General features: G+C 48.6%; 8 protein-coding genes across 10 annotated transcripts; 3 read left to right on the top strand and 5 right to left on the bottom strand.

Moving 5' to 3' along the window:
• Positions 1–47,920: 47,920 nt before the first annotated feature.
• On the bottom strand, positions 47,921–55,870 carry smek1 (SMEK homolog 1, suppressor of mek1 (Dictyostelium)). Of its 2 annotated transcripts, none has more exons than XM_068342329.1 (15): positions 54,716–55,870; positions 54,573–54,628; positions 54,386–54,484; positions 53,684–54,301; positions 52,594–52,671; positions 52,379–52,495; positions 51,745–51,861; positions 51,521–51,652; positions 51,334–51,436; positions 51,100–51,258; positions 50,854–51,023; positions 49,949–50,091; positions 49,693–49,883; positions 49,397–49,608; positions 47,921–49,311 (listed from the first exon to the last, which is right to left on the bottom strand). In XM_068342329.1, the coding sequence occupies exons 1-15, from the start codon at positions 54,855–54,857 to the stop codon at positions 49,189–49,191; spliced, it is 2,460 nt and encodes an 819-aa protein (XP_068198430.1). In that variant the 5' UTR covers positions 54,858–55,870; the 3' UTR covers positions 47,921–49,188. The 2 variants fall into 2 exon arrangements, with proteins under 2 accessions (XP_068198430.1, XP_068198431.1); XM_068342330.1 differs by having other exon boundaries at positions 49,949–50,088.
• Positions 55,871–55,993: 123 nt separating this feature from the next.
• On the bottom strand, positions 55,994–57,956 carry LOC137613267 (enhancer of rudimentary homolog). Its single transcript, XM_068342331.1, has 4 exons — positions 57,844–57,956; positions 57,354–57,441; positions 56,707–56,827; positions 55,994–56,634 (listed from the first exon to the last, which is right to left on the bottom strand). The coding sequence occupies exons 1-4, from the start codon at positions 57,844–57,846 to the stop codon at positions 56,529–56,531; spliced, it is 318 nt and encodes a 105-aa protein (XP_068198432.1). The 5' UTR covers positions 57,847–57,956; the 3' UTR covers positions 55,994–56,528.
• A 591-nt stretch (positions 57,957–58,547) lies between these two features.
• On the bottom strand, positions 58,548–62,822 carry paplnb (papilin b, proteoglycan-like sulfated glycoprotein). The gene is made up of 13 exons (XM_068343023.1): positions 62,414–62,822; positions 62,254–62,322; positions 61,915–62,024; positions 61,373–61,433; positions 61,170–61,272; positions 60,962–61,092; positions 60,567–60,884; positions 60,317–60,493; positions 59,712–59,862; positions 59,570–59,638; positions 59,352–59,490; positions 59,187–59,274; positions 58,548–59,058 (listed from the first exon to the last, which is right to left on the bottom strand). The coding sequence occupies exons 1-13, from the start codon at positions 62,513–62,515 to the stop codon at positions 58,792–58,794; spliced, it is 1,785 nt and encodes a 594-aa protein (XP_068199124.1). The 5' UTR covers positions 62,516–62,822; the 3' UTR covers positions 58,548–58,791.
• Positions 62,823–85,349: 22,527 nt separating this feature from the next.
• LOC137613332 (pleckstrin homology domain-containing family G member 1) lies at positions 85,350–118,180 on the top strand. Of its 2 annotated transcripts, none has more exons than XM_068342466.1 (17): positions 85,350–85,639; positions 98,260–98,819; positions 102,138–102,238; positions 102,909–102,978; positions 106,441–106,487; positions 108,025–108,175; positions 108,794–108,925; positions 110,050–110,232; positions 110,327–110,422; positions 110,741–110,827; positions 111,223–111,256; positions 111,339–111,431; positions 111,511–111,572; positions 111,688–111,873; positions 111,961–112,080; positions 112,480–114,250; positions 115,045–118,180. In XM_068342466.1, exons 2-17 carry the CDS (start codon positions 98,409–98,411, stop codon positions 115,986–115,988), a joined length of 4,488 nt encoding a protein of 1,495 aa, XP_068198567.1. In that variant the 5' UTR covers positions 85,350–85,639; positions 98,260–98,408; the 3' UTR covers positions 115,989–118,180. The 2 variants fall into 2 exon arrangements, with proteins under 2 accessions (XP_068198567.1, XP_068198566.1); XM_068342465.1 differs by lacking the exon at positions 85,350–85,639 and adding an exon at positions 90,457–90,747.
• A 423-nt stretch (positions 118,181–118,603) lies between these two features.
• On the top strand, positions 118,604–122,537 carry tcp1 (t-complex 1). The gene is made up of 12 exons (XM_068342940.1): positions 118,604–118,712; positions 119,470–119,555; positions 119,632–119,760; positions 119,998–120,095; positions 120,171–120,281; positions 120,369–120,550; positions 120,796–120,922; positions 121,147–121,322; positions 121,390–121,513; positions 121,620–121,812; positions 121,927–122,090; positions 122,186–122,537. Exons 1-12 carry the CDS (start codon positions 118,640–118,642, stop codon positions 122,397–122,399), a joined length of 1,677 nt encoding a protein of 558 aa, XP_068199041.1. The 5' UTR covers positions 118,604–118,639; the 3' UTR covers positions 122,400–122,537.
• A 32-nt stretch (positions 122,538–122,569) lies between these two features.
• acat2 (acetyl-CoA acetyltransferase 2) lies at positions 122,570–126,097 on the bottom strand. The gene is made up of 9 exons (XM_068342941.1): positions 125,893–126,097; positions 125,006–125,140; positions 124,738–124,919; positions 124,463–124,580; positions 124,244–124,387; positions 124,043–124,165; positions 123,404–123,558; positions 123,191–123,301; positions 122,570–123,118 (listed from the first exon to the last, which is right to left on the bottom strand). The coding sequence occupies exons 1-9, from the start codon at positions 125,939–125,941 to the stop codon at positions 122,948–122,950; spliced, it is 1,188 nt and encodes a 395-aa protein (XP_068199042.1). The 5' UTR covers positions 125,942–126,097; the 3' UTR covers positions 122,570–122,947.
• A 346-nt stretch (positions 126,098–126,443) lies between these two features.
• wtap (WT1 associated protein) lies at positions 126,444–132,116 on the bottom strand. The gene is made up of 8 exons (XM_068343033.1): positions 131,945–132,116; positions 131,437–131,474; positions 131,274–131,329; positions 131,131–131,189; positions 130,902–131,029; positions 129,731–129,909; positions 127,668–127,822; positions 126,444–127,596 (listed from the first exon to the last, which is right to left on the bottom strand). The coding sequence occupies exons 2-8, from the start codon at positions 131,464–131,466 to the stop codon at positions 126,950–126,952; spliced, it is 1,254 nt and encodes a 417-aa protein (XP_068199134.1). The 5' UTR covers positions 131,467–131,474; positions 131,945–132,116; the 3' UTR covers positions 126,444–126,949.
• Positions 132,117–133,005: 889 nt separating this feature from the next.
• Positions 133,006–135,117, top strand: sod2 (superoxide dismutase 2, mitochondrial). The gene is made up of 5 exons (XM_068342314.1): positions 133,006–133,133; positions 133,785–133,996; positions 134,085–134,201; positions 134,346–134,525; positions 134,636–135,117. Exons 1-5 carry the CDS (start codon positions 133,099–133,101, stop codon positions 134,779–134,781), a joined length of 690 nt encoding a protein of 229 aa, XP_068198415.1. The 5' UTR covers positions 133,006–133,098; the 3' UTR covers positions 134,782–135,117.
• The last annotated feature ends 5,505 nt before the right edge of the window (positions 135,118–140,622 follow it).

Here is a 140,622-nt window from a genome sequence, read left to right as displayed (position 1 = left end):
TCGTATCTCAAATAAATAACTTGTATCTCAAATAACTCGTATCTCAAATCGTTCGTATCTCAAATCGCTCGTATCTCAAATCGCTCGTATCTCAAATCGCTCGTATCTCAAATCGCTCATATCTCAAATCACTCGTATCTCAAATCGCTCGTATCTCAAATCGCTCGTATCTCAAATAACTTGCATCTCGGGGTTCTCTGTATTTATTTTTTTATCTCAGATAACAAGAAGTTCTGAGATTAAAAGCAGCTAATTTAATTCAGAGTCGGAGAAATAGACGTGTTGTAACCTCCACCAGGGCAGCTCAGTTTCCCATCATGCCCCTGCACCTAAGACCAGCTGTCTCCTGATAGGCCGATCCTGAACCACGTGACCCCTGGACCAGGAAATCCTGCCCATAGAATCTGGATCACATTGTTTGAACTAGATTTTATCCACGACCGAGTTGATCAGTTTCAGCTCCAATCTGATCCCAGGTCAGTCTGGGTATTTATTAATCACTTTTAAAAATAGAAATAAAATAAAAACTAAAAAACAACACCTGGACATTAAAACGCATCCTACGGATGATCCTTCTGAACATTTCCGAGTCGGATTGGGGGGGGGGGGGGGGGTAAAGCTCGATCGGCGCTGCAGACAGAATCAATGCAGTCGTCAAAAACACTCGACTGACTCGCATCCCGACTTATGATGTCATCAAGGATGAAGGATGTTCTGCGTTATGCAACAGAACACACACACACACACACACACACCACATTTATCACAGTCAAAACAGGCGCTCCGACCAAGGACCCTCGTAACAGGAATGTCGAGAACGGGGGGAAACATTCCGATAAGACTGTTTTCTTACGGAGGAGGCGGGACTATCTTTGATGTGTCTGAGGCGGTATCTCCGTTCCCATTACGACACGAGCGTCTCGCCGCCGTGAGAAAGCTATGCTGAGGGAAGAACACTTCCAGGGGTCGCGGCGCTTCCGCGGCGGTCATGAGCGTCGCGTCACGGGGGCCGAATTTACAACACCGGCGCTTAAAAAAAAAAAAGAACATCAACAACAAACCTCATTTCCCCCCGCCTCTTTTATTCCCCGTTCCCTTTCTCTGGTTTTGGGGTTATTTCTCCCCTTCCTACATTGAAATCCCTCCCCCTTCGGCTGCTCTCCTGCTTTTCTGCGCTGAGGGTCGCTGACAAAAGGAATTGTGCAAACGAGCCTTTAAAATCCCTAAATGGTTGTGGTCCCGCTCACAATGGGCCAAAGAATGTAGCGCCGGACAAAGGCCGGCCCTTGCCCCGCCACTCCGCCCTGCGGTGATGGATCCGAACGGACGCATGAACGTGGGCTGGATTTGGGGCGGCGGAGGCGCCACCTCGCCCCCCACTGGGCCGAGCAAAAAGGAGCGGCCTCGGGGACACACTGGAACCCCAGCCAAGGGCCTCCCAACAATCATGAGCTGCTAACTAGCCTCGCCATCCATAGGCCTTGATTGATATGGGAAACGCATGCTTGCTCCTCCATACAGCTCCCACCATCACTCTTTATCGCCCTCAAAGCCTCAAATTATTCCGCTCCTCAAAGCCAACGCTACTTATTACAAGTGGGCAGCCATTAAATGCAGATTTTATGTATGTAAACGGTTTATATTAGGCCTAAAATCATGTTTTATGAGCATCCGATATGCCTGGCGGGGGAATAGGCTGTAACGAACGACAGAGAAATATGAAGGAGCGATGGTGAAATCGAGGAGCAAAGGTATAGACGGATTATGAAAAGTGCTTTACAAATGATGACGCCCCCCACCCCCAAGCCTTTAAGATAATAGCGCTAAGTAAAATGTTAATTTGCGATGGTGTAGGTACGGAAAATGCGCTCTGACAACGCTAAAGGTTTGACGAGTCAAACCTTTCAGGAAAATTGAAAACAGGTTTGACAGGTTAGAGTCGGTGTTCCGCGGTAATATCGAAGACATCCAAGACGTACGATTGATTTTTCACGATTTTTCAGAGATTTATCAGGATGGTTTTTTTTTTAATTTATTCATTCATTTTCCGTACAACTTTTTCCGCTTTCGTGGGTCACGGGGGTTGCTGGAGACTATCCCAGCGGACTTACGAGCGAGAGGCAGGGAGGCATTCCGATACTGCTGCTCTACGTCTCTTCAATTGTCCCTTGGGGACAAATCAATATTTTTGAGTTGAATTCAATTGAATTCCAGATGCGTTGCCAGCGAATCGCTGAACCACACAAAAGACAAACAACAACTAACGCACAAACTGACACCTACGGACAATTTTCAGGTCGGACAGTTCTGGAACTTAGAAAGCGACTTTCTTTCTTTTTTTTACGTTCATACTTCCAATAGGAATAAACACTGGCTAGTCATTACCATAGCAACGGTGCTATAAGACCTTTTAAAGGTTGCCGTTACGAACGTTTCGAATGTAGATGCCTCCGTCTGTTCGGACGCGAACGAACCGGAACCACCGGACAATTTAGCGACTGTTTATGTCGTACATTAGAAAATCAGCAGATGAGCTTAAATGCGAAGCAAAAAAGGAAGGAACCAATTATGAGGTGCACACCTCCAGGGCCTCAATGAACCAATTAGGTTACAGTCGAGGTTTTCCCTCCCGTCGTGCTTGGAGAGAAAACAATCCGAACTCGGAGCTACGACAGTTAAAAATAAATGGAAATAAGGAGAAGCTAGCCATATTATTATATAATCCATGTCCAGGATGCAGCTGCAGCTGATTCCTCCATCCTTTGTTCCTCTGAGAAAGAACGGTTCAGTTCTCAGTCACAACCGTCGGTAGCTCGAACGAGAGGAGCTCAGATGATTCAGAAAATACGGCCTCCAGGTCACAGCTGACATCTTGCTTCCTAGCTTACAAACTCACACCCTTTCCACCGCCTCCAAAAGCCTGTGGCTAATTCCTCAGAGACAAAAGACTGTAAACACAAATTTAAGGGTTTGTAATTGCAGCGCAGCAGCGCTGGAGGATACGGGTTTGAGTTCAGGGCGATATTTTGAAACACTCGGCGCTATTATAGCTCCGCACAATAGCGAATTTACATTTATTTGGGTCCGCGGGGATCATGTGACTGTTTTATTAGCGGCGCTCGGAGCAGTTGGCTGGATGCGTCTGTTTGTGTGCGTCTGTTGTGGAGGTCTGTGGGTTCAACATGCTGTCAAAGCAAGTCGTAACATCGCTCAAATGGCTTTTGGAAAATAAATTAACTGACGTTTGCCTCGGTGTCAATCGGCCTCAACCGATGGAAAATTGGGGGGAAGGGAGGGAAAGTTTCTGAACGTTTGTGAGGACACGGCTGGAAACATAACATGAGTACATGCCGCTTGTAAAAAAGACCCCAAACTGGTTTGGAAACGTGTTGTTTACACCCGTTTTAGCCTCCGAGCTAACGGCCTCCTGTGCACCCCTGTTTGAAGATGTGAAAACTCGAAGAGGCGGCAGGACCAGATCGACCTAAACCGCCCACGCTTCAGGTTAATGAACACACACTCATTTGTGTTATAATGTCCGGATAAAGTGTCGTAAAAGCTTGATCTCCCTGCACCGGATCGCGATAAGACACTCCAGGAACAGAAGACGACATCCAAAGGGTTTTTCCCTTTCATCGCCTTCCCTAAATTCCTGGAAACTGAATTCCTTGCAATGCAACGGCAGCTGCTCGTCTCCTTATCAATAGGAGACATTCGTTAAAGAGTCTCGACATAATCGTACATGAATCTCCTCAAAAAGAGTGTTCACACACCTCCTGCGTGTATCCCGTGTTCGCCTGAGGCCCGTATTACTCACAATGGTGGTATTTTCAAGTCCTGACTTCATATCCTGCCCTCGTTTTTGTCTTATTTGACTGGGTGAGGGGAGGGTGGCCCCCCTAGTCCTTCTTGGAACATGCACCCCGATCTATGTAAATCCCCTTTACATACCTCAGCTGCACTTAGAAGCATGTCGCTTACATAACACGCACAATCGCCGGGAGGTTGAGCGGATTCAATCGGACGTTGAATTTGCGTTTGGGAACAAAGCCTTCATTCATTCATAAAACCTGTTAGAAGTACACCCTTCTGTCAATGTTCTACCTTTTTTATTTGCTTGATAGGTTTCTTTGCTTTCACTTCTTGTAAGGCACACTCACGCCGCCCCCTCCCTTGCATTTGTTTTATTGCTTTTGAGTGGGTGGCGTTAGCGATACCTCTCTGATTCACACCGGCGTTTGAAGTAGGATCATTTTTCCAGCTGTGCACATGCCATTCAAGCAGGTATCCACCCCCAAACGCCGGAATGGTGCGACTCTCCCACCGTCTCTGACTGGTAGAGGGGTCTCGGAATGTTGTGGACGAGTGGACTTGAAAAGAGTGAATATTCTCTGTGCTGAAAGAGAAAGAACGTTTTGTGAAAGACCTGGATGGACGGATGGAGATCGGTTCGGAAAAGATGATATATTGTGTAAGTTGGGGGGGTGGGGGGGTGGACGAGTGTTGATCTTTGGTCACGGCTCAAGCTCCAATTTCCAGCTGAGCTTTACGATAAATCCAGTGTGGTGAATTTATACGGTGATATCGGGTATCAGGTGACCGCCGTTCGGTCGGACACAACTGAGACGGAGTACAACTCCGACACTGACCCCGCTTGGTGTTGGGAAACGCTTCCCATGGCGACTGCATCAACCCCCCTAACGGTACTTATACCAGCCAGGTGTGATCGGGTGAGCCGGTACCTTACTCACCCGTCACCCAATTACGTCAAGATTTCCAAATATATAACCCAAAAAACGTGAACATAATCGTGTATATACAGCGAGGAGTCGCTAAAGTGGTGATTCTGAATTTTTTTTGTCCTCGATCCAAACACGTCCTGTTCTACGATTGGCTAATATCAAATAGATAGATCAATATCACATCTATGAGCATGTGCAGTAGCCTGAAAATCCATCAGCCTATCAGATTACAGAAATAACACCCATTTGATAAATGTGAGCATCTGTGACGGATCCCGTCTCCCTGCAGCCTCTCAGTAAACGTTACGGATAATTCCCAGATCCGTAAACGTGTATATTGTCGGATCTTTTTTCAGGGTCTTTCCGACCGCAAGTACGTACAGTAATGAAGTAGAACCTCGAGATAAAAAAAACTTGTGTTTAACAACCAATAGACACGCAGACTTTACCTGTGTATAATTAATTATATATAAGTTACATAAACAACGATAAAGACTGAAAAGAACCGCAAAAGTCAGGAGAACACATGGGTTACGTCTTTACTCCACCAACGAGAACGAGATCCGGTCTCACTGATGTCGTATCCATGTGCTAACTACCGTTGGTGTTCTGAAGCTCGTATTTTTTGATCGTATGTCGAACAGAAATACGGACAGAGCGAAGACTCGTATCTCAAATAACTCGTATCTCGAGTTACTAGTGTATCTAGAAGAAGGAGTGACCACGACCTCCAGGGGTGGGGTGGCGGGGGTTCAGATGCGGCTCAGTGCCACCGGAGGCCTCTGCAAAGCGGGGCTGAAGCTACACGCTATTAATGTTAGCCACACTCCCCAACAAAACCAGGAACAAAAAGTGACACAACGCCCAACGCGCTCCTTCAGCCGGAGTCACGCCAGCGCCGCTTCAGCGCCATAAATTAACGTCTGATTAAAAATGGCCGTCTCGCCCGCCAAATTGTCATCAAGTGGCACCATTGATGGGGGCAACAAAACCCGGGCACATCACCAATCACCCCCTCAATGAGGAGAGGAAGGGGCTAAAAACAACATTCTTCAGCAGGTCGGGCTTTCATGAGCCGTACCGAGGGAGGGGGGCGGGTGCTAAGGTTCTGGGGTATGTAAAGCGGGGTACAGAGGACCCCACAAAGGAGGGGTTGGGGGTGTGTGGGGCGTAGGGGGGGGGGCAGTAGGGCCACCCTGACAGCCTTAGCAGAGCATTTATTTTTTTGACGGGTGTGGGGGTACCAGAGGGATGGAAGGCAGAAGCTGGGAGGGGTCGCTCTTCAAAGCCTTTCCGCTGGTTCTGGGGCCCTATGGATGGAGAATGTAAGTGGGGGGGTATGGGGGGCGGTGAAGGGGTGAGGGTGGGTGAGGGCAAAGGAGAGAAAGGGAGAATTAGGGAGGCTTCTCTTTGTCCGATGGCATCGAGGGGGGTGGGGGGGGTCGGTTAGACACTGAACGCCTCGGGAAGATTAACCAGCCAGGCCCAGTCGGAAGCCGAAGGGTAGGTGGATTTGGGGGGGTTGGGGTGGGGGGGGTAGAGGGGTAATGGGAGGCGGCTTTGTTTCTGGTCGCCGATCGGATGCTGGAGAGGAGAGACGGAATGTAAGAAATGGAGATTGATCGGTACAGGGGGGGGGGGGGAATAAGTCGGGGAGGCAATTTGAATTTTTTAAAATATGGCGGAAGCGAGAAGTTGAATAGTGGGAATAAAAAAAAAAAAGAGAAATTGGGAGGCTGTTAAGGTGGAGAGGAAGGAACGGGGGGAGGAAACCTGAGGGGGTGGGGGCAGGAGGGCTTCCTCAATACGGATTAGTGCAACTCCACAGTGGTGGTGGTGGTGGTGGTGGGGGGGGCGAGGAGAGGATGAAAGTTGGGGTGGGAGGCGACGGTGAGAATGAAGAATTGCCATTCGCTTCACTCACTTCACTAGACAGGAACAAAGCATGATGGGAGGTACTTGACATAACACTCTTCCAGGCCATGTTGGTGTGTGTGTGTGTGTGTGTGTGTGTGTGTGTGTGTGTGTGTGTGTGTGTGTGTGTGTGGTGTCCAGTATCCCGAGCAGCGATGGACTTTACAGTCGGTAATTTTCTTCCTTTTAGCGACGTTGAAAAAAAAGTTTTTTTTCCTCAAACGCGTATTTTAGCATCGCGGCGTCGCGTCTCGACAGAAAACTGTGACATTAATCTGTTCTGAGATCAGATTAGATTAAATAGAGAGATTAAAAGATCAGGTTGAAACCAGGAACACAGATTTAAAACATTCCCTCAGTTAAAGTCAGCAAATAATAAAATCTTTTCCAGTACCGCCTGCGTTTTAGCTGGTCGTCATGGCGACACATGCATCCCAACACCATGTTAGCTAATGTGAGCTGGCGTGAGTGTCAGGTTTTTATTTCCATCGGTAGAAAGAAAAAAATTCAAGGATGTTGTAAGAGGAGGCAGACAGATGAGAACTAAACGCGCTAAAGCTAAAGCTAATTCTGCGTACTGTCCCTTTAAATAGGTACGCTACAGGTGGTTTGGGATGCCGATTCAGACCTGCTGTTGTGAGACTGTTACACACAGACGCACAACGGCGCCGGAGCGTTTCATGTCGCTGCCAAGACAGACGTGATGAAACGGAGACGAGGCGGCGGCGGCGGCGGCGGCGGCGGCGGCCGATCATCCGCCGAGAGCCAAGTGACTAATCACCGACGGCGTTTGGGGAAATCACCTTTTGATTCATCCCCGCCGCCGCCGAAGTGTTTCAGATCCAAAGCTGAAAGAAAGGCAACGGCTGAGAGGAATGTAGCGCCAACGGCTAATGGCTAACAGCTAACAGCTAACGGCTAACGGCTAACGACTCTCCTCCTTCGGGACCCGTCACACTCAAGCTGAAGGTGGAGTGGGAGGGGTAGGAGAAGAGAGGCATTGTGGGTGGATTATACCACGACCCCCCCCCCCCCCACACACACACACACACACACACACACCAGCTCCCTGCAGGTACAGTAACCCCCCCCCCTCCCTCTGATCAATGGAGCTGAAACAGGGAGGGTCAGGGGGGGGCCTCTGGTTCCCACCCAGCGACCTCTACTATACCCCCCCACCCGAGAGATAGTAACTGTGATGCACTGGTTTGACCCCCCCCTCCCATGTTTATCTCACTGTTAATCAATAATCAGCTGAAGGGTTTGATCGGGGATCAATAATCGATTCTTCACACAACATTTATAGAAACATTATTTTTCACTTCAGGATGCAGATCAGGAACTTTTACCGACGCCCCCCCCCTTTGTGATGTCATCAGTGTGATGTCATTCCCCAGCCCCCCCCCCACACACACACACACACACACACAGAAAGAATCCAAAATTTACATCATTTCTGTTTCTGAACCAGGAAATCATTTTCAGAATCGTGAAATAAAATCAAAAAATACAAAAAAATAAAAATCACAAAAGTGTGTATAAATACGAGTTTAAATTTGCATATAATTTGCATATTTATGACCAAATCCAGGTGTTTTTTTGCATGGATAATGTAGATGTGACTGTCTGATTGTCTACGTGAGGTTGTTTTTTGTGTGTGTGTGTGGGGGGGGGATCAAATTTTTGATGTAGAAGTAAAATCCCGATGTGGTTTTAAAGGGTCAAAGGTCAATCTGTCAGTCGGTGGGGCAAAAAAACGTTGGAAACCAACAGTTTGGATGATTGTTACTGTGTGTGATGGGAGATACAGTAACAACACTAACCAGGCATAATGGACAGCCTCTGGACGGGACAATACCCCCCCCAGTGACCCCCCCCACCAGCCATTAACGGACGGAGGGAGGAGCCCTTTGAACTTTGGTAACAAACCCTTTGGCCCAAACAAAAACACCAAATCTTGCCCTTATCTCCTTCCTCCCTCTCCTCCTCTTCCTCCCTTGTGTCTTTTCCTCAGTAAAGTCAGCGGTCCGCCCCCCCCCACCCCACCCCCACCCGCTCCCATTGGCCCCTCCCGGCTCTCCCACACTGAGGGCCCACGGCTCCTGAAGTGATGCTCTTTGTGTGGGGTTCAGGGGTCGTGCCTATTAGCGTGAAGAAAGCCCCGCTGGGGTCTTATCCCGACCCGGAGGAGGACGCGGGGCTCTTCACCCCGACGGCAGCCCAGCCTGCCCCCCCCCCACACAGGACGGACACTTTCATCCTTTGTCAGGGGGTCAATGAGTGGACCCCCATAGGGGCAGGAGGGCCCCCGCCAATAATGATATGCATGACAGTCATTGTGTGACCCTCACGGTGGGGGGGTCATGGATGGTTGAGGTGGGTGGGCGGGACCGAATGAGTAACGATGGACGGGTATCGTATCCAGAAGTAATGGAGTACTAGAGCGATACAGGAAGTTTCAACAGTACAATCATAAATACCCCCCCACTTTACCTGCCCCCCCCCCCGGGACACACCCTCGTCCTCACCCCTCACCCCGACACCCGGGCTTCGCTCCAGAGATGGATTTGATTTGGCTCGCTCCACTCCCCGCTGAACTATGTCAGCTTTTCGCCTTGATATGCAAATGAGACGTTACGTAACATCATCATCCTCATCATCAGGATGAAGGTGAGGAGGAGGAGCCGATCGGTTTCATAAAAGATGCACCAATCAGATTTCAGCGAAATGAACTTTCACAATTCTAACAATTTAATCACTTTGTAGTTATTTGGTTTTTTTGAAAAAAACTTTCTTTAATCACAAATTCTGACTGGAATTCCATGAAATTTGGAAGAATTTAATTTGGGATTAAAATCTGAATTTTGAGACGGACTTCTTTTATTACTTCATTTTTTTAAGTAATCTGGGGGAAAAAAGAGAAAAAAATCAGAAATTTAAAAAAAAAAATTTTTTTTGATAAAAATAAAAAGCGAATTTTTAAATTTTTAAGAATTTATGACTTTTTAAAATTTTTTTAGCGTGTGATTATCAAAATGCTATAATTCTAAGAAATTTTGGAGGGAGGGGCAAAGGGCAGGATCTTTTTTGTCAGCTTTAAAAAAAAAAAAAAAAGCAGATTCGATTGTTGCCATCAGTTTTCTTTCCATCGGGCGGGGTCGCCGCGGGTGTGTGGGAGTGAAACCCCTCCTGTGGCGAACATCACATCAACCATCGACGTGTCCGAGGACCGGATGCATCCTGCTGGGGAGGGTGAGCGATCGGGAAGCAGATATAATGAAGAGAATAAGATGCAGGAAATCGATCCTGCCCCCCCCCCCCCCCCGGGGGACACCGCCTTCCTGAGGCGGAGATACGCGCCGGGGGCCGGAGGAACGCGGCGTTCTGTATCGATCCAGGAACATGTCATCGTGTTCGGAATCTCGCGCCTACGGAGACCCAGACAGCGTTGATCTATTATTAATGTCCTGCGTGGGGGGGTGGGCCGGCCCCTCTGTCCGTGGTCGCGTCAGCGGCTGGAGGATCCGACACCGGAGCGTTGGTGTGGGGAAGCATCCGCCCCGCCCTCCAAGGACAAACCCCGCCCCACGCCGACCCATCCTCTGACGGAGCATCAGGTGGGAGTGGAAGCGCCGCACACCTGGAAGACGTTAAAAAACGCGACGCGGTCCAACACGAGGAGACAGAACCGAGTTCCGAGCGGTCCCTGCGGGGCCTGGGGAGAACCGAACCGTGACCTTTAACCCCAACGCTGAAACCCCGCCCCTCTGCATACATGAGGCGTGCGCACATGCAAAAACCATTGTGCCGTGAAACGGGACCCTTTGACAGCTCCATTACAGCCCCACACCGCCCAATTATCTATTTTAGTGTGATTGTCTGCCCCCCCCCCCACCAGACTGCCTTTCATCCGCCCCCCCCCCCAGATCCATGCTCAGGTATAACATTTCCACCTGGGAGCCCGAACGCCTCTGTTTAAGTTCCACTTCAATCATTTCTGCCTGGGGGGGGGGTGTGGTGTGTGGTGGTGCCGGGGGGGGGGGGGGGCACTTCCTCATTCCCTTCAGGAATCACGGATCATCTCTCCTCCCCGTCACGTCTTTATCTCCGTCGCTCGGTATCTGAATAACGCTGATTATGAGTGGCAGAGGGCAATTAAATGAAACGAGGAGGGGTGGGGGGGGGGTGGGGTGTGTGGGGGGGGTGCAGATAGAGAAAAAAAGGGGCAACGGATAAAGAAATAGACCGGGGAGACGTGAGAAAGGATAATAAAGCCAGCAGAGCGGGGAGGATGACTCCACCGGTGGTTCGTTTGATCAGACCGTCATTAAGGTGCCCCCCCCATCTGAACCCCCCCCCATCTGAACCCCCCCCCCGGTGCAGTCCAGTCATCAGCGCTGATTCGTCCAAATGGATACCAGAACACCTCGGTAGCTCCAGTACAGTAACCGCCTTATGTCCCGGGACGGCGGCCCTAATCCGAACCAGACCGGTGTAATCATCACACACACACACACACACACACACACACACACACACACACACACACACACACACACACACACACACACACACACACACACACACACACACACACACACACACACACACACACACACACACCGGCTGCAATTCCTCAAACCCGTCGTGATTAGGCCGTCATAAAAGCAAAAGCGAACGGGGCCCAGACGTTAGTCAGTGGTGTGTGTGTGTGTGTGTGTGTGTGTGTGTGTGTGTGTGTGTGTGTGTGTGTGTGTGTGTGTGTGTGTGTGTGTGTGTGTGTGTGTGTGTGTGTGTGTGTGTGTGTGTGTGTGTGTCATCAAAGCGCGGCGGTGAAGACACCAGAGCGACGGGGTTCGGCGCATCCCCACAGCGGTGCAGCGTCCTTCTGCCCATAACCGGGGCAACCCGGCAGTACCCCGGTGCCCCCCCCCCGCCCTCCGTCCTGCCACCCCCCCCCCCCCCGACCCGGTCCCTTTAGAGTCCATCCAGCGGCACGTCAACTCCATCAACCCCCCCCTCCACACACGCTGCTTCCCAGCGGGTTCTTGACTCGGACCGGGCGAATGGGGGGGGGGACGTCCTCGCCGCCGCCCCCCCCCGCCCCCCCACCTGGCGTGGGGTTGGCCTGTTGTGGGGTACATCTCAATCAGCGGGGGCACGGTTCAGAGAGGCCCACCTCGCCACCAGGCCCTCCCCAGCACGGAGGCCTCCACCCCCCCAACCCCCCCATTACCCCCCCCCCCCCACCAAGATGTCTCGTCCTTTTGGGGCCACGCCCACTGAATGCCTCCCGTCGCCCCCTGCCCTCGGAGCGAGGAGACAATACCCGGATGAACAAACGCTCCGAGGGCGAGGAGGACAGGCGGCGGCGGCTAACGGCGGCGGCTAACGGCGGCGGCTAACGGCGGCGGCTAACGGCGGCGGCTAACGGTGGCGGCGGCTAACGGTGGCAGCTAACGGTGGCGGCTAACGGCGGTGGCTAACGGGGGATGCTAACAGCTTTACTTTAGCGAATGGAGGAAGAACGCGTTCCACCTGGTGGACGACCTCCAGAACATCTCGTCTTCTCCTCTCTGTCCCGCTTTAACACGCCGAAAAGGGCGTCGCCATCATTCCATCCGTCCCAGCAGACCCATCCACCCCCACCCCCACCCCCACCGGGGCATCTTTCATCAAAAAACCCCCCAGACGGCGCCTTGAGGGATTTTAACGCATCTTTCTGGATTGGGGAGTTGCGTGAGGAGACAATCTGCTCTTCTTCTACTCAGCAACAACCCCCCCTTACCCCCCACCCCCCCTCCATGGCACGCTAACACACACACACACACGAATATACCCTCCATCCATCCTCTGCCCCCCCCGGGGTGTTTCAGGTTGACCCACTTTCTCCCCCCTCCTCAACCCAAACAGCTCAAACAGCAAAAAGGCTGATGTCTGATTTCCAGCCTCGATACTTGGGGGGGTGGGGGGGAGCAGTCCGGGGGGGGGCAGTCCGGGGGGGGCATCAGCGGTAAAGTGTCCTTTTTTTTACTCTTCGTTTCAAAATGTTAAAATATGCAAAATGCCGGGGGGGGGATGAAGAACATGAATTATCCATCAGGTGTGATGTTCCCTCTGTATCCGCCCCGCCCCGCCCCGCCCCCCATGACCCGGGTTCTGTCCTCCGTTCACCTCCTGGTCGACGGGCGGCGCCGCCGCCGTTCGCCGGAGCTGAACCTCAAAGCGGACGTGTCAGCAGATTTCCGGGGCCTCAGTGCTGCAGTGTGTGTGTGTGTGTGTGTGTGTGTGTGTGTGTGTGTGTGTGTGTGTGTGTGTGTGTGTGTGTGTGTGTGTGTGTGTGTGTGTGTCTGTGTGTGTGTGTGTGTGTTTTCTCTCTAGAAAATGAAAAACGCTGCGTCGGGACATTCTGCGGTCCGGCGGCGCTCCGTGTCGATGGCGAGCGACCGCTTTGACACGCATCGCTGGTGCCTTCCTCCAGGGGTCACAGCTGTTGGGGGTTTTTTTTTTATCGCTATGGCAACGTGTTCTCCACCTCTTATCCGTGACCTTTTTTTTTTTAACACGATGCCGTGACGATCCCCGTGTCGATTCGTTCAAACCGACCTCGGGTCGTTTGAGGCTAGGCTACAAGAGGCTACGTCAACCTGCAAGCGTAGCTGCATGTTTAGCAACGCCTGTAGCTAATAAAGCTAATGACGCTAGCAACACGATCGACAGACGAAGCTGCAGGGATGAGTGAACGAAGAACGCATCCTCTTGAATCACGGCCATTTGTCTGTGTGACAAATTAATGCTATCGCCGCTAAAATCTGGCTTTGAGGTGAAATTTAAGTAGTTGTTGCTACGGAAACGACGCGCCGTCTCGTCTCGCCGCGTCTCGTCGTGCGGCGGTTTATCGGGTAAGCTATCCGACACGCCTCAGGTAGCAAAAATTGACGTCAACCGGATGCAAGACGCGGGACTAATGTAGCATCACCCTGTTGCCACGGTAACCTGGGGAACGATCTCGCAAAATACCAAAAAAAAAAAAAAAAAAATTATCGAAACTTTTGTGCTAACATTTTTGTTTGTTTGTTTGTTTCATCGCCAGCCTCACGCCATTATATAATCCACCAATCAGATACTAAAGAAACCAATTTCACACAGTCTCCGTCTCGCTTTGCAGCCTGTTCACAACCCCCCCCTCGGGCGACGTGTGTGTGTGTGTGTGTGTGTGTGTGTGTGTGTGTGTGTGTGTGTGTGTGTGTGTTACGACGCATTCTGTTCAGTCTCGGGCCTCGTCGCAGGACCGAGGCTTTGGCTTTTGCAGCGACGCTTCTCAGCCAACAAGAGAGAATGTTCTGCCAGCTCCCAAGAATCTCCACAAACACGTCGCATTCCTTCTAAACTCGCAACAACAACTTCTGCTCTAACAGCTCTCCTTCTTCTCTTCCTCCCCGACCCACAATGCACTTCATTGTTCTCTCTGGCGTTCAACTTTTTAACCGTTCACCTCTCTGGACGTCGCTTGTTTGTGTTTTGTTTTGTAAAATATGGGACAAAAACGGGACGTCGCGTCAATCGGCCGTCGTCGCCACCGCCGCCGCCGCCGCCGCTGCTGCTGCTCCCCCTGAAACCAGTTTGACAAGGAGAAGAAGAACAAACATTGTTTGTTCAGAGTGATTACCATCTCTACGACCTGCTCGGAATTAAATGGAATATTTGTGAATTAAAGGAATAGTTCGCAAATTTGCGGACGAGAACTCCGCTTTTGATCCCGTTTTCCGGTACGCTAACGGAAAGTTGGCGCTATCAAGAATCAGGCATGATTCCTGGACTTAAAGGGTTACATGAGGGAGGTAAGGGGGGGTAGTCAAGGGCGGTTGAACTTTATTTTTAGGTGAACTGTTCCTTTAAGGAAGCAACACGTGAGAAAAGTACAGGAAGTTCAACTCGACTCCCCCCCTGAGGGCCTGAAACCGTTAATCAATCAACCCTTCCCATCTTTTAAAAAAACAGCTTTGGGCTCTGAACTGCCCCCATCATCATTCTGTCACCCGCCCCATCCGAGCGCAAACCGTCTACCCTCCCCAAACCCCCCCCCCCCCCAACCCACCACCCATCCAGGAATACGTACATACCAAACCACACATTTAGCCGTTGCTGCTTCCCACACTTTCTACCATCCCTCCCTCGGAGCGTCTCCAAGGTGGTGGTGGTGGGGGGGGTTGTGTTCCTGCCCCGATCCCGGAGCAGATCCCTATCGGAGGATCCGACTTCCGCTCAGCAGAGCGTGAAGACTGGAAGCTGGGAGCTCCAGGTGTGAAGTTGCGTCGTCCGCGTCCCTCATCGCCCGCAGGACGGAGTTTTTACGTGAAGCTAATCGGATTAGAGGGGATTAGGACGTTTCACAGCTTCTTGACTACCAGGGGGAACTCACACATTTTCGCTTTTTTAAAGTGGTTCTTGTCTGTCTGCAACCCCAGAAGCCGACGCGAGAAAACGTGCGTCTCATTTACGGTTTTAATCGGAAACATCTGGGCTGTCCGTCCAGGCCCGGCTGGAGCAGGAGGAATCCGACACGTGGAGAGCGTCGGTCCTCCGGCCTCGGCTGAGACATCGCGTGTTTGTTAGGAGGAAGTTGTTCTGTGGTCCAAGACTGTTCCGTTAGGAGGTAGAGGTCTCGTGGTCCTAGACTGTTCCGTTAGGAGGTAGAGGTCTCGTGGTCCTAGACTGTCCAGTTAGGAGGTAGAGGTCTCGTGGTCCTAGACTGTCCAGTTAGGAGGTAGAGGTCTCGTGGTCCTAGACTGTCCAGTTAGGAGGTAGAGGTCTCGTGGTCCTAGACGGTTCCGTTAGGAGGTAGAGGTCTCGTGGTCCTAGACTGTTCCGTTAGGAGGTAGAGGTCTCGCGGTCCTAGACTGTTCCGTTAGGAGGTAGAGGTCTCGTGGTCCTAGACTGTTCCGTTAGGAGGTAGAGGTCTCGCGGTCCTAGACTGTTCCGTTAGGAGGTAGAGGTCTCGTGGTCCTAGACGGTTCGGTTGGACTCTCTACACCCGGGTTGGACCAATGAATCAATCCGATTGCAGCGTTTCATGGCATCACGGGTTTGACCAGAACCACTCTTCGTTACGTTCGTACGCGGGTTTCGAACCCTCACCCTTAGGGTCATTAGTTTCTTCTCTGGCTCCGCCCCCTGGGGGGCATAAATCATTTAAAGTTCTGATTTTAATAACAGTCGCAGTCATCGGCAGGTCACCTGGCTCACACCTGGCTCCAGGTGAAACGGTAGGGGGGTTCCGCGACCCCGTCCTCCGATCCCGACTCCCCCGTCTGTCGTCTCTCTCGCCCCCATCCCCGGTATCAAACGAGTGTCTCTCTCTCTCTTTCTTCATCTCTCACACGCCCACATACCATCCCCGCCGTTGGCAAGCACCGGCCCATCCTGCCCCGTTGCGCTCTCCCTCCCCGCCGCGGCGCCGGGTGATCAATCACATGACTTGATGGCTCTTATTACAGGCCTGACTTTCCGGGTCAGGACGCAGGAATCTTTATAGCGTCAGATACGGGCCGTCCCAGAACTCAACAGCCACACACAGGTGTGATTTATCCTATTTTTCATCCGATAAATACAGTTGCCCCCGACGACCCGTTCCTGCCCTCCAGGAGGAAATTAGTTTGAAAAAAACCTCACATATTTTTCGTGAAAGTGGCGTTGATTGTTTTACATCCTCACCTTCGCTGATGACAACCTTTTGTTCTGATGGGGCGGCAGATAAAAAACCCGCACACAAAGGCGGGAATCCCAAATATGCATCGCCGGTACGCAAGAATTCCGACTTCCGAGTTGCACACACTTAAGGTGCGGTACTCCATTTGTCGCCTGCATATCCGCTAATGAGGTACATCACCTCTTGTCTGGCTCACAAAAAGAGGCCTTAAGGAGCGTTCTCACGTTAGCGAGCGCCATGTGGGCGTTAAGTGCTAACGGAGAAGGAAGAGGAAGAGTCGCAGGTGAGACTCTGTTTTGGGAACGCTCGCCGGCGATGCAGGTCCATTCAGCTCCGGTTGACTGTGTTAGCTGGGATGTGATTGATGAGCGCCGCGGCGCTAACGGGGCATCTCCGGAGCGCTTCGCCACCCGACATCAGGGAGGTTTAAAAAGGTGCTTTAACGGCCAGACAGCGATGGGCGAGTCTAGAGACGCCAACAATGCCCCTGGTATTTGGGTCAAGCAGCACCGACGCGTTTGTTTAGTTAACGTACACTCGTGCTTTCACCGACGCACGCGCGTGGGCGTTCGGGTGTCAGCGCCACACCCCGTGGAAAGCAGGTCAGTGACGTGGACGCATAGCTCATTGTCGGGTTAAAAATCACACGGTGCCTATTTTTGGCGCCCGCCTGAGTGACAGTGCGACCCCCAAAGCCTGACCTTTACACGGCGTGACCCCCGCGGCCCGATAATGGAGACAGGAAGGTATTAAGGGCAGGGGAGGGGTTGAAAGGGGGCACGAAGGGTCAAGCCCAAAATGATGCACTGGGGCCAGACAGCGGCGAGGAAGACCACCGTCTTCCTCTTTGGACAATAGACCCTCAGTTATCGGATGGGGTAATTTGGCCGATTGATTACCCCGATAATTGTTACCATAATGATCGGTGGTGGACAAGCGGTCGTGTCACGCGTTGCGAAGTCGTGTTCTCACGGTCGGTCCCGATCCGTTAATGGCGTGTGGACGGATCCGACCACGCGGTTTCATCGGGACAAGACGTTTAAGAACAGCCCCCGCCCAGGAGTCCACGCTCCCCAACGCTCGCTGAGGCGTCTCTTTGTCTGCGGGATAACATTTTGTTCGTACACGGAAGTTTCCCGAGAGGGAAGAAGCTCGTCCCGGGGTTGCCGAGCCTTCGGAGGGGGGTAGTGGGGGTATCGCGCTCCGATGAGTACATCCAGGACCAGAGGGCGAGTGGGCGGGGTCAAACCAGAACATATCAGACGACGCCGGTTAGCATGGAAAGACTAGCCCAATTACATGTGTGTGTGTACGTGTTGATATAGTAGGTCAGTGAACATGTCAACATCAGCGTTGTGGTGTGGGACGGAGCTGGATGGTTTGCCCCGAGGTGGTGGTGGTGGTGTGGGGGTGGGTGGGGTGGGTGGGGTTACCCTAACAAAACCCCTCTCTGTAGTTGAACCAAACATAAACCTCGTCTTAGCAGATTAGATCTCGTGACAAAGCGTGAGCTCGCCGCGTCCACGCCGTCCCATCATGCAACTGTGGCTGTCTTTGTCTGCCCCCACCCCCCCCAGGTCCCGAGTTCCCCACGGGGGCAGGAATGCCGTCTCATTTCCAGATTTCCTGCTGATAAATCCAGGTGAGTGACGGGGATGACACCGTCTTACCCCGCCGTTACCATGAAGCTCCTGGAATTCTGGCTCCATCAAAGCTCCGTCAACTTCCCAGGCCGGCATATGAAATTCCCAAATCTGGTTATCCGTAGTGTTTACGAGCGAATATCAGAGAGGTCAACGCGGGAGCGGAGGGATCGTCGCCGTATCGTCCCGGATCGACGAGGAAAACCGTCGGATTTAGACGGCAAATAACTGTAAAATTGCCAAAGGGGGTGAACGGCGCGGCGTCAGGTGCGCTGGAAACAGGAAGTTAAAGGGATAGTTTTACCTGAAAATCCAAAATTCGCTTTCCTCCTTTCAGTTGTGGTGGTTTTTATAGTCAAATATAACAGAACCGGAAAGAAAACAGATCTGTGGATCGTCTGGAGCAACCAGGTCAGACTTGAGGAACGACCCAAATCCAAATCGGTGCTCCTCTCTTTCCTTTAGCTGTTCCATAAATGAACAACTTATTAATTCTCAGCCCTGGAACGCTTTCTCTCCTTCCAAACGCTAGGAATTCACACTAATTATTACATAAGAGTGGCGACGACACATGTCAAGAACATACGTTCTGGGCAGCCCCGTGCTTTTTGGGGCTCCGTCCTGAAACCTGACTCCCCAGAACAGAGTGTCCCGGCACTTCCAGGATCCATGAAAGAATGCAGTGTTCCCTACACCCCTTCACAACCGATCGCTCCCCCATACGTGTTTCCATCACCAACGGTTTTCACGCCACAAACCGATTTTAACGTCAGACGAGATTTTCACAGGATAAAGGTCTGGCGGATAAATAAAACGGTCAAAATAAAACGTTATAATCAGAATATAAACTTTTATTTCTAAAAATAATAATAAATGTGAATCCAGTTCATTCATTCATTCATTCATTCATTCATTCATTCCATCTCATCAAAGGCTGCAGGAGGAATTGGCCTTAATCTCCATAATGTCCAGGAAATCTCTGCTTCCTGTTCTTTCTTATTCTCCTGGAACCGAACGTCCCCCTAGTGGATCCCTCCAATTATGTATTCTAATGAGGGCTCATTAGTAACCGTGGAAACAGATGTAATCAGGCGTTCGTTGCCGCGTGACGCTCCGCGGGCGACTTCCACATGAGGGATGAACGTGTCCGTCAGTTTATCCGCTTTGCGTTGGCCTGGCTTTTCAGCCACACACGCGAGACAGGAAGTGCTAAATGTCCCACTTCCTGTGTGTCTGGACTCAGAGGTGTGCTGAAATAAATCTTCGTTCTCTTCGTCTCCTCCTCTACCTCCCCAAAAGTCCCTCCTTTTTAAGGCGCTGCTGCCACCTATAGAAGAGGGTCCATTCCTGAGCACAGGTCGAGTGTCCAATGACCTCCAGGACTAATGAAACCCCCCCCAAACTCTCCCCCTTCATCCTTGCTGCACCCCATTACCTATAGAAAAGCCCTCCTCCTCCTCCTGGTCTTTACTGCCCTCCCTCCTTCAGTAGCTCGCCTGCTGCGATGCGGTTGGCTCCTTTGATCCGGTCCAGCGCTCTAATTAGGGGGAAGTGAAGTGTAGGCCAGCGAGGTCACCATTACCCACGACCCCTCTCATCGACCACTCCAAATGTCGTTAGGGAGCGAGGCGTTCTCACGCCGTTGACCCGCCGGCCCGCGATGGCAGCGGGGTCTGGATCGCGTTAGGGACCCCCATAAAAATCAGGCACAATTTACATCTAATTTGAGCCGCCGCAGAGGTCAGTGTGCGGCGTCTCGTTAGTGTCCAACTGGGGAGGGCAAGGGGGAACTATATTACCGCCGGACCGGACTGGTGGAACCCTCGTTAAGGCCTCCCGGATGGCTTAGGGTTAGGAGTTCATCGCCAGCAAGACTATCGTGGCCAAGGTAGACCGTTTCTCATAAAGGTTCGAGATCTGTCAAGAAAGCCAGGATTGGGACTTCAAGAAGTCGGGGGGTTGAACATGAATGAAAGCGCTGGGCCAGACATAGCCCAAGGATTTATCATAAAAGCAATAACTTGGATTTGACGTTGGATATTTGTCATAGAAGCAACGATCGGGCTTTAGTTAGTGGATAGGAGCGATGAAACAACATGTATAACCACCGCGTTTGATCACGGCTGTAAAGTAGCTGGGGCTTACTGTGTGTGTTGAGGGATAATGTGTCATTACTTGAGGGATGTGAGTCACCAGAATGAGGCCGGAGCACACATCCACCCGGCTGGAGGAAGAAATGAACGCTAATCACGCTTTGACTCTGCTTGTTAAGGGTATTTCCTCTCGTTCGCTCAAAACTCCCAGAGCGATTAAATCTCCCAAAAGCCCATCCAATCCCTGCTGCGCACAACATCAGCGCGCACGCACGCACACACGTCGGCGTGAACGCTTGAACCCCCCCCCCCACTCCTGCCCTGCAATTAGCGCCGTCAACTAGCTTGCGTACCCGATGGAGAAAGACGCAATGGTTAGTAGCTTCCCGTGAGGTAGGGAGGGTAAAAGTTAAAGTCGACATCAAAGCCAGATGGATATTTTGTTTGGATAGGTAAGGGTACATCAAACGACAGTAAAGGGAGGGATGGGCGAAAATACCCACAATTCTTCCCCTTGACGGTTCAAAGGCATCATCAGCGAGGAGGGCGTGTCTTCCCAGGTGCCCATTATAGACTCTATCTTCAATTGGGGCGATATTAACTGAAATCGCGGGGAGGGTTCCCACACCCTCTCCTCGCCCAGGGTGGTGAGTGATGTTCAGGTGTGCATAGGTGTGTTCATCCACTCAAACGGGAATGATTGATAGCGTTCTCTATAAATGCGGAGGCTCTCCGTGTAATTATCATGTCACAGATCTCCTTATATGATGTGGATGTGGATGTACCGTACGTCTAGGTGGGAGGACGGCATGTATGCACAGTGTTCAGTGTCTGGCCGTCACCCAGAGACTTGATTTAGGTGGATTATGTTAATCCATACCTGCTCAGCGTCTGCCTCCAGATGATCTCCGAGTCGACTGGTGGAGCGAGGCCAGGCCACCCTCAGCTGAGAGCGGAAGCCCCTCCACCAACACCCCGAGAAAACCGTGGATCCAGCAGGAGACTAATAGATTTACCACGGAAAACGAAGAGAAGTGGGGGGGGGGGGATTAGCCGTCAGAAACGCTGAAATGTTTGAAGTGGCAAACAAAGGTATTCTCCGGGTTCGTCTTCGTAATGAAAAGAACAGCTTGGTGTTTTTTGGGGGGGAAAACTTCCTATTTTTTGGCAAAGTCAGAGGAGAAAATTAATACCAGACTCACATCTGTAGAGTAGATATACAAGGTGACTGCCGTGAGGTGGTTAGCTTAGCTTAGCTGAGAGCAAATGCTAACTAGAACCAAGGCGACACTGGCCTTCTCCCTCCTCTTTCTATCTTATCCGGTTCCTGAGTGTACATAAGTGGAAATTTGACCTTGACCCAGTTTTCTCAAGGTCAAGGTCATCATCTCATTTCCGTCCCCTTTGCTGCCCGAGTCATGTGCTTTTTGTTTCATCTTTCTATCTGCAACGGTTGCAAAGATATTTGGCGGACTAATTAACGAACAGATGAACACTGATATTATATAACGTCACCGCTTTGAAGCGGGATGTAAACGGAGGTACCTAAGGAAGCCTGGCTCGGTTGAGTAGAAACAAAAACCACACGCAGCTCATTGGAAGGACTCGAGAGGGGTGTCGGAACGCGATTCCTGAAGCGGAGAACATCTGTCCGGCTTGGAAACCGATGTTCACGCTCCGGATGCCAAGATCAAGAATATCTGTGACGGACAACTGTTGCGTCATCGCGTCCTCGGCTTTGGGTACGCTCACGCCGCCTGACCCGCTCTGAGGCGAGGCTTCCGCTGGATGGGAACAAACATATTCATCAGGGATGATTTGTTGGCAGTCGTTGTGGAACAAATGTACCTCCGTCTACTCAGAACGGCGCAGACATGGAAAACCACCAAGACTGTTGGAACAATGACGGACAAAAACAAGTCCGGGACTGGACGGCGACTCGTAAGACCTCGCCGGGTGAATTCCCTTCCCCAAATCACCTGCTTGGATCATTTTTGTTTTCTTTTCTCGGACCTCTGTCGCCAACCGCCGCCACGTTGCGCCTGAAGAGACTTATCATCCCCGGCGGGGGCAGATAAAGGTGCAGAGTCCTCCGTGGCTAATGGCCCAGCTGCCGTTTGATCCTGATAAAACGGCCAGGGAGATAACGACAGCACTCGCACGCCCACTCTCTCCGCTGCCGGCAGGAAGTTATTCATTCATTCTCGTAATCAGACAAACGCCGCCGCTCCCTGCTTCTCCCATTCTGTGGTATGTGGGTGGGACTAACGCCACCGTTGAGGACACGGGACGCAGACCAACATGCCGTCCCCAACTGGACTTTGCTCCTTTTACCCTGGTATTTTGAAAGATGCAAGTGTTGTCACACAGATCTGTTCTCTTTGCCCCACATTCGACCCCGGGTTGCCAGACTGGAAACTTCGACCCTCACCTGTCGCCTCAGGGAAGGGGGAGAGGGCTGAGCCTATCAGATCACCTCGCCGCCCACCCGAGGTGTTTAACTCCTCAGGACGGCCGTCACCTGACGGAGGTGAACCCTCTCACGCTCACATCCTCTCACCTATGATCTCCACAGCAACACACCTGAACACCCGATACTGTTGAGTCGGGCCTTCGCCCGCTTTTCATCTCTCCACCCGCTCTGTTTTCTTTCTCTTCTTCTTTTTAATGAACGGCCTTGAGGGGTCGGGAGAGGAATCACTGACAGCTTCTTTTGTGTTCCCGTACTTTCATGAGATATAAACACAAGGGGAGGGAGACGGGTTCCAACTCTTGGAAACATTCACCTGAGCAGGTAAACGTCTGACCCCGACTCAGCCACGCCCCCTTTGCTTGAAAAAACACTCTACATCCATCTAAAATTTGCTAACTGGAGCAGCGTCACGCCGCCGTTGGTTGGTATCAAAGACAGGTCTCGTACAGAAGTTACTGAGTCTGCCCAGTGTTGGGATCGGGAATTTTTCCCGATCATTTTCCATTAAACTGATCGTACGACCTCAGAGCTGGTCGTCATGGTGTTTCTTCTTCGGTTCTACCCCGTGTAGAGTCTCTTACATCAACCGTTAGCGACTTTAGCTGTTAGCGAGGACGCCCTCGTACGACAAATGTGCAGAAAGCATCGCTACAACTTATCTCCAGCAGCTAAATTTAAACCCGGACCTCTAAGTGGGTCTCAGCTTTTCATGTGTATCACGGCTTCGTGTCAAGCGGCAAGTAGGTAACAAACGCACACGTCAACACTCTCACACACACACACACACACACTCCAGGAACCCGGTCCATTTGTGTGTTAATGATTAGGAGAAGGAGCCATTTGCTGGCGATGGGAATGTGAGCCGAGGTTTCCTAAGTGGCGCTATCTGGGTCACGGGAAGGAGGTTGGAAATGATGCTAGTACAGCTAAAACTGTGCATTTCCATTTTATTTAGCGCTAAATTGGTTCCGCCTTGAAGAACTCAGGCCCGTAATGAACCGGGACGACATGAACACGCCTGCGATCCGCCGAAAACCCACCAAAAAGTACCGATGTGTGATCATAAAGGTTCTGTAACCTGCTATTAACACCAGATTAGCCTACAAATGAATCAAAGCGCTCGTTGATTAAATGTCACGGATATCGCCACGGCGACGGATATCCACATGCATGTGATGGTGAGTGACGGCGAGTGACAGGAGCTTCTGGGAGTGGGGGAATCGCAGTGACAGCGCATCGGAGAGAAGGAGCTGGATGGCTCCTGAGGACCGGCGACCTCTGACCTCTGGTGTCAGAGCACAGCATCCCTAGACAATAGCGTGAAGAGACGGAGAGGTCGGGAAGGATTTTGATGCCGCTGTGGAACCGGATCACCGTGTCCATCTCTGACACTAATGCCGTCCTAATGAGGGCGCTGATGATGCCGGCTTAGCACCAGGAGGGGCCAGGAGGTCAGAGGTTAACAGGGAGGAGGGTTTGGGGGAACGTCTGAATGACAGAACAACTACAGGTGTGTTGGTGTGGATCACAGGTCGAGGGGATCGCCCCACATCCGTTCACTTCCTGTTGATTCCATCAACAGGAAGTCCGCGTTGGCTAAAGAGTCAATGAATGGGAGGGAATGGAGCTAAACAGCGAGAGCGTTAGCTTCCAGAGATACAGCGTTATGTAACGGAATTCAAATCAAAACATTCATTAACCTTTCATTTTCACAAACCGCTAGCTCGCTGCTAATGAATCCTGATTGTTCAGTTACGGTTCGTCCGGTCTGGTTACGACTGGAATATCTCAACAGCTGCTGCGTGTCTGATGACATAACTGTGGTGCATCATATATACCCCCCACCCCCAATACCACCACCACCACCACCACCACCACCCCGATTCCTTTCATGTGGGACAATAAATCAAGCATCATTTTTTGCACATTTTTCACAGCTTTCTGCTCTGAGGGTTTCCGCTTCGGAGCCGTTAAGATGAAAATGAAAATATCCACGGATGTAATTTTAAAGGCACTAAAAGGGAACGGCCTTGGGGCACTACATTTTTAACATTTTTTGGGTGAAGCCTTCCGGGCCCCCGTAGACCGGCTGCTACGAACCACAAAAGTCATGCTGCATGACTAATATTACAGAAGGACATCTAGCATAGCACCGACTGCTTTGCTAGCTGGCAAGTAAAGGCTCTAGTGCTAAAAATGTTAGCAAAGGGCTAATAATCTCATCCGCTTTTTTATACTTTTTACGCTTGTGAGTTGATTGTTGTTGTAATGTCTTTTTGTCTGTGTTAAATACTGTTATGTGTAGTTATGTACAGTACTTTCTGCACTACAAGACGCACTGGACCATAAGGCGCACTGGACTACAAGACGCACTGGACCATAAGGCGCACTGGACCATAAGGCGCACTGGACTACAAGACGCACTGGACTACAAGACGCACTGGACCATAAGGCGCACTGGACTACAAGACGCACTGGACTACAAGACGCACTGGACCATAAGGCGCACTGGACTACAAGACGCACTGGACTATAAGGCGCACCGGACTAATCAATAATGTATCTATCCATCCAATTTGAATTTCTGATGGTGATTTGTTTCATAACTCCTGAAGAGCTCCATTGATTACCATCCTGCCAGCTGCTAACTGTTGCTAACTGCTGCTAGCTGCTGTTTTGGTTTCATTTGGGTCGCCGCCACATCCAAACATCCCGGTTGCTACCTCCACTGCAAGAAAACACAACATTCAAACCTGTTTGATATTAAACAAATGGAGTCATCAAGGTACCGGATCCAAATGTGACGTGGAGCCGTATCCAAAACGCACACGCGTAACACGCGTGAGCTCCTCCCGACACGAGGACGACCATAAACCCGGCCGAAGCCACCCGCCCCCGTAAACTTTACTGCTGCGGAGTTAAAACCCAACAACATTGTGCAAAAGCGTCCCGTTGGGGGGGTCTATCTCTGGTCTGTGTGTCTAAAGCAAACTCATTGCTCAGGCCGGTATCTGCTGTGTCCACACGGTGCCTCTTAGGCAGGGAGGGGCTCGCCAGGTCCCGACCCAAGGCTGCGGTATTGACTCACCACCGCCACCTTATCACGGTGAGAACCTACACACATGATGAACTGGGGGGAGGCAGATAAGACGGCAGGTAAGCGGAAAGGGGCCACGGGTACAGAGGGTAGGCCGGTATATGAGCATTTCTGCTTTGTCTCACTTTGTTTCAGGGGGGGGTCAGACAGCAGGAGGAAGCTCCCGGCGGCTAATCTGCCTTTTAAGAGTCCGTTAACTACATACAAGCTGTCAGAAACGCGTCCACATAAACATGCAAGTATGTATGTCCGCATACATACGTGTCGGGTTCAAGGGCCGCCGAGTGCACAGGCGAGGTGTCCAAAGCGCCGCCCGCTCCTATCTTTATCTAACCGCTGATTAGGCCGACCCTTTGAAGGCCCCTTTAATTGCGGCGTTGATGCCGTTTGTTTTTTTATTGATTCATCCTCTCATGACACCCATAAAAAATAAAATTTAAAAAAAAAACGCCCACGCTCCTTCCCGTTTTCCTCGTTCGCTCGTCTTGTCGTCCCGCAAAGACGCTGAAACGGGCATCGAGGGGAAGAGGAAGGCGTTAATTTAACGAGAGCCATCAGCTGATCGAAACCGTCAAACAAAACGGCGACCGTCGTTAAAACGGTTTGGTCATAAAAGCAACACATCAGTGTGGGCGGAGTCATGGGTTTAATGGCGTAACACAATGAATGCCAGACTATTATCAAATCAGTCATAATGGAGTACTGTGGATTCTATCGAGCACTTCCTGTCACATGTTTGGACGTCTCTAATAAAGGTTAAGAATGTGAGAATTTTTTTTGAAAAAGTCCAAATTTAATATTAATTTCTAAGCAGTAACATCCTTCAGTGTAGAATTACTTCACATAAAACCAAATATTTCACCAAAACAGCCCAGACGACAGCTAGCATAGCAACAAAAAGCTGATCGAATCAAACATCCCATCGATAAACCAATCAATTCGCTTGATGGACACAGGCCGACGCCCCCCTCCGGTCAGTTCCTGATTTTGCTCGTGACGCCCATAATCGGTCATGACTGAGATTCTCCTGATGACGGACGGCGCCGTCAGGACAGCAGAAACCCAAACTGGACGAGGACTTGACCCTTGACCTCCGGTCGTAACCCCTGCTGACTCAGCTGCCTCCTGCTGTCTGAGCGGCGGATCGTTCGCCCCGTGACCTCCGACACGGCTCAATTCCCCGGCGCGGACCTCCCGTCGTCAGAGGACCGCTTTCTTCCTCATTGATTACCCAATCAGACGCTAACGGCACCCACGTAGCATTGGCGCTAATTGTTCTTTGATGCTAATTGGGGGTCAACAGGTTCCTCGGTTGCCTCCTCATCCGAGCTCGACAACCCTTTACCACCGACAACCGATGTCGGTTTAGCCGATCGACACACGGCGTGACGGTTGAAGCCTTGATGTCTCCGCGGCGACAGCTAGCGCTCATCCCTGGATTCATCGATTCCCGTCTGGCTCCGGTTCTGCGGCGTCATCAGCCCCGGCGTCCCATCGATTCCAGGGATGAAATTGACGAAAGAGGAGGCAGGTGCAGGAAAAATCGATTGGGGGTGGGGGTGGGGCAACTTCACGCTTGTGATTGTGAGCTAACACCGATCGCGCCATTAATCCCACATAAAGACGCCCATAACGTTACGGTTGATCCAACGGAACCCAATCATCTCCAAATCGTCTCATCCATTGATAAACTCTTTGGGGATTATCCATAATTCCCAGGATGCAATGGGACAATTACTGTGAGTACACCTCAACCTTTAGATTACCCCTGAACTCCTCACCCATCTTCTGCTCCTTCTCTCCCACGCTCAAGACAGCTGGTGGGGCAACTAATCTGGAGGCGGGCAGATTAGAGGCGTGTAATTAGGGATTTCTAATCAACTAATTTACAGCGCGTCGCCCCGCACCGAGCGTGACCTCTGACCCGACCCAGAAAGGCTCGACATGTTCCGCCTGACCTTGACTGGCCTAAGGTGCCTGAGTGTGTCGGTGTTGGGGGAGGTGGGCCAGGGGTAAAGATGGGGCAACGGGGGGATTAAAGGGCAAAAGAATGAAATCAGGCGCGTGAAGGGAGTCGGACGCTGAGGAACCAGGAACCAGGAATAAAGCCGGGCTCAGACAACATGAGCTTTAAAGTCCTGCATCACACACACACACACACACACACACACACACACACACACACACACACACACACACACACACACACACACACACACACACACACACACACACACACACACACACACACACACACACACACACACACACACACACACACACACACCAACACCCTCACACACCAGCTGTGACGAAACCGACGAGCAACGAATTATTGAAAGTCATTCACCCCAAAAATGATTGAAAAACATCAAAGGCCTTCGTTTAATTTAATTACAGTCCAAACACTCAGAACCAGTTGTTAGTCGGGTCCCTCCCATCAGAACCAGTTGTTAGTCGGGTCCCTCCCATCAGAACCAGTTGTTAGTCGGGTCCCTCCCATCAGAACCAGTTGTTAGTCGGGTCCCTCCCATCAGAACCAGTTGTTAGTCGGGTCCCTCCCATCAGAACCAGTTGTTAGTCGGGTCCCTCCCATCAGAACCAGTTGTTAGTCGGGTCCCTCCCATCAGAACCAGTTACCAGTCGGGTCCCTCCCATCAGAACCAGTTACCAGTCGGGTCCCTCCCATTAGAACCAGTTGTTAGTCAGGTCCCTCCTATCAGAAGCTGGACTCTGGAGGTAATTTTCAATCAATCAATCAATCAACTTTTATTGATATAGCGCCTAATCACATCGGAAGACATTTCAAAGTGCTTTACAGACAGAAAGCCAACAACGCCCTCCAGGAGAAGCAAGGTGTTGGCAGCACACTGAGGGGGCGGGGCTTGAGTAATCCTACTACTATCCTGGTTTTCCAAGGTCAAGGACTAATGATGTTATACCTCAACCAAAGCCCCGCCCCTCCCTAACCCCCACTAGCTGATTGGTGCACCACCCCCCCACCCCCCAAACAGACACACACCCACATCCACGCAAACACACTAAATCAGCTGATGGACGCCGTCCCCCCTCCCCCCAACTCAAGCCTCTGACAGCTGACTGTCTGGCTCCCTCCTCCCCCTATGCCACCCCCCCACCCAAACCACTCCCCCCCCACTCTAATGAGTCATGCAATCCACCGCCGTTGGCACGTTGCCGACTCACCGCACAATTACGTATTTCTAATTCGCGGCACGGTTTCCAGTAGCAGCAGCGAGGTCGTTAGCATAAAGCTAATGTCCTCTTAACGGGCTCATCAGCAACCATCGAATGCTCGACCCCCCCATAGATTTACGCCCCCCCCCCCCCCCCCCCGCAGCCGGCTCAGCCAGGTTCAAATCCGGATGGTCACTTGGCGTGTCAAGTCCAGCGAGCCACGCCGACATTCTCGCAGTGAAGGCAGGATTAGCGGGGGTGGGGGGGTAGAATCTGGGTTAAAGACACCACGCAGTCCATCTGTTGTTTTGGTTTTTCCCCGCCAATGACCACAACGTTACCCCCTCGCCCCCCCTCCCTCGGCGCCTTAAGTCATCCCGCGTTTACCGGAATAAACAGGCGTTGTAAATACCGAGCTGATTATAGCAACGGGAAAGACAAACAGATTTGAAAAAGGGGGGCGACAAAAATATCGTGGATTCTGAAAGTCGTTGAACACCCGCGTCGGGACCCCCCCCAGGTCCTTGGTGTATCTCAACGTGTTCCAGTTTCCCAGGCTCCTGAAGCTGATAACCCAGTTTAGTGATTTCCACATGGACACACTCAACCACATCCGACACACACTTCAACACACACTGACCCAATAACACCTCTGTCCGTACAGGAAGTCCTCAACCGGTGGAAAACGCTCCCCAGACACCCCCAGTAATTGAATTACAGTCGGACTAAGATAATACTCGACGTGAACCGGCTTTCCTAATCTTTCCAATCCCATTAACTAATAATGGATGTAAGCGTCGCTGATTAACGTAAAGACTTGCGTTCAGCTCAGATCGACGTAAACGTTCATGAGCGCAGCGGAGAGTCTTTGGTTTCGACGCCCGACGGTCCCGCAAGGAGACGGAAATCTTTCTAATATCTTTTTTTCAGAAGCAATTTGATGTTAATCCGCTGAAACATCCGCGTAAATGAAGTCTGTGGAGGCATTCTGGGTAAATTGGAATGGTAGGGCAGGGCTTGAGTTAGCAGCGGTTAGAGACTAACTCCCTAAATTGAGGAGACGGCACGTTTGGGAGCTCCTTATCGTCCGTTTTAAAGCGGCTCTGGGAGTCTCCCGACGATTTTCGCACCATTATTTTCGGAGGATGTAAAACAGACTGTCTATATTAAGATAAAAGGTATGAATTCCTTTCTTTTTTATGAGATAATGACGTCCCAATGATGTCATTAGCCAAGTGAATTGCAGGCACGACACCAGGACGTTAAAAAGACTTAACGTAAACTAAGATAAATTGCTTGCATCTGTTTCGGGGGAACGTTAAAATGAAGTCTTGAGCATCCGAGCCACGAAGAACTCCCATGTATCTGTTCCAGGACCCAACAGGGAGGCAATCTTATACCACCAAAAAAAAAAAGAGGGGGAATGAGGAGGGAGAGAAAGGAAGAAAGGATAAATCTACCCTGAAGAAAGACAAAGGCAACTGGCCAAAGGGGCCCGGAGTGTCATCTTGCCTCCAGTCGGGGTGAAAAGGAGGAGGCGAGAAAGAAAAAAGGAAGTTTCGAGAGCGCCAGAGGAAAGTTCTCTTTCTTTTCCCGGACAGCTGAGTGTCTTATTATGGGATTAGATTTAACCAGTGCCCCCCAAGGAATGTGGAAAAGAGGGCTGGTGGTAATGGGTGGAAGACTTTTTGGGGGGCTGATGTGGGTCGGGCGCCGCGGCGTAGGGGTGGGCCGTTAGGTGGTGTTGGATGGGTCAGGGAGGCAGCATGCGGGAGGGCTTGGCAGCATTCCCAGGGTTGGGGTTGGGGAGGGAAGGGGGGCAACCACGGCGCTGGGGCTCCTGAGGACCCTTGCCAACAGCGCAATTACTCCTTATTCTGAACAGCTGGCACATAATGGGTATTCAGGCACTTGTAGTCCTCTGATAGGACATGGAGATCCCAGGTCGCCCCCCTCACATACCCTGACGTGCCTCAGCACAACACGGCAACCGCAGATCGCCACCGAGGATGACATCAGTACCACACACACATCGCAGTGTCAAGACGGGTGACGCCAGGTTGAAATAAAACTTTAAAACTGACCCCAGGGTGCCACTTGGGAAGCGCAACGACACGCTTCAAGTAGGTGCAAACACAAAGCGAGGAGCGCCGACACGCAAACGCATCAAAGTGCAAAAGGATAGAACCCGTCTGTGTTTGATCCACACAAAAATGCTAGCAGGCTGGGACCCGCGAGTCGAGTGCGGGGGAATTCTGTGTTTATGAATTCAGTCTGTTTGAAACCCGGTCCAAGTTTATAATCCGCCCACTGTGTGGCGGCTTTGTGCTTTCCCTCAAAGCGCTTGCACAATGTAAACACGGCGTTTAAAAGGGAGATCTTATTTTAATCTCGGGTCTAAAACAAAGGGAGCGCAGGAAATGGACTTCATCTCGAGGAGGAAAACAAACAGACCGCCTGTCAGTCAGGATCTTGCGGCGCAGCGCCGCGGTGGACAATGTGGGATCGGGGAGCCGGACTGGCGTGTGTCCTTCGCTACTGATAGCCGGGGCAACACGTGGCGAAGCCAATCAGGGATCCATTGGCGACATGGCTGACTTCCTGCATCTACGGCGACGATGGTTGAATTGCGGCCTCCAGTCCTCCCTAGGGTGACCTCCCCTTGGGGGAAAGACAAGCGATTTCACTTGAGGGCCAACCAACAAGAGGAGCTCGACGTGACACTTGGCCTTCCGCCGCCGCCACTCTTCACATTGTGTTTGTCATTTATCCATAGAGCTGCTCCATAATCTCTAAACCCGCTGCTCTGAACTCCTGTGAATCCCGTTTATCCACGGAAGAGTTTATTTGGGAAACATACCGGCCAACCATTGAGGAGCGCTTTCGGCGGCGGCCCCCGGAAGTTGCCAGAAGCGGGAAAACGATTCCTCACACTCAGATTCACTCGGTTAGGTCTAATGCGTCCGACCGACCGGCTTGTGATGGAGTGTTTCATGGTCTAGAACGTACAACACCTCCTGGAAGTAAAACCAAAATTGTTTCCGGGCAGGATTCCGGACCAGCCACAGACGAGACAGCAACGGCTTTATTTGAGACACGCCTTCCAGTCCGTTACCTGTTGTAACCTCAGCAGAGGAGGTCTTGTAGACGTTTCTTTCTCCGACGGTTACCTGGGAGACACCAAAACAACCAGACGGGAACACAACTGGGGGGGGTTCTAGATGTCTACTTTCTTTTGAACAACAACTTTACTTTGACGACGCATAAATTAGCAGGAAACAACTAATTGAATCAGATCAAGATGAAGAGGTAGAACCATTAATTATTCTCACTTGGCTTAACGCTGCAACATATGGCTTTTTTAAACGTCTCTATTAATTCTACATAAACTCCCTGACATCCTCATTAATCTTGATGAGGGAGTGAAGGAACCAGGAAACGGATGGACGGCTCCGGGATTTTTTTTGTCATTCTGCTGGACTGATGTTTCAGCCTTGGACCGACTACCGGCTGTGGGTTGGGATGATAAATGGAGTTTTGATGAGAGTTTAATTTAAATTAAGGAGACTGGTGGGCTTTGGTGGGGCTAGACGCTTAAAGTTTAAAAAGCACTTGTAAAAATAGAGAAATGACCTCTAGAATAGGGTAAATATCTAATTTTCGCCAACTAATCACTAATAATCTTCGGACATTAGCAAATATGACAATTTATTAACCAGATAATGGGATAACAAGCTAAGTAAAGCTAGCTAGCATGAGTTTCACATGATATGACTAAAAATAACCACACATTCACTCTGGATCAGCAAGTTCCCGGAATTTAAATGGCAGTAAATCGAATCTGAATCACGCAGACGAGAAAATAGCTACGATCCAGGCCAAACCTCGCTTGGTGACATCACACAGGAAGTCCTCCGTCGGCTGTGGAAGGTGGAACACCCCCGTTTGATAGCGGGTGAATGAGCAACGCGGATGAAAACAGGCCAGTCATCTCTCATTTCCACTCACACAAAAAAACAAATCATCACTTCAACAGATGCTTTGAGGAGAGTCAGCGTCTCTCCCCGCCGCACGGCGGCAAAGCAGCGCCGCGGGTCGGGTCTAACACGCGTGTCAGCAGGGGCCACGCCAAGAACATCCGTTTACGGCTGACGGTAATATGATTAGAAGCATACAACATAAGTCACCGCCTGCCTGGGAGCAGAACCGTGACTACAATGCTCCTGGGTGGGATTAAACTAATATGAGCCAGTTCCTGTGTGTGTGTGTGTGTGTGTGTGTGTGTGTGTGTGTGTGTGTGTCAGCATTAAAAGACTCATTTCTGAATTGTTTTTTCTGTCTGAACAATGCGGGTTTCTTCCTATATTCACTCATGACAGTTCTGTTTGTTTGGTTGGTTGTTGGTTTGTTTGTTTACCCAGCATCCACCTGTCTACTTCGTTTAGGCAGTTTCAGGAAGTTCGCCGTCACTCCCTGAAGCCTCTATATAAACGTATCCGTGGGGATTGACGGAAGTCGGAGCCCAGACATCAAAGCCGAGCCGCCGCTCGGTGACGCGAGTTGAACGACTGAAAGAAAAAAAAAATCAAAATTCACGGATCCCGATGAAAAGAATCTGGCGCCGATCCAAATCGAATCCAGATCCAACAGCTCTAAATCGCTGACAGTCACAACTGTAGCCTGAAATTGTGGTTTCAGAGCCAAGAGTCTGGGTTTGGATAAAAACAGGGCGATGTTGGGATTTGTTTGGTTGCCGGTTTGTTTTTTAGCCAGAAAATAAGATGGGTGAAAAAAAATTACGCAAAAAAACTTCGGAAGCTGTATACGTAAAACATTTGAGAGGAGGATGTTCTACTGGGCGATGTTCCCGTCTTCTATCATCTCCATCTCCCTTTCCCTGGACTTCTCTTTCCATATCGGGTGGCCCGTCTTCGGCATCTGCCCCGTTGGCAGGAACCGTGGCGGCGGCTGCCAGCGACGGCTCAGCGGCCCGCCGATGTCGAAAAGACTCTCTTTCATCTGAACCTGCTTCATTCAGCGACTCTGCTCTTTGGCTCACACTTCACTCTGAGCTCTCCATTGTGTGCCTGAGTGTGTTTTCTATGAGTGGCTTCCCCATAGGGTGGTCCTCACTTAAAACATACACCTGTTGTCGGCGGCGGAGCACGGTCGTCCCCGTCTGGGTTCGACAAGGATGCGTTCAAGTGAGAGCAGCTGTCAGGATGAAATAAACCAGCCTTTGTAGTCGAAGCGTCGTAGAGATCAATGTAAGTGTTTGAAAAATACTTTTAAAAAGTAGCCCCCGATCTTTGCCAAGAAGCTTTCCTGTCTTGTTTGTCTGTCTGCCCTTAAGCCAATGTCTCAAAACTCTATGAAAAGACTTTGATGAATGAGGCCTCCTGCGAAACGAGGCCTGTTCAAACGATCTCAATCCGATGGAGTTTCACGTGTGCGATTACTTTCCCTGAGGAGGTTATGTCTTGGTTTGTCTGTTTTCTTTTCCTTTCTTCGCTTCTTTCGGAAAGGAAGGATACGGCTCGAGGAACATTGCTTTAGATTTTGGCGGAGATCCGCATCATTACAGACCCAGAATGCCCCAGCAATGATTCACACTCTGGGCTCATGTGGAGATGAGCTCCATTACAGGATTTTTTTTAGAAAAGGAAGGTGTTCCTCAGGGAGATTGAAGAAACTAAAGCCTCTATTTACTGTACGCATCATACTTCTTTGAGTCTTTTATGTCGACATTGACTTGTCCACAAGACAGCAGCAGAATTTTAACAGTTACAATAACGACACGGCAACAGCTAACGACATATTCAGTAAAACTACATGTACATCTTTAGCATCTACGAGAATTTAGCACTTGAAACTACACAGAATGAAAAACAACCAAAATAATCCCATTGGCAAAAGCTAAAGAAAGGATCTCCTGAAGTTGCTCCAACATGGAAGCTCTTTCGTAACTTCCAAGGAATTCTGTCCAGTAGCTTCTGTGTTTCTTTTTAACTTCTGGATTTACTAAACAGTTCACAATGTAGACACCGAAACAATAGGAATCCACAACCCAGTAATTACACAGGATTAGTTGGGATTATCCCAAACATAAGGACGCCTCCGTTGGGGAAATATTTGCATAAATCAATAATGAGTCAAGAAAAAGATGGCAAAGATTGAATGATTTATTTCCATTGTCATAGATTATTGGTACTCAAGGACATCTCTGGACTTTAAGGTCGAGCTACGCGAGCTACCCCCCACCCACAATGCAGCAAACAGCTGGTCCCATTCACACACAGCTCCACCAAGGTCTTGGGTTTCAGAAAAATCCGCATCTAAAACAAAACCCTGCTGAACTATTAGTCAACGCGACGCAAACAAAGACTAACCTCAGGAGCCGGAAGACTAAATATCCAACCGCACATGGGAAATCGACCCCTGGGGGGGTCAGCGAGGCCAAGCCTGACACCGGCTCTCAGTGTCTGGTGACATTTATGACGTCTGGGTCCTTGAGTGGGGCGGGGGGCTGCCATGACTTACAGCACTAATCTGAGTGGTTATTCAGCCCCTTGGAGCTTACAACCCTACAGGCTTTGATGTCGTATATTGTTATGGCATCTGACCGCATTCCGCGGCGCGGAGACGTGATTGGATTGTGCTGTCCGCAACACATCTGCGTGTTTTCCAGGCGGGATTAACGGCTTGTTGACTGGGTGTTGTCCACTACCGGCCCCCCAGCAGAGTGTCCGTCAATCAGACGGGTGGTAACCTATGCCGGGTTTGTCGTGATTCCATTGGATGTCTCTTCGCAAGCGAAACAGGAAGTGTAAGATTTCTTGCCACATCTGTCGCAGGTGATCAGATGCTTCCATCACATGTTCAAACCCCCCCGTCGCGCAACGCCACAGCTGACATGACGAGGCGTCTGCCTGGCGACACGGGGAATATGGAAACTCATTTCCATACCCATCCCCAAGGAGCTGTAATTAAATTCCATAATGACTTTGGGGAAGGGGGGGTCCATCTCTACCTCAATCAGAAAGTAGGCTACTGTGTGTTCACGTGTTCAAGCCTTCCTCATCCTCACCACCCCCAAGTCTGTAAAGTCACTGACCTTGGGGAGTTCCACTACTTTACCATATCCCCGGTGTTTCATTGCTCCCCATTGTGCGTACACTCTGTGGGGTCAAGGGTCATGGCAGTCGGGTCACGGCGCAGTGAAAGTGTCCAGACATCTCACTCTGACGTGCTTTATTGGGGATCCTGGGGTCTTTATGGGGGTCGGCGGTTGAAAACGATACGCATCGTTTTGGAATCAAAAGGTTTTTATTGCTATCGCAGCTGCGGGAAATTACCGAGCACTTCCAGGACGTAAAAATGATGTACGAGCGCCGAGTTGAGGAAGAAGCTAAGGTGAACGAAAATGGCACTTGATTTAGACCTCGCCATGGCCAAGGACGGCGTTCCCCCAGCCCCAAAGCAACGCATTGACACCAAGCTTACGCTCATGACGAGTAGAAGCATGTGCACTCGCATAATGCGTTCCCTTGCTAACCGGCTTGAATCCCCGGTTGATGTGCAGCTGGCGGCGAGGAGGTTGCCAGCGAGAGGAAGAGGAAGCGCTGGCACAGTCGGGGCTCAACTAGATTTCCCTGTATTGAAGTAGAAAGCAACGGGGAAGTGACATAATCCCCCCCCCTGGACACCGGCCAACATCTTCCATCCTGCAAACAATACCTCTGACACCTTTCAGCGGCGGGCGGCGCGCACGGGGTCCCTCTTGTCGCCCGCCTTTGCAACCGGCGCAGGGATCATTGGGTTATATAAGAGCGATGAGGTATTATTTCGGGGGGTGGGCGACATTGGAGGGGGGTAACCCCAAGGGATTGGGCTGCATTCCAACACTACACTTCCCCCACCGCCTCCCTTGAGCCCCCCCCCCACCATCCACATCCCCCCGACACAAAACACACAAAAACCTCCCCCGGGCCAGCACGCGACAGGTGCTGACTTAAGAGTCCCTCTCCTTCCACCTCACGTCCACTTGTGCCCCCCACTTCACCGCCACCAGAGCCTGCTATGAAGGTGTGTGTAATCCAACGTGCAAACACGGAAATGCACCCCCCCACCACCCCAACACCCCCCCCCCACGTCCACGACCAGCTGTTGCCAGACGGGCGGATGGACACGCTCTGCACTGCAGATGAAATATTCCCAGATATGAACACAAAACGCTCCATCCCAGGCTCCTCCTTCACTTCCCCTGCCTTCCCCCCTTCCCTTCCCTTCCTTTCCTTTCTTCTCCTGCCATCTCCTCACCTCATCCGTCTTTATCTCAGCCTCTCGTCTGCGATTCTTCTATATTTGCCTCCTCCTTTGTCTTCCTCCTTCCCACTTCCCTTTTCCCTAAACCCCTCCAGGTCCCGGAGCATCCTATTGTGTCTCTCTCCATCTCCCTCACTTACTCCATCATCCTATATATTACCTCCTGCACCTCCTTCTCTCTGCATTAAATCTTCCCTCCCCTCCTTCTCGCTTTCTTTTTCCTCCCGCAGTCTCTCCTTCGCACCCCCCCCCTTCCCTCCCTTGCGTCTCCTGGTGCTAGCCGGTGCCAGACTGTAGTGGAGAGAGAGAAAAGCATTGCAGACTCCAGGCAGTTGGTGTTCCTGCCAGCCGTTAGACCGACCCCCCCACTCCGCCATCCGCCCCCCACCAACACCCACACCCACAGACACACACAGAGTCAGCAAGGACAATGTGTCTGGGATGGGAGTGGAGGGAAATTGCATGGCTGCGCTGCCACCCTGAGGCGACTGGAGGTACTGCGGCGGTAGGGGTCACCGAGGGGAGACGGCGGAGGATGATGAAATACTGGCAGCTTTTCAGTAACGACTAAACCCAGCCGTGCCTGGGTGGGCGGGGTGAGCCGCTGTGAGCTCATCGCCGCCGCTACTAGCTCATGGCCACAACAGCTATTATGCAAGAGAAAGACGGGAAGGGAGGGGGTAAAAATGATGCGAACAACAGGAGGTTCAGCGAGGATACGGCGCTGATGTACGGAATGCCATCACGCGAAGCCGGTTGTTCCTTTGTCTCCTTTCTTTATGGACGCCGTTCCGTTGAAGACTGTCCCCAACGGTAATCATCAGAAAGACGAATGGGGGGAGTCACGATTCCCTGTGTGGACCTTTCGCAGATAAATGGCTTTAATTAATCTCGTTGAACGCGGATTAATCGATGAAGTATGACAAGACGGCGAGGCGAAGTGCGGTCTGATACGTATCGTTTCTCCGCATTGAGGACGATTTATCGCGAGCGACACAACGCAAGGTGACCCGGCGACGGAAGCTTGCCTCGTTCGAAAGATATGCTGAGCTGGCAGATTATTACTCCCTTTGCGGATTCCTGCAAGATCCGTGGCTGAGCGGGCGATGGACACGGACGAAGTGATGTGACGCTAGAGTGTTTTTGGATCGTAATATAAGGAAGAAACGAGGTGACCTTCGAGACGCTCAAAACCGCAAAGCTAGGCTACATTGACCAACAAGCTCCACTTAAGTTTGCTTTTTTCCAGCTTTCAAGTCTTGTTCGTCCTTGTGGAACCCTGTCCGTCCAATCGACACGCAACCCGTCAAGATCATGGGAAAACCGGCGACGGACAGTCTCAACAATTACAAATAAAGACAAAAAGAAGGACTATTTTTCTTTTCAAGGCCATCTAGAAAGACGGTTGGGATGCGTAACGTGGAATTGAGGCCGACAACCCAGTGGGGTTCTGGTCATTTGTTAGGGGACCAAAAGTACGAGGAGGGGGGTCGCAGAACAATGGCGTTGTCCGAAGATTGTCAGCGGTAATTTGCTTTCTGTTGACTGGATGAAGGAACAGGGATGAAGCGAAGCGTGTGTTAATTCCCACCGTGGGGATCATGTGACCTTATCGGTTTCCAATCACAGCCGGGGTTACGTAACCTTTGGTTCCTTGTAACGACCATCCAGTCGTATCTCCGCCCACATGGCGAGATTACAAGTACCTAATCTGCGTTCATGCTTGTCCAGTAAACAGGATCAATAAGTTTTGGGTTCGGAATTCTTCTCGAATAGTCTTCCCGCAACGCTCGAGTTACTCGCTCGAGACTGGAGTCGATTGATCACAGCCGGCAATCAATAGCAGACAAACAATAGTCTCCACCCGTCTAAGAGGAGCTCACATGATATCAAATTCGTTTACACACCAGATCAATACTTGTCCGGTTAACCGACATCCTTTGGCTTCATTGGGTATGACTTCGTCGCGGGAACAAAGAGACGTCTAGAGACGGAGAGCGTGAGTTAAAAAAACAAAACGAGGCACGGCTAATGCGTCAGGACAGTATCTTTGTCCCGGTTATTGTGTCGCCCGCCGTGTGATCGCCGCCCTCGAGCCGCCGTCGGCTGTAATTTGCTGTTGTCACCTTCCGTTTGGCTCAAAACCGCTGTAAGGGCCACATCGTACGAAAAGACTCCTTCGGTTCCCCCGACACTTTCCCATGGCTCCTGGTCAGAGGCCCAGCAGAGGGGCTCGGCGGTTGAAGCAGCCCTGGGGTGACAGCTCGGTTTTGGGGGAGGGCAAGGCCCGCGATGGGGTACCAGGGGTCCCAAAAGGTTCTAAAACCAAAAGGTCCGACAGCTGCGAAGGGGGGCCCGCGGACAAGAGAGGAAGCGCATTTTTGGTTGAAGGTTGTATTGTCAACCACCCATCATCTCCCTCGGCCCCGTTGAGAGATGGTTGGGAGTGCGGGGGGGGGGGGAAGCCCTCGACTTACCTCCCTTCTCCTATATCACAGGCAAACTTCCCAGACGTGAGAATCCGACGTCGGTGCGCACAGCTGTCCGCACCAACGCTCTCATCAACGCCATCTATTAACTTCATATTTGCGGAATCGTGGGGCCCCCCCCATGATTTTCTCCTGTCTCCGAACACTTCATGCTCATCATTGATATCAGGGGGCCGGACACATTTAGACACAGAGGTCCATTTCCTTGCATCCCGTCGGCTTTGATCTTCCATTTTCTCCTCCACCGCCATTGATATTTACATTACATGACCAGCGCTGGAGGGACCATATGTGCAAATACCCCCCACTATGACCCCCCCATCACGGAGTGGTACTGACACTTCCCAGAGGGGTCCTATCGGCGGAAGCCATCCACGGGGTCATCATCATGAGTGCACTATGGGATGAAGAGAAGGCCCTCATCAGTCAACTGGTTGCCGTGAGAGACAGGAAGAAAGGGAGAAAGAGGGATTAAAAGACCGAGGTGGGGGGGAGGTGGGGGAGGTGGGAGGTCAGTGGGGGGGGTAGCTGGAGAAGAGTAACGGCGGCAGGAAACGAAAGAAGTAACGCCGCGTTAAAGCAAGGTAGAGAGCACAAAGGGTGAGGCAGGGGAGACAAAGGGAAGGGGGGGGCATCAATACCGATGGAGACTGCCCCCCCCCCCCAGAGACGAGGAGCGCCGCGCTATTACAGTAATGAGTGCAACCGCCTGAGTGACGTCATGCATCTATAGGATTAGCGCTCGATGTGTGGGACAAAGAGAGCGAGGGAGGGGGGCGATGGAGGGGGGGGGACAGGAAGTGCAAAGAGAACGGCTCGAAGACAAAGAAACACCGCAACAAGAAATTAATTTGTGTTGGCCCCGCCCTCCTTTCCACTCGTCTTTGTTGCATCTGCAGAAGCTTCAACAGATATTAGATAACACCGCCCCCCCCACAAACACCACCACCACCCCCCTCCCACACACACACACACATTCAATCCCTCTCCACAGTCCAGTTCACAAAAACAATCCAACACTTATTGCACACATATGCGCGTCGCTGCTCCGCGCGGCGCGACAAAAGGAGACCACCAATTATCTGCATCTTTAATCCTAATTGGCTGGAGATCGCTATCGGCCTCTAATCTGATGCACAAAGCCCCCCAAACCCCAAATGAGAATCTTGTACTTGTGCCGAAATTACATGACAATCAGGCTTATCCCGCATTCATGTGTGGAAACACTCCAGAAGCATTCCCACAGTTCCATGCACCAGCGGGCCGACCGTTATGATTGGCTGCTGAGCAGCTGGTGGTTAAGGACTGGGTTCAAGGGCACCTTGGCTGCAACCCCCCCCCCAGGGAACAAGGAACAATACTACGTGGACGGAACGCACGGAAACAGATGTAAAATTGTCCAAACTGTCGGTTTGAGAAAGATAACACCGCTACCTACTGGCCTGGAGGGGTACTGCACCTGTTTGAGCAGAGGATGGGGTGATGTTTCACTGCAGATCTGTTTTAAAAAGTGTAACGAGTCGACTTCTTGAATCCTTATTCCAGTACAGACATACATAGTTAATGACGGAACCTCCTTAAGGGATCAATAAAGTTCTAATCCACTCTCTACCTCGAGATACCATTGTAATCTGTTTCGTGACTGAAAATCGTAAGTCAAATATCTCCATTTAATCCGTTTCAGTCTTGTGAATAAGTCCTGATGTTGTATCTGCCCGCCAACTAGCGGTGGTGTAATGAAAACAGGACTCGTATCTCAAATAACTCGTATGTCGAATTGCTTGTATCTCGAGTTACAACGGTGCTTTTGGTCTCAGAAAAAGAAAAAACTTCTTTTTCAAAACCAGGGAATGAAAGAACTCTTAAACTCATCAACGTTTCCGTCGACTTTCCCAAAGACAGAAAGCCTCTTTATTTTTGAGCAGGCGTGGCAGGGGGCGACCCGAGGAGCTGTGAAACAGAGGGGGCCTCTTGAACGCGACCACCCTAAAGACGACCCGCTGCCTGGGCCGACACTGTGAGAACTGTGCAGGAATTTACCGTGACAGTGGAAACAGCCTCTCCTCAGGTGGACCTTCATAAAGACCGGACCGGGGCGGGCAGACCTTGGCGGTGAACCCTGCCAGACCTCACCTCCCTCTCACCTCGGCGGTGGGATTCTAGGAAAAACGTCAGCCTTTCCTCACCTTTTGATCCTCAGAATGTTGTCGGCCTCCCTCGGACGGGGCGGACCTGTCAACGCCGTGTCGGTTTGACGCTCGTATTATCGCGTTCCTCAAAGTGCAACACGTACACTATTAAATGTGAAGCCTTTCGCATCCAAACAGGGCATTTCTGACCTGTGAAGAAAGTTTATGTATGAGCGCGACCGGTTGGTTCCTAGAAGCCCCGTCTCCCGAGGGCATAATTAGTGGGGGGAGAAACACTTCCTGTCGTATTTGGGGCCTGGGTACCGACCTGTTCCCCTTGCGCTGGCGGTACTTTGTTGAGACTCACGTGGCCATTACCGCATCCAGTCGCCACCATCAAACCGGAGTCGGGTACGGGGGACGTCTGGGCTTGATCAGCAGGGCCCCCTCCAACCAGAACCAACCTGGTGGTGCATTAGTACCCAATTCAATCTCAGGCAGACCTGGGGGGGGCAGAACCATGACTCGGTTCCAACCCGGATCAGTCAGACAGGTACGTCTGCGAAGAAAGGCTGAACTTCGTTGACCCGTCAGGTCAGGATGAAACGGTTCCCCCCCCCTTCCAGGTATTTCCGGACTGCACCTTGAGCCCATTTTACAGTGAACCGGCGTATCGGCTTTCCGACTAAGTGAATTTGAAGCGCGCCGGCGATCGAGCGTGCACGCCCACGTGCACATGCGGACGCCGACATGTGTTTCTGATGAGTCAATATAGATCTGCATTTCAAATAAAGATAATGGGAAGCAGAGCGAGGGCGAATGAAAGGGAAAGCTGGGGCAGGAGAGGGGCTCCATAGGTGGGGAAACGGGGTGGGGAGGGGGCATTCCTGAAGCCTGATGTCGGAGGGAAAATTAAAAATATCTCCGGCTGCTTGGAAGGGGGTCGACACACGCCGCTCGCCGCTGATCCAGTAAGCGCTCGCTCACGGCCAATTACGCCTCCTGTGATGTCGGTTAAAACCCCCCCTTGCCACCGTGACTTTACCCCTCCGGCAAAAAAACCAATCCGGAGAGAGAGAGAGCTGTCAAAAGGGGCCGGATCGACCCCTCCAATCAAACGCCGGCTGTCACGCGCCCAGGTGATGATTAATGGCTGGTATTCTCTGACCCGCGGTAGGAAGGCCAGTTGTGAGCCGACTGCAGATGGGGGGGGGTTGAGACTCATTACGATGCCCGGGAACATCTGCAAACTGGCACTGGGAGGGCAATTACGGCGCCGGGAGATGAAAGCGTCACCCCCCATGCCCCTCCACCCCATTACGACGTCGAGGTTTTCCTCAAATTAACAAATTAGATAGAAGGGGGCTGGATCTTCACCTGTGTCTCACAGAGGTTCTGGTCGCCTCACCCCCCCCCCACGTTCACAGCGAGGGTCTGGCCGCTGGCGCCCAACCATGTTCTGCGTTGGAAACCAAACACTGGGGCTGTTTTGACTGGACGTGATCCGTGTTTCCGGGCGGAACGCCGCCAGAGGCGGATTGATGGCGCTCGCCCAGAGGAGGACGTTTACAGGAAACCCCCCCCCCAGCTGGAATTCTCCCTCTGCTCATATTAAGACTCTAGAAAGACAGGGTCGCAGTCACGGCTGCGCCGCGCCAAACGCCTCCCCGACTGGTGATGAAGGGATTGTTGGCACACACACACACACACACACACACACACACACACACACACACACACACACACACACACACACACACACACACACATCATTGATCATTGTTTACGTAACTTGTATATAATTGAGTACACACAGGTGATTCTGCGTTTCTATTGGTCGATCCCACAGGTTGTGTTTCGCTTCGCTGAGATGATTTCTGTGTCGGTCGAAACAGGAAATGAAGCCTCGGATCTGCCCGTTATAAATAATAGAATAACTAGAAAACATCCATCCGACGACACAGACGCCCCCACCAGAGGGAAAACTCCATTTGTGCTGATGTTGACAGAACACCCCCCCCCCCCACCGCGATCGTTACACACCCTCCACTTAGAGACCAGAGTGGAGATGGAAACGCACAAAAATCCAACCTGTCCGTGTTTGTAGGGTATCGTGTTCTTATCAATAGTTAATATTAGTATTAAGTGTAACACACACACACACACACACACACACACACACACACACGCACACACACACACACACACACACACACACACCGGTCGCTTCCGCAGACGACCGATGGAAAGGAAGAAAAAAAAGACTAATTGTGGGGAAAGAGAAGAAGAAGGGGGCGGGGCAGGATGTGTGTGTGTGTGTGTGTGTGTGTGTGTGTGTGTGTGTGTGTGTGTGTGTGTGTGTGTGTGTTTGGGGGGTCGTTAGTGTTAATATCATCCACACATGTGGATCTTCGGTTAATGAGCGTCTTCTTGACTCTGGATTCAGAGAGGAGGGGCGGCGGATGTGATGGGGGGGAGCAGACGGGTGGGCGGAGCCAAAGACGGCAGCGGCGATAGAGACCAGGAGGCGGGGGGGCGGGGCCATCGATCCAGGACAGTGAGCCGGATCACATTTCACCCCTTCAGCAGGAATGCAGACGCTGCAGCGTCCATCCCGTCTGGACGGGGTCACCTCCACCGTGTGTGTGTGTGTGTGTGTGTGTGTGTGTGTGTGTGTGTGTGGTTGTGTGTGTGTGTGTGTGTGTGTGTGTGTGTGGTTGTGTGTGTGTGTGTGTGTGTGTGTGTGGTTGTGTGTGTGTGTGTCCCTCGATGAGGCACAGGTACACCGGCGCCTTCATCAGAGAATCCCGTCCATCCGACCGTCAGCGGTGGTGGCTCTGAATCATCCGACGCGGTCGGGTCATGTGACACTCGACCGACCATGTGGCATCCCTCTGACCTTTGACCCCAGAGACCTTTCCCCTATCTGCTCCCGCCACGGCTAACGGACGGCCAACAACCTCGGGTCACTGGGGCTCTTTTGTGCGAGCTGCCCCTCCCGTCAGGAGGGGTCGCGTAAGGGTTAAGATCGGGACCAGGTGACCTTTGACCCTGCCGCCGCGGGCCATCGGCCGCGGGCCGCAAGCTGTGGTATTTGGGTTTGGTGTGGAGGAGCATTGATAAGATTGGGAGCAGCAGACAGACAGATAAGATTGATCCAGCTGTTTGTAATGACCACACACACACACACACACACACACACACACACACACACACACACACACACACACACACACACACAAAAAGCCACTTCCTGTCCAGCTGATAACGCTCAGGTGTGTAAACTGTACGGGCGTGAATGTTATCGGGTCGGAATCCATGGCGTCCTGGGGGGGCGTTGCTGGTCGCCATGGTGATGCCGACGCTTGACCTTTGGTCACCTGATGTCAGAACGTCACTCGAATCACAACATCCACGCGCGACGTCCAACACACACACACACACACACACACACACACGCGCCTCAGGATGAAGAGCACATCCTCTTCCTCTCTATGCCCACCCCACAAACCCCCCCCCAGCTCCATCCCCCCCCAGCTCCACCCCCCAGCTCCACCCCCCCCCACGCGACCATCTGGCCGTCTCAGAGGTCAAGTCGGTCGCGGCCCGTCGTGACCCCGTCAACATCAGCGCCGCACTTAACTGTAACGGAAGACACTGAGAGGTGTGTGTGTGTGTGTGTGTGTGTGTGTGTGTGTGTGTGTGTGTGTGTGTGTGTGTGTGTGTGTGTGTGTGTGTCATTGAACCCCCCCCCCACCCCCCAGCCTGCAACGCTTCTGCCAACTGGGTTTCGGTATGTGTGTGTGACACCCGGCTCTGGGAACCGTTTCACCCCCCAGTCCTTGACACACAAAGTTGCCTATAAAAAGCCCCCCCCACACACACACACACTCACCTGCCCCCCCCCCACACACACACACACACAACTCCACCGGAAATGGATAACGTGATGCTGGCATCAGAAGCCAGCAGGGAGCTAATAATAGCAGACACACACACACACACACACACACACACACACACATACACACACACACACAGACACACACACACAGACACACACACACACACACACACACAGACACACACACATACACACACACACATACACACACACACACACACATACACACACACACACACACAGACACACACACACACACACACACACACACACACACACACACACACACACACACACACACACAGACAGACACACACACACACACACACACACACACACAGACACACACACACACACACAGACACACACACACACACACACACACACACACACACACACACACACACACACACACAGACACACACAGACACACACACACACACACACAGACACACACACACACACACACACACACACACAGACACACACACACACACACACACACAGACACACACACACACACACACACACACACACAGACACACACACACACACACACACACACACACACACACAGACACACACACACACACACACACACACACACACACACACACACACACACACACACACACACACACCGATCCGCCTCAGAAACCAAAACAATCAAGAATCAAAGCGCGTCACCGCGCCGGGACGGACGCGTGTGCGCGCGCGTGAGACGGAGCGGGAGCGCGCTGGAGATAAATGGAAGCAGAGTTTTGGGGGAAACCACTTTTCCCTTCATAACGCGGGGAGCACACGGCTCTGATGTGCCCCCACGGGGTGGGGGGGTGGGGTAACGGGGTGGGGGGGTCTGTCTCCTCCCCCCCCCCCCTTCATTCCTAGAGAGCATCTGAAGCCCATTCTCTCCCTCCATCACCCACAAACACAACAGCCCTCACCGGGAGGAAGCCCCCCCCACCTCTAATCGACCCCAGCCGTTACCGGGAGCAACGGGGGGTGGGGGGTGGGGGTGAAATGAAAGCCGTGTTTGTTTAGAGCCGCAGCCTGACGCGTCCCTCTCTTCTCCTGCCCAACCGAACCCCACGGGGGGAGGGGTGTGTGTGTGTGTGTGTGTGTGTGTGTGTGTGTGTGTGTGTGTGTGTGTGTAGGAATCACAACAGGAGGAGCGCGTCGTGCGTAAAGGTCATCCAAGGTCAGAGAGAACTGAACCCACAACCAACCTTGATCCAGGGGGAGGAGCTTCTGGGTCACGTGTCCAGACCCCACGCGCGACGCTCCCCGGTTGTACCTTGAACACACAATCGGTTCTGATTGGTGGGGCTGATCAGACTGATCAATACACATATCGGCTCTTTCTTCCTGACTATGATGGGATGTCAGAGTCCAGATCCTCACCTCTGAACGGGAACCAGATGTGACACCCCCCCTCCATGGTGGGGGGGTCCGGTCATTAATCACCCACGCGGTTTGGACGACCACCTTGACGTCCCGAGGTACCCGGATGACAGGTGTAATAGATTACTTCTCAACCAGGAGGAACGCGTCCCGCTGCCGCTTCACAGGGAATCGATCATCTGATTGACAATTGATCGCGGCTGCGGCTCATCACGCTAACCCCGCCCCCCCAGGCTGTCCCGGATGTACACCTGTTAACAGGGGGGTGATTGACCTATCGATCCGCTGCCCACTCCGTATTGACAATCTGTTAACAGGACCTGATTGTGATCCATTTTTTAGGGGTGGGGTTCCAAAACCTTCCAAACCTTCACCTGGAAACAACCTGGAACAATTTTTTGACTCATTTTGACTTTATTGAGACGTAAACAATCACCCACGTGACCCCTCAGCACAAACCTCTGACGTCACCTTTACGAGCTGACGCTGCCACCTAGTGGACAACAGAAGCACCAGCAGGAAGTTATTGACGACCGATCAGATGTTTCTGCGTTTATCTGGTGACCTCTGACCCCCGCACACAGACGTTACCTCTCAATAATCACCTGTTGAGTTCAAATCCCTCTTAGGTTCATTAATATTCACACCTAATTCGCTCCTCACAGCTGATTGGCTGTCGTGATGATCATCTAAACCAGTGGTCCCTGAGCCGTTTTAGCACCAGAACGTCGTTGAAGGCGTCGGATAAATACGACAAAATATAACAGAATAAAATCTTTTCTTTCAAAAATATAATAATAAATGAATCAAATTTGTATCAACTTTATTAGCATCGTCCTGGTAACCGCTGGATTAGGACGTATTCTGACTGGTCAGGACAAACTCGTCGGACAGCTTACAGCAAAGATGATTTTAATGGTCCCAGATGTTCTCAACAACTAAGTGTACACTCATGTAAAAAGGAAAACAAATAAAAATGAGAAGATATGACAAAAAAAAAAAAATCCATCACATCTAGAATTCCACTCAATCTTTAATCAAGACGGGATTACAAATTCTCCAAAAAATCTGCAGTTTCAAAGGGCAAAAAGGGTAAAATTAGCTTCACCTACTGAGGTGGTTAAAAACCTGTTCAGGTGTGACTGAAAACATCCTGAACGATCTGAAGGCAGGTTCTTCTTCTTGTCTTTTTGTTTTTACAAAAACGGAACACAGGAGACGGATCGAGAGACGAACCGGAAAGAAAGGAGGACAGGAGGACAGGAGGACAGGAGGACAGGAGGACAGGAGGACAGGAGGACAGGAGGACAGGAGAAACTGCTGGCTTTTCTTTTGTTTGTTTGTTTGTTTGTTTGTTTGTTGTTTTCCTCTCTGGAGGAAACGAACGACGACACCGATGACATCATCAAACGACGACGAGGAACGCGCCGCCTCCCCCGTCTGGTCCTAACGCTAGATCAAAGGAAAACAACAGGAGAAGAGAAAGAAACGAGGAAGAGGAGGAGGAAGAGGAGGGGGCTCTGAGGGGGGGGGCAATGGGGGTGCAAGTGGTGGTTGGTGGGTCTTCATTGGCCGACCCGTTCGGGCCGCTGTGATGTCCTTCCCTGAGTGGAGGTGGGGGGGCGGGCGGGGCAGTGGGTTCTGGTCCGAGCCCGTGGGCCCTCAGTGTGTGTGTGTGTGTGTGTGTGTGTGTGTGTGTGTGTGTGTGTGTGTGTGTGTGTGTGTGTGTGTGTGTCTTCCTCCAGCTGCTGAGTCGCCATAAACGTCGCCGGTCTCTCGTGTCCCCCCCCCCTTGAGTTTCACGCGTCCGCTCACCTGTTTGTTTTTGTTTGTTTGTTTGTTTTTCACTCCTGGTTTCCTGATTGGCACTTGTAAGGAACTGGGCGTGTCCAAGGAGGCGGAGCCGTATCAGTCCTCTCCGCCGTTGGCCACGCCCAACAGGCGAGGGGGTGTTGGGGGGTGGGGGGGTTGGCTTTCATTTCGATGTGTTCATTTGATCGTTCCCGCGTGAACTCCGACCCCCCCGGAAGCGCCGAGCCCCCAGGGGGGCGGGGCTAGGGCAGGGGGCGGGGCTTTAGGAGCTCAGTCTGGACTTCTTGGAAGGCGGCAGGGGCTCGTCTTTGCTCTCCCCGTCCTCCTCGTCTTCTTCGTCCTCGTCGTCGTCGTCGGGGTAATCCACCAGCCCCACCAGACCGCCCTGGGGGGGAGGGGGGCAGATTAGCCAACCAATCAGATTCCTCTCTATATCAAGCTGATGAGACACGGTGTTCGCCGCTGCTTACCTTCGTGGTCACCATGGTGGTTGGCGGTGAGCTTCGCGCCCCGGAACCCGGCGACCCCGGCGACCCGGGGGAACCTGGGTTGAGCGGGGCGGACGAGGGGGGGCTGGACAGGCTGGTCTTGGTGGCGCCGGAGAAGGCGAGCTTGAAGCTGGGGCTCTGCCTGCCGGTCAGGCTGGACTTCCCCAGAACGTCTTTGTCCTCCGGTTCTTTCACTGCCAGACGGAAAAAACATCGACATCATCAGCCAACAGGAAGTCCAGGCGCCGTCTGGGGGCCGCGGCGGCTCCTCTACGTACACTTCTTCCTCTCCATGAACTTGCTGATGGGCTCCATGAGGTCTTCCTCGGCCTTCATCTTGTCGGAGGGCGGGACCACGGCCTCGCCGTCCTCCAGGTCGTCCTCGTCCGTGTTGAACCACATCTCCTCCTCGTCCTCCAGCGTCCGCGCGTCGCGCCGGAAGCGGTGGTTCCTCAGGATGGAGCGCATGCTGCGTGGGGAGGCGGGGTTATAAAGGAAACGACCCGACGGGTGAAAAAAGGGGGTGGGGCTCACCTGTCCAGCTTGGGGTTGTCCTGCCGCTCCCGCTGCTGCTCGTAGCGGAGCTTCAGGCCCTTGAAGGTCTGGACGTAGTCGACGTCCTCCAGAGCTTTCCAGTAGTTCTCTACGATGTGAGCCGTGAGAGATTTCACATCCTCCTAGGGGCAATGGGAGGGGAGGGGGAGGGGAGGGGAGGGGGAGGGGAGAGGAGGGGGAGAGGAAGAAGACGAGCAGGAAGAGGAGGAAGGGAAGCAGAAGGAAGGGGAGAGGAACCAAACAAGTTAAAATAAAGTCCATCACGTAAAAACGGTTCCGATCCGATTGATAATCATTTTGGGGAGACGTCAGTAAGTCGTCTGATTTATAAGACGTCACCCCCACCCCCCGGGGGGGCCAGATCGCTGACGTTCCATCAGACAGGTCAGACGAGTCGGAGTGGATCCTGAGCGCCCCCCCCCCCCGGCGTGAAGCCGATCAAGCGTCGTGCTGACAGTCGACTAATTGGATAAACGTGAGCCTGGAGCTCAGCGTGAAGCGGCTCCTGGAGAACATCAGTTTGGGGCTGGAAGCGTTTCAGGTGGGGGCAACTAAAAATAAACCTGGAACCAGATCCACACCTGGAACTAAGAAGTTATTACTACAGTAATCCCTCCTTCTTTACGGTTAACGCGTTCCAGGAACCACACGCGATGAACACATTCCGCGTAAGAGCGACAAACTTTATCGTATTATTTACGGTAATTTAAACATTAACAACCCCCCCCATACGGATATTAAACCACCTTTCGCCGGGTCTCCATGACAACAGAACCCAACTAGTAGAACCTGGGTTGACGTCACGTTTGACCCCCGACCCGACCCGAGCAGCGCGACAAAAACCCGATCCATCGATCGACTGGTTCCAGAAGAGGAAGACTCACCACACGGACGTACTCAAACATCTCGATGATGGCTGAGTTCATGAGGTTGTAGCGCGAGCCGTTGTTGAGGAAAGCCTTGACGACGGGCTCGAACAGGAAGTTCCTCATGATGTAGCGGTTGTAGAACTCGTCCTTCAGGCCGATGATCCTCCGCATGAAGCGCAGCGCGCCTGGAACGCAAAACGGCCACACTCAGCGCCCGAGCGCGCAATCGGGATCCTCCTAAACGTTTCTGTGGGAACTCACATAGCGCCAGAAATGCATGCTGGGAGGCAGTGAGCACCAGGACCCTCCTGAGGATGTCTTTGTTGATGATGTAGTTCTTGATGTGGTAGGTGTGGTGTTCCACGCAGAACGTCAGCAGCTCCAGGATGAGCGCCAGCAGCTGAGACGTCTGGAAGTCGTCTGGCAGAGAGAGAGAGAGACGTTAGCGTCGGCCTCAGCGCTACAGCTAACGCTAATGCGCGGCGCGGTCGGCACCTTTGCTGGGCTTCTCCTCCGTCGTGTTGGCGAGCAGCGGCGCCGACAGGACGTGCATGCAGTGCTTGTAGAAGAAACTCAGGAACTCCGTCTTTTCCGTTTTCTGGGAAATAAAAAAAAAAAACAGATTAAAACTTCCGTTCCTCTGGAAACGGTTAGCGTTAGCGTTAGCCACGCGCCGACTCACGTTGGCCGTGGCCAGCATGTTCTCAGGGTCCACCAGCGTCCGCAGCAGCCCCATCAGCTGAACCGCCCCCCCAAGCTCCGGGTCCGTGTCGCAGATCATGTGTTCGATGATCAGGTTGATCAGCAGGATGTCCTGTGGGGGGGTGGGTGGGGGGAGACGAGAAGCGACGTCAGTAAACCGGGACGGCGTCTGACCGACTCGGCCCACCTCCTGCCTGTACTCACGTCATCGTTCTGCTGCGACTCCTGCATGACGAACTCTCGGACCATGGAGGGGTTGTACTCCACCAGGTAGGAGAAGATGTCGGTGGCCGCGCCCCGCACCTGAACGTCGTCCATCCCCTGTTAGCAGAGCGGAAACCAACGTTCAGACGAGCGGAACGCCTTCAAGAACCAATGCAGGCACAGACCACAACATCCTGCGACACCCCTGAATTCATAATCGTACCGACCTACTCTCATAGATCAAAGGTAGTGCTTTAATCCACGGTCTCACACTGGCCTTTTCCCTCGTCTTTCTACCTCATCTGGTTCCCAAGTGTACACAAGTTAGAATTTGACCTGGACCTAGTAATAATAATAATCATTATTAATGATAATAATAAAGTTAGGAATAATATTAGGAATAATATAGGAATAAAGTATTCCAAGACCAACTCTGACAAATGAAGGTTCTTTTTAAGGGGGTGTGCAAACCAGAGGGAGGGGGAACACGTTGAGGAAACACTGTCAGGAAGTCTGACTGCTTTCTCACGACATGCTCAAGCTACGCTAATCAGATAGCGATAAACGGAGTGCATGTGATTGATCGATTGATAGATGGACGGCCGAATCGACCCCCCCCCCACTCTGGACTCACCAGGATGACCTCCAGCGCCGGTAGAATGCCCATGTTTGACAACGTCTTGAAGAAGGCGTCTCTGTTTTGAGGTTGTAACGTTTGTGAGAACGCGCAGAATTCCTTGAGGAAGTTCACCTGCGAGGAGGAAGAAAAGATGGCGGCTGAGCTGGGGGAGCAGGAGGGGGGGTGATGGACGGACGGGGGGGGTTTCAACCGATCGGGTGTTGCCCTACCAGCTCGTGTCGCTTGTCGTCGTCGGTGGCCTCGTCTGTTAGCTGTGCAAAGAGGTCAGTCAGGAACTTCTCATCGTCCTGACATCACAAGGGGGGGTGTAGAAGGATTAGTGATGGGGGGGAAACATATCAAGGTATGGAAAACAATCCCCTTTAACGACATTAAATCCAATCGCCCGCTACGCGCTGTTGATCTAAAAATATGAGTCAAAAAAACAACAACCAGGAAACAAACGTCTGGGTGTTTATGAAGGGACTTTAAGTGAGATCATAACTTCATTTTGTGTTTATAAATCATTTATAAACCATTAATTAAACCCACAACCTGTTATCACACATTTTACAGCCGACGGGACAATAAAACTGAACAAACTCAGTTCCTATCGGTGGCGTCTGACCAGCGCTTTCAGTTTTCCTCTGGCGCAGCAGCACAACTGATTTACACAACACTACTCCGTCTCCATGGCGACAGCCATACATAAACACTGCTGAGTTGACAGAGGACAAAAACACAATGGTCACATGACTGCAAGAGACTGGCGGTGGTCGAGGGAAATCAGCCAAAATATAAAACCTTTGTGAAACGCGACCGTCATTTCCAATCTCCGGCGATTCCACGACAAGAAGACCCCCCTCCCTCGCCCAACCCCCCCCAAGATGGCTTTAATCTCTATAAATATTCCCACATATCACTGCAACATAGCTGGTGGAGTCTCAAACACGACGATGCGTTTGTGATCGTTGTTAAAACCCACTCCCACGACTCATTTCAGAAACAAATCCACGTTTACACCGAGAGCCACATCATCAGCATCACGGCTGTAATCAAAGGGCCAGATGTAACATACATGTAACTCAATGTAATGTAACATAAATGTAACTCAATGTAATGTAACATAAATGTAACTCAATGTAATGTAACATAAATGTAACTCAATGTAACTCAATGTAATGTAACATAAATGCAACTCAATGTAACTCACATAAAGTGGTCTAAACGAACAGACGAACCTCCACTGACCTCAGGAACGCGTCTGATAACCTGGTTAAAAGCCCCTCGGCGGGGGTGTAACCCGTCGGCCGCTCTCACCTGCAGCATGCCCACGATCTCCACCTTGTTGAAGAAGATGAAGGAGTGCAGGGTGGACAGCATGTTCTCCTCGAACACCGAGGGCGTGGGCAGCACCATGTCCTGAATGTACTGCACCCGATACGTCTGGTGGATTTTCTGACGCAGTTCTGGATCGGAGATGGGGATCACCTCCTTAAAGCGCGCCGTCTTGGTTAGAAACTCCCGATGCCGCCGCGGCTGCGGGAGCGCCGGGTCGAACTCCAGGCAACCAATGACGTCCATGATGCACTCGTCGGAGAACATGACCTCGAAGAGCGCCGTGCGGTTGAGCAGGAAGATGCCCTTGATGATTTCGTACATGTGGTGCAGTCCCTCTCGGTTCTCCAGATCCTCGCACACGCGGAAAAGCTCCAGGAGCTTGCGGATGTAGCCCTCGTTCTCCACGGCCAGCGCCAGCTTCTCGCGCCGAAGCGGCGACGGCAGCGAGGAGGCCACCAGCTCGGCCAGGTCCTCCAGGCGGCTCAGTTCGCACGGCGGCAGCTCCAGACCGGGAGACGACATGTCGTCGAAGCGCTCCTCCTCCGACTCGTCCACCACGTCCTGGGTGATGTCCACCGACGGGTCCTTTCCTTGTACCTTCACAATCAGATCAGTGACGTCATAACGGGACCAAAACACACAGATGGACCACACACACACACACAAGCACAGGTACCTTACCTGGCATATTTTCTCCCAGATCTCGTCGCAGCCAGCCTTCTCCTGGAAGCTGAGCGCTAGATCATAATTCTCAGCCTCCGACCACACGATCAACGTATCCTATCCGAAAAAATACGAAGCAAATCTTAGAAAGAAATCCCCCCCACAGAGAAGGGGAAATCCACTGCGTGGCTGAATCCACGCTTACCTGCTGTTTCTGGTAGGCTGTGTTTGGATTGATTTTGGACTCCAGCAGGAGTGAACCTGTCACAAAAACAAACGGATCAAACACACCGATCATCCTGATCGATCATGCTCACAGCAGGTGTATCCTGGGGGGGGGGTTCTTACCGTCACTCTCCGCCCGCACCAGGAGCGACGTGCCTTTCAAACGCTCCACGTATCCCGAGGAGACGTGACCGGTGCCGCGGTCGTCCCACTGCCGGTCCTCGTTGAGGGTGTACACTTTGACTCGTCGGCGGGTGTCCGTCATCCTGGCTCCCCCTTGCCCGCCTGCCTCCTTCCTTCTTTCCCTCTCCTCCTGCCGGACCTCTGGTGGCTTTCTGTTTTTAAACGGGGTGTCTTCTGCTTCACCTCCTACCGCCACAACTTCAGGTCACTTTTACGCACCTGCTCGCTTCTACAAGTCTCTGAAGCTTCCAGGTAATTAAAAAAAAATTGATTATCCAGAGAGGAATCCCTGATCGATTATATAACCCTTGAACTTATTCCCTCGGGGTTATAATGAACGCGCTCCACACAGAAACACCTCACAGGCCATCGGAACCACCTTATCAACACCTCGGAGGGCTTTGACGTGAGCTTCAACGCTTTAAGCTACAAAATACGAGCTGATCGATGTTTGTAGAGAACTTCCACGGAGTTGAGGAGCATTCATAAACCCGCCACCACGACCGCTGCGCCCCCAAACAGCCGCCCTGCGTCCTGGAACAGAGTGTGACGCTCCGGTCCGAGCGCTAGCTTACCACAGCTAGCTAGTTAGCTAACTGACTGCTGCGCGTGAACTGGCTAGCTAGTATGCTAACTCCACACGCGCCACATAGCCGATTTTTAAGAGCGGTTTGAATCCAAATGGAAATAATTAAATAACGATGACATTATTTAATACATGCGAACGACAGACACTCCCGTTACCCTCGTCGTGTCTGGTTAATACGACGGCTAGCTAGCGTTAGCTGCTAGCTCTCCCCAAGTGTTCCGCCATGTTCTGGCTCGGGGCCGCGGAGAGACCCAATCTCTCCTTACTGGTATTCATGCGTCCCAATAATTATGCAAACCAACAAACTGTAGTCGTGTAGTTATTTAAAGGTTACGCTTCACATCGTAGCGTCATTTGTCATTCATTCCAAACGTCCTGCTCGGATAATTGCTAACTAGGCCCCCCGTGAGTATTCAGCCATCTTGGGTCCCCTTCCGAGTCAGTACGGGGTTTCCCACGCAGCAACAACAGGGGCAGCCCGCCACATTTAAAGAGACAGTAACACGTTTCAGAGGTCGGGCTGGCGGAGACTCCGGCGTCATTTTTCACAGGTAAACAAACCAATAAATATAGAAATAAAATGTGATTTACATGCCTGGTTGTCGTTTTTTCATTCATTTGTGGACATATTCCAGAAAAACAATTTATTTTTAAATCAAAGGAAACATCAATAGGAAGAGTTGGAATCGGATTCTGCTCAAAATACAATGTTAACAAAAACATTTTCCATCACAACAGTGGGTTCCAAAAATAAAACTTTAGATCAGATTGCATGGAAATTGTTCGGCAAACAGTTGTGAGTTGAAAATAATCATTCGTTAAAAACTGCAGATGTTTAACATGGAAAAAGAAATCATCCGCAGGTGTAATCTACACTGTGGACAGTCCAAGGTATTAAAAAAAAAAAAAGAGTAAAGTTTAATCATTTTATTAAAAAAAGTGAGGAAATTAAGTCTTTCTATCTGGTCTTCCAATAATATCTCCAAGAAAGGATCCTTGTCTACGGAAATCCAGTCCTTGCAGCCATTAATTTCACTCTGAAAACATGTATAAATCCCAGACTGTTTTTTCTTTTTTTAAAAACTTCACCCCGTTTTCTAAACATCTTCCTTTCCCGAAGAACAGCAAACTACTTCAACACCAGTGTTTCCAGACATCTCCTCGCTAATCCTTTGCTGCTATCTGAGCTTGACGCCGCAGGACAACGTAAATCTTTTCCTTGATCCAGTCTTTGTTGTACGGCTGGTACGTCTGAGTGTCAGCTCTGTATCTGTGATTGAAAACATGAATGATTAGTGCATGATACACGCAATCCAATACCTTTATCTTAATTCCTACTTACACAAGACAGCTGAGATCTGCCAAGTCGTCGATGAAATCAAACAGCTGACTGATGTCATAAGTGATGGAGGGACTGTTTGGATTCATCCTCTTTAGGTGCTCTTCATACATTTTGCAAACTCCTGGAAGACAGATGAAGAACAAGGTAAATGTGAGCAGAAAACAAAGCTAAATATATTAGAAATACCAGAATACTATATTTTATGCGGACACTGGTGCATTACATAACTGTAACACGTCAATAATGTATTCAAATTGGGAAAAAATAGGAAAAAGTACTAAAAGATATATTTATAATTTACTTTTTCAATCATTTGAGCACCAAGACTTGAGTTTATATGAGATTAACTATCTATTCATTCATTTAAAATAACATGAGACATAATTCTGGTTTACTGGACCTGTTCCAACACGTATGAAAACGCTTTAAAGTCAATAAAAATGAACAGTAGATCAATAATACCTGCGTAATTTAAGTACTGATGCATTAAAAGCTTTCATATCATTATAATAAAACTTTAAAAAAGGGTAAATAATTTCTGTTTCCTCCTTTAGCTGAACTATTACATAAATCTGCCAGTTTGGGGCCTTTTGCACCAGTAACAATAAAACCAGAAGCAACTTTTCATTGTGGAGCTCCGGACTCACCCTCCATGCATTCATTCACCGACTCATAGTCTGCATACGTGCGGCCCTCGGGTCTCTTGGTCGGCTGGACGAGCAAAATCGAGTGCGACTGTAAAAATTAAGATAATTTATTAAAACAAAATAACTTCAGATTATTACATGACACATCAGCTCAAGTAAAACCGAGCTGAAACACCAGACACTGAAATGCCCATGGCTTCCAAAAGGGTCGATAATGAGCAAACAGATCACCGACTTTCACAAATTACTTTGAGTAAGTGTTTAATATTGAGTCTAACCGATAGATTTATTATTTAATTTAGCTTTTAATTCTAAATCTGTCGTTACATGTTTAAAGTAAGAGAATTAACTGGACATGCTGCCCAAACCACTCATGTGAGCTGTTACCATCTTAGCCTGTTAGCTTAGCTGTGATGGTCAAACAGGAACTAATAACGCGTATAACGCGAATTATTAACTTTCTAAATATGTAAAATAACTAAAGTCTTACCATAATGATGCAGGCCGTTCGTACCGTGTAGAAAAAAGTGAAGCGAAAGTGTGAAAAACGGATGTTTGTTGCTACTACAGTAAGACCCCAGTGCGATGAAAGCGCTTCAGGAGAAATATTAAGCGGAAATTAAATAAATCTTGTTCCGGTTGGAAAATGAGTAGGCTTCAAAATAAAAGTAGGATTTTCGAAATAAAAGTCTTGAAACACATCATCCAGTTTCTCGTGTCAAAGGGAACGTTTTGTTGAAATAAAATAGCATTTTCTTAGTTTAACGTAGCAAATGTTATATATAAACACGTAATCAATTAAAAAAATTATAAACACTTAATCAATAGCAGAATAAGTACCAAAAGTAAAATAATTCTTTTTCTTTTTCAAAATTTGTAGGTAAACGTTACCCTATATACAGTATATATATATATATATATATATATATATATATATATATGTAAAATTCTTAACATGATTTATCAGTGTGGTAGAGAAAATCTAATGTTTTACCCTAAAATATCACAGCGTAAAGAAAAAAAGAAAAAATCTTTATTTTCAATATAAACTGTTGTCACTGCTTTGAGTATATTTATAAATTTACATCACAGAATGGTATTGAGTTTTTATTGGACTAATTGTTGAAATGAAGGATTCAGAAAGTGGATTTTTGGAATAGATAAAGATAAAAACACCCATTTTTTAACAGCACCTGAAGCTGAAAATGTATTATTTATTTTTCTTATTTAGCTTCACATCCATCATATTCTTGTGTTGATCTGTAAAAGGAAATACTTTATTAAATGAACAAGACATCAAAATGTGATAAGTTATGGCATAACGATATCAATTCTTAACGTTAGATCAGTTTAAGTGAAATATGTCTAAAAGTTTACAGTACATATTTATATGTGCATATCTTCATTTTAGAGGATCTTCACAGAGATGGCTCTCTGGTTAACCACTCCTGGATGACCCCCTCCCTGGAGCCGGTCTGCGGGGGCCAGGCGGGGGCTCCCTCACCACGCTCCCACATCGTCTCTGGCATTCCTCCAGGGACACAAAGTTGTTCCCGTTCCCCTGGCAGCCTCCGTACCAGAAGTCGGAACACTGGGAAGCAGCTGCGTCAAAGTGGAACCGGACCTTCCAGGTGTCGCAGGGGCCTTCATCAGGGAGCAGGGAGCAAATATCAGAGGATGGGGGGGCAGGAGGTGGAGGGGTGGGCTTCTCGGGGGGAGGGCAGAGAGAAGAGAAGGTCAATCTGTGTGTATATTTAATGTGCTAATTATTTAAAAGATGCTACATCAATAAAGATCGTGTTCAATCAATCTAAAATGGGATGGGACCCCCACCTCAGTTATCACAGGCGTCTGGTACCCGGGACATCCCGCCCTCCCAAACCCTCGAGCCGGGGTCAGTCCATCCAAACAGCATCCAAATCTAAAGAGGAGGGACGAGGTCACCTGGACGTGTCACCTGACTCTTTGAGGGAGGTGGGGTGGCGTGAGGGGGGTCACCTGGTCTGGAGGCAGTCATCCTGGGGGCAGCCTCGGTTCTGGGGCCCCGTGGCGGAGGTGTGACCGTCGGGGCAGCAGCCGTGGAGTGACATCGCACACTGTGGACCAATCACAGGAGGGGCGGGCTCGTAGGTGGAGTCTAAAGAAAATGGACACACCCACATGTGTCTGACTTGGACACACACTTGATATACAGAGCATCGTGACATTCTCCACACCTGGGGGGTACGGCATGAATCCTCCGGCGCCGCTCTGATGTCCTCTGGGGTCCTGAACGCTCGGGACGGCTGGAGAGGAGGCACATCGATGAAGCGCAGACATAAAATGAACCAAAGAGAACCCAAAGGAAGCGGGGCTCACTTTGCATCCTTGGGCAAGGCTGTGAGTTGCAGGTTTCCACGGAAACGGGTCTGCCCTGCATCCCGCACCGGACGTCCGGGTGGGGATTCAAATCTGTGTCGAAACAGCCGACCCTCCTCTCCCTCACACCGCCGCCGCAGCTTCTGGTGCACTGCAGAGAGGAAGAAGAAGAAGAAGAGATAGAGGTAGAGGTAGAGGTAGAGGTAGAGGTAGAGGTAGAGGCAGAGGTAGAGGTAGAGGTAGAAGTAGAGGTAAAGGTAGAGGTAGAAGTAGAGGTAGAGGTAGGGGTAGAGGTAGAAGTAGAGGTAAAGGTAGAGGTAGAGGTAGAAGTTGAGGTAGAAGTAGAGGTAGAGGTAGAAGTAGAGGTAGAGGTAGAAGTAGAGGTAGAGGTAGAGGTAGAGGTAGAGGTAGAGGTAGAGGTAGGGGTAGAGGTAGAAGTAGAGGTAGAGGTAAAGGTAAAGGTAGAGGTAGGGGTAGAAGTAGAGGTAGACGTAAAGGTAGAGGTAGAAGTAGAGGTAGAAGTAGAGGTAGAAGTAGAGGTAGAGGTAGAGGTAAAGGTAGACGTAGAGATAGAGGAGGTATCTTGGGTTTTCTGGTTCACCTACCAGCCCATACTCCGTCACGTGCCAGGTGATGCGCCCCCTACAGGAAGGTCTGTGGCAGATCTGGGCAGCTGGAGGTCTCGCCAGTCCGCGACAGGCGTGGTCCACCAGAGGTTCACCCCCCGGGCCCACGCAGGTCACCTCTCTGGTCTGTTGCCCCTCCCCACAGGTCACCGAGCACTGCAGCGAGACAACACCCTCAGGAACGACATCCGTCACATCTAGACGCACCACGACGATGGATAGTACAAACCCCGCTGAAGCTGGAGACGCTGAACTGGGCTCCACAGTGGTGCATGTTGCAGGCCTGCTGGGTGGGGGGTCTCTGCAGGAGCTGGTTGATGCAGTAGGACCTGTCCACCACGTGGGGGTTGACTGGGTCCTGGACCCAACACTCCAGGCTGCGGTACTGCATGCCTCCGTCGCAGCTCGCCGAGCACTCGCCAAAGACGCCGGTTCTGTAGACGTACGTGAGCATCTGCCGGATGTCGGGAAGAACGACCGGTGGGGGCGTGTGGTCGACCGGTGTAGCTCCGTCATCCAGACCCATGAACTCACCGTGGACCAGAATCTGGAGGGAGACGGGTTTTAATTTGGTGGAGGATTAAATCAGATAAACTGGACGTTGTAAACGCAGAGGTTTCCCACCCTACAGACACCGTCCACGCAGATGTCGGAGCGCCCGGCGTAGCAAGGCGTCCCATCCACGACGGCAGGCCTGTGTCGGTAGAAGAAGGTCCCTCCTCTGGGGGAACAGTTCAGCTCACAAGCGTTGGAGGCTACCCAATAAAATCAGATTCTGTAAGGTCATCCAGAGACAATCAGACACCTGCACAAGAAATATCAGCTGTCAGACCTCCGTAATGAGGAACCCATGTGTGAAGCTTCCCCTGGAAGTCCATCCCGTCAAACTGGGAACACTGTTCTGCCCGGAAGTCCCTGGATCCGACTGAACACTCCTGCCAGGGTGAAAAAACCTCAAATTACAGGGGTGTTTTCAGACACATGGAGGATTGATGTGATTTATAAATCAGGGGAAACATATTTAAGGGTTATTACATGCGTGTTACAGGTTTGGAAGGACTTGGACGACCCTACGCAGTTGTGTCCGCCGTCTGTTCTGCAGGACAGAGGAGATAATTACATTCACATGAGGCGTTCGTGTCTTGTTTCTTCTTTAAAGTCATTTAAATGTGTGTGAACCATCTCCATGAAACCATCTCCACTCAGGTGGGGGGGTGCGGAAGTGTCCCAGCATGGTCACCCAACAAGGGTGGAACTATCTGGCATCGGTGGAGGTTTGCACCGGCAGGGAGTCACTCTAATTTTCCACAAAGTCTGTGAAATCTGTCTTTAGCTTCTCCGTAATTGAGGAAAAATGTCGAAAAAATGTTAAAGAATTTCCTGAACCCCCCTCCCCCCCTCCATTAGCATTTAATAGGTTCCCTCCTGGTTTCCTGTCGGCTTTTAAAGAAATCCAACCAGACGTTTTTGCATAATCTTGCTTTAACGGAGATTTTTTAATTCTACTTTATTCTGAAATCAAGCAGGAATTATAAAATCTCAAATAAACGACCCCCCCCCACACACACACACCCTACCTGGATGTGATGCATTTCCTGGTTCTCGTCGCCACCCCGGTGCCGCAGGAGCGGCTGCAGGGCCCGTAGGCTCCGAACTGCCCCCAGTGGTCGTGGAACGGCTGAGGGAGCTGGGAATAAAACCCAGAAAACATCCATCAGCCTCTGGAACACATTGTGCTTCAACCAATCAGATCACAACCCCCCCTCCTCCAAAAAAACAGTAGAAACTGGAACACTCAACCACAAACCTCAACGTTCCACAACAGACGTGAACACGTGTGGAGAAGGAGAACGTCAGGACAGACTGTACTTTTATAACAAAGGTAGAATTATTGTACGAAAACGGTTAAAACTCACGGGCAGCGCGGCCCCGCTCATCAGCAGGACCCCCAGGACATGCAGGAGGTTCATGTTCACCAGAAGATGCTGCAGGAGAAGCAGCAGAGTCCAAACCGATGAGCCCGTATCTCCTCAATCGTCTGCCGTTGATAGATTCGCTGATGACGTCTTGTTTTACCTGAAATGTTGGATCCACCCTCCTGACAGACGTCCGCCTCACTGGTGAAGGTAGGCACCACCGCCCGGTTTTGTACTCCCTCGCCCCCTTCTGCTCGCCCATAAAGGGTCAGGTTTCATCCAGACGGAGAACATTTTTGGGGTTTTTTTCCCCCTTCTTTTTTAGGATGTTGAATACGAGCCGCGACTTCGTCTATTTGCAGCTCAGAGTCTGAACTGAATGTTTTTACTGGAAGCCACAAAGGCAGGAAAAGAAGCAGCGCAGGAGGTGAAAAAGATAACATTTGATATTTAAAGTGAGAGCAATGACATCAGAGCCTTTAAATAAAGAGCCCATGAAATAGAGGGCAAAGCTGGACGCTCTTCATCCCATAATGACTAAATAAAGACTGATTGGGTAAAAGTGATTGGAAACATTTATGGATTTCATCGATGGGGTTAAAAACAGCTCAAGAGGATCAAATTTGGAAGCAGAGCAAGAAATAAAGTTCATAGTTTATGTATAAAAACAGAAAAAAAACTTGTGACGATTATTTTAAATTCAGTTCATTGACTTTATTGGTGGCGATGTTACGTCTCTCACCCCAACCTCACCCCACCTTCACCCTCCTCCAGTGACCCGAAACATATTGACCCCAAAAATACAGATTTGACCCTTCCAGAATCAGATTACAATCCAGGTTATGTTCTTTATTTGGACCCATTTGCATGCAGTGATGGAGCATCTCCATGATTTTTATTTATCTGGGTTGGGGGGTTTTTTGGGGGTTTTTTTTACGATACTGGGAGAACAAGGTAGGAGCAGGGTCATCAGACAAACAAACAAATAAACAAACACTTTTGATGAAAATTTTTCTCGTCAAGCATAAACCACTAAACTACTAATCTCACACAAACACAAGTCCCAATTCACACATCCAAGTGGTTCAGAGCTGCGGGTCCTGGTTCTGGTTTTCGCCCTCTTTGGTCTCCAGGTCCGGTTTGTCGGAGAACATAGTCTCCATGGAGTCCATGATCTCCTGCATCTCGCGGGACAGTTCCACGTAGCTTTCCCTCAGCTCCTCCTGCTGCTGCCTCAGATCCATCGCAGCTTGGATCAACTCGCTGGCCTGGCTGCTGCACTGACTCCTCAGCTGCGACACGTCCGACAGCAGGACCTCCATGGTCTTCATCATGTCCTCCAGCCGCCGCCCCGTCTCGCCGAGCCCAGTCGGGTCCGGGTCCGGATCCGGGTCCATGCTGGTGCCCGGGTCCTGGGCCTCGGTCTCCGGTTCCACGTTGGACGCCATCGTCCTGTTCCGGACTTCAGCAAATCTGCGGGGAGAGGAGGTGGTTCCATCTGGTTAATGCTGACTATTGATGGTTCCATTTGATTAATGGTGATTATTGATTAGGTAAAAGTATTTAAGAGTCAAATAAGAGAAGTAAGAACCCACGTGTCCAACAACACGCTAAGGGAACCTGCCCTTTAAATGGCTGCAGAGATAAGAGTCGAAGTGATGATGTCACCTCCTTATCAGAACCAACCAAACGCTGCAGGAGGCCCTGGTGAGGACAATAATATTTGGTTAATATGAATCTATTTTAAGATGACAATTACATTTTATTTTTTATATAGTACAGAAAAAATGTCTCCATCTTGTCTTGGGTCACTGGGGTTGCCACAGGCTACTAATGTAATGTTATATATTTTTATTCTGATTTATTGTACAGTAACATGATACTATGTGCTTTTAATGGTTTACTAGTGATTATATGATTCCAGTATTTGTGGAAAACAGACGTTAATTTTTATTTTTCTGTGTAATTTTTTGAAAACCGACGTATAATCAAGAACGACACAACTCGAAACGACGTAATCTGAGGTTTACCTGTAGGAGAAGAAAGAACACAACGAAACAGAGACTTAAAATCTTTTCCCAACTCTAAACATTTGATTATTTTAGATGATTTTAACCCTTTTAGAAATTTAACCCTTACTTGTCTGTGCTGATGTTCTCTGACGGCATCCAGGATGTGTCTTCATGCAAGCTTAAGATAAACTGGGCTGAGCGTGAAGTTTGGATCCAGTCGCTCTGCCCACCACAAACAATCCCTCCCCATGACGACGGTGGCGACGCTATCTGAGATCCAAAACCTGTGTGTGAAATTCACAGATGACAAAAGATGAGCTTTCGAAGAAAAAGAATGGTTGAGGTTTCTTAAAGCGAATGGGGTGAAAAAGAGACGAAGAGAAGTTGTTCAAAGTTCTATCATTAAAAAATATTAGAATGTCATGAATGAATATGTCAATGAAATCATGTGCAATGTAAACAAAATTAAATACAATTAAATACATTTGAAAAAAAACAACAAAATACAATACAATTGAATGAAATTAATTTTTTTTCATGCTAAATTTCCATCAATCAACCAAAACTGCATGTGACAAAATATGTTAATAATTCAAACCACTCCAAACTATGACATTTTTTAAACCACTCTATAATAAATTATTTTTTGACAGCTGATTTTTTCATTTTGAATAAAAACAAAACGTAACTGCTGTCATTTAACCACTCTGTGTAAATAAAGTTTTTGGTTTAAATAAAAGCCAACGTGAGTTCCACCTTCCACCAGGGGGCAGTGTTGTCATTCAGACTTTTCTGATTTGCTGTAACTGCCTTAGTTTCACAGATCCTACATGTTCCATACAGTTTTGCATGTGTGTTTCCACATATATGTGAGTCCTACCATGTTGGGTGTGTGCATGCACCCACCATGGTATTTAAGGTCCCCCATGTGTTCCTGGGCGCCGTCATGTGACGCCATGCGGGGGGTTTGGGGTATGGACTTTATTCAGAGGAGCCAGTCGAGCGTGAGGTGGGGAGGAGAAAGAGCGCTTTGTTGGAGTCCAGATGAGTGTCATAGGTGCCCCAGAAATAGATTCCCTCAAGGGGGGGTTCACAAAAGATGCACTCGGAACAACTGGTTGACCCCCCTCGGTCCGGGGGCTGCGCTCAGGGCCTTTTTATAATAATGAAGGGATTAAATGTATCAACGCTCATGGTCTGACATCTGTATGTGACTTAGGATTGCTGCAGCTAATTGGTTTTACGGCACAGATTAGCAAGAAGAAGAAGAAGAAGAAGAAGAAGAAGAAGAAGAAGAAGAAGAAGAAGACGACGGACGGCGTAGGAAACCTTTACTTTGGCGCTGACGGCGGTGTAGCTCCTGTCAGATAACTTCTGCCCTTGTTTACATCCTTATCACATCCTCCACCCAGGCATCTGGTTCGACCCCCACATCGCCGCCCCCCCCCCCATCGCCACCACTGAAGAAGACGTTCAGGGCCCCCCCCCCCCTTGATTTACTCACAAGTAAATAAAACCATAAAGCGGCTCTGTGGCACAAAATGAATAGGGGGAGTTATGCACTGGTGGCCCCCGGGGGCCCTCGAGGGAACCGGGGCGTCGATGTCTTTACCCCCCAGGACTGTTACACTATTTATGGACTCTCCTGCGTATGCTTGGGCCTGAGATTTATGGCCCTCCATCTGGTACTGTGGGGACTTTGTGTTTAGCACATGGAGTCCTCCACTGGGACACAGTGGTGGTGGTGGTGGTGGGGTACTCTGGTAAAGTGGGGCAAATGAGCTAACCTAACACCCACACCCACCCTACTCCACCTCTGATTGGCTTGGTACCACAATGATATTTCTCATAAAGCCCAGGGGGGAACCCAAGACTGTCCGAGGTATGTGATCCCCCAAGACTATCTGAGGTATCCCCCAATATCCCAGACCAGGAGGCATCCCGACCGGATGAGCTCACCTAGGATCCTTCTGTTCTGAAGGAGCAGTGGCTCGATTCCGATACCTGACAAATCCCAGAAAGCTGGAAAGAATCCTGGAGGAGGAAATAAAAGGAAGGAACCTCAGAGGTAATAAAGTTGAGCATCCAGCGGACAGAAACAGCAATAATGGAAACACCATGACGGCACAAAGGTCATAAAAACTCAAAGATGTCTAGAATCAAGGCTAGAATGTCGCACAAAGCTCCTCCATGGTGGGACACGCCCACCTGCCCCACCCCTTTGCAAAATATTGGTGGGAGTTTTTGCATAATTTGGGAAATATATTAAAATCTTTCCCAAAGTTTATGGGTTTCTTGGTTGCCAAATCTCCCAGAGTATGCCACCTCTTCCGAAACGCCCTTCGATTTTCCAGCATACCCCAACACCAGTGACGCGTATCACGAAAAAAAGGAATGAAGCAATAAAAGCTGAGACCAAGTATTGGTAGAGTTGGGATTATCGGCCAGGTTTGAATGGACAAACTCGCCGTCTGTCCAGAGGATGATGAGCATGCAGCGTGAAGCCAAGTGAGATAAAAACAAGCCGTCCTTCGAACTGGGTACATTTTATTCTTTCTTTTAAACGTCAGTCCGTCTGGGTTGGAGTGACACTTCAATCCCCCGCAGAAGAAAAGGTTGAAGCCTTTAAGGGAACACTGAAAAGCATTGTGGCAAAGAAAGATTCAGTCAGAAGAAAAACAGCTAAGCTGCACTCCACCCCGAGGCCTCAGATCTGGATCACTTTCCTCCAGACGTCGCCTCTTTCTGGTAAATGTGAAAGATTCCTGATCCCATCCCTCCAGGGGAGTACAAGTGCATGAATGGCTAATGTTCCGTAAAAGCCTCTCCCACTTTCATTTGATGCCAGAGTATTTCCTCAAACAACAACAACGCAAATCCAGTGCTCTTGTGAGTCAAACGTCTGGAAGAACAATCCCAGATTGGGGAAAATGTGCGATTTATGTACCTCGCTGAACAAAAGTTAAAAAATGACTCACCTTACTGGTATGGGTTTGGCTGCACTGTTGGGATGCTTCCATACAAGCGGGGCCTGTAAACCTCGCTCTGACCATGTGACCGCGTCGGGGAATGAGGTCAAAGGGAATCTGTGCAAACAGATCCCAAATGAAGACCTTTGAAGATAAGCAGGAGGATCCGTTTCAAATTGCGGGGGTTTAATTGGAGTGTGGACGGTATGACGATGACCTCCTCGTGACTCGTGTCCGTTATGAAAGCCTAAAGTGTTCAGGGTGTCTGGCGAGTGAAGCGTTTGGCTTTCAGACGATCTTGTCCTGTCCGATGAAGTGCTACACTCGGGTAGCAGCGCTAACAAACACAACCACATCGGAATGCGGCTTTTTCTGGAAATCCCAGGCCCTAAAGTGAAACCACATTTGTTCCTGTTGGAGTTGAAGAGGTCGGGTAGGATTAAAACCCTGGCCTACCTGGAACATGTTCCATGCAGTAGTCGATGTCATAACTTTAAAGAAAACATTCACCCACAAATGAAAGGTGACTCGTTAGCTTCTGGACTCCACGATGACGGAAGGTCAACGGATGTTTCTCCGGTTTCTGGAGGTTCACGGCCAAACGCTGAAGCAGCGTTCTCCTGAACAACCGAGGAAGATGGGGACTCTTTTTGTTGCTTAGCTGTGCTAGCATGATGAGATAACTCCCTTATGGATCCACGTCCAATCGCTACTTCCTCAGAACGACCTGGAAGACCTTCCTCGACTTCCTCGAACGCTTCTAAAAACAGACAATTTGGTCTACGGAGACTATCACCAGCTCTTCCTGTTTTTGCCTTTGCACGTCAAGATTGTGTGTCTGTTGCCTAGCAACATCATCAGCTGGAGTTGTTTAGTCGTCGTTAAAGTTGTGGTAGACAGTAATGATGGGTGTGCGATGAATGTTGGGAAAAGGATGGCCCGCGAAGGGAAAACGAAGATGCGCTTGTGGGCAGCGTTTGAAGGGGTTTCCGAATCGGGATTGACAAAACTAGGAACTCGGAGCAGGAAACCCACCCTTAAAGTTTATAATCACGAAAATACATTAAAAAAAAGTGGTTTCTAAGGAATTACTGGCACAAAAATGTGCTGTCCCTTCGTCTTCCGAGCTTTCGTAGCGTCTCGACGGGTTGGGAACCAGTTTCCGGTGAAACCAAGAGTGTTGTTCCAGTTAGCTCTGATTACTCAATGTGAAAATATCCGTGTCATTCCTTTTTACGACAAGCGAGCATCAACGGTTTGATGAAACCTTCGTGTCACCAGGAGCTGCTTCCCTACCTTCCCTCATTTCGCTCATTCAGGACTGGGAAACGGGTTTCAGACACCGGGGAAATCTGATGTTCTTCTGTTCCTCTCACAGCTAATTAGTGTGTGAACTAATTGCGTCGCTAACTTTAGCGAAGCGGTAGCCTAGTTCCATCTGTTTGCTATCTATGTAGCAGAGGGAGGGGGTTGAGTCGAGCCTCGCGGTTACGTATTCGCTCCTTTTAGATTATTCTAGCGAGAACCTTTACCTCTGGGCCTGTCGGCTAGTCCGATCCGGTCTAAATCACCTTTTGTCATTTTGGTAATACACTAAAATATAAAGTGAGACATTCTGCAAGTGAATTTTTTTTTTTTTTGCAAACACACATCTGGTTTGCCGACATTCAACATTTCCACACATGCTGTTGTCTTTTGGAACACAGACAAACTCAATCCTTTAAACGCTGGTCCAGCTGCTTCCAGCGTCCGTCAGGCTGTCACACATTTCCAGAAATATGCTTTCATCCTCTCTGAATGAGAGTCAGAAGAAGAGCTGACAGCCAATCAGGAGAGCTGAGAAAATGGAGGAAAGATAATAGTTTTACGCTCTAAACCAGCGCTTCCCAACCGTATCAACTTTATTTGCTGGGTTCTCGTAACGTTACGCCAACATTTGTTTTTTGTTGGTTGTGCTAGCTTGGGAGTTTAAGTTTAGCGGTAATGCATTCTGTGTTAGCGCACCTTTAAGAAGGTAGTCATGTGACCGAGGTAAGCATCTTTCTGTGGGACGCAGTACCGGTCATAACCTGGGGGTTGGGAACCATTGCTCTAAAGCGAATGAAGTAAATCTACCCCGTTGAGTCCAGACACTGGCGGTGGTGGTGGCGGCTCATGACTCTGCTGGGACGTCCATGTAAAACTTTGTGCGGAGTTTAGCCAGAGCTTCACATAAACCAAGCTACCAGCCTGCAGATGAGTAGCAGGAAACAACACCCTCAGACTGCCTGAATCCACTACTGGTGCAAATGAACGTAAAAGAGGAACTTCCTGTTGTTGTTGTGATGAAACGAGAGAGAACATCTCGATATCAGGTTTTGATGGTTTCCTGTCGTCTTTTGTCTCCACTTCAGGTAAACTAACTTTGTATTTTGTTTTTACAAAAGCACAGATTTATATAAATGGTCTACTTTTATGATTACCCTCAGATTTTGTTGATTCCCGCCGGTTCACCTGTCGACCACCTGCTAGCGCCTCGTTGTTGATCGCTGAACAGACAAACTCGTGTTCCTGTAGGACTGTAAACGCTCGATGACAGAAATGACAGACGCGCCGTTGCTACTTCCTGTGCTGATTAGATAGCAACCAGCTGTCTCCATGTTTGACTGGGTGAGAAAAGCACTCCCGAGGGCGGGGGGGACCAGGCTACGGCAGCCACAAGGAAACTTAACTTCCTGTAACCTTGATTTTGAGAGTTGGCGTGGTCTCTGTATTGATTGGCTATCAACAAACCTGGTCTGAGGGGTGGGGCTTCCAGCAACAGATATCAGATTATAATATAAATTACGGAGTCTTTAAACCAGTTAGTTTCAGGATTTTTTTAATGCTAACAAAAGTAGAAACGATGGTTCCATCTTTGGTACCAGACCCAGTCCATCAGGTGCTTTCATGCGTACAACTTTTTTTCCTTCTCAAAAAGTGATTTTAAATGGAAAAACATTCATTACATTCTGGACATTTTTCCTCATCGCGGAATAAAATTGGAAAATTCTGTGTAATTTATTCTCTAATGGCTGTTTATCGTCTGATAAACGACAGCATGGATCCGCCTCGCGCTCCGTCAGTAAAACACGTCCCTGACCCGAAACCCTCACGTGTTTCCCATCAGTCCTTCATGAGTTCTTGACAAAAATATGATTGTTCACGAAGGCTGATCTGGATGTGTTTTTCACGTTCACAAGAAATCAATTTATTGACTCCAAATCTGTCGTGTTTCTTTGTCGGCACCAAATTTATTCCATCCTATATAAACTATCCCCAGAGCGGTCGTAGAACTTTTCAGATGTCTTGTGGACAAACAAAACGTCCTCCTCCTGAAAGCATCCGTCCTCCGCTGCAAACGCGGCTTCTAAATTAGCGTTATGCTGCTATACTTAGCATGACACACACAAAGACCTGATTATCTTCCTGCTACATCCACACACGATGATGGGGGGTAGCATTACACACCCTGTTTGGCATTTCCTGCTCGGTTCAGGGTTCCTTGGGGTAGCGTCCGTTAATCCCGTAGAACCCTCGACGTTTCCAGCTGATGCCAAATTGTTCAAAATGAGTTTCAAGCAGAAGCTGTGATGTATTTAATCTGGATTGAGACGTCGCGATTGGTTAAACCCAACCTTCTCAGTAGAGTCCTGGTTCCTTTCTTCCAGTTACGGCCTTTGTTGGATATTTTCAGCATCTTCTCCGTCTTTCTGACCTTTAAGGCTAGAAATAGCATTTTTCTTCTTCCTCCAATTGTGCCAAAAAATACATTCAGATTCAGACAACATTTGTCAATCAATAACGCTGATCAACAAGGCAGTCAGAGACTGTAACATCCCGCGACTTACCCTGACCTACTCTCAGGGTAGGGTAAAAAACTAGGACCCGAGTAGTGCATAGACTAGTGCATATGGAGAAGGCCAGTGTGAGTCAAACTATAGATCAAAGCTAGTGCATAGGTAGATCAAAGCACTCGCTTTGATTTATGGTCTTACTCACACTGGCCCTGGACTCACTAACGGATGGACGAACAAACGGACGAACGAACAAACACTGACAGTCACAATACATCACCGCTTTGAGGCGGGATGTAACTAAAACTAACACCCCTGAATTTAAAATTACCCTGACCTACTTGCATAGGTCAAAGATCAGAGCTAGTGCTCTGACCTACTGTCACTGATCAAAGCACTAGCTTTGATCTACGGTCTTACTCACACTGGCCTTCTCCATCGTCTTTCTATCTTATCCGATTCCTGAGTGTACAAAGGTTTAAATTTGACCTTGACCTAGTTTTCTCAAGGTCAAGGTCATCGTCTCAAGGTTCAACCATTAGCTAGAGAATTGTATTAGCACCACATTAGCTAAGCATGCTAACTTTAACATACCCGCTAAACAAAACGCACCGAGCGGATCGCCTATAGATTTTAATTTCCATGCATTAAGATAATAAACAATGTTCTCCAGAAAGCAGCTCTGAAGACAACATGTACGTAAACAAACATCACAACAAGTCCTCATCAGATGAGCGTCAACGACGTTAAATACAGGAAGTGATTATCTGGAGGTCAGGAAGTCGTTTGGCGTCCCACGGCTCGAGTCATCAGGGATAAACGTACAGTTTTGGAACCTCGTGATGTTCCAGAGTGTCACGTTTCTTTAGCAAACAATGACACCCGCTGGCTAAACCGACCCATCCCTGGTCCTCCACACTGGTTTGAGTGTGTCCACACTGCTAAGTATGCTAACATGCTAAAATGCGGTCTAATTATCAAACCTATTTAACTTGTGACTTGGTTCCATTCATTCATTCCTCTTCTTATCTTTTTCCTTTTTTTGCGGGTCACGGGGGTTGCTGGAGCCTACCCCAGAATACATACCGGCGAGAGGCGTGGGACACTCCAAGCATGACGCCGGCGCACCTCGGCACTTAGTTCCATGAAAGTCCTACTCAGCAGGACCCCGTTGTGGACGGTGTGTCCAGCGGTGGTTTCTGGTTCTTCTGGGGTGGATTTAGTTCCAGATTAAAAAGTGACAGTCAGGATTGAAAATACAGGTTTTTCCCGCCCATAAATATGCAAATGAACCCAGGTGCATGTCTTTAAATCCGTAGAGCCTGGTTCTCAGGCTGCTTTGGGTTCACGACCGCTACCTTCATACTTGAACTCAAAACTATTTGGACTTCGGAACTGAAAACGGCCGGCGTGTCCCGACACGTATGTGAAAAACAGTTATTAGCGGACTATAATTTCTTTCCCTGGAGGGCCAGACGCTGACATGTTGAGAGGACGGCATTGTTTGTCTGTGCAGCTGTTACCTGAGGGAAGGGGGGGGGGGGGGGGCTTTATCACTTTCAGGATTTCAGGGGTTTCAGTTGACAATGACGTCGCCCTCGCTGCGGGAAAGGCGATACCGGGCCTTATCCCCCGTGGAACAATCATTCAGGTCGCGACCAAATATGTGAACTTCCAGTTGGCGCGAGGCGTATAAATCAAAACGTGACGGGAGGATCGTTTTTAATAACACAACAAACCAAAGCGTCCCCCTTGACTTCAGCATCGCCCGAGATGAAGGCTCCAATCGCGCCGTGATGTTCGCTCCCCATCGGTTTCATCGCAACGACCTGATTTCCATTCGGGCGTTTTGTACCGGAGGGTTTTAATGCTCAGCAGAGGGCCGAGGTGGGTTTAGGGTTTCCTTTACATTTTGTTTGCATGCAGGGAGGAAACTGGAATCGGTTACCGATAATGTCTGGGTAACAAAACCAGGATTAACCCTCGTCAAAAGTGTCCAACATCGGCTCTATAGATGCCTCATCTAATCATGAAATCTAGATTTTCCTGCCTCTGTGATCTTGAAGATTCAAACCTGATTATGTTGAGGCTAAATGTTCCGATCCGACAGCAGAACGCCAGCGACATAAAGCAAACTGTCAAAACAGGATAATGACACCACGGCAGAAAGATCCCAACGTGGTCAACTCCCGTTTTTCATTCCATCTTCTCACATAAAGATGTTACGTAAGCTAGGTCAAGAGGTCCGACCTCAGGCCGGACACGAATGGAACTGACGTGAGACGACCTTCAGGGACCCGACAGAGGTCACTCGGAGTCGACCTTTGTTTGGAACATCTGGCTTTGAAGGTTCCAAGAGTGTTCTGTCGTTTTTGTGTTTGAAGAGCATAAACCGTTATGAAATGGTCTGTTTTTATCTTTACTGGACTTAGATTTATTACATAATTCATTATTTTTATAATAATTAGCTCATCCCTTCAGAAAATTTGCAGGTTTTTTTTGTTCATTTCACAATACTGTTATTAATTTAGAAAATCAGAACCGAATTTGACTTTTTCTTAAAAACTTTCAATGGACTTTTTTAGAATTACAAAAACAAGAAAATTACATAATTCAGTTATTAATGTCATTATTTCTCAGGTGAATCCATTCAGTTTCTATAAATGACAAACACATAATAATAAACTTGAACAAGATTTTTTTTTATTTATGTGTGCCAAATTATTTTTTTAACCAAGTAACGCAGATTCAAAAATATTATTTTGAATTAATTTCTAAGTAAATATTTGCTTTTTAATGGTTATTATCATTACTATTACTATTATTATTATTACTATTACTATTATTATTATTATTATTATTATTATTATTATTATTATTATTATTATTATTATTATTATTATTACTATTATTATTATTATTACTACTATTATTACTATTATTATTATTATTATTATTATTATTATTATTATTATTATTTACTACTTAATCTGAAGAACCCTCATCATCACGTGATGGCACAATGACGTAACACGATCATGTGCGCCCGTTTCTGCTCGGATGGATGGATGGATGGATGGATGGATGGACAGACGGATGGATGGATGGATGGATGATGGATGGATGATGGATGCTGATAACTTTTACACGAGTTAGCGCGTGTTTGGACCACGTCGCGCTCCTTTGATGACATCACGACCTGTTTTAATTTGATCTTGCTACCTGCTAGCGTCCTCCTGGTGAACGAGCGTTCTGATGGGCATCGATCTTCTGACAGGAGGCGTCAGGTTCCAATCAGCTGCTGCCGCTGCTGCTTTGGGCTGATTCTCCGTTACACAACAGCAGCAGATGGACGAGGGGGCCGAACTGTGAAGTTTGGGGGCACGGCGGTCGCTTTGGCGCTGAATCACTTCAGTCAAGTGATGATTAATGCTGGAAACACGAGGCTAGGTGTGAACGACTGACAGGCCGCGATCAATCACTCCTGCTGTCGGTTTCCAACCAGATTCAAGAAACAGGCGCACAAGACATCGAAAGGACAACGAACGCACAGAGGTCAAAGGTCGAACTTCCAGCCTCTGTGGATGGGACCGTCCCACTGTGGCGTCTAACCTCGCAGTTGGACAACGACGGCAGGTGTTACTGTTGTCTCGTGAGAACATAACAAGAGATGGGGCGACCTTCACCCCCCGCTGTGACACCCTGTAATGCTAGACCCAGAACAGACCGGATCCTTTCCTGTCGCGTCCCATCAGACCTGATTTACCGCCGTTTGCTCGTCCTCTGCTGTCATTCTGAGTTTCCGCGGATTCGATGACCTCCTGACTTCCTGTCCGGTCACCTGGAGGCCTATAGGGGTACATTTGTCCGTAAACCGTCCAACACCAATGTTTGGCATGCTAATGCTACAGCTAACGCTCAAGAACTGCTAACATGTGTGCAATAAATGTTGTGTCGTCAGTTTTTGAAATCATTAATGTTGGAGCCAACTTTAAACGTGAGCAGGTCCACGGCGGCGGCGGCGGCGGCGGTGGCAGGCAGGTTTACGACAAGGTGCAGCTGTCCCGCCGGCTGATGGATGTTTTTACTGGAGGTCTGTCGGTTGGGGGCTCCGCGGGACGTCTTTGATCTGGAGCTGGATCATGTTTCTCTGCCTTGAACGACTGAAATCACTCCACAACCTGCCCTATTTATACCGAAGTCCACATAAGGTGGGGGTTGCAGGTTGGCCGCACTAATAAAGTAACAATGGCGTGCCCGCCATCCAGTCGTCCAGCACCTTAATCGCCCGTCAGCTTCGTCTTTCTGATCCCTGGTCCAGGACGGGAGCTGGGTACTCCGGCCAGCGGGGGGGGGGATGCTGGTCTTTGTGTTAGGGGGGCGGGGTCATGATCTTTCACCTGCTGCTGGCTGTCCTTCCTGCTGAGAGGTCACATGTGGGAGCTGAGCCGTGAAGGAGTCCACAAGAGGAGGGGGGAGGTGGAAGAAGTCTCCAAGATGGACAGAATGGACTCAGGATGGACCGATCCAGGTAGGGGGATGGAACCATTCCACTTCCTGTCCATCATTTTAAAGAGCTCGTTGACAAATTTCATGAGAATTCAGTGGAAGAGTTGGGTATGAACCAAAACAAGCAATTGTTCAGGGTAGATTCATGATTTCTTTTCTACCCTAGGGTGGTCATTTTTACCTCATTGGTATCTGGGTCCGGCTCTAGGAGATTCTGGTTTCTGCACTTGTTTCCTTGGAATCGGTGCAGGTTTTGGTGCACAGATCCCCTGAAAGCACTGTTGTCTTGAATGACACTATTCTCGTCAGCCGGGGAGTTTATGTAGGTTTGTAGGACACGGAAGCCAAAGAGATCGGGTAACATGAGGAGCGAAGAGACGGTCCTGCCGTCCTAAGAAGCCGCAACATTCCGTCTATAGTCACCCGACTCTACCAAACGACCACGACTTTGTCTGCACAGCTGAAAGGCCTTTTCTGGCCGTGCCTACAGGAAAAGGAAGTGAGCTGCGCTAACAAGTAGGGCGTCCAGGGCTAAATTTAGGTCTTCATGGATATATCCGGGGCGTACCGATTCACCACCCTGATAAAATCCTCTCTAACAGGAAATTGTTTCTCACTACCTGCCAGAGGAGACACTAACTAACCCGGGGATTTGAGCAGACACCCCTTCAGGTCCAGGTCCCAGACTGAACCCAGTGGGGTAAAGGACTCCGGCAGACATTCCTATAGGCTGTGATTTAAATCATCATGTTTCCGTACCTCCAGCTGCCACTTAGTGAAAACACGTTTTGTCTGATTACAAGGTTTGGGAGGAGAGGGAAAGTTTGACTCCAACTGTAAAAAAATATTTTAAAGCGCACTGATAGGAACCATCCATAAAGAAAGGCTTCTGATGTGTTAACAGTGAGTCAATTACTTATTTGAAGTTTGAAAATAAAAGAAATAGGAATTTTTGAGAAATGACGGCTAACATCTGAAGGCTACGTTAGCATGTGTTAGCATAACTCACCAAGAAACCATCCACCGTATCGATTCAAGAATTAATTTAAAAGTAAAAAAAAGACTTGAAACTTGTTGCTCAGTTGGTGTTATCTCTTGCTGCTAAGCTAACATTAGAATGGGGGTAAAAAAATTTACTAAATTACTTATTCGAAGTTTGAAAGTAGAATAATTGCAATGTTTGAGAAATGATAGCTAACATCTGAAGGCCACCTTAGCACGTGTTAGCATAACAACTGTCAGTGGCTGTGTTCCATTTTGGAAACTGTTTTTTTCCCCCGTCAACTCTCTTCAGGTTGTGGCTGCTAGAGCTAAAGGCTAAAAGGTCAGGGGTCAGGGCCAGGGTGAGACTGAAATACTCCGTCTCCAGTTCCAGATAGCGTGAAAAGAATCCTCGGAGCAGAGGACAAACGTAGGCAAGGACAGCGTTCCCTTCCATCGCCCAATCAGAGATGTAAATATGATGAAGGGTTTGAAATACGAAAGATATGAAAGATGGTGTTCCTGAGAGGGGGTGGAACCAGAACATGTTCCATGTCTGGATGGGTTCCTGAACTGGACAAGGTTCTAGAAATCCGGTTTTACTGAAAGCCGAGCTCCCAAGTTTCATTGAGACTCGTTGGGTTTACTATTAATCGGTCCATCGTGTCGATCGGTGTCATAGTCCGATGACGATCCGTTGGATGTTTCCCACTGGAAGGAAAGACAAGACAGAGAAAGAGAATTCCAGGATGGGTTAGGGGGTCACAGGGAATGTCCCGTGACCACTCAGGACATTTTTATGCCAGATTCCTTGCTAAGTTTATCATGTTGGCGAACTCCAAAGTGGGAACACCTGTGGACCAGGAATTCCTTTTGCTCTGAAGTGGTCCTGGGAATCCGTCGGAACAGTTTTCCATTTAGTTTGGAATCCAGCTCATTGTTTCACTCCATCTGATAATCCCGTTACACATCTCACCTGCGCAAAGTTGCGTGAGTTCAACCTATTCCCTCATTCGGTTTAAATCCGCTTGTGTTCCCGTCTCCTGTGGCGGGTCGGTCTTTGGTTCACCTGGAACTCGAGATGTCATCAGGTTTGAATAAACCAGATTAAAGTCTGATGACTGAGGATGAATCTGTGTGAATGACGAAGGCGATTGGGTCAGGAGATTACCCCTCAAGATCTCAGACCATTGATATACCGCTAGTCCGACCCAATCCTGATGCCGGATAGTAATTGCGCGAACGGGATGCAGCCGCACCTGCGGTTGGAATCGACCTTCAGGATCGAATCGGCTGTGAGACCAGAACTGAACGGTCACACCAGTCGTGTTCTACTTAGTCCAAATAACGAGGCCACCGGAAACTTCCAGGTTGATCCAGAATGTGAATGTGTGCCATTGTTGTCCTCAGCGCCTCCCCACCTCCTCCCACTTTACTCCCCAAGGCCCCATCCATGCGACTGGCTTCTTTCCTGCCTGATGTTGTTATGTCTACAGCCTCCTCATACTCACGCTCTATTTCTGGCATCCATTTATTTAACTGGAGGAAGAGTCGGAAGAGGGGATGAAGCAGCTGATTTAAATAAAGATATGCGGCGAGGAAGCTGGCGAATCGGACTTTATTTTAGCCTCTGTTGAAATAGAGACTAAACGGCGTCTTGTTTAAAATCTCCAAAATAGATCTAGTTTTGAAGTTCTGGCTCTTTTTTTATTAGCTGGGGGGAGCTAGCAGCTGTTTTCGGACGCCGTCAACGGGTCGTACCAACTCCGACATGAGGCGAGAAACGAGTCTTGGGTTGGTCTACGGAGATACTTTATTACTCAGAGGTTGTCGAGACATAGCCTGGAGCTATGAACGCATCTGCAGATTTTAAGGGTCAAGGACGTCATAACGGCGCTTTTACAGCTTTACTTTATGACTTAAAGAGCAATAAATAAAATTGTGACTTAATAAACATAAAATCCAGTCGGGGGAGGGATGCAGTTGGTTTTTGGATCTTTGGACAGACTTCCTGGAAGCTCACTGGAAGACTGGAGCGCAAACCGATAAGACGTTTTCCTCTGTCCGGTAAAATTGCAGAAGGATTTCCACGAAAATTGGTGGGTGGGGCCAGCTAAAAGGACAGGTGTTGTCGTCGTTCGGGTGGCGGCGGAGAAACGACTCATCATCGGAGAAAAACGGCAAGAATTATCTCCAGACCGGCCCGGTCTTAAACCAGGTGTTTAACCTGTACGACCTGGTCATGCACCCCCAGCTGCCCCGCCCCCCAGCTGCCCCGCCCCCAGCTCCTGGTTCACTGTGTCTATACTGCCCCCTCCATACTGGGCCGTTTCTGGTTAAGCGGTATCATTGTGCGCTTGTCAATTTGTATGTGCCTAAAGAGAACTTTGGGGAAGGGGGGGGGGTCCTAATGATGGGACAGCTTGAACAGGCTGCAGACATTAAAGTAATTTATTTCAGTAACAGAGAAAAGAGACAGACCCCCCCCCCCACACTCCTACCCACCCACGTTTTCCTTCGGCTCTTTCTTTCTCCCGTGCCCCCCCCAACCCATCCATCCAGCTCTCCCACTCTGCAGCTGTTCCTTTAGCTTTCCGTCCACCCCGCACCCCTGCATGCGCTCACACCTCCCCCTACGATGCCTTTGTTTTATTATCCCGTGGCGTTTGGCTGGGAAAACCCCCCGTGTGGACCGGAGTGGCGTTCCAACCGCGTCCTAATCCAGGTTCGCACCGCAACACCCGGATTAGGACGGCCGGTTTGTAGAACGTTCCAACTCTTGGTTTGAAGACTTTCCAAGACGCCAGGTGAAATCTGAATCCAAATTTTTGCCCTGAGATTAAAGATATGAAGCATTTTCTGCCATTCTGTGCATTGTGAAGATAATCCAACGCATTTAATCCCCCAACCGGTTTGAGTCAAAGGAAAAAAAACTCAATCCTGTAGCTCAGATTACGACTCTGCAGCTGCTTTGCCAACACAATCAGTGCTTTTCACATCTTTTTCTACACCTCAAGCTCCAACTCTTTTCTTTTTTTTTTTTAAACTTTTGCTTAGCTCAGAAAAACACGTCTCTTGTGTCGCCGGAGTCAAAGATCCGTCCAACGAGTTGAAAAATCCCCGTCAAGCAGGAAACAAACAACATTTATTTGAGCTGCTGACAAACGGCTGTTTCCTCTGCAGGGGAAATATGTAGAGGGAGCAACCGAAGACCGTCCAGAACCCTGGTGAAAAGTTTGAAGGATGCGTGTTTTATCCTCCAACCACAAGTCCGCATGACATCGATGGGAGGAGTCTCGGGAGGAAGTCAGATTTAAATTGCATGTTTTGCATACCTGGAGTTGGGTTTGCGCTTCTCAAAACGAAATCGTAGTGGTTGCCTGTCCCAACACCCCTGAGGTTTGCGGTACCCCAACGAGGGCAATGTTGGGCATTTCCCCTCCGGTTGGGAAATAACTCCAGTTGGGACGACGGTGTTTGTAATTGCATATCTTGGTTGGGTGGATGTTGAGCGTTTATGCAACCAGCAGGTTTGTCCGTCTGAGTCCGGAGGCGTTTTGAAGCCCTTCACTGACTTCTAGTTGCATGGAAGCCGACACCAAACAGACGAGGTGTAATGAGCTGTCATCATCCGAATGTCCGCCGGTGCCAACAGGAATATTGGGCATCTGCGCCGGTTCATGTGTGAAGTAATGCATGTTTGGCGCCGGAATGCGAGCCCAACAGGTGGCATCAGCTTTTTGTAATTTGTCACTCGGGCCCAGAGAACAAAACATTGGATATTTGTGATGGCCGGCTGGACGGAGCAGCCATTGTACCCCCGACCCTCAGCAGATGTGGCGTGAACAATGAGCCGGGTAAATAAAAGGAAGTGGGGTATAAATAGCCTCTTACGTCGTGAGTGGGGCTCTTTCTTTGTGTGTGTGTGTGATCTTGTTTGAAGTGAAGGAATTGTACTTGAGGAAGCATCGAGCGCTAGGCAGGTGTTCGCAAAACCAGCAAAACGGTCCTAAATCCCCAACGCGGACATGTTTTCCACCTTGTTTTGGAGTCCAATCCCGAAAAACTCGATCAGGGGCCTCAAGGGGTACGACGCTACAAATATAGGAACCTCCTCTCCGCCTCCATCCGGCGTTCCGAGTCTGAATCCAGGCCACATGCGGACCGGGACCGCACGTTGTCACTATTGGGCGTCCGCTCAGTTCTACGTCACGCCCCTTATTTATACCGGACTCGGTTTGTTTGTTTTTGCTGACTCATGTGTTTTTGTGGCGTTTCTCTGACGCAGCAGTTCCTGCTGAAGGTCCCTCGTGTATTTAACAATGGACTCAAAGTCGTTTTTCCACCGTTCATTGTTGGTGGGTTCGATTCTCGCCCGTCTTCAGGAACTTTTTTGTTTGTAAAGTCATTTGTTTGACCTACTTTTCTTGAGGTCAAAGGTCAGTGTGTATGTGTGTGTGTTTGTGTGTTTCAATGGCCTATATTAGCACACGCAGCACACTTTGGCTGAAACGTGACGCTGGAAGCAGATAGCAGAGAGAGAGAGAGGTAAGGTGACAGTGACCACAAAGTGGGACGATTGACGTGTCGTTTGTGAACGTGTGGTCTTTCGTCAGCTAGCAATGCTAACTAGCTAACGAGCTGTTGGCTTCAGACGTATCAATTTAAGCTGTTTCTGACCTTATGATAACAAAACCGTTTGTTAGACCTTTAACGACAATCTGATTTACGTAATGAAAAATTTATTAAATGAATGGCTTAATCCATTTTTAGCTACCTACCTAGCTAAAATGTAATAATTCAAATAATAGCTAAGCTGATTCTTTGATAACAAAATTGTTCATTAGACCTTTAAATTTGAATTAACATAATATTTAAATCAAACCATAGTTAAGGTCAAGCTAGTTAGCTAGTTATGCCATAGTCTCATAGTCTCTGCGGGGCGGGGCATCGTGTTCCAACATCGATCTACAATGTTGTTTACATTTGGGTGTTTTCAGGGCGGATTGGCCACTCTGTGCTCATTTTTTTCGGTCGTGCTAATATTATGCTAGTGGTTTGTGGTCATTCTGCACTGCTTAAATGTAGAAAACCTCAAATAAAATAATTACAATGAAATATAGCACAGCGGTAGAACTTCTCTGTTTACTTGGACGCTTCCAGGGTTGCGGTTGGATTGTGGATGCATTCCACTTTATCTTCTTCATTCCTCCAGGGTGTATAAAGTGCTGTGTCAGGACGTCTGCGGGGTTCTGAAGTGTTTCGGGGGCCCGTCTTCCTCCTGGCCGCATCTGGGTCGAGTTAAGACCTGTCACTAACATCTGTATTTACTGTAAACACCAGACTCGGAAATTGTTGTAGTTCCAGAAGGCCGTAGATGTATTTCTGGTGTCGGGTTCTGCCTGTTGTCACGGCGACTAAAAGCCATCAGTTGGACAGGACTCTGGACTACAGTAGCCTGCAAGGCACAAGTTTAAGTTTAGTTTTGAGTTTACGACACCACAACTGTGGTGCTCGGTTTGGAACTGGTCCATTTGGAGCTGGCCAGTTTGGAACCGGCCCGTTTGCCGGTTTGCATCATTATAACCCGAATTCCCCTGAAGAGAGAAACACAGGCTTTTATTTTTAAAGCTAATAAACAGTGTTCCTCCTCTCAGAGGGATCAGCCTGGATACTCCTGCCTGTTTTCAGAGGCTCAACACAGACAGACGAAACCTCGGTTTAGGGCTTACTCCTAATTTTGAGCTTACTGGTTACAAAACCAGCTATTTGCTTCATTATGGGGGAGGGGGAGAGAGGAGAAAAATGAAAGGAAGGGATTTGAAAAATGGGAGAAGCATTACAAGGAGGCAGACAGCTGATGCTCGGAGGGGGGGGTTACTGTTCGGGTTCTTTTGGTACTGTAAATAATAGCCCCGGCTTGAGTTGGACGGCTTTCACGGCTCCTTTTGTCTGCGGTGACATCTTAGGTTCCCCAAAGAGAAGAGAGGGCTCGGCTTCCAGGGTTTTCACTGGCATGGGAAAGGCCGAGCATTAGCCTGATATGAATATGGTGGGGGGGTGAAGCCTCGGCAGGTCAAAGGGAACCTGCCAACACGCACTCCTGCCTCTTTATCCCACTCCAACGCACTCGCGGTCGTCCTTGGAGTGTGGCGCCGACGCACACACCGCCGCCTCGCCGTAATGCGCTCCGGCTCCGGCTTCTGGTTTGGCGGAGGCCCGCCTTTTCGGTTTCAACTCCAGGGTTTAATGTTAATGTCGAGCACATGCGTTCACCAGGACGTCCCATTCGTAGTTAGAGCGCCGGTCTGGGATCAGTTAGTCGTTCTAAAGTCTGCTCCAGAGATTAGATTGGCTGCCATCAGGAGTCGGACCTACTGCCGCGGGATATGATTGGTTGCCTGAGGGGATGGTACCTCCAACGTGGAGATGAGTCTTCTTAATAACATCTCCTTCTTGAATTTAACCATTTCCTTCTATGCTGCAAAAATTACCAGGCAGGTTTTGGTGACACTTTCAAGCTTCAATTCTTTTATCATTAGACAGAAAACGACTGATGGAACGGTTGAGAATAAAATGTCTTCCACATCCTTTCTGTTTCATTCTTCATCACCGAAGGGAAATCTGTGTTTATTGTTCCCTTATCTTCAACGAAAAGTTATTCAAAACTCTTTTCCTGTCAAGTCCTAAATTAATGACTTTTGTTGAACTCAGGCGCTCATGCAAATTAATGTCCAACCATTCAAAACCACCATTTGATCATCAGCTTTGTTGTCATTGTGAGACATAAAAGTTCCTTGTATTCGCCGTGATGACATCATACAAACAAAGATCTCTTTAACTTCACGCCAACACTTCCTGCGCCACCAGAGTATCACTGGGTGGAGGAGATAACGATAAGAGTCAGTTTTGGTGACACAACTATGACCAAGCCATCACATGAGTGTGATTCACCTGCCCGATGATGTCACATCCTGTTTGAGTCCTCCATCTGTAAACAAGCAACAGGAGACGGGCAGGAAATGGTCGTAGGGGAAGGGTGTGGTGGTGGTGGGGTCTCTTCCTGTTGTTAGCTGAGAGTCTATCCGATTCGCAGTTCCACTTGAAGTCTAAGAATCGGCATCAGTCAACACGTTAATGATGCCAGCGTCTCACCAGCTGAAGCCCCTTCCTGTATAGGGTTGTGTTATTTTAATGGGACATGACTGGTTTCCTCTTGATCACACGGTAGCGTGACATCAGCACCAGCTGGACTTAACCTACTTGTGTAAAGCTGTGACTAACAACATGAGTCTTCAGGTCATTTTCTCAAATTGCTTTATAGCTCGTTCAAAAATTTGTCTTTAAAATTTCCAGAAATAAACAGATTTGGATTGTTTCCTACCAAAATGAAGAACAAACTTATTGTTCATAGATGCTTAAATTCCTGACTCAGAGGTGATTTGGTAGACGGTTGGACATCCAGAGGGAGCTCAGGTGAGATGTGTCAGGTGTGTGGTCAGGACGGTTCCTTCCTATTAGTAGAATTCTGGGTACGTCCAAGTAGAAATAGATCCCAGAATAGTTCCAGAACTCCCTGGAGGGTGTTCCATACCCCGTATGACCTGAGACAAGGCCCTTGGAAAACTCAAAGATGATGCCTGTGAGGACGATATCGACATGTCTCACATCTCTTTGCAATCAAGACATAAGACCAGAGTAGAGGTCGACCTGTCGACCTGTAGCAGATTTTAATAATTCAGGAAGTATGCATCTATTTTCTATGATTCTGCTGTCTTTTCTTGGTATTATGTTGACCCGTCTTCTGGCCCGGCCAAACCAGATCCCAGGTGTCGACTATCACAGGAGGCTCTTCGTCTGTTGGCTCGTCTTTGATGCCGACCTGGGCTGTTTGTTTCTAAAGGTGTTAGCTTACAAAGGCTGGTGGAGGCGTTTGTATATGCGGGTTAAGATAATGGTAACAAACTGCTGACCCGCATCGACCACCGCTGTCGTTGACATCAGACAGCGGAGTTAAAAGCTGTTGCGTGTCCACCAATCATGGATTAAAGAGCTCTCGGGGCATTTATTTTGCAGTGTTTTTGGTTTGGTTTGGTTTTCCCTGGAAAAACTGAAGCCCGGTGAAAACATGGAAGTGAGAAAGTGCAGCGCTTTGACGGGGGCCAGGAGCCACTTTATCAATCCCAGGAAGCCTGGCTACCAGGAGGCAGGAACAATCGCCGTTGGCTCTAAGAAAGGGGACTTTCCTCCATCCTGCCCCGTTAGGATGCAGAACAATGACCCAATGACTCTCTCACACAATGACTGCCGGCGTGGATGTTTTCTGTGTGTGCTCATACGGGCTCGTTAACAGCAGGTCCGGCTTGTTGTGGGTCGTCTAAGCTTTCACCCTGACCCAGCCCCTCGTGTCCGAGATACCCAGGCCGATGGAGACCTAGAAAGACACATACGAAATGCATTTCGCCCCACTTCTCCTGGTTTTTGGGGCCAGACGAGACAAGTCATCCTTGCGCTGACCTGCTTTTCTTTCCACATCAGCTCTTCTCTTTCCCTTTAACCCACCCGCTCCCTTGTCCCGCCGATGACTGTTATCCCAGACTGACTCTTGATTGCCGACTCTTCATCAGTGGCACTGATGGCGTCGCCTGCAGCGTTGGCCACCCTCCAGTTCTTGCAAAGATCCCACTCCACAAAAAAGAGAGAGATAGAGTGAGACAGAGTGAGAGTGAGAGAGAGAGAGAGAGAGACAGAGAGAGAGCAGTCTTGCAGCAGTAATTGGTCAGGAAGTGGGCTGCTGGGATGTGCAAGCTCCTCTCTTCCAGTTTCTCCCCCTCCTTTCCCAGTGGTCAGTCGTTTCAGTTGCGTTTTGCTTCCATCTGTTCCCCTCTCTCTCTCCGTCTCCTGTCAGTGTCTCTCTATCCTGACCTCATCGAGGGGTGGACCGTGGACCTGGTAGTCTACCTTCCTTCACCAAGTCGGTCAGCATCTCCGAGACGGGGCACGTAACCTTCTAAATGTTTGGACATGGATCTAACCCATGAGAGGATACCGGGATACCGGCAGCCGAGGAAAGGATAATTGTGGGAATGTGGCTTCTGAGGTGAGTGTTGGGGTTGTTTTCATCTTCACGAGGCATTACGACACGTTTATTCCTTCTTTTTGAATCCTAACTTCAGAGGTGGAACCTCCAAAACCACCTCGAGACCCAGTTTGGGTGCAAGTTGTGAAGTCATGGTGCATCTGTTGATAACAGCACTTCCTGTTTCACAGTCTGGATGTCTTTTAAGTTCATTTTTACTTATTTTCCCGTGACGCGTTCGACATAGCAGAACAAGGATGTGTCCGGTCTGATTGGACTGTTTCAATAATGTCATTAATATACCTTCATTCCTTTTAAAGTGACAGTGTGTGTACTTGTGTGTGTTCTATACGTGTGTGTGTGTGTGTGTGTGTGTGTGTGTGTGTGTGTGTGTGTGTGTGTGTGTGTGTGTGTGTGTGTGTGTGTGTGTGTGTGTGTGTGTGTGTGTGTGTGTGTGTGTTGCGTCCCCATTCCGGGAGCTCTAACTGGATCACCCACAGGCGAACTGGGATGGACAGGTTCGTTTCTCTTTTGTAGTCAAGGCTTTTGTTTTTTAATGATTTTATGGTCATGTTCTGATCGGTGTTGTTTGTTTGTTTGTTTGTTTGTTTGTTTGTTTGTTTGAATTTGACGATCAACAGGATTACACAAAAACTCCTAGATGGGTTCCTGCAAATATTTGCATTTTCTTTTGTTATATAAAACCAGAACGGATCTCCATGAGATCCTGGGGATGTTCTGGGACTTGGTGCAGGAGATCTGACGTTAGGTGAGGCATGGTTTGACCTCGGGGGTTTCTTATTGTACCTAATCACCTCTATATGTTGGGTTACATTAAACACATCACGATCGACACATATTACGAGAAAACTTTTACCCGTGTTGCGTTTACGCGTGATTGTCGGTCGTGTCATGTGTTTCCCTATTGGGAGAAACGTCCCGCTGTCTCCGCTCTGCTGGTCTCCTTTCCTGGAGTCGAACCCTTGTCCTGCGTTTTAATCTGAAGCCAAACACAGCTTCCTCCATGTATCCGCCACAGTCGGCGCACACATATACAAATCTACCCACAGGCAGAAGCACAAAAAATGTCCTTATTTGACAAAAAAAAAGCTTTTCTTGTCTCTCGGTGAAGCGACATTCTTGGCTTCCGACATTATCTCCGATCGTAAATACTTTCCCGGTCGGGGTTCCTCCCTGGTCTATCATTAGCTGCGGTTGTCCACCGAGTTGTTGTTATTGTTGTTGTTGTTGACGTAGCAGCTGTAGCTATTTTTGCGTTGCTGGTGTTTCGTCTGCTGGACGGGCCAAGACGCTTTGTCTTCCTGGATGCTCTTCAAGCCAATTTCGAGGAATTCCTATGTTTGTATGAACTGATCTGCAGTCAGATTTCTGGAGTCGGGAATCTGCGACGCTAAAAGAAAACCGAGCCGGAATTCTGCAGATTTCTACAGATGAAAAGCTTCTTATTGGTTGTTATGGTCCACAAATCTGGATACATGATCTAACAGGATCGCCAAGGTGTGTTGAACCCCAACACCAATGATAATACAAAAGCTAATGCATTAGCATTGGTTAGCAGAGAGCATGGATTCTTCATTATTCTGCATTGGAAAGAAAAAGATTTATAATTAGCTTATTGGTTGCCAATGTTTTGTACTAATTGATCTCCTTCGGTGGACTTTCTTCGACGTTCCAGACATTTATTGGTGTCCTTGATCCCATGATGCATTGCTCAGAATGACACAGTGTTCGCTCGGTTTGTGCTGACATACCCAAACCTTGTTGCATCGTAAGTTGCCGCAACTTTTCCATATTCGTCTGATTCTCCATCATCAGTTCCATAACTGGATCGGTCGTCTTGATGCTAAATTAACTGATTAGAAGCCCTGATTTTCAACAATAAGCTCCGCCCAGCACGCCCCGTTGACAAACGAGGCGTTGACATGTCTTGGTGTTAAGTTGTTGGGTTGGTTTTTTGGGGTTGATGAAGAGCTCAGGCGTCGACAACAAAGACCAGCGGCGCTCAAAAGATGTGAGAGTGACGGGGGCGAAAGAAACGAGTTTACAGGTGATCCATCTCGCCAATGACAAACACAGACGGGGTCACGGAGGGAGGGGGGAAACTGTATATGAACAACCCCTCCACCCTCAAACCGTCGCCATTAGTCACGGCTGTCCTATCCGTGTCCTCCTCCACGTTGCCGTCGGTTACCTCCTCCCTCCCAACTGTGGACAGCTGAGAAAATGAAGAAGCTGAGGAAGAGTCTGGACGGGATTCAAACACACACCCCACTGCAATAACAAGGATTAAAAAGCCTCCGGCGGCGCCCCCACCCATGAGTAAGTGGTTGGAGATGGTTTTTATTTCTGATTAGACGCACACTAAAACATTTTCAAGTGGCCCGCAGCCTTTGCACCAGTAAACGCTGAGTGTGCGTGAACCCGTGCCCTTCGTCTTTGTTCGCCCTGCCAGAGCATTATGATGAATGGAGTAGTTATTGTTCGTGAGCGGGTTCTCTGCTCGCTCCCGTCCCTACACTCGCCCCCAGCCACCTACAAACTGGTCAGACGATTTGGGTTTCTGGGCATCGAAAGGGAGTCTGAGGGAGATGTTTGAGTCTCGCTAGCTTGTCGTCAGCCTCAAAAAAAGGAGGGCAGGTCTGTGGGGAAACGTGAGGAATGACATGAGGGGGAGAAATGACATCGGAGTGGAGTTGAGCGAGGGCGGAGGAGGTCGGTGTGGGGAACCGGCTGCGTTTCGTAGGAGTAAATTACAAGACTGTCAATGGTGCTAAATCCTACTTCCTGATGCTAACTTTTCATTAGCTTAGACGTTTTACCCTTTTCATGTAAACAACAGCACCTATAATGGAGTTCAGTCTGTTAGCTTTGCTAGGCTAACAACATCCTGACCCTTTGACACCCTACATGAAAGGCTATGTCCGCGTTTGTCAACGCTGTCATAGCGCTTGTCATACTTGAAGAGGAGCGGTATGGCTAGCCTGGGCGACACCCTGAATGATCTGCTGGCCATCGAGGTAAACTGGGGGGGTTGAAATGGGGGGGCATCAGATAAGCTGCTCTGCTGCTGTTGGGTTCTGTCATCACCCTGTCTTGCTTGGCTGAACGCAGGAGTCCAGGAGCCGCCTCCGAGTGTTTGCTGAGCTGCAGGAGCTCATTACTGTGTGTGCGATGGGCGGAGTCTGTAGGAGGACTGGAGGTTCAGGGGCTTCGTGGGTCAACGGACCTTCAGACCATTAGAGAGAGGGGTCGTGGTCCATGGGTCTGGTCAGTGCGAGAGAGACGGGGGGGAGTCCAGGGGGTCTCTATTATTGTGTTGATGAGGTGGAGTAGGTGGGGTAAGCAAGACCTCATGCTGCTGGGACTGGTCCCCGTCCTTAAAGAAGGACGAGTGATGGTCAACACCCCAAGCCTCAGTGCGGGAGGCTGGAGGCCTTTTGTATCACGTGTGTTGACCATATGGGAATCAACTGACGCTTTCAAGCGCTGGTGGCCAGTGGCGGGGCGGGGTCATAGACTGGGATTAAAGGGTCCTTGAGGTTGGGTCTTTTGCCCAAAGCAGAAACTCAGGAAATCCCAGACCGTTGAAGTCCGTCGATGTCCATCGATGTCCGTCTATCTGTTTGCTTTAGTTTTTGGATCTTCCGACGTTAGCATTAGTTAGACGTTGGCAACAGACTGAACCTTCGGAATGAACAGCAGAGATTATCGTTGGAAGAGGACATCCAGAATATTGGTATCCCTCGGTTACATCATTTCAAGTTATGTTATTCTCGATTGTAAGATAGATCCGAGGGAAATTCCGTTACATGTAGGTTTTTAAAAAAAAAAAATCTTAAATAGATTCATTTTTAACCAATTATTATTGAAAAATGCAGTCATAATTAAAATTCAGTTTATCTTCAATTCATCCTGGAGACGTGTTAATTCAACTTACAATGTTTTTTGACTTACATTGCGTCTACTGGAATCGATTGATGACGTAATTCACCTGTAAAGCAATCGGAAGCAAGAGTCAGATGAAAAAGATCCTTAGATTTTCTAGTCTCATATATTTAAAGTTTATCCCAAATCCATGAATTCTGGACAGGTAACGACCCCCCACCATGGATGTTTGGCTGGTTTGCAAAGTTTATGACAAGTCTCCATGAAACTCGTTGGGAGGCCTGGTCTATGCCTGGAATAGGCCACATTAAATTCTGAAATACAAATAGAGACTGTTGTCTCCCCCGCAACCCCAACCCCAACCCCAACTAGGAGGATGATAACCAGCTGTCATTTCACGTTGAAGACTTAGATAGTCTCGAATCCCACATCTGACATTTTGGACGCCCATTCAGTCCGCTTTTCCTCTGATCTGGGACACAATGAGCGTTGCAGTGTCCCGCAGAAGACGAGGAGCTTTTGTTTGAGCCAATCGGCCGTCAACCCCCCCTCCAAACACACACACATACACACTCACACCCTGTCTCTCTCTCTTTGCATTGTGAAGTGTGTGTTTGTGTGTGATCTCTAGAGTTGCAGGCTAAAAAAGGTGTCTGCCGGCCCGTGTGAGCATTTTTGGGACAGGACCAAACGAGAAGTTCCGAAAGATTTTTTTGGATCGAGAGAAGAGGAGGCGTAAATGACAGAGTGGAGAAAACATGAAAGAGAGGAAAAAGTAGAGGAGGCACTTCTCGTTGAACTCCCGGCTCCTTGTAATTTGCTGTGGAAGAGAGAGGGGGAGGAGTCAGGGGGAGGGGAAGACCCAGCAGGGAGGGAGCAGTTGGGAGCAGAGGCCATTCACTCCGACACACAAACACACTCGTGCAAACACACACATGAACACTCCGGGACTGCACACATGCAGTCGGAGAGGACGGAGGAGATCCTCGGCACGCTGAAGTCTGGGAGTTTGGCTCCTGGGAGGAAGGATCAGCATGACCAAGAGACCCTGGGACGTCTAAAGGAATTCATTTTCCTGGCCTTTGCTGGGAATTCTCTTTGGAATACCGTGGATATGTGATCTGCTGAAGGGAACTCCTTCAACTTGCGCCTCTCTTTCTCGTCTATCCGCCTCAGGCGCTCCGATCGCCGCTGAAGGAGAACCGACGCCGCGATGCCGACTGGTAAGAAGGAGAGTTCCCTTTTTGACGTGATGCTTCCCGCCTCCTTGAGGTGAGGAGGCGGCGGTCCCGTGCAGGTGTGAACCCCATCCTAGTGGGTGGGTGTCCCCACTTGAATGAGACATCCTAAGGCATCCCAGAAATCAAAAGTGGTTCTTCCAAAGTGGCATCTGGACAAACTTCCTGCAGCAGCTGTTCTCCGATGGTTCGGACGGCGGTGGCGGTTTTATGCAGCATGTGTTATAATTTTCCCTCGGCTGACGGTACGGTGTGAAGTGTGTTTCCAGCATCCATCCCGGTTGTATGAACTGGTTGGTTTCCCACCCCTGCAGATGAATGGAGGGTGTTCTCCTTCTTGCAGACGTTAAATTCCTACTGGTGCTGCAGATTCTTGTCGCCAGTTGCCGACGTGGAAAGCGCGTTTCTTCTTCTTTTATCTTTTATTGGCAGCACATTTATCGCTATTCAGCTGCCCGTGACCCAAATTAGAGCCTTGAGGGCAGCAGTTGTTGGGTGGCTACAAATGGGGGGTGTAGGAAAGCAGAGAAGAAGAGGAGGGGGGGCAGAATAATTACTGTTTAGAGCAAACTCTTTGGTTTAGAGGTGCTGGAGACAATGGACCCCTCCGTCCTCCTCCTCCCCTCCACCGTGTGAGGCCGGTCCTCTGGGGAGGTGGAGGACATCTGCCTCCCAATCCTGAGCACTCACGTGTGAGGAACTGCAGGCCTATGGAGGGAGGAGGCATGAGGTGGGGGGGTCAGGTCCCATCGGCGTAATCTGCCTAAAACAGTCCAAAGTGAGTGTGCATACCTATGGTAGTGTGCTCTCCAGGGAATGAGGCTAGTGTGTCACACTTGGGGGGTGGGGGGTTGCAGGGGTGTCCCGGTGGCGGGTGTGAGAGGGTGCGCTTCTGAAAATAGGGAGGTGTAAGATTGCAGGTGGACATATTTTCCCACAGAGGGTAAACACCGGTGCGGTCGGTTTAGCTCTCGCTGCACATTCCTCAACCGGTGTCCAAAGAGTTGACGACAAACAGAGGCTCGTAAACACAACCTGAAGAGGACAGGGCGCTAATATGTGTGTTCAAAATGTGCGAACGCGCCCGTGAATGTTGTTTCAGCGGTTTTACAACCAACGCGAGAAAAGAAAAAGCCATTTGTTGGCAATTAGCCTCCCAGCTGTGCTCGTGTTTGTGTTAGCTGCTTATTTGTAGGGTTATAAAAAGACACACAAGTCTATTAAGCAGCACAATTTTGTACCGCAATGTTTGTTTCGTCTCCTTTTCTTGATGGTAATTTTCATACCGGCGTGTTCGCCGGCTGGAAAAGCCGGGTCCTGGTCTTTTTTGGCATCTTTTCTCCTGCAGGCGTTGGGCTCAGTTCCGGCCTGTGAAATCCTGAGTGACACCTTAAGGTCTTTAGCGTCACTTGAGATCAAGACTGTGTCTCTATCAGGAACGAAGAGGGCCGACCTCAAGCGGACACGGCGAATGATGTCGGGCCGTAACGAAGCACATGGCGTGCTATTGGAGGCAACGCCGTGACGAGTTAAAGTCCTTCAACAAGTCTCAAAATTGAGATGGAGTGAGCGGAATAATGGGAAAGGCAATGGAAGTGGGTGGTGTCCGACCTTTGGCCTCGATTCTCATCTCTTCTTCCTACTTTCATTCCTTTGGGTCTTCTCCTCCTCATTTCTCACCATATCTCGCTGTTGTCCTCCAGCCACGTTTTCCCGCCATGTTTCCTGTCGTCGCCATGAAATAACAACTTCTGCAAGAAGCCGCATGGCGTTGCTGCACAAACAAGAAGCCACACGGACAAACAGAGTTGATTAGAGGATGTGTGAGAGAAGCGTGTGGTCGAGTCCTGTCGGGTTGAATCGGATTGAAAATCATCTGGTTTTCCTCTGATTTTTAAAAAAAATTAACATCAATTTGATTGATTTTGTGCCCGTGAGTCCGCTTGGATCCACTCCAGCAACCCCCGTGACCCATGAAAGCAGGAGACTGTACTGGACGAGTAGTTGTAGACATCAAACATCAAACAAGATATCTTCACTTCGTCTTCAGAAGTTTAACAAAAACTTTTTAGCTAACGCTACCACAATCCAAATTTAAAACATTCCACTTCAACAATAAGTCCTTGAAAATGCCCCAACATTACAAAATAAAGACACCCAACATGTCGTAAATGCTCCCCGCTGAGACTCGGTAATTCGAGCGTGGGCAGGGCGTGTTTGGAACACATGTCCTCCAAATGCAAACAGGAGCCGCGGTGGTCGATGTGTATTTTTACTTAGCGTAGCATTTGCTGGGAGAGGGATGGTCCGGGCTCAGAGGAATGTCCTGCGGCACTCGTGTGGACACGGCAAAGTCACTTTACGACCAATCAGAGGGTTTGAAGGGGAAGTAGGGATGAAACTAAAGACAGGAATGAAAGAAGAAGCAGAGAAGGGATGGATCAATGAAAGGGGACAGTCATTCCGCGCTCTGACTCGACTTGTTGTCCTCGTGTTTCCTCATTGACGTCACATTGGAAATTACGTCAAAGAAAAACCTCATCAAAGAAAAACTTATAACGAAGAGTCGCTTTCGTCACGACACGGTTTTCCAGACACACCAGCTGATTGACCATCATCATCACTTTAAAAGCTGTATCGCTTAAACAGATGAAAGACATGAGTAACAGGAAGTTGTTGGGCAGATGTTACCTCTCGTCCAACTCAACCTTGTGTTGCTGCTTTGAGGTCGCAGACTTTCTCTTTTTTGCATTAAATAAAGAATCCAGCCTTAAAAATATGTGGTTGACAAATCTAGTGTTTCTTGTCCAGTGACATTGGCGTACGGCGGTGGATGAAGTCCTGTGGTTTCCTTTGGCTAGCGCCCCCTGCTGGTACGGAGTCTACGCCATCTCTTGTCTTTGTGGTGCGTTCAAGTCCAGCTTCTTCCTCCATGCTTGAGTTTGTCTTTCTTGGCGCCAGCTCTCAAACATGAGTCCACATGTCAGATATAAATAAGTACTTTAACCACAAGAGTCTGAATGGAAGGTTATTAAATTTATGACTGCATGGACGGTGCACACGCCCGAACACACGCAGTCATTCCAGGCTCATCCAGAGAGTATCTGCACTGTTCTTGGTCGGCGTGAACTTTTGGCGTCTCCAAAGTGACCCTGAACCGTTCCCCCTCAGGTGTGACCAGGTTCTCGCTCTGTGAAGACCAGATCTAACGGCAAGCAGGTATTTTCCGGGTTGTTTTTGTCTCTAACTCCCTTTTTGATTCTCTTTAGCTGCGTTTTACAGCTCGTCGATCCTCCCTGGACGTTGCTTTGATGCAGCAACTCTTCATTTCCAGTTTATTGCATTAGTTTTAAAACCGGTGATTACAGATCCTGAAGAGCTGATGATAAACATAAGGATGGTTTTTGACGTAATACTTTAAATTTCCCCAGCGGACGTTGATTGGCCCGTTACGGAACGGCTTCAGGGTCGTAAATGACGGCGGCGGCTGTTTGCCGACCACTCCAGGATAAAGTGCCCTTCAGGTGGTCATAAAGTGTTGGCCTCAAGTGGACGGGTTAAGTGCAGCATGAGTCATTAAACCTGACCGGACAGGTAGAGTGGCTTGTTGCATCTCCATTAGTTTGTCATACATGTGCACGAGTGAATGAACACGAATAGAGATGGCATTCTGCTGACATGTGCATCTTTATTAGAGTTTAGGCTTCACCATCGCAAAATTATCCACAAATTAAATTTTCAATATTTTTACTTTTGTTTTTCCCTCTAAAACTTATTCCAGTGATCAAAAGAGAAACAATAAACACAATTTGTTTCATAACTGCACGAAAGTAAGTGAATCTTCTCAAAAAATTGTCTCGCTGCGACATTTTTCGCGACACTATCTTCAACAACCGAAGAAGACGGAGGCAAATTTTCCAAAATGTACAAACAAATACAGCCGATTCTCACAACAGTAACCATGGAAACGCATTTCAATGTCGATGAGTTTCTTGAGATTTTAAGTCAAGCTGTGAGAACCCTCTGTGTACACAGTCTGTTCCGACTGGTTCCTCCTGGTTCTGGCTGTTTGCTGTCCGGACAGGCCTCAAGACCGACATATTAAAGTCAGCTGAACGATGCTGCGCCCCTACCCTTTGTGTTTTCAGAGCTAAATGAAAGCCAGGTTGTTCCGGCGCTCGCTCCTTTGGCAGGAAAAGCAACCCTGGCGAGCTAATCCTCATACACCGAGGAGAAACAGTCCCAACCTGCAAGCTTTGGACCATAATTAGACATCACTTACAAGGATCGGGTTGAACATAATCTAGAGGGGAGGTAACTAAACCCTGGCCATCTTTGCTCTCTTTGTATGTGCATGTGTGTGTGCATGGAGCCAGTTCACCCAGGAAACGGCCAGGGGTGTGCCCCCCCAAACATGAAGCTGGAAGGTGGGAAGCAGGGTTGGGCAAATACAGGATGGAGCAATCTCCTCTGGGGAGATGTTTGGGTTTCACCGCCAACGCTCAGCGATCACACATGTGGCTGAAAGCCGGCGTGGGGACCATTAAGCTGTTAGCTCAGGTTAGCGTTATCTTTGGAATGATAAAAGTAATGCGTTTTGTGTGGAACTTGCAGAGATCTGAGCACACCACCTCCCGTGATAAGGAGGTAAATATCATAGATTTGCCAAAGGGTTGAATACCTGCTAATATGACGCTAATCAGAAAGCCAGAAGTTAAATTGAATGTGTTGCTTCAGTGCGGATTCCTCCCCGTGTCGGGCTTTTAACAGTTTGTCTGCTGACACATGCAGGATGGATGGGATCCAAACCCCTCTGAGGGAAATGCTCTTATCATTCCACTTGTGTTTTTGGACGCTCCAACCCTTTTGTGTTTTTCTTGGCACGGCGCCGCAGAAAAATCGCAGCTTCACACAAGGAATTCTGAAGAAAGGACTTTTATTCTGTTGAGAAAAGCAACGTCATGATGTTTCAGAGAAACAGGACGGATGATGATGATGATGATGGAGGTTGACATCAAAAATTTTAGCAGGTTTCTTCTAAACAACTGATGAAGACTCGGTTTTACATTTACGCTCCTTCTGTGCATAAAAATAACCCACGTGTTGGCGGATGGATATGACATCAGTGAGACCGGATCTCGTTCTTTACATGTTGGCGGATGGATACGACATCAGTGAGACCGGATCTCGTTCTCATTGGTGGAGTAAAGAAGTAGCTTGTGTGTTCTCGTGACTTTTGCGTTTCTTTTCAGTCTTTATCATAGCTAGCGAGAAAAGTTTAGCATTGAGCTGCAAATTAGCCAAATTTCTGCCACAAAATGAACATAAGTTTTTGTTTTCATTCAGTCAGGGGGTGTCTGATGACCCTAGCTTAGCTTAGCAAGGTGCCAGTGCACCTGTGCAACCGCTGCTGCTTTTCTACACATTAAATAAACAAGAATATGTTCATTGGTGATTTAGTCATTTCATTACATATTTTTGAACCGACCCACTTAAAATACTGGCTAAGCAGCCAATAAATCAACACTTTACTGGTTTCTTGACATGTTGTCAGTGCAGTGGTGGGTTCCAGAACCAGGCCTGTGAGTTCTCCAGTCTGACAAACTTGGCTAAAGCTAAAGCTAAAGTCACCAGACGTATAAAAAAAGACCCTAGAGGTACCTGTTTGAAAGGTGAGAGGGGGTTTGCACCAGGATGCTTTGAGCTTGTTTCTCAGCTTCACCTTTCATATTTTTGAATGCGAGTCTGTGATCTGATGCTGTTTGAAGTGAGGGGAGTTTATTTTTCACCTCAATGAAACGACAACGGCGCTGTTCCTGAAGGGCATTTGGATCCCAACACCAGAGCATCAAGACGTTTCGTGACAATGGTGTCAAACTCCCACTGAGCTGGTTTGAGACTCTATCGTGTTCCTTCTCTCACTCTTTTCTTCTCTCCTTCTTCTTCCCATCTTTCCGTGAAGCGAAATCTTGTAAAACTTTAAGGGAAACTTGGAGGGGTCGAAACTCCGCGTGTGTGGTTTCGCCTCAGCCGGCCAGAATCCAGGTTCTTGGAAGTCGGTAACCGTATCCCAACGGATCTCTCCACAAAGACGGTTGTGAGGCATTTTGGCAGCGGCTCGATGCCAAATAGACTCTTGTAGTTGGACGCACACAAACACACAACACCGCCTCCTGAAATAGGGATTCCATTCATTGCCTCGGTGCGGGGCGTTCTCAGCATTACATCTCGTCGTTAAACTCTGTCCTGCTTACACGTTTAGCGCTCACACAAATGTCTTGTCGCCTCGTCTGAAACGCTTCCTTGGTTAGAAGAGTCCTGGAGGTCTAGCGGTCCTCGTATGGCGGGTGGTCAGTTGGACTGCGGTCAACAGGAATGTGAGGAATTAAGATGCTAAACAAGAGATTTTAAGAAGGTGAACGTTGTATAGAGACTCTTTTCAGGGCTTAGTCTGAAAGAGGGGGATACAGGTTCGATGCAGTTTTAACAGACACGTTTAATTTGAATTTTACTGGCTCTGCATGGGACTTTTGAGCGCCATTAAATCACTTCGACATTAAGTGGTCTGACTAATCTGTTTCAAGGGCCCTTCTGCACCTTCTGTCTAGTCTTCTTGTGCAAGATTATCTTAAAACTCGCTGGAAAACAACGAGGGGAACAAGAGATCCATTCTTCTGGTCTTCAGGAAACTAAAAACTTTTATAGTTTCTTGCAAAATGCGAAAAAGAAACCAAAACAAGTGGCGACATCATTGTCGCTAAGATCAACAACACGCATAACAAGTCCAACCATTTGTTTAGCAACACCGGGGTTTCAACGATGGCATGTTCCAGAGTTGGAGATAGTCTAGACCGTGGGCTTATTTGTTTTTAGTAATTATACCCAGCCATCACGACTGGTGTGACAAACATGTATTTAAAAAATGTAATAGGTAGAGTGTTTGTTTGTGGAGTATTCTCAACCAGCAGTCGCCCGGCAGCGCTGGGTGGGTGAGGGTGGGCGTGTTGCTGCAGGTTGACGGAGATACGGTCCAGTTTGAAGATGGAATACGAGCATTTGTGCAGCTCCGAGTCTGGATTGTGCAATTTAGGGAAGAACTCCAGGCAATCACCACTTAACTCCACGCTTGCAAGGCAGTAATAATAATAATTATGAATGGAGTATTTTTCAAACAGTACAGAACAGTAAGTGGTCGAAATAAGCAACATCTGAAAGGGACAAGTGTGATTTTGAGCGTAAATTGAGAATAAAAGGTGATTTGAAAATAAAAATGCAAAGAAAATAACTGGATATTGGAGTAAAAAGAACAGAATAATAAAATTGTCTAAATTATACATAAGATGCTTTATTGTTGGCTAAAGCATTATTGTGACAATGACAAACCAAATGTTTGCGTTTCTTTGGGGCGTTCCAAATCAAGGTGAACTAAAACAACAGACTCAGATTTTTAACACTTCAGATAAATTTGAACCTGCTTCCTCTCGTTTTCTCCTCTAGACGATTATAACTACCTGCCTGATGTGTTGCCTCCTCTTCCTGAAGTCCCGGACTCCGGCTCGGCCCTGAGCTCCGTCGACATTCCGGCCCGCTGCCTCCGCAACCCGGCCTTTCGCCACACGTCCTTGCGCTACTGCTCCGCCCTCAGCATGGACTCCTCACCCGACAGCACCGAGAGGCCCATCAGCTACACCTCCACGTCTTCCTCCGCCTCCTCCCGGGACAGTCACTGCTCGCTGGGCAGCCGTTCCACCCTTGTCGCCGCACCTCACTGCAGCCAAGTGGCGTCAGACCGAGACTCTGGGGCGATCCGGTTGGAACTGGTCCCCGCTCGGCAGCTGGGATGTCCTGAGGAAGATGACAGGAATGATGATGGGATGGAAGGAGGGAGGGGACATAGCGGGCAGACTGTGACCCAACATTCAAAGCCTGAGCTGAGCCCAGATGCAGGAGAACTCTCGGGTCAGGTGCAGGGACCCAGGACTTACGTGGACCGGGTGGTGCAGGAGATCCTGGACACAGAGAGAACCTACGTCCAAGACCTGCGCAGCATTGTGGAGGTAAGAAACCCCATCAGACACATTTGAGTACTTCAAAGTGATCAAAGTAGAGAATCCTTGAACAAATGCGCAATTTGTGGATTATAGACTCCCTTAGAACTGGAACCAGAGAGTCTGGATCTGGATCTGGAACTGATGTTGGGGAACCTTTGGTTTAAGAGGCAGCATGTCGTTTAAACTTTCCAGGCTCTGCACCGGCGTGACCTCGGCCTCTCCAGGAGGAGGATGGGTCTTTAACCCACCAGATAACACACATCCTTTAAGGTCTTTGTGTGTCTCCTCACACACGTGACAAACACTGCCGGGGAACCAATACAAAGGTCACCTGCGCTCGCGGGCGGGGTTTGACCGTGATACACGACACCGGTGCCTTTGTGCTGCGTGCACACACATTCAAAACTTTAGGCAATTTAAAGCAGACACAATGCTCTGTGCACACACTCAGATAAATGCACTGGTTTTCTGAGGCTGGCTTTGAACTGCAAACACACACACTGCCTCCAGTGCATGCTTTTGCTGCTTTATAAAGGATCGGGTGTTGCGGTTTGAGCGTTTTGTACTCGGATGTTTTGTATTTTGCTGCTTGATTTTCAAAAGGTTAAAGATGATCAAATGTTTTCGATGGAATTCTTGCATTAAACTCTTTTGCATGAGCAGCTTTTCGTCCTTTATAGTCCGTCTAAACTCTAAGTCACCCGGAATCCTTTTGGGCGTGTCCATTGGGTCTGGGTAAAAAGGTGAATTCAAGAAGTAGCTGCATCAGGAAAGTCATTTTCCCAAGTCGCGGCGTGAGCAGTGAGGTTTTGGGTGGGCATTTTTGACCTGTCACTCCTGATTGATGACCCAACCTCTCTTGCTCTGCCGTCCGGGATGAGGAGGTGAGGAAAACGGGGGGTGAAGAGGAAGGTAGCTGGAGGGATTTAGCGTCGAGATAACAATGGCCAAAGTGAGTTAGGAAAACAGTGAACAGACCTTAACTACCTTCTACATCTCATCTCCATTCACTGTGCAAACCAGAGGTGGACCACCCACCTCATGTACACCACAGGACAATCCATCACCAGTGCTTGGATAGAAGGTGCAAGGTCTTTCGTCACCCCTTTAATGATGCTCATGCACGGTGGATGGATTGCACTGATTACATCTGTATGAGCAGAGCTTTTAACGGGACGGTTTACTCCTACCGAGGGCAGCTGCTGGACGGCATCGACCCATTTATTATCAGCGCCGTCTTATCCGAGCCTGTCTCGCAACCCCCGTTTCTCTAATCCCTTCACCCCACGCTGCTTCCTGCAAGGGTGTGACGGCCTTAGAGCAAATATTTACCCAGACTCCTCTGGACTCACCTGTGTCTCATCTGTCAGCGGCGGCGTTGTGGTCCACACATGGTGTCTGCTGAGTGTTAGCTGAATGTAGGTTACTTACTGTACATGTGTAAATATTGCGGGGGTGTTGGGGGACTACTTGTCTACGGTGGCCCTGAGGGCTAAATGTTCCATAACTTAAGAAAGCATCACATAAGATACAGGACAGAAAGTTTCCAGGAAACTTTGTGGTTTTAAAACGTCCTACTTGACCGGAGCTGGAGATGTGTGAAACATGTGTGTACTTAATGGTTAACAAGGGTAAATATCGGGTGGGTTCATGTCACATCTTGTGCGCGGACCTGAGGCGGGCCATTGTTCAGGCTTTAGCCGGCCGTGATGAGTGAGCGGCTCAGGCCGGGTCAGATCCGTGACCCCACGGTTAATACGGCATCGCATTGCATATCACCTCCGCGAGTCAGTGAAATTCAAACATGACCCCTTCATGTGACCCCGATGCAACCGCCTACCCTCTTGACTCTAAACATCCGTCCTGGTTTAAAGGAAGTCAGGTTGGCCTTTAGGCGCACTTCCCAAAACAAGAACGATTTAATAACAGACTCGGGTATTAGAATAAGAGTGTTGCTAAAGGCTTAATAGATAAAACATTATCAGGAACAGACCCCCCTTCTGCCCCCCAACAGACAAAGCCTATCATCATCTTGAGTCTCTTTAAAAACACATTCAAGCCAGGCGGGTACTCTTCCCGGTGTTGTAACGTCCGCCCAGTTGCCGGTTGCGGTCTGGATTGAGCGTGCCACCGGTATGCTTCCGCCCCCTGTACCCCCATCCAGACCGGCTCCTGGTATCCAGATCAAATACAGCTGCACTCAGTTAGTGTGCGGGCGTTTCAAGTTCTCTTCCTGTGTCGCTGTGGGTTGATCAGAGCTTAAAGAACAGTTCAGTCATTATCTGCCCAGGATGATCTCTTGTTCTCAAAGACTCTCCGAAGCATTGAGGGAAGACGGCGCTGCGGCGTTCTGCCAAAGCGAAGACGACTACAAATGTTTACACTGTTTTAGAGCTTGATTCTCTGTTAAACGTAACATATACCATCGGTTCTTTTTTATCCCGTGCAACAGGTTTTCTGGCAGTATTGTATTTTTTTGATTGCGGGGGCCGCACTACATGCCAGTATTCGCTTTTACGTAGGGCATGAATTGGCCTCTAGTGAGTAAATTGATTGGTTTTGGCTCCAAAAGAAGGTTTAATCTACGTCTATTCCCAATCAATTTAGCATCTGTGCTTTTAGAGACAGTTTGAGCTCTTTGGAGTTATTTTAGGCTTGTACTTTAAAATGCTGTGAAGCTAGAGGACCGTTTAACGAACTTAACGGAGTCATCATTTACTGAGTGTTCACGTCTGAAGGAACAATTTCTTGAGGACTCTTGGCTGGAAGGAGCAGATGTTCTTGTTAAATGACCGACAGCCTGCAGCAGTCGAGAGTAATTGTAGTTTAGTTTAACGGCTCTCCGTGGTTCTTTGGGATAAAGAGCCAGGATAATTTCCTCTAGAAAAAGCAAAAACAAACAGCCTCCATGTTTTTCCATCCACCTTTCACTTTCCGCCTGCGGGGCAGCTTCTCAAAGCAATGGGCTTTGCTGACGACAGCGATGGAGTCGCCGATAAGAGGCCGAGATCCTCCAGAGCAGACTCTTCCGTGTTCCAACACGTCAGAACCGTCATTTGTCACGGGGACGAAGCCTGACGACCCGTCTTGTTTCCTCCTCCAGCTTTTAACGCAACTGTTACGCCCGGTTCCAGTCACAACAAGCGTTACAGTCTCTTCTGTAAAGATTTATTTTGTGTTTCCTGTTATTTATTTGATTTCTTTGCTTGAGTTTGAACATGCAATAAACTTAAATAACGTATTTTGTCTGTCTTTGTGCCGAATCCCGAGGATTTAGTGCTTGTTTTTTATGAACATTCAGACATTCCGTTTTTCCGTCTGCAGGATTACCTGGAGTCCATCTCCAACCAGTCCCGACTGGCCTTGAGCTCTGAGGATAAAGGATCTCTGTTTGGCAACATCCAGGACATCTACCACTTTAACAGGTACACACACACACACACACACACACACACACACACACACACACACACACACACACACACACACACACAACAAATCGTTTTTGCACAAATAACGAAAATTGAGGAAAATTCCGTCACGAAAAAGGTCCTCCTTCCCAAATTTACTGGAATCCTGTCTTGTGTTATCCTCCTGGCACGACAACAAACGGACACCTCCCGTTGAAAACAGCCTCCTTAGGAGAAAACAAACACACCAGGTCAGGCCTTCATTTATTAGAACGGTATGAACCAGCTTTTAGGGAAAAATGTTCAAAATGTCACATCGTTAAAAGTCGGAACATCATTAAAAAAAATAGGTGAAAACATCCCTGAAGTCACAAAAAGTGCGTGAAATCACTCGCTGAATTCTGAGTCGGGTGTCAGGTTTGTTTGATAAGTCTGCGTAGAGTAGGTAGCATGGCTGTAGACACACCATCATTGCTACGCCGTTGCTATGACCTCATGCTTCAAACAAACGACGATGCCGGAAGATGACCGTTTGAATACGTGGAAGTCTCGTAGCCGAGTGGAGCTGTTTTCTGTTTCCAGGGCGACTCCGGCTCCGGATTGCTGGGAACAATGGAAGAGCAGTTTGCCTCCATGTTTTCCTCTCATTCTCCCATCACCAGCTGATTTCTTTTGTTTGTTTCAGAAACCTTCTTCACGATCTGGAGAAGTGCAACGCCGACCCCGTGGCCATCGCCGAGTGCTTCGTGTCCAAGGTAAAAAACAAAACAAAACTATGCGACATTAAAGCACATTACAGAATGAGTCTCTATGCAGACGACATCTTGTTTCCTGCACATTTTGCTTTAACAGCATAAAAACCTAGTCACACAGCGCGATAATAATTAGCCGTCAGCTGGTGTCTGACTGTTTCCTGTCATGGAGGCGGGGTTTTGAGCTCCTCACTGGCAGCAAACCCTCCTCCTCCTCCTCTTCTTCTTGTTGAAACTCGTCCAAACAGCTGGTTCCAACTCAAACCCAAACACGAAATCAAACCGCAGCTCAGAAGATGAGAAACAGTTGTTTTATCGTGAGGCAAAAGGTCACGACCATCAGGTGAAGACTTCGCCTGAAGTTTGTGGCGTTTATTCAGGCCGGGCGTGTTGTCGTGTTGGTGCTCGGAATGTTTTTGCTGCAGCGGGAGGGATGACTCCAGAGGAATTTTAAGGACCGTCCAAATGTATAATCAGCGTTTTACGGGAGGGGGATAATGGCAGGCCTCCGTCTGGATCCAGCTATCATTGGGCCGCTCTGCCAGCTTTTATTCCTCACAAAAAATAGATTGCATGATAATGTTCCAGGGCAATAAGCTGCATTCCAGCACTTCCTCCCAACCCAACACCGCTGACCATCGACTCCCAGGGCCCCTAAATACGGCAACCGTTATAGAACCTTGACTAAAATGTGTAAAAATGCCAAGTTGTGTTTATAATTTCTTCTTTTTTTTAAATTCACTTTTTCAAGTCTTTAAGTTGATATTTGGTGCTCATTTTGTATATTTTTGGAGAGTTTTTTTGGAGATAAAGAGGTGCAATACCACCAAAAACGGTTAGGGGTGATGACTCTACAATTTGACGTATCATAATTCTGACGCGTTCATTTTTGTACGTAAATGAGGTACAAGTGAGCTATTACCGTCAATATTTAATGAGGTTGTCATGGCGACAGTGAAACTTTAGACTACTAATAGTCATTAAGATAAACTTTAAAAACTATTTCTGGCAAATTCAGGCTTCCGTAGATTTTTCAGTGAGACGTTCAAGTTGATTTGGAGCCAGACCTCCAACTGGAGACATGATGTCACCATCAGGCCTCCTTTATGATGTGTGTGTGTGTGTGTGTGTGTGTGTGTGTGTGTGTGTGTGTGTGTGTGTGTGTGTGTGTGTGTGTGTGTGTGTGTGTGTGTGTGTGTGTGTGTGTGTGTGTGTGTGTGTGTGTGTGTGTGTGTGTGTGTATGTGTGTGTGGCTTCATCATTGACATCCCACAGGCGGGTTCTGGTAACAGGGTCCTAACCAGAATCGTAACTCCAGTCCTTTTGTGTTGTTGACGTTAGTCACAGTTGCCATGAACCGGAAGAACCGCAAACCCGAAGCTTCTCTCTGCTGTGAAATCGTTTGTCCCCCCACAGCTGGGGGGGAAGGAGGGTGTTTGAGGAAGACCTTGCTGTGAAACCCTTCCTCCCTCTCGGCTGTCGTCCTGTGACGATGTTGAGTCAGCCTTTAACGCCCTTCGTCGTTCGTTCCTGCAGACTCAAGCCCTAGAACATCCAGAATCTGCGCTTGGCGCTCACTTGATGAGTCGCCGCCTCCATAAGTCAAACGCGAACCCCTTCTTTACGGCTCCTTCTGCTCTCGGTTGGCCGTTATTAGTCACCACAACTCCCTTCTGTGTAATTTATGTGGGTTCTGTCGTCCTACCGTTGGGTTCAAGGGTCCACGGTCAGACGCGGAACTGCACACTCTGCACAAATCCGTTCTTCAGAAAGTAGTTTACGTGTCCTGCGGTCGGGCGTTCAGGATATTAGGAGTGTGTCTGTACGTGTGTGTCGTCAGGAGACGGCGGTGGCACATCTGGTTGCGTTTAGGTCGAGGCAGACTGTCGGAGACGAGGAGGAGAACCCTGCTCTTCAATTTAGGACGGTTCCCACAGGGCGCCTCGGGCTCGCGACCCAGGAGGGTCCGACCAGTTGGCTTTCATGTGTCTTGAGTGTGTATATTTTGGTTGGATGCGCTGCTTGTGTTTGTGTCGGTTGGTTGAATCATTCGTTGTGGCTTGAAGAGAAAAGACATTTGCAGAAAGTCGGACTGGAAGTTCACACATTGGGAAATGTGTTCCCTGTCTGCGAAGTTCCCAACCAGGACGATAGAGTTCTTTTCCTGCAACAAGGAAAATTTTTGGCTTTCTTCTAGCGTTGAGGTTTTTAAAAGCAAGAAGGGGAATCATTTATTTTCATTGGAATCTCATCCTTAAATAACATAATGACAGAACCGTTATGGTACCACGGATCGCTGGAACTTCCTGTAATTTAAAAACAAGCATCTAAAAAGAAAGTTCTGGACTCGTGGCCGATCCTGGTATAAAAATCGTGTTTTTGTTTGCTAAGGTTAAATTCTATCAGGATAAGTTAGAGATAATGAGATAATCAGAAATGGTGATAATAACAGTCTTTTATTTAATTAAGAATAAGGGAATGATTAGGAATTACGCAGGAGTTGTGTTTCCTCTGGAAGTATGTTTGCTGTCAAATTCCCAATCGTGCCTGAGCAGTTGCTTCCTGATAACAGGAAGTGATTGCCGGATGCAAATAAATTTCACATCTCTTTGTTCCCAGAGGAGGAACGCGTGATTATGAAAGAGGAGGAAATTGAAGGAATGCGCTTAAAGGTGCGATCGTAAATGTTAGCTAACAGCGTTTGGTTCTCGCTTTGACAAGTCATGCAGTCTCTGATGCGTCTGATGTTCAGAGAGCCATGCAAGGTGAGAAGAGTCTCTATTATAGGGGCAGGGAATGAAGAATGAGGGGTATTTAATCCCAACTCCCAGGGTTCTGTGCAGCAGCAGAGACTTCAAGACTGGGACCGGGGGCGGGGGGGGTAATGATTAGTTACAGGCTGACTTTCAATTAGCAGAGAGAGGATGCCTTGTCTGTGGGCTCAGAGTGTGCCGAGATGTAAACATGGAATAACTAGACGGTCATCAAACCCCCCCGGAACACCCCCCCTCCCCCCCACAGATACAGTCAGTAATGAAGAGGCAGGAACAGTTTCAAGGGCCCCACAGTTTAAAAGATTCAGCTAACGGCTCTATATCTCCCAGAATCCAATGCAACGGCTAACCAAATGTTGTTGTTGTGATAATTCAATGCAAATGAAATGTGTAATGTATCATCTAAATGTGCCACGTAGCAGCTAAGCTAACGTCAGCACAGCAGCATGCTAATCTCTCCATGAAGTTCTCTAGACACCAGTTTGGTAGCTTTTTGTGCTACCAAACTGGTAGCTAACAGTGGCTAACATTGAGCTAACGAACATGTTAGCTTGATGTTAGCTCATCATCCGAGGGCGTTTGGTTATCACATCACCTTGATGACCAAACCTTCTCAGCATCAACAGGTGATCTCTTCTGCTACACCTGCTTCCTGTTAGCATCTAATTCCACTTCCTGTTGTGTTTTCCAGAGTGAAGAATTCCACATTTACACTCAATACTGCACCAACTACCCCAGGTAAGACTCACCCGTGTTCTTCTTCTTCTCCTTTGTCAAACAATCTTGATCTCGCCTCCACTGGCGTCTTCCCAGCGTCTCGCATGACTCCATTGTCCTTGGCCTCTTTTCCTTCGCTGACTCGCCGACGCGCTCCATAGAAGCCTCCTTGGCAGGAGTCAAAGTGTCTACCTTCAGTTGCGCCTCGGGGTCTTTCCCGTCTCCCTCCCTCCCTCCGTTTTCTTTTCCTTCCATTCTTCTATTTGCTGCTTCTTGACAGAGGTACGGCTCGCGCTGACAGACGGGGTATTATAGCTGCCACCTCATCTAAGCGTAGCCTGCTAATGCTTTATTTAGCTTTGAGCGAGTGTGGTCCCGTGGGACACCCATGTACAGTTTGTTTTGCACCAGAACTCGTATTGTGCATGTTTAAATGGGCCGAAACGTGAGGCCGTTCTTCCCGCGAAGATGTGCCGCACCTAGCGGTAACCATTTTTGTTTCACATAGGAAGAACCAGTACCGAAAGTTTGGTTTAAAGGAGCGTCGCAATGAAATTCCCATGGACTTTGAATAAACAATACTAGGGCGATACTTCCAGCTAGTGAATAAAAATGCTATGATGATGCTAACCACATCAGCCCAGCAGGAGGCGTTACTTTCCACCCCAGTTGAAGGATTAATTGTACGTTTGAATGAACTATTGTCAGCTGTTTGAGACACAGCTGATGACCCCCCCATCCCGAGCGAGGTCACACACACATACACACGACCGACACACACACACACACACACACAGAGGTTGTGGATGCATGGCGGTCCTGCCGGGGCTCCGAGGTCGGGTTTCCTCCAGAACAAAGCAAGGACTGTGCGGAGCTTCGCTGGAATTCATGCTTGTGCATGGATTTGCTCACAGTCTCGCACGGAGGAAGACGACCCACAATTCTCTTTGTCGTCTCTTTACCGTGTCCACACACACACACACACTCCTCATCTTATTGCATCCACGCCTTCAGAACCAGGAACAGTCGTATTTCCTGGAACCTATTTCTACCCCCTCCTTCAGCGCAAGTACTTTCTCGACTAAAGGTACAATGGCTCTGATTGGCTGAACCCATAAGCCACTGCTGCACAGTCCACCTCCATTTTTAAAAACCCACGCAGAAAAACGAGCTAACCAGAACCTTTTGCTAGCCTAACTCAGTTAAATGTCAAATCATTGATAGCACAGTGTCATCAGCGTACATGTCTTCTTCGTGATGAAACTATCTTCAGGAGATGAACTCTTGCTTCACAACCTTATGAAGGTGATTTTCCCCATCATCCATCATCAGCTGCTTCTAATTGAGAGCGAAAAGTTCATCCTGAGGCTACGGGTCTCCTGCTAGTGCTAAAGTCGCGCGTCGATTTCTGCACGGGGGTGAGGATTACGTGGATTTTATCCCCCCTCTACAATTACATTAGAAAAATCTCCTTATGGGTGATGTGAACAGGAATTGTCATCTCTGTCCAATTACCACCCCTCCCTGATCTCTCATTGGCTGCGCTCTGTCTCCACAGGTCGGTGGCTGTGCTAACCGAGTGCATGAGGAACAAGGCGTTGGCCAAGTTTTTCCGGGAGCGCCAGGAATCTCTGAGGCACTCCCTGCCCCTGGGCTCCTACCTGCTCAAGCCGGTGCAGAGGATCCTGAAGTACCACCTCCTGCTGCACGTACGTCAGGACGCCGCCCGGCCAACAGACTAACCATTATTCATCAGCTGCATCCATGCTAGCACGGGCACGCCCATTTAGAAACACATGGCGCTAATGTTTTTGTGCGTACCAAAACAAACGTATGCTCAATGGGCTGCAGTCGCCTCTACGCTTTCTTTCCTCGCTAAAGGAAACGCAGATGGCTGCATAGGCTCCGCCTCCAAAGAACAATGGAAATGTATTTTTATTTTCTGTTGGAAACTAGTTTAAACTAGACAATCACAAGGCCAAGCAGCAAAAAACAGACACAAAACACCTGCTTTAGGGCACTAGCATGCTCCTAGTATACAAGCTAGCAGGTTAGCAACCCGCAAATACAAGACTCTGATGTTTCTGACCTATTTACAAGAAACTTTAACGTATATAGGTAGTTATTTTGTCATTTAATGCATTTTTGCACCAAAAAATAGGAGTGGAGAGTTTTTGAAGCAGGTCCTCATGACGGTTTCCACCGGAGAAGCCAAATGTTGAGCCATACGGTGCTCAGTGTGTTTGTTCTGTCCACTAATGTGTGCTTAGCTGTAGAAAGTCATGCATGCATGACAGCTGATTTCCTGTTACGTGGTCTCTGCACAGGAAATAGCCAATCACATGGAGAAGGACACGGAGACGTACGAGGTTGTGCAGGAAGCCATCGACACCATGCAGAGAGTGGCCTGGCACATCAACGACATGAAGAGGAAGCACGAACACGCCGTCAGGCTGCAGGTAAGACTGACCCCAAAACACGCCAATCTCCTCTGGCACACGGGACACCTGGAAATGTGTCCCGGTGCTCCAGGAAGACCTGGAACTGGTTCTGAGTCAACAGCTGAGACAACTCTGGCTTTGGATTGGGTTCAGATCCTCCCCAAGACTTCTAAAGAACGGTTCAGTCAATCTGAACCCCCCCCGATGTGAAGTTAGAATGGTTCACAGTCCAGACAGACGAGAGGGCAGACACTTTATTTTTTAACTAAATTTCTTATTTACTTTGTTATTTACTTTATTTATTTCCTTACCTTTTGATTTACTTTCCTGGTTACTTTCTTACGTCTTTCGTGCTCTCTTACTTTGTGACTTCTTATTTATTTACTTTCTTATTTACTTTGTCTTGCTTTCTTAGTTGCCTTCTTACTTTTTCTTTTGTACTTATTTTCTTAGTTTGTTACTTTCTGTCTTATTTAGGTCTTTATTTACCTTCTTACCTTCATTAATTGGGCCTTGAGGGCTGGTGGGGAACAGGATCAGACCGTATCAGCAGTGGGAGTCATTCTTCTTTTGTTTTTTTGTGTTTTTACACTCGTCTCCAGTCGTTCAGGAGACGTTTTATCTGGAAAACTCCAGAAGCATTTTATTGAAACACCTGACTTTCCATTGGCGGGGGGGAGGGGGGTTAATACTGACTGAATTCTCTGTTCTTCAGGCAGTGAATTTTCCGCTGGGCCGGTGATAGCGCTTCTTTAAAGGAGACACATGAAAGGGAAGGTTTTATCTTTTATCAGCTGGAAGCAGGAAGGTCAGATGGATCCAGGAATGTGTGAAGCTCCCTCAACGGACGTGTCTGTTTTTGTTGTTTGGTCCTTTTCATGATATTTTGAATATTTTCTTCCATTATTTTTAAAACAGTACCTTCTTATTTTAATGCTTATCTTTTAACGGTTTCAGGATGTTTTCTTGGTTATCTTCTGCATCTTTTTTGTTTGATTCCAAGCTTTATCAATTTTAAGTCATTTCTATGTGATATATTCAATTTTCATTTGATCCTGCACTTATTTACTCCTTTATTTTTTAAAGAAATAAAATGATAATTCCACTGCCTTCAATCTTCGCGTTGCTGTTGCTTCCTGCAGGAAATCCAGAGCCTGCTGACCAACTGGAAAGGCCCTGATCTGATTGGCTACGGCGAGCTGGTTCTGGAGGGAACGTTTCGTCTGCAGAGAGCCAAAAACGAAAGAACGCTCTTCCTGTTTGACAAACTTCTTCTCATCACCAAGAAACGGGAGGAAACCTACACGTACAAAGCTCACATACTGGTCGGTCACACCGTCCCAACGGGATGATAAATCCACAAAACGTTTCTGCTTCTTCAAAGTTTGGTTGACCCAACTTCTCGCTCGTCCGTTTCAGTGCTGCAACCTGATGCTGGTGGAAGTGATTCCCAAAGAACCCCTGAGTTTTAGCGTGTTCCATTACAAGAATCCCAAACTTCAGCACACGGTCCAGGTGAGGCAAGAGAAGGCGGAGTCTCGGTGACAGTAATTGCACGTTACGGCTGAACTGTGCAGCTACCTGCAGCGCTGAGCGAGAACCAATCAGATGGTTATTTGTCTGATTGTTTTGTAGAGCGTCCAAGCTCACCTCAGAGACACGCCGAGACACGCCGAGCGCTTAGAGGCTAATGCCACCATTGTTGGTGCTTAAAGTCGAGGATAATCTGTGTTACCTAACAAAACTATGCTCCGAATGTTGAGGCTGGAGGGGTTGGGGATAAACCCCTAGAGTGTTCCCGATGTGATCTTCCTTGTGATGTTTTGCCCTCAGGCCAAATCGCAGCCAGACAAGCGCATGTGGATTTTACACCTCAAGAGACTCATCCTTGAAAACCATCCGGCCAAAATCCCCGCTAAGGTAAGAGCAGGTCGTCCGCTGTCGGCTCCGGCTCCGGTTCCGTTGGCGTAAACTCAGACTTCCAATCGGATGCATGTGGAAGTGCGTCTCCCTCCAGTCCATTCCATCTCTGTCTCTCTTTCCTCTCTGTTTTTCCACCTCCTTTTGAGTTTCTAGCGCTGGATGTTCGCAACCACAATCACTTTTCTGTCTCCATCCATTTTTGGCCGCGTGTGCAAGAGGAAACTTTTCCCCTCCAGGGTTGAAGTTCTCAGAGAAAGTTCACTGTGATGCATAAATGGGCTGCTTGTTTCAGCAACAACTCTAAGTGGAAGTGTGTGGATTGTAGTAGGGCACCACCTGGTGGCTAAAAGTCTTCATTCTCTGTCAATCTCATTGTATTTTTTAACTTCTAGGCTAAACAAGCAATTCTGGAGATGGATGCAATGCGTGAGTGTCACTTCACACACATTCTGCTAAATACACTTAACTTTCATTTACTCACCATGTTTTTATCCTGACGTTTCCCCAGATCATCCGGGGTTCCACTACAGCCCCGATGGAGAGAAGAAGGACTCCCCTCAAACCAAGGATGGTCCAACCCCTCGTAGAGGACGCAGGAAAGGTAAGAATGAAGGAAGCTCCCGACGTTCTGAAGCCAATCTTTAAGACTTTACAAATAACATACTTGTTTGATTTCCTAGAACCTTTGTCCAAATTGCTGAAGAATGCCAAGCAGAATGCCACCAATGCAGACGGTGAAAAGGTGAAGAGTCTTCTCAGAATTTTCCAGATCATGCTCTATTTATTTGGTTCATTTTCCCATTTCAAACCATCTTATTTGTGAATAAAAGTAAACTTGACCCCTTGCCTCTCTCCAGCGAACAAGTTTGGGTGCCACCCTGCTGTCACCTGTGTCCCAGCTGGCTTTGGGCACTATTGGTCGCAGCCGCAGCCTCATCAATCAATCACAGGAGTCCCTGGATCCCGGCGATCACTATTACCACAGCGACAGAGAAGAGGAGCCGCACCTGCAGGATGCCGACGATGAAGATGACAGTGGCATGGTGAATTTTAATGTTGGAACAATAACAGTTCCTCTCTCAACTCGAGTCCGTCAGACGTGATGTTAATGTTTGCGTCTTTGCTTTCAGGGGGGCGGGAAGCGACTGCAAGTCCCTGGTAAAGGTAGCAGGAAGAGACTGAATGCTCAGGCGTCTGTTGACAGCATTGAAAAGTGGAAGACCTTCAATATGAGCGCTTCAGACCTGCAGGTACTAATTGCTAAATTGCCAATGGTCGATTGGGGCAAAAATGGGAGGTCCTAGTCCAGATCAGATGAGGCACAGGGGCATTTGGGTGCTTTGGTCTTCACATGCGAGCATCTAGAGACTGTTAGCTGCTTTGTCCCATCACTTTGTAAGCTTGCATTGGGTTTAAATTCACCAACTTATGTTGGCAAGATGACCAGACCGTCCCCCAGACTCCAACCCCTTGAAAAACCTAAGTGACATCACTACACATCATTGGAAGCCAGTGAGTTAATAGGAAAGTGAAAGCAAAACGAATTGGATCCAATATGACAATGGAGTACCTGAGGTCTATGAAGGTTTTGTTTTTGTGCTTCCTCGACTACATGTAAAATAACTTCTGTGTTCTCCTATTTCCCACAGAGAGCCAGAGAATCCCTAACAAGAGAAGGAAGTCACCACCCGCCACTTCTTAGGACACCTCATGTGACCGAGGAACCTCCGGAGTCCCCCATTCCCTCTGTCACAGTCACAGAGACTGACCATTCAGTGAGGAACATCTGGGCTGACCACCGTGCCCGTAGAGCCATGTTCCCCACACGTCAGAGGACCATGCAGCCTGATGACGAGGAAGAGGACATCTACCAGATGTTTGTCCCAACGGAGCCAATCGGACCAGAACCAGAGCTTCCCACGGAGAGATCAGAGGCTGCCTCGTCGCCCAAGACGGCTCGACCCAGCAGCTGGCATGTCGAACAGGTTCCCACTGTGCAGGTTGACCCTCCAGCCACAGGGAGCAGGGTTCTTCGGAGGGCAAGCAGCGCAGGAGAAAAGGCTACCGAGGCTCGACAGAGTCCGGATGATGACCAGATCGGTCCTGGTAATTTGGGCGTTATCCACACTGAGTCGTCCAGCAACGACATATCTGGATCGTCCTCGGCGGAGCAGCTGACGATAGACGATATTGAAAATGTGTATGACAACATCAGTTATGAGGACCTGAAGAACATGGGGCTTGTCAGAAGAGAACCTGAGGAAAGGCAAAGGGATGCATTTACAGACTCACATGGTTCGCTCAACCGGGCAGCGAGGGTCCTGAGTGCTCCGGATGTCCCAGGGATGACTGAGCAGATGATTGAGCCAGACAGTTCCTCAGATAGCAACAGGTCATCCATGCAAGAAGGGAGGCCGTTTGGAACATGTGACCTCAAGATAGTAGAGGAGAACATTTATGACACCATCTGTTTCAGGGAGCCCCCATCTACGGAGCTTAAAGGTATGAATGAAGGCAACAAACTACAACAAGAGAGGGACAGTCTGCTGGCCTTGGAACAAGACCTGAACGAAAGCCTCAGAGGGTTCGTGTCCGAGGAGAGCCTCCACTTTGGGGAGGATGAAGAACCAGACGGCGCCAATCCTGTCCCGTGTTCCTCCGAGCCAGATTATTCCTCCTCCTCTGCCTCTGAGACTTTCTCCCGGCATTCACAGAAAAGGGACAAGATGTCCGAGCAGGTCGACGAGATCTGGAACGACCTGGAAAACTACATCAAGAGCAATGAGAAGAAAGCCGATAGACTTCCTGCCGCCTTCCCTGTTAGTACAAATGAATCCCCGAGGAAGAAGTCCAGCCCTCCATCACATCAACCTAAAACCCCACCAGTCACCTCCACACCATCGTTCACCATCCCAGTCATCAACTTCCCTGATCTTCAAGATGAAGGCGCCACTGAAGAGGAACACTATAGCCCTGCTCCTTCATCCCACCCACTTCCTGTCACCCCAGAGCCCCTCCCAGGAACAGTTAAAAACATCCGTAAACGACTGGCTCGACTCAGCAGTGGCAGCTTCCGTCTAGAGGATGACGACCTGGTGGAGATCCCTCAACGGAACGAGAGGGATCCCACTGTCAAAGACCTCCATGGCCTATTTCCAGAGGAGCTGGACTCCCCTCTGGCCTCGTCCTCTCTCCTGCTGGGGGACTCTGTGGACCTGCCACTGGAACTTGTAGATAAATCCAAAAACCGGGTGTTCCTCATGGCGCGGCAGTATAGCCAGAAGATTAAGAAAGCCAACCAGCTGTTGCGCATGAGAAGCATGGACCCCGGAGACTCCTGTAGTCGGTCCAGAGCTGAGAAGAAGCAGAAAGACCTGGCAGCCATCCTGGAAGAAAAGAAACAGGGCGGTGCTGCCATAGGTAACGCAAAACTACTCCCTGGACAGTAGCTTCTAGGGTCAGCATTGAGTTTAAGGCCAGTTTTACACTTTGACTTCCTGTGGAACCTTGGCTAGAGAGTTCTGTTGTCGTTTTGGTACTTTCTGTTTTATCAAATCTACCTAAAGTACAGTTTAACCTAGGATTACTTCGACTGGAGTCACCTCGAAGTACAGAAAAATAAAAATCAAGTTGACGTCATTTTACTCCACTATACGCCTGTTAAATATCCCACAAATATTGGAAATGCATTCATAAAGGAAGTTCAGTACAGAACTGGGAATGGTTATCTTCAATTTAGCCTGGAGTCGAGTTAATTCAACTTACGTTACGTCTCCTGGAACCAGTTAACAAAGTTATCCAAGGTTTACTTGTAACTGTTTTACGCCGTCAACTGGATTCCTGTGCCGGATACCAATCTAGTGGATCTGACCAGTTTTATTTTTACAGAGACAATAGATTAAATGATTTATGTGTACTATATCTAATTTAATCCATGACAAACCCAGTAAGTAGTTTTTCAACTAGTTATTTTGGTTGTCCCGTCTGAGGCCACAGCCACATTAGGTAACTTTTCTAAGCAGATATCTTTGATAAAAGTTGACGTCTAACTGGTGAATAGCCCTCAGAAGTTAATCGAGTCACGATGAAATTACCAAAGAGAACATTAATGCTGACTTGGTAAATTTTAAGTGGCTGAAAACCCACGAGTGGTTTCTAATGTTTCCTGCTAACGTCGTCACGTCTTCTTCGTGTCTTCTATGTTCCTGCTTCAGGTGCCCGGATAGCGGAGTACTCCCAGCTCTACGACCAGGTCGTGTTTAAGGACTCTCCTGCCCCGGCTGGTCAAACCTCCGCCGGCCGACACCAGACCCATCCGGGACTACCATCTTCTCCGTCCATGCCTGAGACCTACCTGGAGGACGACTGGCTCCACTCCACCTACAGCAACGGAGAGCTGGCGAGCTTCATCTCCTCTTCCAGCGAGACCAAGGATTCTCAAGCTCCTATGCCAAATTTCAGACTGACCTCCTCCTGCTCCATCCCCTCTCTCCAGACTTTCCCCCCCTCTCCATCCGGTCCACCATCCCAGAGGTGGAGCATGACGGCGCCAAGCGAAAAAGAGGAGCATGTGTACAGTTCAATTAAAAGAAATTCTTCTTTCAATCATCCTTCCCAATCCAGCCACTGCCAGTCCATCAGCTCTCCAGGGAACCAACCACCGGTGAAGACCCAGTCTGGGCTTGGATGTAACGGATCCGCAGACAGACTCCACAGTGCCAGTCTAGGACGGATGGGCCGGCAGAGTAGCCTACCAGAGCACTTCAACCAAGGACAGTCGGACCTGACTTTACATGATGGTCAACAGGTGGTGGTCCTGAACCGTGCTTCTGCCCTGAGCATACTCAATGCTACCCAGAGCTATCTGGCTAACTTTAAGGACAATGGGGAAGATGACGATGACTATGTTGAGATCCGCTCCGAAGACGAGCTCGAGCAGGAGCATGATAGGTTGGCAGGCTTAACCAATCAGAACCGGGCGCTTGTCCACGCCCAGAGTCTCCCTTGCACACCGGTGAGATCCTGTGACCCGCTGAGGTCTCTGAACCACGATCAGCTGGAGAAGTACCTGTGGAGTGAGCCACAGCAGAGCCAACCAAAAATAGTCCAGTCTCTGCGAGACAAGTTTCAGTGTCTGAGCTCCAGTAGCTTTGCCTGAGTCTGAAAGCCAAATATGTAGAAACATACCGCCATTAATTAATTCACACGTGACTCTCCTCAGATCAGAAGCAACTTCTTCAAATTCCGAACAATTCGTATGACACCTGAATTCACTGGACTTCGGTGTAAAATGCACACAATTGGTTAAAATCAAGGTCGCCTCCTGCAGTTCCTGGTCCTCTTGTTCTGGTATTGAATATTTAGCTAGAGGTGGACAAAGTAACAACAATCAATCACGTCTAATGGGTTTAGAGCAAACAACATGGCTTGTGAGCCTCCTTTGAGTCAGGAAGACTCAAATGACTCTTCAATTCAGGATATCTGTTCCAGGTTGTAAGGAATACCATCTGCGTCACGCCCAGTATCAGTTATCAAAAGTCTAACAATCTTTGGTAATGGGCAAGTCCCTGTCAAACTTTTCCTTTGTCGTTAAGATTATTTAAACTGCATTTTCAGCATTAGTTAATCTTGACTTGTGTAGGAGTTGCTCTCGTTTTTTTAATTGTGCTTCAGCGATCAAACGGTTTTGAATAAAAGGAATGCAATCTTCTGCTAGAGTTTTAAAGGCATTTTTTTAAGTAGTAGGGTTAACTAAACTGTTGCATGTCAAGAACACACATTGGCTTTCAAAGGATACGAAAATTCAAAGGAAAGATTCACATAAAAATTACAATTTAGTCTTGATTTACTCACTCATGGAAAGTTGAGTATGTTCAAGGCAAGAAGGCTTTGCAGCATTCTCTGAAACACAGAAAGGAGTTGGGGGTTCACTTTTAGAATGTAAAGACATTTCTGTCAGAAGACAGAACATACTTCTGTATGGTTTAATCTAAATGGACAATTTAACAACCTTTTAAATTTGAGTTATTTGCAGATATCCTTACAGTTGAAGTCTTCACTATTCACTTGAGACTTGGTTAAACTCTGAGCTTGAACTGGAGCCATTTAAATTTCTTTTGGTTGTTCTTTAAGTTTTAAAACAAGTCCCCATCTGCTTCAGTTGTCTTGCAGAATGCATCAGGACTGCTTCGCTGTGTAGCTCCAAAAATATTGTCAATGAATAAAATTATCTTGACTTTCCGGTGACCTTTTCTTGAGTAGACTATGTGGGAGAACTCTTCCTTTAAGTACCTGTAAGTCTATTTGAAGTTATTGTATTTGACTCTACCGACCTACCGCCGCTGTCATCCGCAGGGTATCGCGCTTTAATATTAACAGGAGATATTTTAGACCATCAATAAGGAGCCGTAGGACGTCATATTTATTTTAAATCTGTGAATAAATCAGGTGTTTTTACGTCTTATGATCTGGGGACACGTAGACTGAAATAGGCGTCTCGACGAGTGGATGATGTTTGTCTTTTTTTAAATCACGCTAACTGTAACCTTTGTTTTTAAGAGGGACCACGAAGGAGAGATAGTTCAAACTCTACAGTACTGTATTTTCTTTATTTTTCAGATTAAAATCAGCTATTCGTTTACTTGGTTTACGTTACGGGACACTGTCACACTACTGATAATGCATCCTGGAAGGATCACACGATGGACATCACACAATGATTGGTCTTTAATTAGTTTCACTTTTAAAGTTCAACAGATTTATCTGAAAAAAATCATTAGAGGAGTCCGATTTATTTTGGCCCACATTACCATTAAGAAACAGATCAGTTGTACAATAAACGTTATTTATTATAAAGGTGATTTTATTCAGATTCAGGGGCAAAGACAAAAATTTGAATCGAATGCTGTGAATGTTTCCAGACTTTCTATCACGCACTGTTTAATTCAAACTCCAAATCTCAATAAAAGTTTAAAAGCACAAGATCACAGCTGACTGTTATATCAGGAAATGTGCGTCAAAAAGCAACTTATAATAGTAATATGAAGTACTTTTTTTTTTCATTGTGCATTATTGTCCTCTGTTTTCACTGTTGGGGATGATCAGTCTTCATCAACTCTGTTTGCACTTTTCTTCCTATTTTTCTTTTTTTTAACGTTTTATTTGTAAACACTTTGTAAAGATGTACATTTTATGAAAGTTATTCTTGTATGCTATAGGTATGCTTTATAATGGTTTAATGTTTAAGTTAAGTGTACTGTATTTTTTTAACTGCCTAGTTGCCATTGCTCAACGAAACAATGTATCGGAGGTAATAAATTCAGATTAAACTTGCCTGTGTTTGTTGTATTTATTATAGATTAAACATCAGTTGTTTCTAATTTTATTGTTTAGACCTTCAAAACACTCTGATAAGACCCATTGTCATGGTCAGTTTCTAAATAAAGTTTTGCTAATGTATAAAAAAAATAGTAGTATCCATACTTCCGCCAATAACACCAAAGTGAACAGCAGGGGGCGCTCTAGGGACCCATTGGAAATCAATCTTTACGTAGAAGGAGAGCGTGAGGCATGCTGGGAAAAGTAGTTTTCTAGAAACACCCACTAAAACCGATATTTTCCAGTTCGCTAATGGTTCTGTGTGACGTCAAACTTAATAACTGGAAATAATTTACGCTCAATTAAAAGTCTGCGCGCCTGAATGGCTGACTTTAAAGCGGATAATTGTTTTCTCGAAGCTTCTTCCGAAGCCGGTTTACCCACAATGCACCGCGCCTCCCCCTTTCTTCTCGCTTGTGTGGTGGTCCCAAAATGTCGCTGCTAGACGGTCCGTTAAACGTTCTCGGTCAGAGAACCACCGGGGAGTCGGTTCGCACGCAGAACGGTGGGTTTCGAACGCAGCTCCGTCTCGTGTTTCACGTCCGCTTCGCGTGTCTTTACTCCCGCGTCGCGAGCTCGCGACGCCAGAAGGGGCTTTCGTGTGCCGCTAACACACGTGTGGCTACAGCTAACGCTAGCTTACCTTGACGCTGTTTTATTATCGTGTGTCGTTGTGTTTCCGGTGAAGTTTAACGAAGACAAAAGAAATCAGCTGCGTTTACGTAACACGAACTTTACGATATTATTAAATATCGAATCGTAATTGATTTGTTACCGTTCAGTTTCCTCTGAATGAAGAGAACACAGTCATGGTCTGAGGGTGTGGCTAATTTACTCTTTAGCTCAAATAATCTGACAGAACGTGTCGGCTGTGCGTTAGATTAAATTATCAGATTAAAACTGTGTTTAATTGACAGGATAGAGATTAACATGAACCTCCACTGTTTTCGCAAATTTAATGCTAAGCTAGGTTAGCATGAACATCCTCCACTGCTCACAGGTGGATGCTAATCTGATCAGTTTAAACTGTTCTTGTGTGATTGGTTATTGCAAACAGCTGATTGATTGTAGATTAATCAGATAGATTACCTGTAGATTAGCTACCAGCTGTGATCCACAATCTGCATCAGTTCCTCAAAATATAATCGCCTCTTTTCTGGGTCTCTATTCAGACTCACAGTCGTAGATGTTTGTAGAACCTTCCACCGGTTGGAGGGCGTTCAAGGTGACCCGTTTTCTTTGATTCATCTGTATCTTTGCAGTCATGGCGGCGTCGTCCATCGCCAACATAGTCAAGAGTTCCCTGGGACCGGTGGGACTCGACAAGATGTTGGTGGACGACATCGGGGTCTGTACCATTACCTCTCGGTTCATATTTGCGTCTATTCGCCAAGCATCCGTTGTGACACGAGTTGTGTTGACAGGACGTGACCATCACCAACGACGGCGCCACCATCCTGAAGCTGCTGGAGGTGGAGCACCCCGCCGCCAAAGTCTTGTGTGAACTGGCCGACCTGCAGGACAAGGAGGTCGGAGACGGAACCACGTCTGTGGTGAGTCGGGACGGAGGCCGTCGTACGTAACACTTCCTGTTGTAGTACCACGCGTCTGCCTTTCATCACGGACGCGTGGCTATGCTAACAGGAAAGAAAAATCATCCATTCATGTCTGAAGGGGTTGGAGCAGCCGCTCTTCTGCCGCCCCTAATGAAACAATGGTACAAACAGGAAGTTGTGTTGTCGGCGGCGAATCAGAGCCGCTTCCCGTTTTAAAGTTCAAATCCTCTGTAGGTGATTATCGCTGCAGAGCTGCTGAAGAGCGCCGATGAGCTGGTGAAGCAGAAGATCCACCCCACGTCGGTCATCAGCGGGTATCGGCTGGCCTGCAAGTAAGACGCCGCCGATGTGGATGGATGCTAATCGTCTTGTTGAGATGCTAACTTTTTTTTTTTTTTTTTTAACAGGGAGGCGGTTCGTTACATCAACGAGAATCTCACCATCGCCGCCGACGATCTGGGCAGAGACTGTTTACTCAACGCCGCCAAGACGTCCATGTCCTCCAAGATCATTGGGGTGTATCCTTTTTGGCCGTGCAGCTGTTACCTTGTTAGCTAGGTGACGCCATGTACGATCGATTTTAACACTTAACCCGTAGCCATCAGCGATGCAGAGTTCTTCGCTAACATGGTGGTGGACGCTGCGATTGCTGTGAAGTTCGTGGACAGCAAGGGCGTGGCCAAATATCCCATCAACTCCGTCAACGTGCTGAAAGCCCACGGGCGCAGCCAGAAGGAGAGCTTCCTGGTGAACGGATACGCGCTGAACTGCACAGTCGGCGCGCAAGGTATGTTTGAGAAGCGTCGCCCGCGTCTGATCGGACTCCCATTTAAATTTGCCGCCATGTCTGGTGTGGCGTTGGCGGTGATACGCGTGGGAGAGAGAATGCTGGCGTGAAGGAGTAAAGACGCAGTCAGTTGAGCTGTGGTACCGCCCCTTCCGCCAGACAAACCAAAGCGTTATTTCGTATCATCGTTCCGTTTGCCGGTTGAGTGCGTCACCCATCAAATGTGTTGTCTTTCCGTTCTAAAGGTATGGTGAAGCGTGTCGTTAACGCAAAGATCGCCTGCCTGGACTTCAGCCTGCAGAAGACCAAGATGAAGATGGGAGTCCAGGTCGTCATCAACGACCCGGAGAAGCTGGACCAGATCAGACAAAGGTACGAACTTGATCCCCCTTAAGGTTGAATCCCATTTACATTTGCCGTGATGCTGAACTGATAGTTTCCACGGTGATACGCGTGGGAGAAAGCACCAGCAGCCGGCGTCAAGGCGGCGGCGGCTCCTCTCCGAGCCGATACGCCGTTTAACGCTGAGCTCAACAGTTTTGTTTTTTGTTTTGCGGAGGCAAAACGAAGTCACCGTTGGGTTTTTGTCTCTCCAGAGAATCGGACATCACCAAGGAGAGGATCCAGAAGATTCTGGCGTCGGGCGCCAACGTCATCCTGACCACCGGCGGCATCGACGACATGTGTCTCAAGTACTTTGTGGATGTAGGAGCGATGGCAGTCAGACGGGTTCTGAAGAAGGACCTGAAACGCATCGCCAAGGCAACAGGAGGTAGGTTTGAAACGTGCTAACATTTTTATTTAGTCGTCTTTTATTGAGCGTGTTGGTCCCTCCTCAGCCACCCTCTGCCCCTCTCTGACCAATCTGGAGGGGGAGGAGACGTTCGAGGCCACCATGCTGGGTCAAGCCGAGGAGGTCGTGCAGGAGCGCATCTGTGACGATGAGCTCATCCTCGTCAAGAAGTAAGAGCAGCGTTTCCGTTTTCCTCTTGCGAGTTACGAGTTAATTTGGTACAACACCGCCCCTTCAGCGGTGAACGTGTCTGACACGCTAACGCATCGGTTTCAGCACCAAAGCTCGGACGTCGGCGTCCATCATCCTGCGCGGGGCCAACGACTTCATGTGCGACGAGATGGAGCGTTCGCTGCACGACGCCCTCTGCGTGGTCAAGAGGGTGCTGGAGTCCAAGTCCGTCGTTCCGGGAGGAGGCGCCGTAGAGGCGGCGCTCTCCATCTACTTGGAGAATTACGCCACCAGCATGGTGAGAGGAAACCCACGAAAGACGGGTTTATCGGGCGAGCCCCAGTCGGTCTGTAGAAACCTGGAGAGTATGTTGAAGTCATGCCTATATTGAATGTTTTTTTCCACTATCCAGGGATCCCGGGAGCAGCTGGCCATCGCCGAGTTCGCCCGTTCCCTCCTCATCATCCCCAAGACGCTGGCCGTGAACGCGGCGCAGGACTCCACCGATCTGGTGGCGAAGCTTCGGGCGTTCCACAACGAGGCTCAGGTCAATCCTGAACGCAAGAACCTCAAGTGGTGAGTCTCCGAGATCCCGTCCGTCTTTTCCGCTTCCTGTCCGAGAATATTGAGTCGTCTTTTTCCGATCATGTTTAAATGTTTCTGTCTGGTAGGATCGGTCTGGATCTGGTGAACGGGAAGCCAAGGGACAACCGCCAGGCCGGCGTTTACGAACCCACCATGGTCAAAACCAAGAGCCTGAAGTTCGCCACGGAGGCCGCCATCACCATCCTCCGCATCGACGACCTCATCAAACTGTTCCCGGAGCAGAAGGAGGGCGGTCAGTCGTACCAGGACGCCGTCCACTCAGGGTCCCTGCATGGTTAGACGCCATTGGTCCAGATCTGTTCTGTATTTATACGTAAGGAGCTTCGTAGCTGCCGCTCTAGCGTGGAACGTAGCACTTCGCCCGCTTCCTGTTGACTGTTTTTGGACGTGTAATAAAGCTTCAGTGGTTGTAAATGACTATTGGTTCATTCAGTTATTTAAAACAAAAGTACGACTTAACGGTTTTCCTTTATAGATCGTGATTCACAGAAAACATTTCAACGTACAGGAAGTGACATCACAGAAGGCAGGCGAACACCATTCTCAGATTGGGATTAGAGATTCAAACACGCAACACCAGAAGAAACGTCAGGTTATTAGTGTGAAAAAACGAGATGAGATTAAAGCTCTTGTTTTAACTTAAACGTTCCAGACGAACGTTTCGTGATGTATCTTAATATTTAGTCTTTAGCTTATTAACTTAAATAGTTAAATTAACATTTTATTTTAATTCCAACCTTCCGGCCCTTGTTGGGGGAACGGCGTTCTGTAAACCCATCTGGACTTGTCGGTCTTGTCCAGTAGAAGTTAGCGTTGGCGTTAGCGTCTCACACCCTTTCCACGCACATGGCGATGCCCATCCCCCCTCCGATGCACAGAGCTGCCACGCCCCTCTGGCCCCCGGTCCTCTGGAGCGCGTACAGGAGGGTCACCAGGATTCTGCAGCCGGACATACCGATGGGATGTCCCAGAGAGATGGCTCCTCCACTCACATTCACCTGGGGGGGTGACTGGGTTAACCTTAGCCCTGACTATTAGCACGAATGCTAACCTCCCTTTAGCCACGTTACCTTGTCCGCATTGAGACCCAGTTCTTTCACCACGGCGACGGACTGGGCAGCGAACGCCTCGTTGATCTCGAACAAGTCGACCTGGTCCAGCTGCCAGCCCGCCTTTTCAACCTGAGTGGGAAGGAAACGGAAAGTTTGACGGTTGCCGTTAGCAACCACGACACATGCGGATCCAAACTGACGCTGGTTGACGGGGTGCTTCCGATCGCTCACCGCTTTCCTGATGGCCGGGATCGGTCCAGTTCCCATGATGGAGGGGTCAAGGCCCGCCTGAGCGGAAGACACGATTCTGGCCATGGGTTTTAAGCCACGCCTCTCTGCCTCTGATTGGCCCATGAGGACAGCCGCTGCTGCGCCATCATTGATTCCTAAATAAGAGGAAACAAGTTCCGACAACGGCTTCAGTTTTCTCTACAAAAAAAAAAAAATTACCGACTGATAAATAACTGAAAACGTAATTTTTATTTATTTACAGCTTCCACATTTTCATGAAAACTTCCATCAACCAAATATTTACAGACTATTATATTTTATTCCACCTTAAGGCGGCTTTGATGTCCCATTTTCCCAGCCGACCCCCATTGAACCCAACCCCAAGTGTGTGATTGGTGCGTTCAGTTTGGGTGTCGGTAAACATAAAAAAAGTCTAACTAAAAGTTTGTAATTATGGCTGACCAATCGAATTTAAATATTCTTAAACAGGAACTATTTTTAATAAATTTTTTCTATATAATATTTTTTATATATTTTTTCAGGAACTATTTTTTATCATATTTTTTCTTTAGCATGAATGCACCGCAGTCACGTCGGCAGACATCAGACGTGTGGTTAGCGTGCTTGAACGTCGCTAACCTGATGCGTTGCCGGGGGTGACGGTTCCGCTGCCGTCTTTGATGAAGCAGGGGCGGAGCTTGGACAGGCTGCCTGTACTACAACCGTGTTTTGGAAACTCATCTGCCGTCACCTCCACCGGACCTGAGCGGGACAGACCAACGTTAGCGCTGAAACGTAGCTGTAAGGTCAACCTGGATGATAAGCCCCTCCCCTCCTCGCCTTGTCGGGTCGTCACGGTAACCGGGACAATCTCTTTATCAAAGTGTCCCGCTTTCTGCGCCGCTTCCGTTCTGTTCTGGGATTGGACGGCGAACTGGTCCTGCTGTTCTCGGCTGACCCCCCACTGCTTCGCCACGTTCTCCGCTTTAAAAAAAAAGACATCGGTTCACCTCAGGAGCCAATGGGAGCGCTCGTTTACGTGTCATCAGCCGTCCTCACCGGTGATGCCCATGTGGTACCCGTGGAAGGCGTCCGTCAGCCCGTCGGCTACCATGGAGTCCTGCAGGGAGGCGTCGCCCATCCTGACCCCGCCCCTCATGTGCACCACGTGAGGACTCTGAACAAATTCACATTTAGGGGTATTTTTTTGACAAAATGTTGTAAATCACTTATTTTACATTATTTTGTTTTAATTTGAGCATTGATCCAGGGGGCGGAGTCTTTCTAGACACTTTAAGGTACAGGTGGGGGTTGTGTGTGCTGTGAGAACCCACCCTGCTCATGCTCTCCATGCCCCCGGCCACCACCACCGACGCCCCCCCAGCCTGGATGGACTGGACCCCCAGACTCACGGCCTTCAGCCCAGAGCCGCACACCATCTGGCAGCTCCAGGACGGCACCGCGTACGGGACGCCGGCGCCCACGCTGGCCTGGCGCGCCGGGTTCTGACCGTGACCTCAGCGCAGGAAACAGACGAACATCAGTATCACCCAATGACAGGTGAAGGCGGGACTTTGGCCGTGCTTATCTCTGAGCGCTCACCTGCCGTCAAGACGTGTCCCATGATGACCTCTGACACGTCTTCGGGTTTGACCTTTGCCCTCTCCAGGACGGCCTTGATCACAGCTGCACCCAGGTCACGCAGCGGCACCGTGGACAGGGCGCCGTTGAAGGAACCTGAGCACCAATGACAAGACGGCATGGAAGGATCGCGTCTCATGATTGGTTACTTCATCAGTATCAGTCAAGGTCCAGGATTATATATAACGGGATTATATGTAATCCCACATTCTCACATCATAGATATAAAGTATAATTTAATAGGAGCACATATATATTGTATTTTTTAACTTTCGAAGTCTAAAAGGTCTAATCTGGATAATAAAGAAACCATTTGAATAATAAATAATGAGTCTTGACTTAAGCACACGCCTCATTAGTCAAGTAATTGTGTTTGAGTTTAAACAAACTGGATAAACAGATGTCTTTATTTACATTTCCTGTCCAATCAGAAGCCAGGGTGTCAATTTTGTTTATCTCTCAATAAATAAATGAACATTTTTACTTTTATTGCTTAATATCTTTAAAAAAATAAATTTGTTGTTCCTCATTTTAGACCGATCGAACTTAATCCATTCTACCGTTCAACCAATGATTGGAAGCGCGTGTCCGTCGTCTTACGGCCGAGCAGCCAATCGGTGGTCAGAGAATACTGGCGACACACAGGTGAACCAATCAGAGCGCTGCGTCAGACTCGGTCCGTCAAACGGTGGTTTAAAAGGAAAGGTTCCCTTTCAGTTACACTTACATCAATTAAACGTTTACAATTGAACCCGATCGATAACCAATCAATCGATAAACCAAACAGGAGCGTTCCGTTCTGATCTAAATGTGTACTTTGTTCTAAACGGGGGGGGGTTAACTCTCACCAATCGGAGTCCGCGCTGCAGAAACGATGACAACAGGTTCGGGGTTCATGTTGACGGACGGACGGAAGTTGGATGACGACTTCCGGTTCTCTGGGACCGGAGGGTTAACAGAACTCCGTGATAATGACGAACGTTTACAGGAGAACCCGGTAAATAAACTCCAGCTCCGCCATAACCCGCCCCTCCCCCGTTCAATTGGTTTAACGTGGTGACGTAGCACTGACAAACCCGGAAGAGGAACATCTTTTAGCTAGCAGCGGCGGAACAGCGCCCCCTAGCGGGGCGGGTATGACACAGCGCTTCAAAATGAGTAATTTGAGCTGAATGGCACCTTTATTTTTAATTTAATCTTTATTTTAATCTGTTCTCCCGTTGTTTTTATGTGTTATTAATGTTGTGTGGAATATTATAAATTAATTAAATTATTTTTACACACATTCATCCTCCAGCTGGACATTTAATCCAAGGCGTCGTCTTTAAAAAGCGAAGTACGAGACGCGTTAAGAGGTCGGTGGACTTTCCGTCGGTTCGTAATGACGGCTTTCACATCGTAGTATTAAAAAAACTTTATTGGTATTTGGTCAGTACATGAAAAGGACTGATGTCAGAATATGAATGTGGCATATAAACTACTCACATTTAAACAGAATCTTTTTTTTTTTTCTCCATGAAAAAATTAAAATTGCATTAAAAAGAAATACAGGCCAACATCTAAAACGAACCTGATTATTGGAAAACAACTGCAGTTCAGTGACTCTAGCGACGTTTTGGGGGACGAGTGAACGGCCAGACGCCCGAGCTGGAACGAGGACACGACAGACGCGCTCAGGAAACAGACGAGCTTTATTTTAAATCAGACATCCACTCCATTCACATCTAAACAACCCAGACCTGGTAGATCCCTGTTAAGCAACACAAAAGGTGACAGAGGCATCACGAGAGGCAAAGGGGCGGGGAAAACAAAACGGCGCAGCGTCGGACTAAGCGTTTGTTGCCTTTGTTTGTATATCGTATAAAAAAGAAAAAGACTGTACAGGTGGTGGTGGTGGTGGGTGGATTACAAAACCGCGCTGTCGCCCGTGCAGGAGTCCAGGCCATTCTGGGCGTGCCGTGACCCCGCAGTCCTGGTGCCCTTGGTCACCACGGCGGCCTTGTCCTCGTGGGGGTCGGTGGTGGAGTCTGTGTCGTTCGAGTGCTGAGTCAGCGATGTCTCGCTGCCCGTGGGAGAGTCCACGCTCTCGTAGCCGGCGCTCAGCTGGCTCCCGAACCCCCCGGCTCGTCCGCCGGCGGCGGCGGCCACCTGGCTCCCCGACGCCTCCTCCGAGTGGTTGGACAGTTTGGCCTCGGCGTCGCCGGGGCTGGAGGCGGCGGGCGACATGGGGAAGTCCTCCTCGGTGCTGCTCACCTCGCGGTACAGGCCGGGCGTGGCCGCCTCGCCCCGCTGGGATGAGCCGCCGTTGCTCGGCCCGTTGGAGACCCGCCCGTAATCTTTGCCCGGCGGCGTCTCGGCAGGGGCACCGCCTTGCTCCGGCGGGGCGGGCGGCTCGGCGGTGGGGGAAGTCCTGCTGGGCCCCGCCCCGGCTGAGGCACCCGGCGTTTGGGACAGCTGGTGGCGGGAGTCCTTCAGCTGCTGCTGCAGGACCAGGATGGTGCTCTGCATCCCCTCCACCTCCTCGTCCAGCTGGATGATGAAGTCATTTAACTCTAGGGGGGGAGGACAGTGTCAGATCTCTCAGACCCCCCCTTGATAAACGTGCGGCTGCTGCTGGGCTCACCGTCCTGGCTGCTCTTCAGCTCCTCGCTGTACTTCTTCTGCAGCGCCAGCTCGGCCTCCAGCTGGGCGATGCGGCCCTGCGACAGCTGGCGGCCCAGCTCCTGGTTCTCCTGGATCAGCATGCGACACTTGGCCATCAGCTTCTTCCCCGTTTGGCTGCAAGGGAAACAAGTGTCACATCACACAGTGAAGCAGGAGACCAACGGAGATGCCAACCGACCCGGTTTCTACAGAGAGGTCTTCATCACAGCCGTTACAGTTCAGTTTCAACATCAACACGTAAATCAAACACTTGTGAACCAGAATCACGTGAATTTCGGTGCACATATCAAACACTGAGCTTCCTGTCGGGGTGATAAACATCCAAACCCTCGTTTCGGTGACTAAACCATCAAATGTCTGTGTGAGTTCTCAGTTCTCCACAGCTCTTTAGATCAATCTACTTGACTGTAAGAAAGTTTCTTGAAGACGTTTCTCCTCTCATCCAAGAGTTCTAGTGTTGGGGGGACACCGCCAGAACTGAAGAAGCTTCTTTTTAATGAGAAAAGAAACATCAAGAAACTTTCCTACAGTCCAGTGGATTGATCTAAACAGCTTTGGATGAAGCATCAAATCTTCAGGTCCGCTGGAACCCGAACCCAACATGGAGCATGAAAACAACAAGAGAACATTTCACAAACCGGAGCAGAGGTGCAGCCGTCTAAAGGCTAACAGGAAACTCAAGGAAGCAGGAGAAACGAGTCACAGACATATTCAGGAGGACTCAGTTTGGTTTGTTTGATCTACGCTCACAGCATAACCCAGAGGGGACCCAGCGCGTCCCCTCTGTGTGACCACGATTAGAAACGATTGTTCAGTTGTTCCACCAGAGGAAAATCAAATATTTAGTTATAGTTTACAAGAAGCGGGCATTAAACTGGTAACAGCCCGACATGGGAGTCGTTACATAAACGACTGGAGCAAACATCTAAAGTCTGTGTTCGAGTTTCATCTGCATAGAATTTCCGAGGGTGCGTGTCGACGTGTGCCGGCGTACCTCACGCAGATCAGAGTGTAAACAGCTGAGGGAGAGATGGAGGTAAACAATAACAACAACAACAATACACACAAATACAGTAAATACATGTCAGGAACTCATGAACACGACCAGTTGAAGACATTTTTGCATTCACAGCTTGAAAAACAGGACTCTGGCAGGAGTCCGATGAATTAAACAAAGATTAATTCATCTTTAACGGTTTGTACAAGAATAAACAGCAGCAGTTGTGCTTCTCAGGTTCACACACACACACACACACACACACACGCACACACACACACGCTCACACACACTGCAGTAAGAGTTCGTATCAGAGTTCAAATGAATCAAAACCAAACAAGTCGCAAAATAAAACATGGAAACACTCTACCGTGAGCGCCCCCTGCAGGTGAATGGGCCCTGAACCAAAGTCCTCTGGGGGGAGGAGGTGTGTGTGTGGGGGGGGACGTCTGGCTCCGCTCCCAGCATCATTTCTAGTGTCTCTTCCCCCAAAAAAAGTCTGAACTGTGACTCCTAGAAACCTTCCTCATGTCCCTGTGATGTGTCTAGACTCCCAGAAGTCTTTGTGTTTCCCAGGCGACTAGTGTGTGCGTGTGTGTGGGGGGGGCGATCCACAGTTAACGTCTGTACCGACAAAGTGTGCTGAGCGTCTGCAAAGTGTTCAATGTGGAGGCTAGGGCCTGTCTCGCCCTGCGCCACAACCCCCCCTAGAGTTAACATCAAACTGTCTGCTTTGGGGCGCAGGCGGGGGTGGGGGCGTATATCCGTGCTGGGGAGGGAGTGACCACCTCTTCGGGAACAGTCCGGACTCCTTCTTGAGGGGCTCCGAGCTGAAAACCTGACGTTAGGTTATGTGATATAGAACAAACACACACACGTTTTTCTCTCGTGGTGAGTACAGCGTGTCAGCCTCCCCCCCACCGTTGTTCCTGCATGCCTGCAGTGAGAGTGAGGGTCAGGAAGTCTTGGCTTTTTTTTTTTTTGAGGGGGGGAGGAGGAGGGGGGTTATTTTTGTTCGTCTTTACCTATCAGGTGTAAATTTCCAGGCACTCAGTTCATTTTGGGCCTGCTCCAGTTTGTCTTTAGTCTGTTCAAGTTCTGCCTTCATTTTGAGGAAAAACAAGTTGATGGCCGGGTCCACCATGGAGGAGCGGAGCTGCGCCGCGCTCGGCTGCTGGACTTGCTTCAGGTACTGGATCTGGGTCTGTGTGGGTGGGGGGCAAAACACATGGGTATTAGTGACAGGTGGAGCAAGAAATAAGAACGAGTACATCTGGTTTGAACAGCAGCAGCGTTTTCAGATGAACCGCGACAGAATTAAACACGAGCGACTCCAGCAGGTCGACTTCTGGTCGGGTAGAGATCATAAATTCAGCCTGATGCAGAACAAAAATTATTTTACCAACAAATCCCTTTTCAGAATTGTTTTAAAGAGGGAAATATATTAGAAGCAAAACATATTAGCATGAAACTCACTGTTCTGCTTAGTTTTCTCCGTTTTTTGGCTGATAATTGCTGTTTTTGGTGAAATCAGCCCACGTTCTACAGATGATAACTTCTTCTCCTTTGGGCTTTTCCCTTCAGGAGTCGCCACAGCCAATCATTTGCCTCCATCTAACCCTGTCTTCTGCATCCTCTTCTCTCACACCAACCATAATACTATTAATCAGTAATACACATAAAAATCTGAACTTTACAGAACTGCATTCTACTTTATTCTATTTATTAATTCTGAACTTTAATTGTACTGACGATAAATTAAGAATGGAAAAAGCTAGACACAAACTTTCTATTTTCCTGATGAAATGAGAAAGTCTAGTCTGTCTTTTGGTTGTTTCGTCAGCGGTCACACCTCCTCCACGCTTTATCTTTAGTCTGCACATCAGGATGACGAGTGATTACGAGGCGTGGCAACAACAATTACCAGATTAAATGAGAGAATCTCCAGTGCCAAGTCAATTTTTACGCATCACATTTATTGAAATGTTGCTCACTCTGCAGCACACCGTGGGATGTTTACCATTGATTAGAATAGAGGAGGATGGATGAGAATGTCAAAAATTCAGCCCACAAACACGCCAAAAATCCAATAATCACACAATAGTGAAAGCTGCATCCAGCTGCAGGCAGGAAGTAGAGAGGAGTTTACACCAAAGTGGAAAATCTGAATTGAAGGGCATTGAACCCTTCACGTACCGTGCACTCCTGCATTTCCTGCTCCTTGGTGGCGAGTCGCATCACCAGGATGTTCTCCCTGCGTGCCGATTCCTGCTGCTGCTGCTTGAGCTTCTCCTCCGACTCCTTCAGTCCCGTCACGTCGTTGGCTGAGACGGCGAAGAGGAGACGGTGCAAGAAAGAAACACTCGGTTAGGATGCGCAGCCACGATTGCCCATGAGAGAAAATGAATTGAATAAATATACTTACAGCATAAATCTGCATACTTTGCCTCCAGGACTTGCACGTAGGCCTCATGCTGCTTCCACCTGAAAGGAGCAGAGCATGTGCAAACATCAGCTGATCCGAACCAACAACACAACGGAGGTGCCAACACCAGAGCTGCTGTTTACCTGGTGCATAGCTCCTCTCTGGTCAGGGTCTTCATGTCAGATTCACACAGACGAACCTGCAGACACCAAAGCCCGGTTAGATGGAAGGGTTAGCTCACGTTTCAGACATGGGGGGCCTCGTTAGATGGTTGTAAACCATCACCAGGCTGTAAAGGAGGCTCACCTTCTTGGGCAGCGGCTCCTCGTTGGTCATCTTGACGGCTGAGGAGGAGAAAACATGACAGGAAGCCATCGTTAGCCACACCTTGAGTCCTGTTAAGCCGTAAGGCAGCATAATCTGACATGTATAACACGTTGGTGTTGATGCTAATTACTCAGCTAACCATCTGTTGGATCAAATAAACGTTAGCATTACCGGTTAATAAGCGCAGCCTAGCCAAACGCTCGATTAGCACGTCGGCTAACGGGGATGAAATAAGCTAACCAAGGTTAACGCTCGCGCGCGGTTGACGTTTAGCATCGGCTAGCGATGCAAATAAAAGCTTTGAAAGTGAAACGTGTCGGTATTTTAGGTTCTGTCTGGCTGCATGCGAGTGCTGGCTCCGTTTTCGGCTCCTTGTTATCACAAAATGGCGGAGAAGGAAACGACTCCCTCCCTTTGCGCTCCTTTTCCTCAAACTAGCGGGATCTTGGCAGCCAATTTCAGGCCTCAAACCGTCAATAACACTCACCAGACGCGCTTCTGTCGACGGTTCTAGATTCTCTCGGCTTCGCAGGTTGTTTTTAAGGCGCAAAGGTTGAACTGCGTGGTGGAATTGGAGGTGGATTTATATATAGTTGAGTCGCTTCGGCCTGGCAGACATCATCTTCGTCACTGAAGACAGAAGCGAATGGCTCGCGGCCGCTGCGTTCACCCGGGCTGCGGCGGAGAGCAGCCACAGATCCTCAACATAATCACGAGATCTCACTCTGAACTGTCAAGCGGAGGAGAACCCGAGGGATTTAAAGTTAAAATTATAGCTTAAACAACTCTAAGACCGACTGAAATAATTCCTTAAACATTTAAGTCATCATTTAAAAACTTAAATACTGACATTTTTTGTTGGTTAATCGGGAATTTTGTTCATTTTGGAAGTCAACCCACAGGATCATCAACAAAAACTGCCAAACTCCTGTGTGTCATTGCCAGCATCTTTGTTTCCTTTGCACCCTAATTTTTTTTACTGATTTATCGCCTTGTATGTCTTATTATTACGTGTTTTTTAACCGTTATTTAGACCAGAAGAACATTTTAAAACCTGAAAACGTAAAATTACTTCATAGCAAAGGTAAAGATCTCGTTTGTGTATAGTGACGATCATCTTGATATAGACGATCTCTGGTATTACCTCCGTTGTCGTAGGATTGATCACGTGATACTTCAGTTTGACGTTAGTTGGATAATAATGTTAATAATGCGACTTCTACAAATTATTTTCAATTATTATGGTTATATTAGACGTCATTACAACTATTATTTATTTTACTATCACAGTAACAATAAACGTTTTGAATACTTTAAATCTGTCTGGAAAAAAACGCTTCTTGCACTGTAGGGGGAAAGCTATTATCAAATATGATTAATTATGCTAATATACAGCTTTTTCGAAACATAAACGATTACTTATCAATAAAGAAAAGTTATAAATAATTGTTGTGAAAAATTCGTCTCTTTTTATTTTTATTCTTTTTATTTGAAATTCTACTAATTATTGACCATCTTTTTTCACCCCCCCCCCTGCGAGATGATAATGGTACAGTCCACACCCTGTCAAATTGAAATAGCTCACTTCAAGGGCAGTTATTAGAGCGTCTGCTGTCTTCCTCCCGTCGTCTGATAACTACCATGAATATGCTTTGCAGAGTTGGACAAATACGCAGGTAAAACTGACATAAACTCATCATTTATTCCTGTTCCCAGTTCAAAATGCACAAAAAAACGAGTTCAGCTGACTGCTGCTAGCTTAGCCATGAACTTGACGTAGTTGTGACAGCTAGCCATACTGCTAACTTTTACTTTAGCTGCTCGGGGTTCGTTCGTGGCGCATTGATTAATTGATCGGGATATTCGACATGTATTAGTGATTCCTAGTGATTGCATAACTTAAACACGCGTTTTATTTTCTAGCTAGCTAACTCGGTGCCACCTGATTATACAGCGAATGTATAGTTAAACTTTAGTACATATTTAGTTCACATTATTAATTTTTTAAAAATAATTATAATTTATATTTATTATATTTATACTGTTTTTATATTTAAAAAAAAATGTCCCTCTTTTTATATATATATATATATATATATATATATATTATAAAAACATTATTGAAAATGCGTATCCCTGCAAGTGAATTATCAAACCAGATTAACAGTGCTAGCCTAACCTGGGCTGTCATCATCCAGTTCAATCATTCATATTATTTTAGTGTTATTTGTGAAGTGGTTGCGCTTATCCACACACACACACACACACACACACACACACACACACACACACACAGGTGTGTCACATGTGCCTCTGCTTTGTTTCAGGTGTGCAGCCAGCCTGAGCCACACCGTAAGCCGAGCAGCCGTGTGTGTTTCCAGGCAGAAGCACACACTCCCAGACCTGACGTACGACTACGGCGCTCTGGAACCCCACATCAATGCAGAGATCATGCAGCTGCACCACAGCAAGCACCACGCCACCTACGTCAACAACCTGAACGTCACCGAGGAGAAGTACCAGGAGGCGCTGGCAAAGGGTACGGCCGACGTCACGTCACTGCTGCACAGGGGCTGACACAACGGCGTGTTTTCATTCAGCTGTTTGTGCTTGACATGTTTTTTTAGGAGATGTGACGACGCAGGTTGCCCTGCAGCCCGCTCTGAAGTTTAACGGAGGAGGCCACATCAACCACACCATCTTCTGGACAAACCTCACCCCAAATGGTGGCGGCGAGCCACAGGGTGAGACGACACGACTCTGAACAGATTGGCTTGTTTAGCTTACACCCCATTTTGTCCTAATTTAGGGTGTTGTCCAGAATTCAATCTCTTGCGTTTGTCATCCAGCCCCGCTCTGATGTAGCGCCTGTCTGTCACCTTCTGCAGGCGAGCTGATGGAGGCCATCAAGCGAGATTTCGGCTCCTTCCAGACGATGAAGGAGAAGATGTCCTCGGCTACGGTGGCGGTGCAGGGCTCAGGCTGGGGCTGGCTCGGATACGACAAGGACAGCGGGAGACTCCGTATCGCCGCCTGCGCTAACCAGGATCCCCTGCAGGGAACCACAGGTCGGTTCTCAGCAGCTTTTGTGTCGAGTGCATCAGTTTTACACTCTTTGCTGAACATCTGGTGTCAGACGGAGCCTGCAGGGTGACTGTTTCCTGTCTCTGACATTCAGGTCTCATCCCACTGCTTGGTATCGACGTCTGGGAGCACGCCTACTACCTACAGTACAAAAACGTACGGCCGGACTACGTTAAGGCCATCTGGAACGTCATCAACTGGGAGAACGTGAGCGAGCGACTTCAGTCTGCCAAAAAGTAGAACCTCACTCTCAAATTTCCCACAATCCCTTCCACCTTTACCTGGATGAATAATCTTTGCAGATGATACTCAACTTTACTTTGGAGTTTCCACAGAGGAGTTGATGATCCTCTGAAATACATTTGACATCGCTGCAGTTGTCTTTGTTTGTTTGTTTGTCAGCCTTTTTCAAACGCACATATTTTCACACTGAGGTGTCAAACTCACACCAAAACCAGACAATGTAAAGGCAGTCCATGTTTCTGATGTATTCTAATAAAACATCACCATAATAATAGTGAACGTTGGACATACGGGTCGTTCTGTGATGATATATTAAAGCCTGATTAAAGCTCATTTTGTTAGCAACAGATTTCTTTATATCATATCAGTAAATCAGAGACTCATTACATTTAATACTTGATGGAATTTTATGGAAGTACATGAATTTCATTGAATCAAATTTGGTGAAGCGAGGAGCAAATTTTGAATTCAATCAGTCACTTTCATCTAATGGAGCTGCACGATGACCATATTTGGTTAGTTTCTGTTTGTTTTTTAACATTTGCTTTTTTAAACCACAGGCCAATGGCTTCCATCCAATCAAAAGATTTCGTTGGAAACCATGACCTCATGACCTCATCAGTGTGGCGTGATCGCTCCTGTTGAATCACAGTGGCTCCAGCAGGGGGCAGTGTTTCCTAAGGTTTACACAATTATTCCTCAAGTAGTCACATTTTTCTCTTAATGTTTCATGATTTTACTTGAGCGTCGTATGTTCTAAAACACAATCTATTCATCTGCCGCCAGCGGTTTTTAAAGTCCTTGAACGATTCATTCTGCGAGAGATTTCCTTCAAGGTAAGGTCAAGGACCATCTTTCTTGAACTGCACGAATGGCTTCCAGCTGTTCCATCTCCTGTCGGTCGCTCTGCACTTCCTGTCGGTGATTACGACCGACTGACCAGTTCTCCGGTGGGAATATTGCGTTCCAGAGGTCTCTTCCTTTTTCTGGAGGTCGTATCTGGATGTGGAGGCGAGGATGTGGATGTCCAAAAATAAAACGTCTTTTAAAGTTTAGATCAACATCAGCGAACTCTGTTGTCATCGGATGCTCTTAAACCCAATAACTGACTTCAGGCTATTATTGGAATTAATGGCAAAATAAAACTTTTATTTCTCATCCATAAATAAAAGCAAAGTTTGAGGCGGTTTTGTCGCGAAGATGTCGCCCTTAAAAACAAGTCTCTACATTTACAAGGTGAGTTTGTGCCATAAAAGTTTGTTTGCCAAATGTTATTTCTCCTCTTCCACCGCTTGTAAAGAACTAGAATCCACCCGAGGTAGTTTTTTTTTTTAATCTATGGAAGTGGAGAGAGGAAAGTATCTCAGTCGATGAGTTTAACTGCCTTCAAATCTTCCTCAGTTTCATTCCGTCATTCTCCTTCCAAGAAACAACCACTAAAAGCTATTTTCATGCAAACAGTTGAAAGTAAAACATTGGCGTTAAACTCAGTCGCTCATCCCGCGTTGGGTTTCCATCCGGTAACCACCGTTGGACGGGAGCTGATCGGACAGAGAAGTTTTTTCTTGGCCGTCTGTATTCAAGGATTCTCTTTTTATGAAATGTGTTCCACTGCTCGTGCCTGCAGACCAGTGAGAGTCTCCTGTGGCCTTGTTTCACATCCTTATTTTCATTGTCTGGGCAAAAGTAGCTACTCAAGTCCTGCCCAAACTACCACAAAGAGGCCGTTCTTCTTGTTCTGGAACTGTAAAAAAAAGTATAGAATAATGAGTTTTTGCCATTTTTATGCTTTTTAAACTTTTGTTGGGTTTCTTAATCAGTGTTAAAATGCAGGGAGATGGCTTCATGGTTGGGTTGATGCGCCGTTCAGAAGAAGAGACAGGCGCAGAATAAAACCTACAAAAAGTTCCCTAGAAGAAAGACCGAGTCACCTCAGAGACTAATGGTAGCTAGTGAGCTAGCCAGTTAGCTAAAGATAATGAGTTCAAGGTTGAAATAGTTTGCTAAATGGTGAAAAAGTAAATGTACGGAAAGCAAATGTTAAATAAAAAGTTAGCTTAGCTCACAGTAGTAGAGAAACACTGATGATGAATGTTGGAAACCTTTAGCCAAAGATCAACATGTGCTTTTTTGCAAGCTAATCCGATACCCGAGCTACTCATGCATGACATTTTCCCCCGAGTGGAGGTCAACGTCTCCAATCTCCAGGCTCCGCCCTCCAAATGGGCTCCACATTGTTTTCCTTGTCCCACATAGGCCGTCGCTGTCCTTTTTTGCACTGGAAAGCCATTAGAAACAGTCAAGTGTCAACATTTAGAAGGTAAAACTTTCCAGCGTTTGCCATCCGTTGTTCCTGGCAGCGGGGGTGACGGAGCTAAATTCAGAGCACCCGTTTGGGCTCGAGCCCAGGCGCTTGGGAGATGGAGTTCTCCGCCAGAGGGCTGCGAGCCAGGAACTAGACGTTTCAGCGGGTCTGAGGGTTTTGTTGGACGACTTTGTGCCTCGGCCTGAGAGGATGATTGATTCATCATGGCTGCTGACAGACACAACACCACCCTCCAGAGCTCGAATAAAGTATCATTGTACGCTCCATATTTCATCAGCTCGCCACGGCTTCTGCGTCTGATGGCGTTTCATCTGAGCGTTAAAGTTTCTTCACCTGATAATCCGTCTTGAGCCTCTGGTCTTTAAGGGAAAGGGGTAGTTGTCGGGAGAAGGCGTGACTGTGTTGGGGTAATTCTTGGCGGTTGTGTTACACAGGTGGACTTCATTCAGGCAGCTTCGGCGTGATAAATCAATGTGGGCCTGGGGGGGGTCGCCCATATAAGGGCAAAAAGTAGACCTGAGATCGCAATTGCTCACATTTATTCCGACTACCCTTCATGGATATGTTCCTGAGCCGGGATCAACCTCAGGAACTCAACGGCCCAAAAGCCCCACAACCCCCAACTAAACGTCTTAATTCCCCCGTGTTTTTTGGCGTCCGCGTCCGTCATCGCTAAAGCTGCTACCTCTGTTACCGTTTTATCCCCCTTGGAAATTAAAGGTGGGTTTTGATTTAACAATCCCAGTGGATTTAATGAAGAGAGGCCGAAACATTCTTCTGTCAGAACCTGGACGTCTCTTCTCATCCTGAGAGTCAGCATTTCCTGTTTTGGCTGGAGACTCAGGATGTCGGATATTATGACATGATATAGTATCTTTACCTGCAGCAGACACCGTTTACAGCCAATAGAACGACAGTATCCTTCCTCCAATCACAGGAATCCAGGATGGCAACAGAGGCTACTCAGGTGTCAATAATGTGAATGCAGGCTAGTCTTAGCTGCAAACTGCTAGCTGCTAACCAGTTTTATGCTTCGCGTCAAAGACGGATAAACAGCTTTCTGTGCAAATGTGAGGCGTTGCCAGGTTAGCATACGCAGATGTCGCGCAAATCCGACTGATTTGTGTCGCGCATCAAGAGTCAAAGAGTTGAACTTTGTGATCCTGACGCGACACGTGAGCGGAAGAGGAAAATAAAGGAAAGCATCGTGCGGTTTTTCTCGTAAATATCTTTAAAATGACGCTCCTCCAGATGAGTGTTGAAACATCTGAAAGGATGAAATAAAAAAGTCGACTTTGACATCTAATATCCTGGATGATTGGGAATCTCCACTGAAAACCGATGAGCAATGGTTTCAATAAACACGGCAACCTGCTTTAATATGAAAACTGCTCTCGGCGGACTTCATGATGACATCATGCTGGACAGAGGAGTTGTTTGTCTGTATTTCTACAAGAATCCATCAGAAACCATTTATCATTCCGGTCTGTTATATTTCATTGTCTGTCTAAACACATCTTCACATGGAAAACTGGGAGCAGGAACCAGCACGGAAAAACTGACAGGGTCACGACAGAAAGTGTTTTTGAAAAGAGGGAAAACTAGTTGGGGTCAAAAAGCCATTTCAAACGTAACAACGCGTGATTTGTTTACCAGGTTTGAACATTTCAGCTTGTTTCAGAGAACATGCGAGTCTGAATCCGGATTGAAAATAGACTACTTGCATCAAATATGACAAAAAGAAGCCTAACCGTTTGTTTTATTCAGTGATATTTGAATGTTTTAGTGTTCAATCCCCGAAAAAAACCTCCATCTGCTGACGAGGTTAGTCTCCAGTTTGTCAGCGTTCCTTCACATTCCCAGGGTTCTCTGGAAGTTCATTTGGTTTTTGGGATTTTGCCTCATTCCTGGACTTCGTTCTGGTTCAGATGACCACATAGTCGGTGATGAGAAACGTCGTCGATGAAAGAGACGTTTAATCCCTTATTCGGCAAAGAGTCGTGTTGTTTTAGCTGTGGTCATCCAGGCGTCCAGCCAGAACGGTCGTGAACTGATAAAAACATTCTCATGAGGTTCATTATGGTCCACACTAAGATCCGGAACGCGAGATTCCAGATCTAAACGTTTCATATTAAAGGCCTACATATAAAAAGTTGACAGGAGAGGCCGCGGTGTGAAGCATTCTGGGTAAAATCAGATGACTTGTAGGGGCAAGGCTGGAGAGCAAAGGTTAAAGTTAGAGGCCGTCATAGAAGAGATCAAAATATTGTCCTGCCAGGGGATTTCTCTAGGTACGGATGTGATATTTGCGACTTCCTCAACCCTCGAAGTGGTCGTTCCGCCATCCCAACGAAATTCACACCCACTTCCTCAATGCCATTCCCTCTTTCAACACTGTTTCCTCCTGTTCATTTCACGCCCACGTCGCTCTTCCAGTACACTTCTAAGCCTGTCAAGTATACCCACTCGTATATTCAGCTTCTTCTCCGCTGATGCTAACGTCCAAGAGTTGAATTTCCTGCAAGCTTTTATGACAATTAAGTTGAAACAGATTGAAATGAGGAGTGATTCCTTCTGTGGCCTGTTTCTTTGTCTATCCCTCCTACTCTTCTTCCTCTATGATGAAACTCCATCCCTGGGAGGATGGAACCCATTGTTGATGAGCTCGTTACCGCGGAACAGGACCGACAGGAGTCCGGTGGGTTCAAACGAACCGCCGGTAATCGACCGGCCTGTTGAAAAACCGGCGGCGTTATATCAACGATTTTGCGCATAATTAGCAGCAGACGACCGGCCTTGTTGTGGAAAGAGCTCCGCTTGAAACAGTCAAGCAGCGTGTGCTAATGATTAAATAAATACTGTTAGCGCCATAAACAAACCCCAGAGCCAAGCTCGTCCGTCTGCTGGAACCGCCGAGCTCTTTGTGAGAGTTTTCAGGCAAAGCTGCCAAAAGATTTCAGGCAGACGCCGTGATGATGACGCCATGAAAAGTCAGGGTATTTCCAATCGTGGTGATGCTTCTTTTGTTTGTTTTTTTTGTTTTTGCACCAAACTGTGTGAAGTTCCATCCAGAGTTGTTGAGATAATTTCCATTGATTCACAACCTGCGATCGACGCCAGAGGAAAAATCGGACGACTAAATCATTCTGATTTATCCGTTAAAATAAAGAATATCCGTAGGAAAATACAAGATTTTTTGGTTATTTGATGATCCGACACGTTTAAAAGTCAAAGTCAGTTTTATCGTCAAGTGTACCATATATGCACGACATACAGCACAGATGAAATTGCAGTCCTCTCTGACCCACGGTAAACAGGCAGTACAACAGGCAGTAGAACATGGGCAGGACAACACAGGCAGTACAATAGGCAGTACAACAGGCAGTATCAACTTTGATTTGCAAGTTCAAATGGGTCTACCACGCCCACTTTTACATCGTTAGCAAGGCTAGGCTTGTTAGCATCAGCTCATCTTTAGACACAGCTGCTTTTTCAAAAAACAAACAAAGCAG

This window comes from Antennarius striatus, chromosome 19, assembly GCF_040054535.1.
Source record: "Antennarius striatus isolate MH-2024 chromosome 19, ASM4005453v1, whole genome shotgun sequence".
Classification (NCBI taxonomy): domain Eukaryota; kingdom Metazoa; phylum Chordata; class Actinopteri; order Lophiiformes; family Antennariidae; genus Antennarius; species Antennarius striatus.
This window is presented reverse-complemented; position numbering and strand designations above follow the sequence as displayed.

What these genes read in the sequence shown, in the direction of transcription:
- smek1 (XM_068342329.1), bottom strand. Translation starts at nt 54,857, where the DNA reads ATGACGGACACCCGCCGACGAGTCAAAGTGTACACCCTCAACGAGGAC. An exon ending in ACGACAAGCGACACGAGCTG is followed by an intron (nt 52,496 to 52,593) that starts GTAGGGCAACAC and finishes TCCTCCTCGCAG; the next exon opens with GTGAACTTCCTCAAGGAATT. An exon ending in GGAGGAGAAGCCCAGCAAAG is followed by an intron (nt 51,259 to 51,333) that starts GTGCCGACCGCG and finishes TCTCTCTGCCAG; the next exon opens with ACGACTTCCAGACGTCTCAG.
- LOC137613267 (XM_068342331.1), bottom strand. An exon ending in GGTGAATGAATGCATGGAGG is followed by an intron (nt 56,828 to 57,353) that starts GTGAGTCCGGAG and finishes TCTGTCTTCCAG; the next exon opens with GAGTTTGCAAAATGTATGAA. An exon ending in GCAGATCTCAGCTGTCTTGT is followed by an intron (nt 56,635 to 56,706) that starts GTAAGTAGGAAT and finishes TTTCAATCACAG; the next exon opens with ATACAGAGCTGACACTCAGA.
- paplnb (XM_068343023.1), bottom strand. Translation starts at nt 62,515, where the DNA reads ATGGGCGAGCAGAAGGGGGCGAGGGAGTACAAAACCGGGCGGTGGTGC. An exon ending in ATGGGTTCCTCATTACGGAG is followed by an intron (nt 61,093 to 61,169) that starts GTCTGACAGCTG and finishes TTTATTGGGTAG; the next exon opens with CCTCCAACGCTTGTGAGCTG. An exon ending in GCGTGGACGGTGTCTGTAGG is followed by an intron (nt 60,885 to 60,961) that starts GTGGGAAACCTC and finishes GTCTCCCTCCAG; the next exon opens with ATTCTGGTCCACGGTGAGTT.
- LOC137613332 (XM_068342465.1), top strand. An exon ending in GACATCTACCACTTTAACAG is followed by an intron (nt 102,239 to 102,908) that starts GTACACACACAC and finishes TGTTTGTTTCAG; the next exon opens with AAACCTTCTTCACGATCTGG. An exon ending in TCGTAGAGGACGCAGGAAAG is followed by an intron (nt 111,432 to 111,510) that starts GTAAGAATGAAG and finishes TTGATTTCCTAG; the next exon opens with AACCTTTGTCCAAATTGCTG.
- tcp1 (XM_068342940.1), top strand. Translation starts at nt 118,640, where the DNA reads ATGTCGCTGCTAGACGGTCCGTTAAACGTTCTCGGTCAGAGAACCACC. An exon ending in CTGGACCAGATCAGACAAAG is followed by an intron (nt 120,923 to 121,146) that starts GTACGAACTTGA and finishes TTGTCTCTCCAG; the next exon opens with AGAATCGGACATCACCAAGG. An exon ending in AGAATTACGCCACCAGCATG is followed by an intron (nt 121,813 to 121,926) that starts GTGAGAGGAAAC and finishes TCCACTATCCAG; the next exon opens with GGATCCCGGGAGCAGCTGGC.
- acat2 (XM_068342941.1), bottom strand. Translation starts at nt 125,941, where the DNA reads ATGAACCCCGAACCTGTTGTCATCGTTTCTGCAGCGCGGACTCCGATT. An exon ending in TGCAGCGCGGACTCCGATTG is followed by an intron (nt 125,141 to 125,892) that starts GTGAGAGTTAAC and finishes ATTGGTGCTCAG; the next exon opens with GTTCCTTCAACGGCGCCCTG. An exon ending in CACCCCCGGCAACGCATCAG is followed by an intron (nt 123,559 to 124,042) that starts GTTAGCGACGTT and finishes CCTCTTATTTAG; the next exon opens with GAATCAATGATGGCGCAGCA.
- wtap (XM_068343033.1), bottom strand. Translation starts at nt 131,466, where the DNA reads ATGACCAACGAGGAGCCGCTGCCCAAGAAG. An exon ending in AGAGAGGAGCTATGCACCAG is followed by an intron (nt 131,190 to 131,273) that starts GTAAACAGCAGC and finishes TGCTCCTTTCAG; the next exon opens with GTGGAAGCAGCATGAGGCCT. An exon ending in GCTGAAGAGCAGCCAGGACG is followed by an intron (nt 127,597 to 127,667) that starts GTGAGCCCAGCA and finishes CTCCCCCCCTAG; the next exon opens with AGTTAAATGACTTCATCATC.
- sod2 (XM_068342314.1), top strand. Translation starts at nt 133,099, where the DNA reads ATGAATATGCTTTGCAGAGTTGGACAAATACGCAG. An exon ending in CCAGGAGGCGCTGGCAAAGG is followed by an intron (nt 133,997 to 134,084) that starts GTACGGCCGACG and finishes ATGTTTTTTTAG; the next exon opens with GAGATGTGACGACGCAGGTT. An exon ending in TCCCCTGCAGGGAACCACAG is followed by an intron (nt 134,526 to 134,635) that starts GTCGGTTCTCAG and finishes TCTGACATTCAG; the next exon opens with GTCTCATCCCACTGCTTGGT.